The 144,179-nt window shown below is 45.3% G+C and overlaps 1 protein-coding gene across 1 annotated transcript; it reads left to right on the plus strand.

Moving 5' to 3' along the window:
• The first annotated feature begins 49,982 nt into the window (after positions 1 to 49,982).
• LOC146171523 (uncharacterized) lies at positions 49,983 to 52,576 on the plus strand. The gene is made up of 4 exons (XM_084586491.1): positions 49,983 to 50,339; positions 50,825 to 50,876; positions 51,511 to 51,740; positions 52,370 to 52,576. The coding sequence occupies exons 1-4, from the start codon at positions 49,983 to 49,985 to the stop codon at positions 52,574 to 52,576; spliced, it is 846 nt and encodes a 281-aa protein (XP_084442617.1).
• The last annotated feature ends 91,603 nt before the right edge of the window (positions 52,577 to 144,179 follow it).

A 144,179-nucleotide genomic window follows, 5' to 3' on the forward strand; every position in this document is an offset into this window, starting at 1 on the left:
TCCATTGAAACATTATCATGTGGCCTTGCAGCTGAGCAGATGTGATGAGCTCCATAATGTTTAGTGCCAGGGACTGATAGGCAGTGTGGCGTAAGAAGTTTTCCAAAATTTGTAATGCAGTCTTCGAGTCCGTGAATATACACCATTTTTGAGGTGGTTCCCCACATATATAGCGAATAGATTCTCGAATGGCTACAAGTTCGGCAGCGGTTGATGTAGAGGTATGTCCCAAAAGGAAATGCAGAGTCGTTTTCTGAGCTGGTATGACCACAGCTGCAGCGGATGCCTGTGCTGACACAGATCCATCGGTGTATACGTGAATATAACTGGGATATTCTGACCAGATGTGTGCCAGAGTAAGTTGTTTGAGTCCACTAATTGGTACCATTGATTTCTTTAATATTCCGGGAACACGAAGGTGCACCAAAGGTTTATCCATCGTCCATGGTGGTTGGGTGGGACGGTATGGGAGGGCATATCCTGTCGGTACTTGCGACTGATGGCAGCGGAGTGCACTTGTAAAACTGCAGTCCGGCCTCTCATCTAGAATCTTGCTGAGTGGGTGAAAACGGTGTCTTGTAAGTGCTCGTAAATATACACGAAGTGGTTCGTGGGACAAGTATATGGACATTGGGCGAGCGTGTGCCTCTTCAATTGTGCCTTTGTTAGAGGTGCATCTGGGCAGTCCAAGGCATATTTTCAGTGCCTGCGCTTGCACGCTCTCTAAAGTCCGCAAGCAGGAAATGCTCATACTAGAGAGTACTGGGAGACTGTACCGGATGTAGCCAACAAACAGAGCCTCGTAAAGCCGTATTAAGGAGCGCTCAGTTGGACCCCATTTGATGCCAGCTATGTACCGAAGTACATGGCAAAAATTAATTAGCCTCTTCTTCACCATAGCAATATGTTTCGACCAAGATAGTCGGTGGTCGATAATTACTCCCAAGAATCTGTGCCTGGAGACGTATGGTATTACGACTCCATGAAGGGTAATCGGGTAGCGGCTGACACATTTTCCCGTAAACGCGATCACTGCACACTTTTCTGCCGCTAAAAATAAACCTTGACGCCGTAAGTACATCGATGTTGATGACACAGCTCGTTGCAGTCTCGCACGTAGTTGTGGGCGCGTCGAACCAGAGGCCCAGATGCAGATGTCGTCAGCATATGCACTTATGTGGATGTTAGTTGGAAGTTCACTCACCAGGCCAATTAGCGCAACGTTAAATAAAGTTGGGCTGAGAACTCCTCCCTGTGGAACTCCACGACTGACCTGAAAGTGGGTAGTATCTCCTTCAGGCGTAGTCATGTAAACAGAGCGGCCGCTGAGATAGCTTACAATCCACAAGTACAGCCGGCCACCAACTCCCACGTCGTCAAGTCCATCAAGAATAGCTTCATGGAGGACGTTGTCGTAAGCTCCCTTTATATCTAAAAAGACAGCAGCTACTAGTCGACGGTGACGCTTTTCGTGTTCTACTGTCGCCACAAGGTCGATGACGCTATCAATGGAAGAGCGTCCGCGGCGAAATCCAGTCATCATATTCGGATAAAGATCATTACTCTCTAGATACCACTCAAGTCTTGCCAGCACCATTCTCTCCATAACCTTTCCAACACAGCTTGCTAGGGCAACTGGCCGGTATGAGGTAAGTTCGAGAGGAGGCTTTCCAGGCTTCAAAAGAGCAACCAGGCGGCTAATTTTCCAGTGTTGAGGAACAGTACTAGAAGCCCATATATCATTGAAATAATTAAGTAGTGCAGTTCTACCATCCTTGCCTAGGTTCGATAAGGTTGAATATGTAATCCCGTCAGGACCAGGTGCAGATGAATGCCGACAAGAAGCAAGAGCGGCGTCTAATTCAGCTATTGTAAAGGGCACGTCGTATTGATCATTCGGCGAAGGTGGTGCAAAAACCTCTGAAATTGGTAACTGTGCCTGGTTTGTGCCCACAACCATTTTACAAAAATCTTCAGCTACGTCAACTTCATTGCGGCGTTGGTAAAGGGCCAGGGCACGAAAAGGGTGCCTTTCTCGCGGAGGTGTGCGCAAGCTTCTCGCAACATGCCAGATACGCGACAGGGGCTTACGGGGATCCAGTGATGAGCAGAACTGTCTCCAACGTTGTCGTCCTAACCTCTCCAGGTGACGCAAAACTTTTCGTTTAGCTTGGCGAGAAAGTGCGAGATCTTGCGCGGATTTCGTTCTCCTGTACTTCCTTTCAGCCCGCCGACGGATCGCGCGAAGCCGCTCGAATTCCACGTCGATGCTGGACACTGACACCGGCACACTAACATAGCGAGTGTTCTCATTGAGAGAGGAAGTAATGAGTCCCTCTATTTGAGATGTTGACTGGAGGTCCACGCTGGAAGTCTCCACCGCTGCCCTAAAGGCGGGCCAGTCTGTGTATTGCACACGAGGTGAAGTGGCAGGTGCAAACCACTTGATGCATATGTACGTTGGTATGTGATCACTCCCATGTGTTTCCGCATCACTACACCAAGAAACGGAGGGATGGAGGCTTCTGGAAACAAACGCCACATCCAAGCAGCTGCTGTAGGTTGTTCCGCGTAGAAACGTCGGTGAGCCGTCGTTTATATTGACGAGGTCTTGTGTATGCATAAAGTCTGCCAGGTCTTTTCCTCTATTGCTCATTATTGCACTACCCCACTGAGGGTGGTGAGCATTAAAGTCCCCCACAATAATACGAGGAGCTGCACAACACTGGATTGTTGAAAATAGATATGATTTGTCCAAGCCATCCCTCGGTGGAATATAAGCGCCTATTACAGAACATACTCGTCCTTTCAGGGTTAACGTCAAACAAATGTAGTGGTTCGTGTTGTGGGGCTGCAGAGCATGGCGGACGTGCGCAATGTCTTGGCGTACACATACCAGCACTTTGCTTGTTTCGTTTGCTTCTCTAGACCATAGCAGAACATATCCAGAAAGGCGGAAAGCAGCCGGCATGTTGGGCTCACAGATCACAATCACAGGAAAGCGGTACTTCTGTACCCGCTGTCGGAAGTCACTCAGCCGACCACGCAGGCCTCGGGCATTCCATTGCATCACTACACTGCGGCGCAAGTGCATCGTCACAGAGGTGGGATTAGTTTGTTGCGCCATTGTGAATTATTGCAATGCCGCCAAGAGCGGCTCAAATGCGTCCAAAAACTGAACAGCAAACTTTGCTGTTTGCGTGTTGATGCTGGAGAGCAGCACCCGCATTGAACGAACCAGCTGTTTCAGCATTTCTTTTACCTGCTGGCTGTCGGGATTGTCGGAATTTTCAGTACGTGTGGCAACCAAACTGGGATTAGGCCTGGCGTTGGCCTTTGGTGGTAGAGCTGGCCACTCAGCATCAGAGGCGGTAGGTAATACAACAGCCTCTGTCTGATCCTTGGCCTGAGACACTGTCTGCGACATTACAGCAAGAGTACTTTTAACAGGATTAGACTCAATCTGTTGTGGCACCTGAGCTGACGTTAACTCTGAAGTTGACTTATCCAGGCTAGGCTTGCCTTCCGATTCCTTGTGTCGGCGTCGGGAACGGTGCTTGCGACGACGAATAGACGCGGCCGCTTCTTGATGAGTCGAGTTATCTCTCACCATCTTTTTTAGTATACGTTTTTCATCCCGAATTTTAGGACAGTCCTTATCCGTCGCTTCATGGGCACCCGAGCAGTTCGCACACTTGACAGTCTCCGTCTGGCATGCGTCATGAGGATGTGTACCGCCGCATCGACGGCAGGATACCTCGTTTCGACAAACGGCGCTCACATGTCCGATCTTGTGGCATTTGTGGCACTGAACAGGTCTTAGAACATACATCCGAACTGGGTGTCTCACGTAGCCCACTTTAACGTGGGATGGGAGGGGTTCAGTTTCAAAGACTAATTTAACGCACTTTGAGCGGCCGAATCGATGAACATCCACAATGCGCGCCGTAGATTTGATCAGCGTGCAGAGATCGCTTTCACTTATCTCGGGGTCAACGTCGGTGATTACACCTGCGGTAGTCTTTTTCCCATGTGCAAGAAAGGAACGGACCGGCATGTTGCCTAGCGCACCAATTCCTTTCAGCTTGTCCACTGCAGCCTGGGATTTGACATCCACGGTCAGGACATTTTTCCAGGGATTAATTCTGACTTCGTCAACTTCACCGGGAACCAGCTGGTCGAAAAACTGGGTCAGGTGCTGTCTGTTTATCACATTCAAATTCGCCGTTGCCGTTGTTGGTACGAAGGCCACGGAAAAGATCCCTTGCTTCTCAGCATTCTTCTTTGGTGTCTCACTCATTACTGACGTTCGACGCAGCTTCCTTTTCAGGCGGCGGGACTGTACAGGCGTGTAGCTGTTGTCGGAATCCATCTCAGTCACTGTGGAGTCATCTGCCGAGTCTGGAAGCTCCACGTCCGCGACGTCAAGGTGATCCGTCGAGTACGCTGTAGCCTGTTCGATGGTGGCAGGTGGGCGCAGGGGTCGTGCGCCCGCCATCCCGAAGGATGTCGAGATCACAAATAGCTCACAGCGATATAAAATCCAGAAAAGTGGAAGAGCGCTAGCTTCAGACGTTCGGAAACCTCCACTTCTTCTTCGCGCTGACCACCATGGCCGTGTTTTTCGTTCCGAGACCTTTGAAGCCCTTCTTCAGCAGTGCCGCATTGTCCAGCGTTCTACCTCGGCCTATACCATTCGCAGGCAAATGGCATGATGGAACGTTTTAACCGCACCTTGATTAACATGCTGGCCATGTATGTCGCGTCCGGCAACTCAGACTGGAACCGGCTTCTCCCATTCGTCACGTCCGCTTAAATACTTCCATACCAAGCACGACCGGCTTCTCTCCCGTTTTCCTGCTATACGGCCGCGAACCCAACTATGGATATGGTACTCCCTCATCGCCCTGACACCTCTGATTCAACCACAGTCTCTCAAGCGGCAGCATAGGCAGAAGAATTTCGCCAGTTGGCCCGATCATATACAACCCAGAACCCAGGTCACCAGCAGTTCATTCGCGCACCGACCATTCCAGCTCCTTCATACACCACAGACTCCCTTGTGTGGCTTTGTGTTCCTGCCAACCCCTCCAGCCTCTGTACTAGACTTGCTTCCAAAGACCATGGTCCATATCTAGTTATTTGCCAGACCTCTCCGGTTAACTACGTTATGTAACCGCTTGCACCGACACCGGATATGCTTCGCCGCGGGCGTGAAACATTGCACGTTGACAGCCTCAATCTTTGTTATGACCCGCCTGTTGTGTCGAAGCCATGAGTCGGCAGGATGCCTGCTTTTTCTCCCGGGGTTAATTGTAGTGTTGCCCCAACTCCCGGTGGCGTATTGCCAAACGATATCCCGTAGGCGCACTGGAGCAGACGACGCTCTCAGCGAGAAAACGGCGTTTGTTGCTGAAAGGTCTCTCTGAACGCAACCTAGAGGTAACATATACTCACTGTAAACAGTGATTGTTGCTGAAAGATGTATTTAAACGCAACCAAAGGTAACATGCGCTCACTGAATTCAGCAAATAAATACGGTGAAGGAACCACTGCCATGCCGTTTGTTACTGAAATGTGTCAGTGAAGGCAACCTAAAGGTAACATGCACTCACTGAAGGCAGGAAATAATTGCGGTGAAGGCGAGTCGAGCAAATGTTTCATTCGCATCAGTGAAAAGGTGGATGGTGTTAATCAATTGCACCACACAAGCTTTTTTTTCTTTTCTTTATTGCCTAACGTTTGCAAGACAACACAAACACATGCAAGACATTGATATGATAAGCCTGCCAGGGGCTGGCTTCGTCGTTCTAAGATTCCTTTAGATCCATCAAAGGTTCAACCTTTGTCAACCACTCAGGAGTATCATCAACAAACTTCACAATCTCAATAAACCAATGGAGAGCCTCGCGGAAAAAAAAATTCGTGCAGGACGCGCATCAGGATCACAGTGATATCCTGCAATGCGTGAACGCCATATACGTGGAGGCTGATTAGCATGATTGAATCATATGGAACACCCTCCTCATTTTGCGTGGGTAAGTACCGTATTCCGTAAGGATTAATAGGTAAATCTTTCTTTATGGTTCTTTACAGATGTCCCAAAAATAAACCCCATCAAGGCAATGAAGAAATACATGATCTATCGTTTCCGGCTGTTTACAAATTAAGCAATGTGCACCACACGGAAGCAATAGACGTTTTTCTTGCAAAAATACTTTGACTGGCAAATTTCAGTTGTGGAACTTAAAAAATACGTTTTAGCCGCTGCCTGCACCTTCATTCTCTTTATCCTCTTCAGTACATTCCTGCCAGGACCTCCCCTGTATATGACCCTATAGATAGGCTCCGGAAGAACAACGTCGCACAAATCTTCGCACACCTTTTTCTTTCTCACAGTTGATAAATATTCTTTTGAAAATCTAACAGAAAGAAGTCGCACACTTTGAACAACTTCTCTAAAGTAACCAAAAATACCTCCCGTGTAACATTTGGTTGGCACAGCAAAATCTGGCAGTGCACGTCCAAGCCTAATTTGGCAGACAGTGAACAAAAATGGATCATGAACGTCACGCAGGAACAGAAATCTGCTGACAATCTGCCGCAAAAAAAGATGCCGTAAGCCCTCGCCGCCATCCTTGACATTTCTAAATAAATTCGTGCGGCTGCATCTTTCCCATTTTAAAGCCCAAGCAAAAACCGCGAATATCCTCTGCAGCTTGTGCACACTCAATCTTGCACAGTGTAAAACTTGCATCACATACCACAGCCTAGAAATGAAGAAGAGGTTATACACTGTGGCTCTGGCAAAAATTGATAAGCCAGTTTTTTTCCACGTATCTGCCCTTTCCCGCATGTCATCTGTGCATGCTCTCCAATATGTCTCGCTCTCACGATAGTATTCTAGTGGCACGCCAAGGTACTTTGGCGGAGTTGTCACCCAGGACACGTTTCCAAAACTATAAGGCGCACATTGCCATCTACCACGCCAGAGTCCCAGAGACTTGGACCAGCTTACCCTACTGCCTGTCTCTTTGCTAAAAGTTTTTACAGAATCAATAACTTCGGTTATACCCTCCTGGTTGACCGTAAAAACCGCAACATCATCGGCGTACGCCCGCAGCTTCACTTCCACGGCTTGCAAACGAAAACCAGTAATATTCTCATTGTCCAAGATATTTAAGCAAAGGGTTTCAATTTAAATGCAGAATAAAAGAGGGCTGAGGGGACAGCCCTGCCGCACAGAACGCTGCACGGTAATGGGGTCCCCAGATTTTTATTTACGACTAATCTCGTAGTGCAATTTCGGCACGCCAGGGCCACGCCCTCACGAATAACAAAACCAACATTTATATGGTCTATTATACAAAGTAGAATTTCATGAGCAACACAGTCGAACGCCTTTTCAAGGTCAAGCTGCAGGTGGCCACACGGCCATTTATGACATCACAACATTTTAATATACTTCTTGCTTTGTGCATATTGGTAACAATGGACCGTCCCTTTATCCCACACGTTTGACGTGGCCCAACGATTTCTGGTATTACCAACTGCAGCCTTCGGGCTAACACCTTCATATAAATTTTGTAATCAACGTTCGTGAGCGCAATTGGACGGTATAATGTTACTTGTAATAGCCTATCTGCTATATCAGTTTTGGGCATGAGGACTGTGCGGAATTTGCCTTAAGAAGGAGGCAGTTAGTTTGGGTCATAAGCTTCGTTAAACACTGCAGTCAGGACTGGCGTTATTTCGAGTTTAAATTCTTTGTAAAATGCCGCACTTAAGCCGTCAGGACCGGGTGATTTTTCCGGATTTAAATTGTTTATCACCAATTCGACCTCTGATTCAATTATTCGCAGCTCTAATCTTTGTTTCGTTTCTTCATTTAGTCTTGGTAGTGCCCCAGATACCAGAAAACTGTCCTTAAACGCTCTCATATCTAAGTCGTGCCAAGCAAGCAGTGTCTGGTAGTATTGGAAGAATGCTCGCTGCATATGCCCATTGTCATCCAATAAGACGCCGCCCCATTCTATATTTCCGATGTGATTTCTCTGCGCGTGCGCCTTTTCAATTCCTAGCGCTCGTCTCGACGGTGCCTCCCCAGCAGCTGTCTCTTCTGCTCTCGCACGTAAAAGCGCATCGCGATAACGCTCTTGCTCTATCAGTCCGATTTTTTGTTTCATTATCATCATCATCATCATCAGCCTGATTATACCCACTGCAGGGCGAAGGCCTCTCCCATATTTCTCCACTTAACCCGGTTCTGTGCTAGCTGCATCCACCTGACCCCTGCGAACTTCTGAATCTCATCCGCCCACCTAACTTTCTGCCGCCCCCTGCTACGCTTTTCTTCCCTTGGAATCCAGTTTGTTACCCTCAGCGACCATCGGTTATCCTCTCTTCGCCCTACATGTCCTGCCCATGTCCATTTCTTCTTCCTAATTTCCACTAGAATGTCGGTAACTTGAGTTATTTCTCTGACCCACTCTGCACGCTTTCTATCTCTTAATGTTACCCCTACCATTTTTCGTTCCATAGCCCTCTTTGTTGTCCTCAACTTAAGTAGAACTCACTTGGTTAGCCTCCACGTTTCAGCCCAATAGGTGAGTACAGGAAAGATGCAACTGTTGTATACTTTCCTCTTGAGCGATACCGGTAAGCTGCTAGTCATAATCTGCGAGTGCTTGCCAAATGCGCTCCATCCCAATCTTATTCTTCTTGTTATTTCGTTTTCATGGTCCGGATCTCCGGTTACTACCTGTCCTAAGTAGACATATTCGCCTACTACTTCCAGTATTTCGCTACATAATGTAAACTGCTGTTCCTTCCCGAGGCTGTTGAACATTACCTTAGTCTTCTGCATATTGATTTTCAAGCCTACCTTTCTACTTTTTCTGTCTAGGTCATCAATCATTATTTGCAGTTCATCCCCCGAGTTGCTTAGCAAGGCAATGTCATCAGCAAATCGCAGATTACTGAGGTATTCTCCATCTACCCTTATCCCTAACTGCTCCCATTCCAAGTCTCTGAATACTTCCTCTAAACAAGCTGTGAATAGTACTGGGGAGATTGTGTTTCCTTGCCTAACACCTTTCTTTATGGGAATTTTGTTACTTTCTTTATTCAGAACTATGGTTGCTTTGCAGCCACTATATATATCTTCCAGCACTTTCACGTACGGCTCGTCCGCCCCCTGATTTCGCAATGCCTGCATCACCGCCGAGGTTTCAACTGAGTCAAATGCTTTTTCGTAATCAATGAATGCTATGTATAAGGGCTGTTTATATTCCGAGCATTTTTCTATCACCTGATCGATGGTATGGATATGATCGATAGTAGAGTACCGTTTCCGAAACCCTGCTTGATCCTTTGCTTGATTGCAGTCTAAGGTAGTCCTGATTCTATTAGTGATTACCTTAGTAAATACCTTATACGTAACAGACAGTAAGCTGATTGGTCTGTAATTTTTAAGGTCCTTAGAGTCCCCTTTCTTGTGAATGAAGATAATGTTTGCGTTCTTCCATGGTTTGGTTCTTCCAGAGTGCCCACTGTGGAAGTGTTTTTTTTTTTCAAAAAACACTTCCACAGTGGGCACTCTGGCGGAGAGCAGACGTCTATCTGTAACCGTGCTGATACCGCAGGATCTGCTTCGCGCCCAGCTGCGCTTTGCCCGTGAACCTACCCACCCGTTTTCAGAGCAAAGCATGACATCGCTCTCCAATCTACTGCCTGCGCAATATCAACGTGCAGTACTGTCATCTTTCCCACCATGGAGGTTTGCTTCATGGCAAATTTCGACAACTATACCTGGCATCAAAAGAAAAGCCCACACCCCAGGACCCGCACTTAAATACTTCGCCCTTGAGCACATCTGTGCACGCTACAGTCATCATTGCCACATCTATACTGATGGCTCTGTCACAGCTATTTCTTCATCCATCGGCGTGTGGATACCATCAATGCACACCACAATCTCGGCAACACTCAGTCATCGCACTTCAGCTGTGGCTACTGAGTTAACAGCTCTGAGAGAAGCAATTATATATATTCTACATCAACGCCCTGCAGCATGGGTTATCTTCAGCGATTGTCGCGCTGCACTACAATTGCTTAAATCATCAAGAATTCAGGAAGAGCTCGTCATTGACATAAATAAGCTACACACAGAGGCCTATGACCTGAGTCACAGCATTGTGCTACAGTGGTTACCTGCTCACTGCGGCATCGCGGGCAACGACCTCGCAGACGCCGCTGCAAAAGAACTAAAAGATTCCACAAGGGCAATTTCAATACCATTCTCACGAAGAGATGCAGCAAGACTTGTAGCAACTGAATCGTGGCGATTGCAACGCTCTCTGTGGTGTGACCCGAACCATCAATATCGACCTCTACACCGAATAGATCCCACTTGCGTCTTTCGAATTCCTCACAATTTGAACAGGTGGCATCGAAACTGTCTACACAGAATCCGCTTAAATGTGTCATACACAAACTACTTCCTACATAAAATAGGCATAGCGAGCAGGCCTCTGTGCTCTACATGTGATGTGTGTGAAAATTTTGAACATTTGGTAACCTCCTGTCAACGGTTTACTGCACATCGCAGGACACTGCGCAATAATTTAAGCTTACCTAAAGACACAACCTTGCGCCTTGAACATGTCCTGGGTCCTTGGTGCGACGGATCGTCTGCTGCGCGAGCTACCAAGGCCTTACTAACTTTTCTGAAGGACACAGGGTTGATTAATACCCTTTAAAACTCATCTGTGTGTGATTATGTGCGTATGAGAGTTAACTTTTCTTAAGGACACAGGGTTGATCAATACCCTTTAAAACTCATCTGTGTGTGCTTATGTGCGTGTGAAAGTGTGCGACACCGATTCTCTATTTTTTCTCATTCATTTCCCCTTCCCCTCCCACAATCTGTCACCCTCATCCCTCAACCCTCATCAGGAGTAGCATGCTAGGCTTACCACCAGGCAGACATCTCCTGTTGCCATTAAAATATATCTCTCTCTCTGTCTTCCATGGTTCCGGTACCGTCGATGACACCAGGCACTGCGTATACAGGGTGGCCAGTTTTTCTAGCACGATATCCCCCCCGTCCTTCAGCAAATCTGTAGTTATCTGATCCTTTCCAGCTGATTTCCCCCTTTTCATAGTTTCTAGTGCTTTCTTGATCTCGTCCTTCGTCACTGGTGGAACGTCTGACTGTTTTTCCCTACCGCCAATCTCATTACGGTCCTCACTACTTTGGCTACTGTAGAGATCTGTATAGAACTCCTCGGCTACTTTGACTATCTTGTCCATATTAGTGATGACGTTGCCCGCCTTGTCCCTTATCGCATACATCTGGTTTTTGCCTATGCCCAATTTCTTCTTTACCGCTTTAAGGCTTTCCCCGTTTTTTACAGCATGCTCAATTTTGTCTATGTTATACTTCCTTATATCGGCCACCTTGCGCGTATTGATTAGCTTTGATATCTCGGCCAATTCGATCTGGTCTGTTGGATTGGAAGCTTTCATACTCTTGCCTTTTCTTAATCAAATCTTTCGTCTCCTTAGACAGCTTACCGGTATCCTCTCTAACTATCCTACCGCCTACCTCTACCGCGCACTCAGTAATGATATTTCTGAAATTATTGCTCCTTGCCTCTAGGGTAACGTCTCCATCCTCAGTTAGAGCTGAATACCTATTCTGTAGCGAGATCCTGAACTCTTCTACCCTCCCCCTCACCGCTAATTCGTTGATGGGTTTCTTTCTTACTAATCTATTGCGTTCCTTCTTCAGATTTAGGCTAATTCGGGACCTCACCATACTGTGATCACTGCATCGCACTTTCCCGATTACCTCTACATCCTGCACAATGGCGGGGGTTGAACACATTATGAAGTCAATTTCATTTTTAGTCTCTCCTTTAGGACTTTTCCATGTCCATTTCCGGTTCTTCCGTTTGCTGAAGAAGGTATTCATGATTCGTAAGTTATTGCGCTCTGCAAACTCAACTAGTAACTCCCCCCTGCTATTCCTAGAACCAAAGCCATAGTCACCTACTGCCTTGTCTCCTGCCTGTTTTTTCCCTACCTTGGCATTGAAGTCGCCTATTAGTACAGTATACTGCGTTTTTTTCGCATTGCCGATTCTACATCTTCATAGAAGCTTTCAACTGTCCGGTCATCATAACTACATGTAGGTGCATTGGCCTGTACAACCTTCAGTTTATACCGCTTATAATTACGATGCCTGCAACCCTCTCATTAATACTATAGAATTCATCTATATTACCCGCTATATATTTTTTGTTTAATCTTCCTTATATCTTTCCATTTGCCAAGCGCCGCACATTCATTTTCAAGCATTTGTCCAAGCCGGGACCATAGGTTGCGTTCAATATGTTACTGTTCGTGGGCGAGGACACTAGATCTACTAATTGCTGTTATTTTAGGCTGTTCCTTACAAAGCTCCCATTGCTGCCATGTTCTCAGTGTAATACTACTGTCTAGCGTGCCTATTTCTTCTGTTACTGCATGTCTCAAAATTTCGTCTTTGATCAACTTGTTATTTAATTTACACTGATCTCAATTAAAAGCACTGCCCCATTCTTGTGAACCTATCATATATATTACTAAACAGTGGTCAGAGAAAGAGACGGCAACGACATGGTAGCTACATTTTGGAATCGCATCAAGCGAAACATATATGCGGTCAAGACGAGCGTGGCTTGCACGCTGAAAATGTGTGTATTTTAGACCGCCCGCGCCGTCAAGATATTTCACCCCATCCTCAATGTTCCACTCCCCCACAATTTTGGACAGTACCTCAGTGCTTACATTCTCTGAATCCGCGTACACTGGTTTTATCGCGACTGTAAGGACGCAGCTGAAGTCGCCCATAAGAATGAGGTGTTTTTGCAAACTGAGCTGCTGTTCAATGCTTCCAAAAAACGCTGCCCTTTTCTCTGTTTGATTTGATGCATACAAACATACAATGCGCCACTCAGCGTCCCCTAGAGTTAAATGAACAAAAACGCACCTACCCAACAAACACGAGAAAGAGAGAGAGAGAGAGAGAACAACTTTTATTTAAAATGCCTGCAGAATCGGTTAGGCTCCCTCCAAGCAGGGAGGACAAGCTTTTACCGCGACGCGGCCACTACGTCAGTCTCGTGCGTTGTGCTCCTTGAGGTCTTGTTACGTCCCTCGCTACTTCCGCTGGTTCGAGAGGGCCGCCGCCCCCTTCTTGGGGGTGCTGCCCCCCCTCTCCTCGGTTTCGCTCGGTCGCTGCCTCTCTAGAGCTGCCGAGACCTGCTGGACGGCCTTGAGTTGTGTCTCTTGATCATAGCTCCTCGTTGCAGCCTCTAGCTGCGGCGGGATCGTCGTCTTCTCGCTGGCTTCGCGCGGATTTACGCTACAGTCCCAAAGGATGTGAGCCGCGGTGGCTCTCTCCTTCGCGCACAGTCTACACATGTCGCTCGCGTGCACACTCGGACACATGTGCTTAGCTAGCACCGGGGTGAGCAGGGACCCCGTCTGGAACTGTCTGTATAACACTGCCTCCTTCCGGGTAAGCCCCAGGTGAGGTGGCGGCATAGTCTGTCTGTTCAGTCTGTACCATTCCACTATTTCGTTGAAGGTGGTCATCTTGCGCCTTCACCGCAAGACCTGGCAGCTTTTTAACAAAAAGGACACATCCTGCAGAAGTGCCTATAGCGTGACCCACTACAGCATAAAATCTAGACGTGAAACGCCGCACCATGCTCCCGATCTCTCCTTCACCCTCTATTTTCGTTTCGAGTACAGCCAAGAGATTGATCCCCTCCTCCGTTAAAAGTCGGTGCACTTGGCTCTACTTTTTCTTTCCTGCCAGACCCCTGACATTAAGTGTGGCCACTTTCAACGGCGGTGCATGAGCCATTTTTGCGAAGTGTAAGGAGGCCGAGAGCATGGTACTTACCCTTCGCGCCTAGCGTTCTGCTCGACGTCATCCATGACAGCGGAGTCAACCGGTGGGAGGGCCTCAGCCTGCTGCCGTAGGACCTTGTCGACGGCCCGCCTTTCCGACCGGCGCGGCTTAACATTCAGTACTGGGCCTGAGGTGTTTTTGCTGGCGGCTCTCCAATGCTGCAGGCTGATGCATTGTTGACCTCGATGTCGGTCTGGGCGTGCGGTCGCTTAGCCGTAGCCGTCATGCTGGTGTTATGGCCGCAGGTTATTAGTCTGCTGCAACTCCCATCTCAACGAAATATCAGCATTGCCCATCTATTGCGCCACACAAGCGACGGAAACAGTGTGTTTTAAATGCGTTATTATTCATTTAGGGAATATATAAGAACAATTTGTCGACAGGTGGCGTTTCTCAAAGGAATGCTGGGGTTATGCACAGGTAGAGCTACTCATAAGGAGGAAAATTAAGGAATTAAGGAGGTTAAAGTATTAAACCGCTGGAATGGAAAGAGGAAGCCACGGAGCTGGTGTAATAATGAAATCAGAGAAGCTATTGAACAACGACGGGCTGCTTCAAGAACACCGAGTGGCAAAGAAAGCACAGTATCTCAGGAGGTAATCGACCAAAAATCGGAATCATATCGACAAAATAACTTGAGGTGCAGGCCCTCGTCCAAAGTAAAATAAGGCAGTCCACCGATCGCTGGATTGCTGATATACACGATGCCTCTAGAGGCGGAGCAAGAAAATTCGGGAACCATATAAGCTGGCTAGGGAAGAAGAATCAAAGAAAGCAGGATCGGATTCAAGATAACCAGGGAAATTGTTTAAAGGGAGACAACGCAGTGAACTACATTACATCAGTTATAGCCGAGTCATTTAAGAGCGACGATAGGGTAATCTCCGCAAATCAGGAAGCAACACAAGGTAGCATAATACAAAACAGCTTAGAACTAACCAATCTTTACTGGAAAAAGGCAGAAAAAATATTCCTAAAAACACATCAACAGGAATAGATGGAATTTCGATCAAGCTGATTAATGAACTTGGCCCAAAAAGTAAGGAAACGTTGTTAAAAGCTCTGGAAACAGTCATAACGAATAAGCAAATTCCGGACAGCTGGCCGCAGAGTAAAATGAATTTGATTTATAGAGAGAAAGGCGAAAGGATGCACATAAAATCCTACAGGCCGATTACCATAACATTTGTTATGTAGAGGTTGGCCATGCAGGCGGTGAAATTAAAGGTGCAAGCATGGGTAGAAAGTAACAAGAAACTCGGAAACTTCAGAACGGTTTTAGAAATGATAGGCGCTTAGATGATAGCCTGTTCGGGATTACCCAATGCATCGAAATATCTAGAGTGGAAAATAGACCTTTTTATTTGGCATTCCTGGACATACACTGGGCGTACGACAACGTAAGCAGGGAGGAACGCCTGTGGAAGATATTAAAAGAATATGGTATCGGTTATGAGATAATAGAGTTCCTACAGGAAATATACTGGGATAACAATGTAGAAATTACATGGGAAGTGATAAGAAGTAAGGAATATGTCAAAGCATGCAAAGGGTTAAGACAAGGCTGTCCTTATCACCGCTGCTGTTCATGCTTTATATGATAAACCTGGAACGGAGGATACAAGAAAGTAACCTAGGTTTTAACCTGTCATATAGATTAGGTGGAAAGGCAGTAGAGCAGAACCTCCCCGGTTTAATGTATGCAGACGATGCAGAGCAGAGAGTCTGGAAGAGTTGCAAACTCTAGTTAAGTATTGCGGAGACAAAGGTGACGCTCTAGACTTCAGTTTTAGCGCAGTTAAGTCGGGTCTGATGGTTTTCAACGGTTCAACTGATCAGGGTCCTAAAATACAGGCCCATGAAATACCAAGAGTAGCAGATTGTAAATATCTGGGGGTATGGGTAAAGGAAGGATTGGCATACATTGGAAAGCATGAGCGATCACTTAAGGCCAAAGGGCGAAGGAAACCCGGAATAATGAAGCATAAGGAATTGTGGGGATACAATAGGTATGAGGGTTTGAGGGTTATTTGGAAAGGAATTAGGGTGTCCGGATGCGGTTTTGAGCCTAAAATCAGATGTGCAGTCGACATTAGAAATAAATCAGAGATCCGTTGGACGATTAGCACTAGGTGCCCATGGCAAAACTACAAATGAGGCGGGAGATCTAGGCTGGGCATCTTACGAAGTACGGGAAGCTCAGAGTAAAATATTATATGAGGAACGCCTGACGAAATTGGACAGTAACAGATGGGCAGCTAAAATATTTAAATACCTGTACTTTAAAAGCATTGACTCACAATGGAGGAAAAGAACTAGGAAACTAACTAGTAAGTATGCTAGTCGCAGGGACGGAGAAATAAAGAGCATTAAGCAACAGGTGAAAAACACAGAAGGCAAAAATTGGATAAATTCGATGGAAAAGAAACAGAGTGTGGAATTATGCCGAATGTGGAAAATGCAGATCAGGAAGGAAGATTTCTTTGATAACTCAAGAAGCAGTGCCCTAATTTTTGAAGCTAGATCAGGGTGCCTTAGCACACGCAGATACAAAAAGAATTTTAACAATGGAGATGACGCATGTTCTGTATGTGGTAACTCCAGGGAAACAATTGACCATATTATGCTCGAGTGTAATGGTATCCATCCGGAAGTTGATACAAGCGCAATCACTGTTCCTGAAGCTCTGGGGTTTAGAGATACCAGTGGCCGGGTGAATAAACCGGCGTTGGAAATTAGCAAAAAACGACTAGAAGATTGGTGGCTTAAAAGCAGAGAAGTGACATAATGTTAGTAATGTAGAGACAAAAATTTAATAAATAGAATGATGGTTTAGTTAACCAATCTAAATTAATAATTAAGATAGAGGGAGAAAAATGAACATGATAGCTACTGCTACCACCCCGTTTCAAAGGGGACGCTCTTATATTCCCTCCATCCATCCATCCTTTATCGCGATATTGGAGACGATATTGTGCTGCTAGCTGAGGGTCTTGAAGAATTGCAAACTCTAAGTATTGCGGAGACGAAGGGGACGCTCTAGGCTTCAGATTTAGCGCAGTTAAATCGGGTCTGATGATTTTAAATAGCTCAACTGATCAGGGTCTTAAAATACAAGGCCATGAATTACGCAGAGTAGCAGAAAATAAATATTTGGGGGTATGGGGTAAACGAAGGATTGGCATACATTGGAAAGCATGGGCAATCACTTAAGCTCAAAGGGCGAAGAAATGCCGGGATAATGAAGCATAAGGCATTGTGGGTATACAACAGATATGAGGTCTTGAGGGGTATTTGGAAAAGAATTATGATGCCCGGACTTACTCTCGGAAATGCGAGTTTGTACCTAAAATCACAGGTACAGTCGACATTAGAAATAAATCAGAGAGCCGTTGGACGATTAGCACTAGGTGCCCACGGCAAAACCACAAATGAGGCGGTGCAGGGAGATATAGGCTGGGCATCTTTCGAAGTACGGGAAGCGCAGAGTAATAGATAGATAGATGGATTTATTGAAAGGAAAAGGCAGAGAGGTTGGCCCGAATAATTCAAATCTGGCCTCAGAGTAAAACATTTTATGAGGAACGCCTGAGGAAATTGGACAGTAATAGATGGGCAGATAAAGTATTTAGATACCTGTACTTATAAAGCGTTGACTCACAATGGAGGAAAAGAACTAGGAAACTAACTAGTAAGTATGCTAGTCACAAGGACGGAGAAATAAAGAGCATTAAGCAACAGGTGGAAAACACAGAAGGTAAAAATTGGATAAATTCTATGGAAAAGAAACAGAGTGTGGAATTATACCGAAAGTTGAAAATGCAGATCAGGAAGGAAGCTTTCTCTGATAACTCAAGAGGCTCAAGTTTACCTACTTATTCCGGGAGTAAAAAAGAAAACGGGTGTACCAATGCCTGCCTTGAAGCAAATGACGTTGGGTCACCTGTATTTTATGCACACTAATCGTGAACACGTCTACACCGATGGCTCAGTTGCTTCAACAAGCTCCGCGGGGTCCGTAGTGATACCGTCGAGGTCCATCGTGCTGAGGACCAAGACGACGTACCCCACCTCTTCAACTGGTGCGGAACTGGCTGCCTTACGTGCAGCTATTGAATACATCGGCCAGGAACTTCCAGGTGTCTGGTCCATTTTTACGGACTCGAAAGGAGCGCTTCAAGGCGTTCAAGCTGCGCTACGTCGGGGATCACATGAACAACTAACTGCAGAGATCCGCGTGCTATACCACGACGCTACATCAAAAGGTCATGATATAACTTTCCAGTGGCTACCTGGACATGGCGGTATTGAGGGAAACCACCAGGCAGACCAAGTTGCCCGTTCTGCACACAACGACGGAACTACAGTGAACATTCCTATATCTAGAGTTGACGCAGCTTGTCGACTTCGTTCCTTAGCGGCGGAGCTAACGCTTTCAGCCTGGAACCAAGGAGAATTTTCCAATCGACGCCTCTGGGAACTAGACCCTGGGCTGCGCCTTCGTGTTCCCCCTAACAAAGGGCGGCGCGAAAGAACACTGATGTGTCGTATCTGGCTCGGCGTTGCATTCACCAAAAAATACGCTTATGTCATGAGAATGGCGGATCGCCCTAACTGTGAAAGTTGCGGCTGCGAAGAGACCACACAGCATCTCCTTTGCGAGTGCCCTGCTGTTTCAAGCGAAAGATATGCGCTGCGTTTGGCTCTGGGCCATCTTGACAGCCGTCCTTTCACAGAGCAGAAAATCCTCGGCCCATGGCCACAAAAGCCGTCTAACGGCAAAGCCTTCAAAGCACTTATGTGTTTTATAAGAGACACAAACTTGATTGAGAAACTGTGACTGTGCTCCTCGCCGCCTAACTTTCATATCATTCTCTTCTATCTTTCTCCATTAAACTCCTCATTCCCCTTCCCCAGTGCAGGGTAGCAAACCGGAAGCTTTCCTGGTTAACCTCTCGGCCTTCTCTCTCTCTCAAGAGGAGTGCCCTACTTTTTGAAGCTAGATCAGGGTGCCTCAGAACACGCAGCTACGAAAAGAAATTTCACAATGAAGATGACACATGTGCTGTATGTGGTAACTCCAGTCAAACAATTGACCATATTGTCACGTGTTGGTGACAAGGTCGATGACACAAATGAAATGTCGATGGTTGTACTGAAGAAACTCTTTATTGGGCTGACTTGCGCCCTCAAAAGAACTAAACAACTCGGCGGTGGCGATAGCAACAAACATGCGCGTCGATCGTCGAATAAAGAGATGTCCGTCGCTCTCGTCGACGCTCAATTTAAAGGCTACTCAGAACAATCTAGATAACGTCTCAAACTGCTACTAGCACAGCCTGGAACATTGTAGAAACATAAGCAGGTGATCGGAATCTTCGAGACAGATCTCGGCGCATCGTTCGCAACAAAGAAAACGATAACTCGTATCGCGACAACGGGCATGAACAAACACGGGATGCAGAATTGATACGCGCGCTCAGAATAACAATGATAAGACCGCATGCCAGCGGCTTTCAAACATGAACAAATCAAGATTTAAACCGTTTGCGGCAATATTATACTCGAATGTAAAGGTATCCATCCGGAAGTCGATAAAGGCGCAGTCAGTCTTCCTGAAGCACCGGGGTTTAGAGATACCAGCGCTCGGGTGAATAAACCGGTGGTGGAGCGTGTTGTCATTCCCTGAAAACTGCAGCAACGGAAGTGCCGGGTGGCGTTACTAAAAAATAAAACACAAAAAAAGGAAGTCAATAAAGCTATATGTTTTTTTATTATACATTGCAGTGCATAAACTAAAATGCATACACAATAAAATAGTTTGCATGATTAAAATTGCTTGTTCGATTACTGTAGGTACAGTTTTTTATTTTTTTTAATCGCAACATTTAAAAAAATGCTACCATATTTCCTGGCGTACGTTCCCTTTTAGGTTGCATAATACCAAGTTTTTGTTCCTAAAAGCAGCAAAACCAGCCACGAACGCAGCCAGGATGTGAAGGCATGGCAGCGGTTACACTGAACAATTACCTTCACCGTAATCAATTCCTGTCTTCAGTGAGTGTATGTTACCTTTAGGCTGCTGACGCTCTGAGCAACAACCGCCTTTTAACATGCTTTAAACTCTTTTTACGGAATTACGCCGCTACGATTTTCAAGTTAACTTATTTAACGTCGGAAAGATGGCGCGACGGACGCCACCGATGCATTGCGCTCTTTACACTAAGTAATTTTAATCCATAAAACTATTTTATAAATATTGCACTTCAGTTTCCGTACTGCGCTTCATGCTGGAACAAAACGTAAGGTTGCGTTTTATTTTTGAGTGACGTACCCGGAACTTCTACTGCTGCAGTTTTCGGGGAAAGGCAACACCGGGCGGTGGAAGCTAGGAAAAAACGACTGGAAGATTGGTGGCTTAAAAGCAGAAAAGCAACATAATGCTAGTAATATAGAAATAAAAATTCGATATATAGAATGATGGTATAGTTAACCTAATCTAAAACAATAATTAAGATATAGGGAGAAACATGAGCATGATAGCTACTGCTACCACCCCGTTTCAAAGGGGACGCTCCTATATTCCATCCATCCATGCATCGTTAGAGGAATCACGCTCCAGAGCGTCGTCTGCTCGACTGCTCCTACGGGTATGGTTTCGTACTAAGCCGCCCCGTGACTGTCGTAAAGAAGACGAGCGTATGTCGAAAGGCGCAGAAAAAGAAGACAACGCAAGAGACTGGCTTGCTAGTTGAACGTTCGACCGGAACATCGACCTGAGATTGAACGTACTCTTACAGTTCTAACAATAAGAAGATGAGCCAACTGAAAATTTTATCAAAATAGGTGAAACAGCTCGAAAGCTGAAGCGTTAGCCCTAATTGCCCCCTAAAGAGTGGTTGCAAACGTGTAGGGATGTCCTCTAAGAGTACCGGGGACCACGTGGTCTGCTTGAGTAACATGTGCTGTCGGCCCAGTTGGTGCAGCACTTAAACAGCTTATTGTTGCGCGAAAGAAGACACACCCACGACAGGGCACAGGACGAGCGCAAACAATCAACTGTACATTGGAAGGAAAAAGGGGACGTATTTAACTCTCGGCCACTCAGATGTTCATAGATTAATCGCTCTGTACGATCGTTCACGGGAACATACCTTATCATTACCAACAGGGCAAGGGTCTAATTTGGCTAAGCATTGCGTGTCCTGCTCGGGTTGTCAACCTCGGCTCTATGAGATTAGGATTCTCTGAAAGAGCCGCAATTCACTCGCACGTGAGACAATGAAGCGTATTTCATAAAGACAAGAGGGAGGTGTCAGCGAGTCTTCGATTGTGCTGTACAACAGTGAGGTATCACATCTCGATAAAACGATCTGAATTGAGAGACCCAGTCTCTACTGATTGTAACTTGCATCTGTTTACCTGTCTTTAGTGGTATGTGATTTTATATTTTACCTTGTGTAACGTTTTAGTTTTTAACTTCTTTTGATTCGTATACCTGACACTGCCTTTGCTACAAGTGATTAACTGCTATTGCTAGTTTTTTTTGGGGGGGAGGGGGGGGGGGAGAGATTGGGTTTGACTGCTTTTGCTTCGTTTACGTGACACTGCTTTTGCAACGAGTGATTGACTGCTATTGCTACAATGTTTTGTTAGTTAACTATGGTTTTTACCTTTTTGTTTTTGCTTGCTTTTACGTTTTCGGTTTTGACTGCTTTTTCTGCGTTTACGTGACTGTGCTTTTGCTGCGTGGGGTTGCCTGCTATTGCTACAATTTTTTGTTAGTTACCTTAGGATGTTTTTTCTTGTTGTTTTGTTATGTTTTCGGGTTTAACTGCTTTTGCATTGAATACTTGACACTTCTTTGCTACGTTTGACTACTGTTGCTAAGTTCCGTACCGTTTACATTTATTATTAACCAGTCGCGCAATTCGAAAAAAAAAATATTTCTTTGTGTGGTACAACCTCCTACTACCACTGTGTTTCTGATTCAGTAGCTTCGACTCTGGACCAGTCTGAAAAATTTTATGATAAAATTTATAGAGCTACTCGCACTGCGTCGGTAAAGCAGAGCCGGCGGGACGGAAAAACAGAAGTGGTACATAAAGGATAATGAGAGCGCCATTCTCGGCGCTTCTGTGCTGCAAAATAGTAGCGCGGGATTTCTAAATGCGAAGACGGCAATTCCACTCCGGTTATTGTTCGAATTTTTTGTTTTTGCATTTCTGTACCTAATATTGTGATGGCGCAAAACAATTTCGTGCTACTCTTAAACTTCGCTGTTATTGGAGGAACATGAGAGCAGCAAAATATCTCTCAGGATGCACACGCTGCTGTTCGCCTGAGACATGTGCGTAGCTACTCAGCATGGCATGTTTCGCAGGACGGGAAAAACCTTGCCACCTAAATTGGCCAGTTCCAAATGTGTTCTGGTGGCAACATCGATCACCCTACCCCCTATGAACTTCCGTTTAGGCTGTGCGCTGTTGCTGATCGCAACGCCTCTGAAATCAGGAGCAGGCGACTAAGAGCGGAGCTCTAGAAAGATTCAGCCAGGAACGTGAATAGGTGTTAATAAGAAAAGTAGGGTTTTAATTGATTAGGCTTAACTGACTTGCACGTGGGAAAGCACAGTATAATTCGGTTTAGCTGTTGCTAGGTGTTAGTATTTGTTTGCTTCAGGTTTCGATTTAGTCACGCTCTAGGATATGCACACATTAGGCAACTTTTTCACGTTTACGGCGTCTTCTCTATACCGTTCCAACTTAGCCTGCCGAACGTGGCGCGCTTTGGCCGATACAGTAGAAGCACCCGGCTCACTCACCACTGGCGTGGTCTGACGTGCCATTTCAATTACGTGGTGCTCCTATGCAGGCATCTATGCCGCACAGCAAGTGTTCTAAGCAACGTACGTTGCTTTAAAGGAGAAAGCCAGGCTCATGGAACGAAATCCCGAGCGCGAGATTTGTGCGCGAGATATCACATTCTGTGAGGTATTTTCTTCCCTACACTTTTCCCCGCCGGGATGGCGCTGTGGTTACGGCGCTCGACTACTGTTCCCAAGGACGCAGGATCGAATCCCGGCCTCGGCGGCCGCTTTTCGGTGGCGGCGAAAAGCAAGACGCCCGTGTGCTGCGCGATGTCAGTGAACGTTAAAGAACCCCAGGCGGTCGAAATTTCCGGAGTCCTCCACTACGGCGTTTCCCAAAGCCTTAGTTGCTTTGGGTAGTTAAACCCCACAAACCAAACCAAACCAAACATCCTGCCATCGCAATCCCACACTTGAAGGCGCACCAATGAACATCGCGCGACAGGAGCGATGGTGCACCGCTCAAACACACTTGCCGGGAAAAGTGTGTCAGATACTGCGCTTTTGCTTTCCTCTCAACCAATCGTAGTTATATGTAGCACTACAACGAGCGCTGATAAAAGGCAAACGGTGAGCGGCAAATGATAGGAGAAAAATGGTAGGCTTCGTCATTCTCTTCTTAAGAATATTCTGAGACACCCTATAATTTTTGTTTTGTTTTTGTGTATATTTCTTATTACCTTTTGGGTTTATTTTATTATTTTGTCGCACTAATTATTATGAATTATTCGTTTATTAGTATTTGATAAAATGCCATCATCACTATTTATTAGTTTTACACATCCTGCTAATGTATTATTTAGTCATTCGTTTACAGGATAGGAAAGGCGTTGTATCTGTCACGTGCATTCGGAAGGTGCAGTTTGATCTCATGAAATTGTGAATTCGCATCAAAATGGCTAACATCGACAACCTCGGTACGCAATCAAGAGCAACGCGTTCTTAAAGTACCCGTACTTTCGCTTTTCAACTTTGCTCCGGTTATTCAGTGTGAGATGAGGTCATTAGCGAGTTATGCCTAGAAGGGGCGTCGACAAAACTCTTTTTAAAGTAGAACAATGAGCCAACCATTATTATTACTATTATTGTTATTATTATTGTTATTGCAAAACTGCAGTGGCCCCTAATTTTGACATCTACTGTTAAAACGCCTGAGGTCTTCGGACTAAGGGATCTGAATTTTTTTTCTAGCGTCTTGTCCTCTTGTTATACCGCTGTTGTGGTTACCGAAACCTGGCTGTCAAGTGACATTCCTTCCAAGGATTTCTTTCCAAATAATTACTCTGTTTTTTGTAGCGACCGCCCTGAAAAAGGTCCCAAATCAAGAGGAGGTGGAGTGCTCATTGCTATTGACAGTTCTGTGAAGTGTGTTCGACGTTCCGATCTGGAAACTGTTGAAGAGTGCGTGTGGCTTGAGCTCACTTTAAATAGACATGAAAAACTTTTACTTTCAGCTTTCTACATTCCTCCGAACCTTCCACCTCCAGCTTATGCTGATGTTCTGCTCTCAATCGAACATGTTATAACCCGTCATAGCAAACACAAACTTCTTAATTTAGGCGATTTTAATACTCCTGGTATCAACTGGAACTCATTTATTTCTTCTCACAACAATCATTACATATTAAGTAAGTGTAGCGCTCTACTTGATTTTATTGTCTTTAACTATTTGCAGCAACACAATTTCATTGAAAACTGCTGTGGTAATATTCCTGACATCTGTCTATCGAATTTTGAAAGTGTTCGAGGCTCGAGTTCAGACATACCGCTGACTCGCTGTGACAAATTTCACCCTCCGCTTCTAGTTACTACTGTTGTCTCTGCCTCACCTTCAACTAATTCAGATCGGGTGCGGAATTCGCCCTGTTTCGCGTATGCACGTGGTGATTATGTCGGTCTTTTCAATTTCTTCTCTTCCGTCGACTGGTCCCTTTTAAATGACATTAATGATTCAGATGGACAATTCAGTCGCTTTACAGAAATAGTTCTTGATGGTATGCGTCGGTACATACCTTTGCATACTCCTACGCGTAGGAAGTTCCCTTCCTGGTTTTCAAGGGAACTAATAACGGCGTTAAAACTCAAGGAACGGGCCCATCGTAAAGCGAAACGCCCTGAGTTTCACAATTGGGCAGATAAGTTTCGCCGTGTGCGTTCTCTTTGCAAACGCTTAATACAAGCGGGCCTACGACTCCTATCTTGAGTCTTTAGAGAAGAGTGCCTCAAATCGTCCTAGTCAGTTCTGGCGTTACGTTCGCAAGCGTTCCACTAAATCAGATTTTAGTATCAGCTTAGTTGACTCTCATGGTTCGGAAATTTGGGATGTTGGCGACAGTTTTGCCCAGCATTTTTCCTCCGTTTACAAACATCCACATTGTGATTCCGTTTGCCTCCCATCTGGTGCACTACCTAATTCCATTCTCTTTGACGAGGAGTTGATAACTGAGAGTCTTAAGCATCTAATACCATCTTTGTCTCCTGGACCTGATGGCATTCCAGCCGCCATAATAAAAGCCTTCAGTTTTATCTTTGTACCAGTACTGACTGCCATATTTAATAACTGTTTAAAAAATGCTCAGTTTCCTCGCGTGTGGAAAATGGCACGCGTGTTTCCTGTCTTCAAGTCTGGAAACAAATATGATGTTTCCAATTATCGTCCGATTTCTCTTCTATGTGCAACCTCTAAGCTTTTCGAATTGGCTTTGCACAACGTACTTTCCTTCCATCTCAAACATATCATAGTACCGCATCAACATGACTTCATGTTGGGTCGCTCTACTTCTACCAACCTAGTCACGTTTATGACGTATGCCTCTGCAGCAGTCCTTCAGAGGGGTCAAGTTGACACTGTGTACTGTGATATGAGCAAAACTTTCGACGTTGTTACTCACTCACTACTTCTTGAAAAACTTCTACTCTCTGGCGTTGAAGTCTCACTCGTAGCATTCCTACGCAACTATCTCCTTATTAGCTTCTGCTTTGTTAGTGTCAATGGACATACTTCTTTCGTTTACCCTGCAACGAGTGGAGTTCCTCAAGATTCAGTACTAGGCCCGCTTCTCTTCTCCGTTTTTATTGAGGATGTTTCCTCGGCATAAACTCCTCGTTTCTTCTTTATGCTGATGATATAAAAATATTCAAGGTAATACATTCTTTTCAAGATTGCTTGTTATTGCAATCCGACATATCTGCTTTTTCTGATTGGTGCGCGAAGAATCGACATACCCTCAATTCTTCCAAAACTAGGGTTGTGTCCTTTACTCGTAAAACACATAGCTTTCTCTACCATTATTCTGTGAATTCTGTGCTGTTGGACTGGGTTGATGAAATTAATGACCTTGGTGTACTTTTTGACCGCACCCTCAGCTCGTCCTCTCATACTAAACGCATTGCTCAGCGGGCTATGCGCACACTCGGATTCGTTTGCAGATTTTCGAGAGAGTTCCGTACTCCACTTCCGTTCTTAAAACTGTACCTGTCCATATGCTTGCCGCTCTTGGAGTACGCGTCGGTTGTTTGGAATGGCACTTGCAAATCGAACTTGGACAAGGTTGACAGAGTACAAAAAAAAAATTTTTACGGATATTTCATTATCGCTGTCCTTGCGCAACTTCCCCCTCTCGCTCCACCAGGAGCGCCCAACTGCATCTTCCTTCTCTTCACTGCCGTCGTATCAAGTTAATATCACTTTTCTGTACAAACACCTTCATGGCCACATGATTGCCCTCAGCTCTTAGAGTACATCCTACTGCGTGTTCTGCGAAAGAGCATGCGGGAATTCAGACCATTTCAAGTTTCTCCGTCTCTTCATTCCAATTCCCCTCTGGACAGAATGCAGTGGTTATATAACTCTTTTTGTCCTCACCTAGAAATCTTTCAAAACTCGCTCTGTTCATTTATATTGGATGTTCGTAGCTAAATAGTACTTTATCACATATAACTCCCACTTTCTAGCCTAAAATATTGTATTTACTTCACTTTTTGCTTTTTCTCCTGTTCAATGCTGTCTGTATCTTGAACTACTTTTTATCCGTTTCTTACTTATATTTCAACTTTAAACTCTATATTAGAATCTTACTGTCCCTTGTTCAATTCTACTTCTTTATTGTATTATTCTTTATTTCTAGCCTGTGTTTTAAGTACCATGCACTTGCTGCGCCTGGAATGGTTGTTTATTTTATGCATATTTCTATATTACTATAATTCATTGTCAGTTATTTGTTGTTATTGTTTTTTTCTCTTCTATCTACCGTTCTTTTTTTTTTTCTTTCCTGGTGTGCTCAAAAATTCTCTCACTGTGTATGTAAGTGATGCTACTCATTGATTGCTTACTTTCCGTGATACATTTCGTCTCAGTTTCATTTCATGTATTATTTATTTCTTTTTTGGGGGGGGTTCTCTCTCTGTGTGTAAACATGTTTGTGCATTTTCATTTTTGTTTCTTTTTTTATTTGTGCTGCAGCACGAAGACCACATGATTGTTCCGGCGCACATTAAATAAAGATTGATTGAATGATGATTGTTATTAATAATATATTATTATTGCCTCCTTTGTCTCCTGGACCTGATGGCATTCCAGCCGCCGTAATAAAAGCCTTCAGATGTATCGTTGTGCCAGTACTGACTGCTATATTTAATAACTGTTCGAAAAATGCTGCCTTTCCTCGCGTGTGGAAAATAGCACGCATCTTTCCTGTCGTCAAGTCAGGAAGCAAATCTCATGTTTCTAATTATCGTCCGATTTCTCTTCTAAGTGCAACCTCTAAGCCTTTCGAATTAGCTTTGCATAATGTACTTTCCTTCCATCTCAAACATGTCGTCATACCGAATCCACATGGCTTCATATCGGGTCGCTCTACTACAACTAACCTAGCCACTTTTATGACATATGCCTCTGCAGCAGTCCTTCAGAGAGGTCAGGGTGACAATGTGTACTGTGATTTACCAAAGCTTTCGACGTTGTTACTCACTCATTACTACTTGAAAAGCTTCTACTCTGTGGTGTCGAAGCCTCAATCGTAGCCCTCTTACGCAACTATCTCCTTGATCGCTCCTGCTTTGTCAGTGTCGATGGAGAGACTTCCTTCGTTATCCTGCAACCAGTGGAGTTCCTCAAGGCTCTGTATTAGGCCCGCTTCTCTTTTCCGTTTTTATTAACGACGTTTCCTCCGTCATCACGAACTCGTCGTTTCTTCTTTATGCTGATGATATAAAAATATTCAAGGTCATACATTCTTTTCAAGATTGCTTGTTCTTGCAATCGGACATATCTGCTTTTTCTCATTGGTGTGCGAATATTCGACTTACCCTCAATTCTTCCAAAACTAGGGTTGTCTCATTTACTCGTAAAGCGCCCAGCTTTCCCCACCATTATTCTGTGAATTCTGTGCTGTTGGACAGGGTTGATGAAATTAATGACCTTGGTGTACTTTTTGACCGAACCCTCCAGCTTCTCCTCTCATACTAAACGCATTGCTCAGCGGGCTATGCGGACACTCGGATTCGTCTGCAGACTTTCGAGAGAGTTTCGTACTTCACTTCGATTCCTAAAGCTGTACCTCTCCTAATGCCTGCCGCGTTTGCCGTTGTCAGATGGGGAGGGGGATTGACACCCGGAGGTGCCGTGCCCCAGAGTCACACATAACTCATCAGCCCATCATCATCCATTCAACACCTCCGGCAAAGTCCCCCCCAGGGCCAAATGGGGTCTGGGAGAGTTTTTTAGTTCGAGGTGAGTGTCCTACCCGGACAAGGGGGCCGCCGCGTGATGCCCTCACAGGAGTGAGTGTCATCAGACGCAAAGACGGCTTGCAGCGCCATCGTGTCATCGAGCCGACGAGGCGGACCTTCATGACAACACGAGTGTCACTAAGGACAACCAATCCCTGTGAGAAAATCATAATGACACAGAGAGTGTACCACCCTTAACCGAAAAAATCACAGACGGTCCGCACCAAACCTTCGAGAACCTCTGCTCGCCAAGGATGCGACGTTCCCGTGCAGGCAGAACCAGACCTCTTTCCTTACTTTTGCAATTACTTCATGGAGGCCCGGAACTCTGCTGTTGTATGCGGCCGCGCAGCGTGCCAGCCATACTATGAAATTAATGAGCTTGGTGTACTTTTTGATCGAACCCTCCAGCTTCTCTTCTCATACTAAACGCATTGCTCAGCGGGCTATGCGGACACTCGGATTCGTCTGCAGACTTTCGAGAGAGTTTCGTACTCCACTTCGATTCCTAAAGCTGTACCTCTCCTAATGCCTGCCGCGTTTGGCGTACGCGTCGGTTGTTTGGAGTGGCACTTGTAAATTGAACTGGAACAAGGTTGACAGAGTACAGCAAACATTTTTACGGATATTTCAATATCGCTTTCCTTGCTCAACTTCCTCCTCTCCCTCCACCATGAGTACTACCAAACTGAATCTTAACTGCCATCGTGTCAGAGTAGATATAATTTTTCTATACAAGCTCCTTTATGGCAACATTATGTGCCCTTAGCTCTTAGAGTACATGCTTCTGCGCGTTCCGCGAAAGAGCATGAGGGAAATCAGATCGTTTAAAGTTTCTCCGTTTCTTCAATCCCATTCTCCTCTTTACAGAATGCAGATGTTCTTTAACTCTTTTTGTCTTCACCTTGACATCTTCCAAAACTCGCTCCCTACATTTATATTGGACGTTCGTAGCTTTGCGCTCTAAACTATATTTATCACAAAGAACTTCCACTTTCTGGCCTATGTATTGTATTTATTTACTTCACGTTTTGCTTTCTCTCCTGTTCAGCGCTGTTTAAAGTATCTTGTACTGCTTTTTTTCGGTTTCTTATTTATATTTTAACTTTAAACATTACTTTCGAATCTTACTGTCCAGCGTTCAATTCAATATTTTTATTGTATTTCCCTGTATTTCTAGCCTGTGTTTTAATTACCACGCACTTGTTCCTGGAATGGTTGTCTATTTTATGTATATTTCTATTTACTATAATGAATGTCAGTTATTTGCTTTTTGTTCTCTATCTATTGTTTTGTTTTTCTTTTGTGATGTGCTGTACAATTCTCTGAATGTGTATATAAGACATGCTACTCATTGATTGCTTTCTTTCCGTGATACTTCTCGCCTCAGTTTCATTTCATGTGTTATTTCTTTCTTCTTTTGTGTTCTTTTTGTGTGTGCGTAAAACCTGTGTGTGCTTTGTCATTTTTTGTTGTGCTGCAGCACGACAACCACATGGGTGTTCCTGCGCACATCAAAAAAAGATTGATTGATTGTTATTCTTCTTCTTCTTCTTCTTCTTCTTCTTCTTCTTCTTATTATTATTATTATTATTATTATTATTATTATTATTATTATTATTATTATTATTATTATTATTATTATTATTATTATTATTATTATTATTATTATTATTATTATTATTGCACATCCATTATCAAGACGCCCGAGGTCTTCGGACTAAGGGATGGGAGCTTTTTTCTAGCGTTTTGTCTTGTTGTTTTACCGTTGTTGTGGTTACCGAAACCTGGCTGTCAAGCGATATTCCTTCCAATGATTTCTTTCTAAATAATTACTCTCTTTTTCGTAGCCACCGCCTTGAAACAGGACCCAAACGAAGAGGAGGTGGAGTGCTTATTGCTTTTGACAGTTCTGTGAAGTGTGTTCGACGTTCCGATCTGGAAACTGTTGAAGAGTGCGTGTGGCTTGAGCTCACTTTAAATAGACATGAAAAACTTTTACTTTCAGCTTTCTACATTCCTCCGAACCTTCCACCTCCAGCTTATGCTGATGTTCTGCTCTCAATCGAACATGTTATAACCCGTCATAGCAAACGCAAACTTCTTATTTTAGGCGTTTTAATACTCCTGGTATCAACTGGAACTCATTTATTTCTTCTCACAACAATCATTACATATTAAGTAAGTGTAGCGCTCTACTTGATTTTATTGTCTTTAACTATTTGCAGCAACACAATTTCATTGAAAACTGCTGTGGTAATATTCCTGACATCTGTCTATCGAATTTTGAAAGTGTTCGAGGCTCGAGTTCAGACATACCGCTGACTCGCTGTGACAAATTTCACCCTCCGCTTCCAGTTACTACTGTTGCCTCTGCCTCACCTTCAACTAATTCAGATCGGGTGCGGAATTCGCCCCGTTTCGCGTATGCACGTGGTGATTATGTCGGTCTTTTCAATTTCTTCTCTTCCGTCGACTGGTCCCTTTTAAATGACATTAATGATTCAGACGGACAAGTCAGTCGCTTCACTGAAATGTTTCTTGTTGGTGTGCGTCGGTACATACCTTTGCATACTCCTACGCGTAGGAAGTTCCCTTCCTGGTTTTCAAGGGAACTATTAACGGCGTTGAAACTCAAGGAACGGGCCCATCGTAAAGCGAAACGCCCTGGGTTTCACAATTGGGCAGATGAGTTTCGTCGCTTGCGTTCTCTTTGTAAACGCTTATACATACGGGACTACGACTCCTATCTTTAGTCTTTAGAGAGGAGTGCCTCAAATCATCCTAGTCAGTTCTGGCGTTACGTTCGCAAGCGTTCCATTAAATCAGATTTGAGTATCAGCTTAGCTGACTATCAGGGGTCGGCAATTCGGGACGTTGCCGACAGTTTTGCCCAACATTTTTCCTCCGTTTACAAACATCCACATTGTGATTCCGTTTGCCTCCCATCTGGTGCACTATCTAATTCCGTTCTCTTTGACAAGGAGTTGATAACTGAGAGTCTTAAGCGTTTGAGACCATCTTTGTCTCCTGGACCTGATGTCATTCCAGCCGCCATAATAAAAGCCTTCTGTTAATCTTTGTACCAGTACATACTGCCATATTTATTAACTGTTTAAAAAATGCTGCCTTTCCTCGCGTGTGGAAAATGGAACGCGCGTTTCCTGTCTTCAAGTCTGGAAACAGATGTGATGTTTCCAATTATCGACTGATTTCTCTCCTATGCGCAACCTCTAAGATTTTAGAATTAGCTTTGCACAACGTACTTTCTTCCATCTCAAACATATCATAGTACCGAATCAACATGACTTCATGTTGGGTCGCTCTACTTCTACCAACCTAGTCACGTTTATGACGTATGCCTCTGCAGCAGTCCTTCAGAGGGGTCAAGTTGACACTGTGTACTGTGATATGAGCAAAGCTTTCGACGTTGTTACTCACTCACTACTTCTTGAAAAACTTCTACTCTCTGGCGTTGAAGTCTCACTCGTAGCATTCCTACGCAACTATCTCCTTATTAGCTTCTGCTTTGTTAGTGTCAATGGACATACTTCTTTCGTTTACCCTGCAACGAGTGGAGTTCCTCAAGATTCAGTACTAGGCCCGCTTCTCTTCTCCGTTTTTATTGAGGATGTTTCCTCGGCGATAAACTCCTCGTTTCTTCTTTATGCTGATGATATAAAAATATTCAAGGTAATACATTCTTTTCAAGATTGCTTGTTGTTGCAATCGGACATATCTGCTTTTTCTGAATGGTGTGCGAAGAATTGACTTACCCTCAATTCTTCCAAAACTAGGGTTGTCTCATTACCCGTAAAACACATAGCTTTCTCTACCATTATTCTGTGAATTTTGTGCTGTTGGACAGGGTTGATGAAATTAATGACCTTGGTGTACTTTCTGACCGCACACTCAGCTTCTCCTCTCATACTAAACGCATTGCTCAGCGGGCTATGCGCACACTCGGATTCGTTTGCAGACTTTCCAGAGAGTTCCGTACTCCACTTCCGTTCTTAAAACTGTACCTGTCCATATGCTTGCCGCTCTTGGAGTACGAGTCGGTTGTTTGGAATGGCACTTGCAAATCGAACTTGAACAAGGTTGACAGAGTACAAAAAAAAAATTTTTACGGATATTTCATTATCGCTGTCCTTGCGCAACTTCCCCCTCTCGCTCCACCAGGAGCGCCCAACTGCATCTTCCTTCTCTTCACTGCCGTCGTATCAAGTTAATATCACTTTTCTGTACAAACACCTTCATGGCCACATGATTGCCCTCAGCTCTTAGAGTACATCCTACTGCGTGTTCTGCGAAAGAGCATGCGGGAATTCAGACCATTTCAAGTTTCTCCGTCTCTTCATTCCAATTCCCCTCTGGACAGAATGCAGTGGTTATATAACTCTTTTTGTCCTCACCTAGAAATCTTTCAAAACTCGCTCTGTTCATTTATATTGGATGTTCGTAGCTAAATAGTACTTTATCACATATAACTCCCACTTTCTAGCCTAAAATATTGTATTTACTTCACTTTTTGCTTTTTGTCCTGTTCAATGCTGTCTCTATCTTGAACTGCTTTTTATCTGTTTCTTATATTTCTCCTTTAAAATTTATATTCGAATCTTACTGTGCTGTGTTCAATTCTATTTCTTTATTGTATTATTCTGTATTTCTGGCCTGTGTTTTAAGTACAACGCACTTGTTGCGCCTGGAATGGTTATTTATTTTATGTATATTTCTATATCAATATAATCAATGTCAGTTATTTGTTGTTGTTTTTTTCTCTCTATCTACCGTTCTTTTTTTTTTCTTTCGTGATGTGCTCAACAATTCTCTGACTGTGTATATAAGTGACGCTACTCATTGATTGCTTTCTTTCCGTGATAATTGTTGTCTCAATTTCATTTCATGTGTTATTTCTTCTTTTGTGTTCTCTCTGTGTGTGTAAACATATTTGTGCATTTTCATTTTAGTTTCTTTTGTTTTGTGCTGCAGCAAGAAGACCACATGGTTGTTTCTGCGCACATTAAATAAAGATTGTTTATTATTATTATTATTATTATTATTATTATTATTATTATTATTATTATTATTATTATTATTATTATTATTATTATTATTATTATTATTATTATTATTATTATTATTATTATTATTATTATTGTCACGTAGTGGTGACGAGGTCGACGACACATAGGAAGGGGTCGATGATTGCACTGAAGAAACTCTTTATTTGGGCTGACTTGCGCCTGCAAAAGAACTAAGCAACTCGGCTGCGGCGATAGCAACAAACGCGCTCGTCGGTCGTCGGACGAAGAATGCTTGTCACACTCGGCAAAGCTCAATTTAAAGGCTGCACAGAACAATCTAGATAACGTCGCAAACAGCTACCAGCACGGGCTGGAACATTCTGGCAAGACACCCGAATGGCCGGAACCTTCCAGACAGATCTCGGTGCATCTTGCGCTACAACAAAACAGATAAAGGTGTGACTGGCGACATCGAGCATTAACAAACAAAGATTACGGAACTGATGCGCGGCCCAGAATCAGAGTGATAAGCCTGTATGCCAGCGTCTGTTAAAAAACAACAAATACGGTTTTGAAGGTTTCGCGGCATGGTTGGTTGGTTGGTTGGTTCATAGGAAAGGAAAGGCGCAGTATCTGTCACACTTGCTCTGTGGACACCTGAACCGCGCCGTAAGGGAAGGGATGAAGGTGAGAGTGAAAGTGGATAGAGAGAAAGGGGGGCCGTAGTGGAGGGCTACGGAGTAATTTCGACCACCTGGGGATCTTTAACGTGCGCTGACATCGCACAGCACACGGACGCCACTTCGTTTCGCCTCCAACGAAACGCAGCCGCCGAGGCCGGGATTCGATCCCGGGAACTCCGGCACAGTAGTCGGGCGTCTTACCACTGCACCACCCCGGCGGGGCCGGCATTACTCCCCCCTTAAAAAAACATCGCCTCGATGTTCCAAAACAAATAGACAAACATAAACGGTGCAAAGTTTAAACACCACATATTCTTTAACGCGCGTAATATGGCTTCAGTCGTACAATACAACATGTACAATTTCTGGGCGGCGCGTCACCGTTGTGATGCTGACGTTCCGTCGGGAATGACTTCATAGTCCAGTGGTCCGACGCGGCGAAGGATTTTGTATGGCCCAAAGTATCGACGCAACAACTTTTCCCTTAATCCGCGACGGCGAATTGGTGTCCAAACTGACACTCGGTCTCCTGGATTGTACTCTGCGTGGCGTCGTCGTAAATTGTATCGTCGGCTGTCGGTGCGCTGTTGGTCTTTAATACGCAGCAGTGCGGGCTTCCTCTGCACGCTGCAGGTAGTCGGCGACGTCAAGATTGTCTTCGCTGGTTACGTGCGGCAGCATTGCTTCGAGCGTCGTCGTGGGCTCCCTGCCGTACACAAGCTTAAACGGGGTCGCTCTGGTCGTCTCCTTTACTGCCGTGTTATACGCGAAGATCACGTACGGCAAGATGGCGTCCCAGGTCTTGTGTTCAGCGTCGAAGTACATAGCGATCATGTCTGCGATCGTTTTGTTCAGGCCATTGGTCTGGGGATGGTACGCAGTTGTTTGTTGATGGCTTGTGTGACTGTATTCCAGGATGGCTTGCGTCAACTCTGCCGTAAACGCCGTTCCCCTGTCCGTGATGAGCACTTCTGGGGCGCCGTGTCGCAAGAGAAATTGTTCCACAAAAAAATTTGGCGACTTCTGCCGCGGTACCATTTGGTAGTGCTCTTGCTTCGGCGTAACGGGTAAGGTAGTCAGTGGCCACGATGATCCACTTGTTACCCATAGACGAAGGTGAAAAGGGACCGAGGAGATCCATCCCAATTTGATGAAAGGGCAGGATTGGGGGCGGAATCGGGCTTAGTAGTCCTGCTGGTCTGATCGGTGGCGTCTTGCGTCGTTGGCACTCACGACACGTCTTCACGTAGTGGGCAACGTCAGCAGGCAGTCGCGGCCAGTAATACTTCTCCTGGATTCGACGCAACGTGCGCGCAAATCCGAGGTGGCCTGCTGTGGGCTCGTCGTGCAACGCCTGCAGAATTTCTAGCCGAAGGGTTTTAGGCACTACGAAAAGCTGCGCGGTCTTGTTGGGTGCAAAGTTCTTCTTCACGAGGAGGCCATTGCTTAACGTGAATGATGATAAATGTCGCCTGAACACACCAGGAGGGGAAGCGGTCTTTCCTTCCAAGTAATCGGCTAGCGCTTTCAGCTCAGGGTCCGATCGCTGTTGTTCTGCGAAACTGCTGGCACTTACCGGTTCCAAAAAGGCGTCGTCGTCATCGTCCTTCGGGGGAGCATCGACGGGAGCGCGGGATAAGCAGTCTGCGTCGGAATGCTTCCGGCCCGACTTGACTACAGTCATGTCAAATTCTTGAAGTCGTAGGCTCCATCTGGCAAGGCGGCCGGAAGGATCTTTCAAATTAGCCAGCCAGCAGAGCGCGTGATGGTCGCTTACCACCTTGAATTGTCGGCCGTACAGGTATGGACGAAACTTAGAAGTGGCCCAGATGATCGCAAGACACTCCTTCTCGGTCGTCGAGTAATTGACTTGGGCTTTTGTGAGGGACCTGCTAGCGTAGGCGATTATTTTCTCCTGTCCGGTGCTCTTCTGGACGAGAACGGCTCCTAGGCCTACACTGCTCGCGTCGGTGTGAATTTCGGTCTCGGCGTTTTCATCAAAGTGGCCAAGTACAGGAGGGCATTGCAGGCGGCGCTTAAGTTCGTCGAAGGCTTCTCCTTGCGGCGCTTCCCTTTTAAAAGGTACGTCAGCCTTTGTAAGCTGCGTCAACGGTTCGGCGATCCGCGAAACGTTTCTGACAAATCGTCGATAATAAGCGCACAGCCCAAGGAATCGGCGCACAGCTTTCTTGTCGGCAGGCGGTGGGAATTGTGCGATTGCAGCTGTTTTCTCCGCGCCTGGGCGAATACCGTCCTTGCTAACGATGTGACCTAGGAACCGGACTTCTTCGTAGGCGAAGTGACACTTCTCTGCTTTTAGCGTTAGTCCCGATGACTTGATTGCTTACAGCACTGTCTGTAGTCGTTTTATGTGGTCTTCAAAGTTTGACGAAAAGACAACAACGTCGTCCAAATATAATAAACAAATTTGCCACTTCAAGCCTGCCAGGACTGTGTCCATTACTCGTTCAAACGTGGCTGGTGCGGAGCAGAGGCCAAATGGCATCACCTTGAACTCATAAATGCCGTCCGGTGTGATGAATGCGGTCTTCTCGCGATCTCTTTCGTCGACCTCAATTTGCCAATATCCGCTATTCAGGTCCATCGATGAGAAGTACCTTGCATTGCAGAGCCGGTCGAGAGTGTCGTTGATGCGGGGAAGCAGGTAGACATCCTACTTCGTTATGCGATTCAAGCGGCGGTAATCAACGCAGAAGCGAAGTGTGCTGTCTTTCTTCTTGACCAAAACGACTGGTGCCGCCCAGGGGCTGTTCGATGGCTGGATTACGTCCTCACGCAGCATTTCCTCAACTTGATTGCGAATGGCTTGGCGTTCTCGCGGCGATACACGATAAGGGCTTTGGCGCAGAGGTCGGTCGTGTTCGTCCGTTATAATACGGTGCTTGGCCAGTGGTTTTTGTCGTACCTTTGATGATGACGAGAAGCACTCTCTGTAGTTTCGAAGAAGATTGCGAATCTGGTTTTTCCTGCTGTGGGTCAATACTGGGTTGATGTCAAATGTAGGCTGACGGAGTTGGTCCGGTGCGTCTTCTAGTGGTTGGTCGTGGAGGGCGAATACGTCTTTGAGGTCCGCTAATTCGTCAAGAAAAGCGATGGTCGTGCCCTTGTTGAGATGCCGGTATTCTTCAGTGAAGTTTGTTACCAGCACCTGAGCTTGTCCTCCCCGGAATTTTGCGATGCATCATGCGATGCCGATACCTCGTTCCAAGAGCAATTGGATATTTCCTTCGACGATGCCTTCAGCGGTTTCGATGTCCGTGCTACCTACGCTGACGGCGACGCTTGATCGGGGCGGCACGGTCAATTCTCCGTCGAGGACGTTTAGAGGGATGTGTTGCATCGACGTCGTCGTAGCAGGAATGGCTTTGTCTGCAGAGAGCTTGATGAGCTTGATGAGCTTGGATCGGAGGTCGATGATAGCCCTATTTTCATTTAGGAAGTTCATGCCTAAAATCACGTCGCGGGAGCACTGCTGCAAGACCACAAAGCTGGTGGGGTAAGTACGCCCATTTACGGTTATTCTTTAGTGCATCGTCCCGATGGCGTAATCAGGTTGCCACCTGCGGTGCGAATCAGCGGGCCATCCCAAGCGGTGGTAACTTTTCTGAGATGGGAGGCTAACGGTCCACTGATGACTGAATAGTCAGCTCCGGTGTCTACAAGGGCAGTGACTCTGCGACCTTCGACATCAACTTCAAGGTCACTTGTTCGCGTCCTCGCATTGCACGTGGGCCTTAGTGTCCGATCTCGGCTGCGTCGTTTCTTCAGGTCATGGCCGGGGCACACCGTTGTTACTTCACTGGGCGGCGGTGTCTGCTTGCACTCTGGTCGTGTTGTCGTCGATGTCGTGTGGAGCGGCGATGAAACGGTTGCGTCGTCGTTAGTGGTCGTCGGCGGCGGAGGATCTTCGTCTTTTCGCCGTTGAGCAACCTCACCTCCAAAGGTTGCTCCCTTTAGTTTCCCCTACGGGGGCTAGGAAACCGTCCTTGGACGTAACCGCGGCCCGGCGACGCAAATCGGGCGTTGTACGGCGATGGGGAGCGTGATAGAAGCCTTGGCGACGTGTGCTCTCCGCTGCGCAGGAAGTCGTTGATTTCCTGTGGTCGCTCGCCAGTACGGGGACGTGGGGCGTCGACAGCGAAACCACGGAGGCCGATGCGCCTGTACGGGCAGTGCCGCAGAATGTGGCCGGCCTCACTGCAGTGGAAACATAATGGCCGGTTGTTCGCTGTCCTCCATGCATCGCACTTCCTGGGGCTTGTTGGTCGTTGGTGGGCTTGGCGGGCGGGGGCCAAGGGGCGGTTTTCAGGAACAGGCCGGTAGCGGCGAGGGCTCGGAAAGTCATCACGTCGGGGCGGAGGGCGACGTAACACACCAGCGTAGTTCATCGCTGTTGCCTCTTGTGCTGGAACAGTCGCAGCCGTCGCTTGAGGAACGCCCAGCGCCTGCTGGACTTCTTCACAGACGACGTCCGCGAGCGTCGCCACCTGCGGTTGTTGCGATGATGGCATCAGTCGGCGGAGTTCCTCTCGCACGATCTCACGGATGAGGTCCCGAAGGTTTTCTCCGCTTCTAGATGCTCTGGGGTAGTGGGTTCAGCAGTCCGGCTGAAGTGGTCTCTCGTAGTGACGCATCCGCGTTGTCAACGTCTTCTCGATGGTCGATGCTTCACTTTCAAATTCTTGCACAGTTCTCGGCGGGTTCCGGACAAGCCCCGTAAAAAGCGACTCTTTAACGCCTCGCATTAGGAATTTCACTCTGTCACCTTCGGTCATGTTAGGGTCGGCGCGGCGAAACAGGCGTTTCATCTCCTCTACGTAGGCCAGGACGGGCTCGTTTGGTAGTTGGATTCTTGATTGGAGGAGAGCCTGAGCTCTTTCTTTTCGGACAGAAATTGCAAAGGCCACCATGAACTGTGTTTTGAATATCTCCCAATCCTTGAAAGAAGTCTCGTGATTTTCAAAACAAATTCAGACATGTCCTTGAAGAACAAAGTAGACCTGCCTAAGTTTCGCAGCGTCGCTCCAGCCGTTGAAATCTGCCACACGGTCGAAAAGGTCCATCCAATCTCCCGCATCTTCATCCGGTAGTCCATGGAAGCAGGGGGGCTCACGGGGTTGGACGAAAACAAGCGCTGCTGTAGGCTGGGCCATTGTCAGCGTCGATGCTTTCCGAGATCGAATGGGGTCAGACCGCGAACCGTGTTCCGGTTGTAGGCCTTGAAGTCGGCGGCTGGCTCGGTGACCTGTAGGCTGGTCTTCCAGGACGACAGAAACACGGCTTGGGTCTTCGCTTGAAGGATCAAAGGCAGCACCTCCACCAGATGTCACGTAGTGGTGACGAGGTCGACGACACAATTGAAGGGGTCGATGATTGCACTAAAGAAACTCTTTATTTGGGCTGACTTGCGCCCGCAAAAGAACTAAGCAACTCGGCGGCGGCGATAGCAATAAACGCGCGCGTCGGTCGTCGGACAAAGAATGTTGTCACACTCGGCAACGCTCAATTTAAAGGCTGCACAGAACAATCTAGATAACGTCGCAAACAGCTACCAGCACGGGCTGGAATATTGTGGAAAAACACCCGAGTGGCCGGAACCTTCGAGACAGATCTCGGTGCATCTTGCGCTACAAGAAAACTGATAAAGTTGTGACTGGCGACATCGAGCATTAACAAACAAAGATTACGGAACTGATACGCGGTCCAGAATCAGAGTGATAAGCCTGTATGCCGGCGGCTGTTAAAAAGCAACAAATACTGTTTTGAAGGTTTCGCGGCATTATTATTATTATTATTATTATTATTATTCAAGAATTGGGTGACATCGTTTAAGCGGGGATTCACATGCTGAAGCCAATATACGCACTATTACAGCTTGATGTTGCTTTCTTTAAGTTGACTTCAGCATGGTCCGCTATATTTAGCTCCTCATGCAATGGGTATTTTAGGTATTCAGTGTGATGAAGGATACCTAATTAACATCTTCAGTGCACCTTTGGCACAGAATACAAGACGAAAAATTTCAAGAAGTATACTTCTAGGCTTGCAAACCTTGACTGGAAATTATTTAAGGCTTATAGGTTTATTGAATTTAAGGTCCCAAAGCGACTAAACAATTGAGAGACCTCGTATTTGAAAATTCCAGGAATGTCGACCACCGTATAGTTAAACATGCAGTGGTATTGCGCAGTACTCGGGCGCCTTGCTTTTCATCTGCCCCGAAAACCGGCTGTCGCGGCCAAGATCCTGCATCCTTCGGTACAGTATTCGACTGCTCTCAGCACTAATCCACAGGAGCGGAGCGCTAGAGATTTGTGCCTCTCCGTTTTTGCAGCTGTAGATTCAAATCCATAATTTGCAGCATGGTATCATTCGCGTGCGCCAACGTTGTGATTTAAAATTGCATGACTGCTTATTTTAAACCACTACTTTCGAGAAGTAACAAAATAACAAAGCCTTTAGATGCGTGTTGTGTTGGACAGGTTTAAAAACCAAATAGCTCGAAATCAACGCGTCTTGGTGTTTCTAAGACTTTCCAATTGTCTTATGCTCATTCTCCCTTACAAGTTGGAGATGTTAACAAAAAGGTAGTACTATTCGGATCTATGAACTGCGCACGCTGACTGTTACAGCCAAAGTAAGGCGCTGATGTGAATTGGTTGCCCAATCACATCGACTGCTCGCGTAAGAAAGGAAAAATGATTGATTTATAGGAAGGGAAAGGCGCGGTAATTGTCTCACTTGTTTTCTGTGGACATCTCAACCGCGCCGTAAAGGGAGGAAGGAATGTTGGAGTGAAAGTGGAAAGAGAGAAAGGGGAGCCGTAGTGGAGGGCTACTTTAAGGGACAATGAAAAACTGTGCTTTTGAAGGTATACCAATGGTTCCTGAATGAAATTATTTGCTCAAAAGGAATTTTCGAAAAAGTATTTGCTCAAAAAGAATTTTTCGTAGTATAAGACCGAAAGAAAAGAACGAATCCATACGTACAAAGAGATGTGATTTAGTTTTTTCGCCCTTAACGAAAGGACCCTTAATATTTGTTTTATAATGAGGGGGGGGGGGGGGCAATCCTCCTGGCGTCTCCATCTGCGTTTGTAAACTAAGCAGACTGGGTCTATATTGTATGAATCGTTGCCCGAGATAGCGCAATTTTGTGCACGGGAATGCTGCGGAGAGTGCAGAGGTAGAGTGTCGTCTCTGGCTTGCTTTGTTTAATCGTTTAGGTTAGATGTTATCGATAAACGTGTCCGCAAGGCAGCGCGCGCTTTTTGTGCACCGCGATATCTTTAGCGTACGTGTTTTCGTAGAGAACGCTGCGTTCATTCTCACCACCAGCGAAACTGAGGCGGATGGCGTCTGCCCTGAACAAGTAAATTGAGACGTATAGTAGTAGAGAAGCATGAATAAGAGCACACAATTTCAACTGCTGATAGGGCCGAATCAGCACCGTTCAAATCATGCAGATAAGATTAAAAAAATTGGCAGTGGATTAGATCTGCTATGCTTGTATATACGTAGCGTAAAGCATAAAGCACCCACGGCAGTGCGCTCTGGGAAGTTTCAGTCTTCCGGGCCTCTATAGCGACCGCCCTGGGTAAGCGCCTTGTCGTGACGGTACATCGCACGCCCCTTGTCTAGCACAACCAGCATTTCCTTGATCGCATTAAAGTTGACCGGCGATCTATAATTTTTCTACAGGAAACGAAAGGCACAGTATCTGTCACTCGCAGAATCTCGCTATCATTCTCACTGTAGAAAAAGGGAATTATGAAGAGCGTTTCCAGATTTTGAAATGACAGCTGCAGGTTTTGCGGCCAGACGGGCAGCCTGAACCCTATAATATGGGAGTGTTTGCATTCTCCAGGCAGGACAAACAAAACTGATAGTAGAGGAGCCTGAGATACTTTGCCAGAAAGCGCAACCCCGGAACACCAGCTACTAAGTGTTTGACTGGCTGAAAAGGCCGCCGAGATCCAGGGGATTTTGGCCAGAATCTGAAGCGCATTCTCACCGGCCCCAAGGCCTTCGAGGGGAGGATCTGGGGAAGGAAAGCGCTTTTTTTGTCGGACAATAAAGTTTATTCACTCTCTTACTCACTCACGATCCGGGGCGCGCGCACATGAATGAATGAATGAATGAATGAATGAATGAATGTTATGATCAGCCAGTGTTAGACTGGCCTCGTCGCTTTAAAACTCCCGCAGCGAAACAGACTCTACCCTTGAGAGCCATTCGGGAGGTTCTGCAGCCACTTTTTGAATGCCAATAAACGGCTGTATACTCTCTCAAAAATAAATTAGAGCAGGTAATGTTTCGATCGGAGTTTCATTTCGTTGTATGGAGTGTACCAAAGCTAGGCAATGAATAAAAAATGGCTGAGGCTTAGCTTGGCTAAGCCTGGTCAGATGCGAAGCATATTGATTACTAAACTCGGATTTCCATGGTTACACTTGGCTAAACTTTTCTTTCCTTGGCTATACCACGTGGTCCTCACAGCGTGCAACCGCAGCCGACGGCGCGAGCCGGTCCCCGCCTCTCCTCCGTCGTGACGTAAGTTTATCACGTGGTGTGACGTCAACATACCACGTGGTCCGCACGGTGTGCAACCGCAGCCGACGGCGCGAGCCGGCCCCCCGTCTCTCTTCTGTCGTGACGTCAGCGTATCACGTGGTGTGACGTCACCATATCACGTGGTCCGCACGGCGTGCAACCGCAGCCGATGGCGCGAGCCAGTCCCCCGTCTCTCCTCTGTCGTGACGTCAGCGTATCACGTGGTGTGACGTCACCATACCACGTGGTCCGCACGGCGTGCAACCGCAGCCGACGGCGCGAGCTGGACCCCCGTCTCTCCTCTGTCGTGACGTCAGCGTATCACGTGGTGTGACGTAGCATTCTACATCCTTTGCACGGCGTGTAACCGTCACGAAGGGCTGTGGTTTACCTCTATCATCATGCTTCGCGTAAAAATATAATCCCGGGCGTGGCGCAGTGGTGAAGCTTGGACAAGGGATGCAAGGAAGGCAGGTTCGATTCCCCGCTGTAAGATAAGGCTCATAATTTATGTTTTAAGTGTCCATTATTTGGTGATTGGACACAAATATTCTGATTGGTCGCTTCGAATTTGGTGGCTCTCGCGCGTGCACATAACTGGCGGCGCACACTCACGAGAAACTTGGCTCTGACGCGAGTAACGTAGCTTTACGCTAGAAAAGACGAGGAAATAAGAAAAGCGCGACGTCTTCCCCGCGTATTTCCTCTTTGGAAAGAAAAGTAATCCTTTGTCTCTACATTTTTTGGGACAAATGAGAGGAGGTTTAAAAGAAAGCACGTCAGGCCTGACTGTTAAAGAGTATTTTGATGCATAGAACATCCATTACGTCTTTTTCTTTTCCTCATCGCGCAAGTTGTGGACGGTTTCGCAGCGAACATTTACGAAGACTCCTAGCTATTAGTCTTACTGCTTCTATGGCTAATTTATTGAAGAATCAGTCGCTGCAGTGATAGTGGATTCATGCACTCTGGTTATTCGCGAAAATGCACTTGACAGATTTTTGGTCTTAGTAGTTTTTGCGCCGTAAAATTGAGAGCAGTGGAAGCATTTTACCAGCGCTATTTTTTCATCTAAGGCAGCTAAACTACAAATGATGCTTTTCCATTGTACTCTCCAAATTTTTGCTCTACTCCTGAATAACCTGCACTACTCTAATTACAGAGTGCAGAATTTATTTACAGCTTTATAAAAACTGCAGTACAACTTCTCTGTCAAGGTGCGGCCTCTGTTATCGGCACCCGAAACCAGTCTCTCCTTTTCTTGCGTCCATCGGCTTCGGCTTGCTTCAAGGTCGCTCTCTCCCTCGAAGTAGTCCTCGCCAGGCCCCAGGGGCACCCCCTTCCTCAGTTGATTCGCCGCAGCTGTTCGTGGTAGATGCAACGTCTGAAACCACCATTACAACCCTTGACTGCCAGCGCACTTCAAAATCTCAGAAAATGACTCGCTCGCCTGATAGGGGATGGTTGTTACAGGATTGGGTGTCCATTCTGGAGCGGAGCTTTTCTGCGGCCGACATTATTCTTCTTCTGGCCGTCCGTACGTCGCCTACCAGCAGAGCTCCTCACAAGTTGGAACCGTTCAGAGAGAGGAGGTGTTTTCCACGGGTTTTCGCGCACGTATAAAAACTTAAATTAACATACGCACACATGTAAGCGTCGTTTCGACCGTTTGCCTTGCCTGCGATCAGGCCGTACAACCGCGCACTTAACACCTCCACCGCCACTGTAATGCGCAACTTCTTGGAACGCATCACATCTCACACAACTGTGCGCGGCTGATGTCCGTGATCCTCTTTCGGCGCACCACTCCGCGGCCGTTATGTAGTGGTTAAGATGCCCGACAACTGTGCCGGACTTCCCGGATTCTATACATCCGGCTAGCGGCCGTATTTAGATGGAGTTGAAACGGAGTGGCGTTCGCGTGCTGTATGTTGTTAGTGTGCGTTAAAGAACACCAGTTGGTAGACATTTCTGCCATCCTCCAATACGACGTCTCATAGCGTGAGTCGCTTCGGGACGTTATACCTTACCCACCAAAGCAAATCAAATGTAAAACAAAACGGCCCTCGCTCTCCAGAAATGAAACTAGCGCTACAAGCTTCAGCTGCGCGTGAGACCAGGCAAGGTATGCCTCCGACCCCCTGCAGCTGACAGCGGTCAGTCGGTTCAACGTGTCCTGCATTAATCACCTTTATATTTGCATCCTATCATCTGTATCCGCTGGACAGAAATTTTCTCCATCACCCTTTGCCTGGCCGTTCTCTCCGTGCAATGATCTCTGTCCACACACCGGACTTCATCCATCGCTCGGAAAGACTCATCGAAGCTCATTTTTCCTTCGTTGCTTTCTGTCGAGGTGGAGCTGCGCTTCATGCCTTCACGTTATGTCTGTCATCCTAGTGACTGGTCCTATGTAGTCATATGACAACTGCCCCATTTTTACCCAGTACGACTGCCGCAGTGCACGCCGTACCGGCTACCGTACAGTGCCGCAGGCCCTTAGCACTTACGTGTTTTATGAGAGACACAAACTTGATTGAGAAACTGTGACTGTGCTCCTCGCCGCCTTACCTTTCCTATCATTCTCTTCTATATTTCTCCTTTAAACTCCTCATTCCCCTTCCCCAGTGCAGGGTAGCAAACCGGAAGCTTTCCTGGTTAACCTCTCTGCCTTCTCTCTCTTTCTCTCTCTCTCTAGGAGGCCCTTACCAAGGTTAATTGACAACATGAATGTCTTTGGGGATACTTCTGTTGTAGTGTTTACTTGGCGGAGCCGTGCTTATGACGTACAGCTGGACAGCATGTTTTTCGGTGACGAATTTGAAGTCAATAGTTCCACTCGGAGACACGGCGCGTGCTCCTTGAGCCGCTTGGTCTTCAGAGCTACCGGCAGATGACGTACTGGGGTGTTCGAGGCAGCGCAACAGCCTACATTCCCTCCTGGAGACGGGGGTAAAGCCATTGTTCTTGTGCCCATACGTTGTCATAAAGACTGCAGGAACGCTAGGCAAGGAAAAAGAAGAGTTGTTTCTCTCCTGCCTCGAAGTGCGAAGGCGACAATATTAACTCAGCCGGCTACTCTCTGAGAATTACCTACGGGTAGGAGCGGTTCAGGAAACAAATGCTGAAATGCCGGAAGCGACAAATAGACAAGTGTTCGCTTTTCGTGCGTACTGTGACGTTTGTGTGTGCAATTCTGTTGAGCATTATTGGGCTATCCTAATTTTAATAAAACAATAAGGTATAACAGCGCATTTGCTACTTTCTTGTGAAAGGGGTAAACTTCTGGTCGCCCATTTCTTGTATTGTGACCTATCTTTTCTAGTCATTTGTGTCTATGCGCCGAATGTAAAACAAGAACGCCAATCATTTTCTTACTGGCTTGAGATGTTTTTCAAATACGACAAGATTGTCCTGTTCTTAGAGGACATGAACTGTGTATGCAGGGCTGTCGATCGGGTCAGGCTCTCACCTTTACGCGCCAATAGTGCTGGATTCCTGAATGCTGTGGTTAATTAACAAAATTTAGAAGATATAGGCAGAGTTTGCACTAATGGCGTGTGTCCTATACACACACTCTAAAAAAAAAAACAGCCAAACTCAGCTGGACCGGATATATGCGTCTACTGATTGTCCCTTTGTGTACTTCGTACGAAGTCAAACCGGTGCAGTTCAGCAACCATTGTCTAGTGTCTGCAATATTTGTCAAGACTTCCTCCAAAAAAAAATGGTTTAATTGGGACTTGAGAAAGTTCAATGCAAAATTGTGGCAGCAAGAGGGTTCCGTCATCGTAGCGGGAAAAGCGTTAGAAAAGCTGACCACAGCGCGATCGCAAGATTGCGCTGTACAATGGGACAAACTTCAGGAGTTGGGCAAAATTAAAGAAGTTGCATCAGGTAGCATTATAAAGTGTGAAGAAAAACAAAAATGAATACCGCTGAGTGAGCAACTCGAGTTGCTTACCAGTGCAGAAGTAACCAACCTCAACATTCTATAAAAGAATGAAGGATTCCAAAGTGCTTTTAAACAAGCCGTAGTTATAAACAATACTGAGCAGTGGTTGTCTGCGAAGGCGATACAAATTGTGGATCGGGGAATCGCCATTTAAAGCGAGTATTAAGCGATGAGAAACAGTATCATGCAGTCCAAAAATAAATACGCCAGGTACGGAACAGACACGAGGTGGTCAGGGAGAGCAGCGTTATCAAGTGTGACATCACTATCGTGTTCAGCGGCTTAGTGCATCACATGCCAAGGGCTTAGGGTGGTTTTGGTAGCGAATTATTGTCCTTCATGTCAAATATCGACGACGATGCAAACGCTCATCTTGAACAGTCAATCTCTCCTAAAGAATTAGAGAATGCTGTACAGAAACTGCCCTCAGGCAAAGCGCCCGAACTGCATGGTTTAAGACCAGCAGTTCACGAACAGTTCAAGCTAGCTTTAACACATCAGCAACATTTCATAGTTCAGATTTTATTGCAAGTTCTTCGAGAAGCTCAAGAGAAAAACCATACAGCATTGTATTTAACAACTTTATTTATATTGCATTGATATCAAAATTGCCAACACAGGAAATCTCTGTTGGTTGACTGTTATAACCGATACGCCTTATCAGCATTGACTATAAGGTATTATAAAGAAAGTAACAAAATTCCCATAAAGAAAGGTGCTAGGCAAGGAGACACAATCTCCCCAGTACTATTCACAGCTTGTTTAGAGGAATTATTTAGAGACTTAGAATAGGAGCAGTTAGGGATAAGGGTATATGGAGAATACCTCAGTAATCTGAGATTTGCTGATGACATTGCCTTGCTAAGCAATTCGGGGGATGAACTGCAAATAATGATTGATGACGACACACAAAGTAGAAAGGTAGTCTTGAAAATCAATATGCAGAAGACTAAGGTAATGTTCAACAGCCTCGGGAAGGAACAGCAGTTTACATTAGGTAGCGAAATACTGGAAGTAGTAGGCAAATATGTCTACTTAGGACAGGTAATAACCGTAGATCCGGACCATGAAAAGGAAATAACAAGAAGAATAAGATTGGGATTGAGCGCATTTGACAAGCACTCGCAGATTATGACTAGCAGCTTACCGGTATCGCTCAAGAGGAAAGTATACAACAGTTGCATCTTGCTTGTACTCACCTATGGGGCTGAAACGTGGAGGCTAACCAAAAGAGTTCTACTTGAGTTGAGGACAACCCAGGGGGCTATGGAGCGCAAAATGGTAGGGGTAACATTAAGAGATAGAAAGCGTGCAGAGTGGGTCAAAGAAATAACAAGTTACCGACATTCTAGTGGAAATTGAGAAGAGGAAATGGACATGGGCAGGACATGTAGTGCGAAGAGAGGATAACCGATGGTCGCTGAGGGTAACAAACTGAATTCCAAGCGAAGGAAAGCGTAGCAGGGGGCGGCAGAAAGTTAGGTGGGCGGATGAGATTAAGAAGTTCGCAGGGGTCAAGTGGATGCAGCTAGCACAGAGCCGGGTTAAGTGGAGAAATATGGGAGAGGCCTTCCCCCTGCAGTGGGTATAATCAGGCTGATGATGATGATGATGATTCTTGAAGGTCCTGGGAAAACGAATGAAGGCCCGTAAACGGTTGATAATAGGTAGCCACCAAACTTGTGGCATCAAGGTTCGGAGCATTACGAATGATATAAACATAGCTCGAAGCGTACTTGAAGGCTGCCGAGCACTACTTGACAAGGTGACAATGCTGCAATAATACCTTGCAAAGGCATTCGTGCCGATACTTTTTCACCTTGCTGGATCATACTAATGCGGGTAGCGTAATAATCGAGGGAGTTCAAATGGCATACGCGTATTGTCCAGTGCCTATCATTGTTAATTGAGACATCACTGAAACCCTCTATGTGCAATTCTCAGTGAGGCAGGGATGTCCATTGTCGCTCATATTGTTTTTCTCTCTACCCCAAGCCTGTGTATTTGAATATTATGAATTCTGATCGAATAACGGGCTTCTGTTGTGGCCATATCACGATAACGCCCCGACTACTAACACGTGACGCCTACGTCACCCATTCCAAGTGACTTATATCGCTCCTTCCCATGAATAAACGGGTTTTTTTACCGGGCCGCCGGCCTGCTTACATGGTGGCAGCGGTGCCCAGTTGAGATGTCGACGACACCGTCCCCGCCTACGACGCTGCCAGCGCCATCGACTCTCCTGCCGGTGCCGAAACCCCTGGATACGTCAGACGACGCCTGGCTTGGTTGGAGAACATGGAAGAGTGAGTTCGAACTCTTTGCCGCTGCTACTCAATTGACCAAGCAGCCAACCGATGTGCAGGCAGCAACTTTTCTCGTGAGCATAGGCAAAGAAGGCAGGAAAGCATTCAGCACTTTCAAGTTTGAGGCGGACGAGGACAGAAATGACGTCAAAGTTTTGATCAAGAAATTCGAGGACTACTACAGGCCAGCAACCATCTTAACCCTCCACGAATACCGCTTTGGTTCGAGGGACCAGAAAGGCGAATCATTTAATGACTGGTTAATCGAGTTGAAAATTTTAGCCATGAACTGTGAATTTGGACTTCTAGAAGACCGCATGCTACGTAGCCGTATCGTTCTAGGGGTCCGAGACAAACGTTTGTAGCAGAAACTGTTAGCAAAAAACGGTAGACATTTGCCGCATTGAAGAAGGGCAGCAGCCCTTCCAAGATATAAGCGCAGCAACGGGCGGACCGCACAGTGCGATAGTGAACTCGGTTGCGACAGGAAGGAAGCTGTGCAGTTAGTGCGGCTACCGGACGCATCCTGATGGAAATTGTCCAGCGAGAGGAAAGAATTGCATGAAGTGCGGTGCGCAGAACCATTTTGCCCAGGTTTGCAAATCAGTTTGTGCCACGCATAACGCAAGCCGTCAAGGAAAAGAGCTGCGAGAGGTACGGGCCGAGACGGACGATTTTTTTCGCGCGGCACTAGCGATAAACTCGCTTGAAGTTGATAAATGGACAAACGCGGTTTAAATTGAAGGCCAAACTTTCACGTGCAAACTGGACACGGGAGCCAGCTTGCGTTATCTCCAAAAACGAGCTGGAAAGATTACCTGCTAAGCCAAAGGAAGCCTGTAAGGTGACTCTAACAACATTGTTGGTCACATGACCACAGCACAGGCAAAAATCAAGCTTATGCTTCACGCTAACGACAAAAAAGGCGAAGAACAATTTTCTGTCGTCCAGCACGATGTTCCAATCACACTCAGCGGGGCAGTTGCAGAACGCCTGGGGTTCATATACCCCATACAGGCAGTCGCCAGTGAAGAACTATATCCCCCAGCCCAACCTTTCGCAGATGTTTTCAGTGAGCTAGGACAACTGAAGGGCGTGGAGTACTCGATGAAGCTGAAACCCGACAGCGCGGGAACCGTCGTGCCTGCTAGGAGGGTCCCCGTGGCACTGCAAGACAATGTTCTGGCAGAACTGCCGCGCATGGAGCAGCTGGGCATCATTACAAAGGTGACTGAACCAACCGAATGGTCTAGTCACATGGTGACCGTGGTGAAAAAAGATAAAGTGCGTATCTGCCTCGATCCAACCGCTCTGAACAAACAGTTGCTTCGAGAAAATTACCCCATGCCAACTTTAGAAGACATAGTTCCGCGGCTGTCTGAAGCAAGATTTTTTTCTGCGCTTGATGCAGCATCCGGATTTTGGCAGATTAAGCTAAAGGAAGAAAGTTTAAAAATCTGCACTATGAACTCGCCATACGTGAGCTATATCGCTTCCTCCGAATGCCCTTTGGAATATCGGCAGCCCCAGAAATTTTTCAAGCTGCAATGCATCGCTTGTTAGACGGTCTACGCGGTGTAGCAGTTGTAATGGATGATATACTAGTCTGGGGCACGAATAAAGATGAGCATGGCTGCAACTTGACACTCTTGCTGACACGCTGCCGTGAGTACAATCTGCGACTTAACCTTAAAAAAGGCACCTTCCTGCAGACGGAGGTTCGCTACTTGGGACACATCCTGACCACCCAAGGCCTTCACATTGGCCCGGAGCGTATCCAGCACAATTCTAGAAATACCCGAGCCTAAAACCAGTAAGCAACTGCAAATTTTTCTCTGCACAATGAACTATGTAGAGCGTTTCATTCCAAACGTGTCGGTCCAGACGGAACCGCTGAGGGAACTACTGCGAAAAGATAACGCATGTGTTTGGGCAGAAAAACAGGCCAGTTTTGATGCACTGCGCCAGGCACTGATAACAGCACCGGTTCTTTCCTACTTTGACCCGAAGAAGGCAGTCACGCTTTCAGTCGATGCTAGCCAGTCCGGTGTAGGGGTTGTTTTGATGCAAGACGAACATCCCGTAGCCTTTTCGTCCAGATCACTAACAGAAGCGCAACAGCGTGATGCGCAGATTGAGAAAGAAACGCTTGCGATAGTACATGGGTGCACCAAGTTCCATGATTACATTTTCGGCCAAGCAGACGTCATCGTCCAAACGGATCTCCGGCCTTTGATACCGATCTTCACCAAGCTCCTGCATCAGTGCCCGCTTCGTTTGCAGCGAATGCGCATCAGCTTGCAGCGTTACGCAATAACTTTGCAATACAAACCTGGTAGAGAGCTATTCCTTGCGGACGCGTTATCGAGGTTTCTTAGTAAAAAGGCACTGCAAGAAGAAACCGAGCCGTTTCAAGTGAATGTGCTTGACTACGTTTCAACGTCGCAACACCGCTTGAAAACCTTGCGGGATGCTACAAACGAGGATCCGGCACTTATCATCATTCGTGAATACGCAGAGACTGCGTGGCCGAACCACAAGCAGGGAGTCTCAGAGCCGGGAAGGCCATACTGGACCTACAGGGAAGAAGTGCACGCACAAGATGGGCTAGTCTTCCGAAGCAACAAGGTAATTATACCGAAATCGAAACGAGCAGAGATCATGCAGCATCTTCACACAGCGCATGCTGGAGCCGATAAGATGAAAGCGAGGGCCAGCAGTGTCATGTTTTGTCCAAATATGCCCGCAGATATTAAACAATTTTGCAAGACCTGCAAGGTATGCCAAATGCACCAGGCAGGAAACCAGAAAATGCCCCTTTTGAGCCATGATGTTACAACCCTGCCATGGGAGTCCGTAGGCGTGGATCGGTTTCATTATGGCGGCCGGGAGTTCGCCATCATGGTTGACTTCTACTCCTTTTTCTTCGAAGTCCGAGAGTTTCGCCACACCACGTCTCATGCGCTCAAGACTTGGTGTGCACAAGCTTTTCGGTGCATAGGCTGCCACAGAAATTGTATAGTGACAACGGACCCCCCTTCAGTAGCTCAGATTTCAAAAACTTCTTAAGAAAACTAGACATTCTCCATGTCACGTCAAGTCCATATCACCCCCGTTCTAATGGAATGGCGGAAAGAGCTGTTCAGGAGGTTAAGAAACTGCTCAAGAAGTGCTCCTTTCGCACACCAGATTTTGAAATTGCTCTGCTTGAGTGGCGTAATACCTCCAAGGACCCGGTTCTTAAGTCTCTGGTGCAGAAGCTCATGGGGCGGCAGACCCGGACCCTCCTGCCGGTACCAACAACTCACCTGAAGCCGGAGGTCAAACCCAGCAAGAATGTTCACGACCGTCTCCAGGTGATCCGGCGTCGGCAAAAGATCTACTACAACCGCAGCGTTGGCTACTACAACCGCAGGGAACTTTCCCCGCGTTGGCGGGGAAAGTTCCCTGGTGACAACGCGTAATGACGTACGACACTCTCCAGAGAACCTGGGCCGGCTTGCATGATAAAGTCCGAGCTAAGTCCAGACTTAAATGGTGTCTTTAGAAAGACCAAGCTTATTTAAGACGGCTCGTGTTCCAAACGTCGAACGCTTCGGGTTCATGTTCACCAGAGTGGCTTCCCAGAACGGCCTCAGCAACCACTTGGGGCATTTTTCCTCGTAACACAATCTTAAGACGCAACAAGCAATGGCACGGGTTTTACACAACGCAAAATTGACGGAATGTGTACATCTTATAGCAGGGACAGTGCCAGCGCATCCCTGTTTTTCCCTAATTTCTCTACTTGGACACCTGGCGTCCTTGTGTCTTAACCAAGACAGCACTAGAGTCGTAATCATACAAGCGACTTATTCAAGTCAGGACTGAAGCCCAGTCTTGACTCCAGTCTTAAGCGGCCATGCTAGTGGCCTATTCTTTAGACTCCAGTTAAGTCTAGACTTAGCTAAGACAGTCTTAAGATTGTTTTGTGCGAGCGGGCCCTGGTCTCCAGCTATTGTTCTAAAGCCAGCCGCAACGCCAAGGACTACGATTGTGAAGACTGAAGACGGCCGTGAAATCCGTCGCACAAGAGAGTATCTACAGGAGGCAGCACCCCAACCGGAACCAGAACCAAACTCGCAGGGGCCTTCAGAAGCCGACCTCAAGCCTGGACAACCGCAGTTACGCAGGAGCACAAGATTGCGTCGGGAACCCTGTCGATACCCGTTGCCCGATGAAACTTCTGCACTTTCTCATCGTTAAAGGGGAGATGTGGCCATATCACGCTGTCATCCTGATAGCGCCCCGACTGCTAACACGTGACGTCTACGTCACCCATTCCAAGTGTACTTATATCGCTCCTTCCCATGAATAAACGGCTTTTGTTATCAGACCGCCGGCCTGCTTACATCTGGGTTATTCGACCTCTGCCCACGTGAAAATATGGCTTACGCTCACGACGTCGCTGCTTCTTGCTGAAATCGAAAGGCTTTGGGAGGCCACTGCAACAGTCGAAAAGTTTCCCAAGTGCACGGGGGCACTTGCGAAAATAGGGACAGGGTTTATGTGTTCTGCATGCCGACCGGCATGAGACGCCAATTACTACTGCCAGCTTCGGTGGTCCACGGAACCAAGTACATGCCTTCGGCATTTCCACTGGACTCTTGTACCAGTCTGGATCCAAACTGGAAAGGACGAGTAGCAAAGTAAAAGAAAATACGATTTGCGGCAATTGTCGATGTCCTCGAGCGCAATTGCGTGTAACCTATTTCTCGTTTCCAGGATATGGTATTTCGTGAAGGTGCATGTTGTGTGCATCGCGTATGAATATTGAACTTATACACCATGTCATCGCTGTATTTATTTTGGCATCAACTTAATGTCCAACTGTGCAAGCTCGTTTTCCCCATAAAGATGGTCCTGGTCTTACGCAATTATTTGTTTATGGTTCTTCGCGCTCAGAAACTTATTTTCTTCGGAAAGTACGCAAGTTAGCTTATGTACATTCTTTCCAGGATTTATTGTGTTATTGGTAGATGAAATGCGCGGTTTCTTAAGAGATTATTTGCGCGAACTGTGCCGTTGTGCAGGATGCTGCAGGCACAAGATTCTATGGTGTATCTCATTAATGACATTAAGAAACACTGCACAAAATTTAGTACAAATAATGATCCCTGTACCATTTACCGGTTCTCAAGCTCTGGTGGCCCAAGCGCGGAAGTGCTCAGAACTAATAAAAGAAAACCAATACAGCCATCTGCGTATACATTTATTTTTTACATAGGTGTACTGCCAGCTAAAACGTGGTTACATTATGAATCCATGGCTTACCCTTGGGCGGCAAACTGCTCTTAATGTAATGAGCCTGATACCATGGATCACGTGCTTTTATACTTCTAGAAAGCAATTATCTTTTGGGTTGTACTTAAAAGGACATCAAACAAGATATAACATTGCATCCCCATGACATACCTTTTTTACTGTAGGAAAACAAGAATTCCCATCTTACACTATTCTTCTTGCCCCCCATAGGTTATGGAAAACATGAACACAATTCGTGTGCGTGAGTAATTTATTCAGGGTGTCGAAGACCTGAGGGAAGAATTTCGGGCGCTACATGGCAGCCTACATGGATAAATCTTGGTGAGCTCGTAAGATGAAAAAATTATAATGCGCCGTGTTAGTGAAAGTGTCCCTGATACGTTTTATGTCCTTTGTCCCTCGTGAAAAAACAATAAAGAGAACGCCCGACTTGGCATTGTTAGTACATGCGGCTGGTGATTGGAGAGATTGGAGTTCGATTCCCTGTAGAGTGCTTTTTCTAAAGAAGAATGCATATACTGTATTTGCTTTGGATTGGATAATGCACTAATGGATTGGAGCATGGGCTGTTTTCGTGATTGATTTATGACCTAACGGATTGGATGATAGACTGTTCATGTAGTTGTGGATAATCCAATTCACTATAGAAGTGGATTCTGCTCTGGTTTGTTACCCGACTTGTTTTGAATTGCCTGTGGATCTGCCTGAGCTGGCGGACAACTCCCGTGGACGTCACAAGAAGGGCTTTCCTCCTAAATTGAGAGAACACCGAGCCCGGAAATACCCGCGTGGTAGCTCAGTGGTTAAGACACTCGGCCACTGAACTGGATTGCTTGATTGATTCATTCACTGAAAAAACCGCCACCGGAAAACGTCCGTTACCCCGCCGCCGACACACAGGCCCGGGAGACAGAGGCCAAGCTTGCGCGCCTTGACCTTTAGCAGTCTCTTCCGCCTGGTAGTCGATGTTCCGCTGGAGTACAGGGTCCGGGCTTCAAATCAGGGCCGCCCAGTTCTCTCCACTAGGCATATTTTTCCCACCCAGGAGAGTGTGGCCATTCCCATGATCTGGGGCATTCCCACAATGACTACGCCTGTCATGCTGTCTTATCTCGGGTTATATACAGTACGAAATGACTGGATTCATATACGTAGTAGTTTGCAAACCTCGCCAAGCAGCAGCTTTTTTCTTACTCAATTATGGGTTGGGCGGCGGTATCAGTCTACGTGCCGATCGATGAATATTGATGATTTTTTAATAATTTAACAATTGCTCCTCGTTACCCCAGTCATCGGAGGTCTCACAGGTGGCCGGAAGTAGGGTACTCGAGCTAGCTCTTCAACCACCTCCTTGGCAGAGGCGGCACTGTGCGCGGGTGTTCAGATTACTGAATTTTCCTGTTCAGATCTTGTTTGTTAAGGAGCTTTGCCGCCTACTGCGAAATCCTGCCTGTTCAAAATTTGAATTGCAGTTTTACTGTCGCTTATGATGAATTTTGCTGTTCCGGTTTTGAACCTGGTCGCAGCGGTCGCGTTTCGATAGAGGCAAAACGCAAAGGCTTCCATGCGCTACACGATGTCATAGCCAGAGATGCTCAGTGGAAGCACATCTATCCAGTGGCCGTGTAAGCAAATAATTAATATTTTAAATTGGTCGCAACAATTTCGGAAAACACAACCACTGCACCACTTTCTCCCTTTCATCTTTCACTTCCTCTCACTTTTGCTTATGGCGCGGTCTAGGTGAACGCCGAGAAGTGTGACAGTGCCTTTTCTTTCCTTTATAAGACATGTGACATTTATTTACAAGCATGGAAATCTGCCAGAGAGAGCAGCACGTTGTAGAAGATGCGAACATGATGCTCAGAACTATAGTATTATAGAAATATACTGTACGATATTAAGAACTGTATATTCATAAAGATGACAAATCGTATGTTATCTTGGTCTGTTGCACTTTCTAGTGTTTAGAAGAAAGCGTGCTTTATGAAGCTCATACCAAGGCTCTTATTTAGCGGAAAAGCCATTGTTTTTTTTAGTGCGTTTGTGTGTTCAACAGCTGTTTCGCGCGAAAGTACACTGAATTAAAACTTCATGGGCATGAGTAGGTTTCAAAGCGATGCCGGCAGGAAAAGTTCTGCATCGCTGGTCACTGCATTAGACTAACACGCCATCACCTCATCGCAAGCAGCCTCCAACTTGCCGGGTTCGTAACCCTCTTCCTTCAATAATCAACGAAGACGGCAATCGATAACCCTCCCGTTGTATCAGAGTACCCGGGTCTGAAAAAAAGAGCCGGCGGCTGCGTTTCGATGGATGCGATACGTAGAGGCATAGGTGTGTTGAGTGATGCTTGTGAAGTCATATTTACATATTCGGGATCATGCGGCGCTGCATACTAAAACCCCAGTTCATAAATAAACGTAACTTAGTTTAAAGGAAACAAAATGCTTAGTACCTGTCAAACGTCTCGGCGGACATCTGTATCATGCATAAAGGGTATTGGTTGTCGATAATACTCCGCAGCCCTCCTTCATCGCACATCTTTCTCACTTTCCACTTTCACTCTTACCTCCTTCCTTCCCTTAAGCTGTAGGTCAGGTGTCCATCAATAAAATGTGGCAGATACTGTGTCTTTCCTTTCCCGTAAGGCAACTTATTTTCGTGTACATAACTCCGAACACCGCAACAATGTGTGTTGTCATTTGCAAATCACTGGGATTGCTCGTGCAGAGCTCTATTCTACTGCTCTGCGTTAATTTTTTGCCATGCTTTATTTCCCTGTAAAATTTTGTTGCGCTCTTCATCACGCAGATATCGGTGCAGACTATGTGGATGCCGAATAATATGCTACTCACCAAGCCTATGCCTTGCGCGTGGTTTCCAACGCACTTCACCCTACAGTTTCTGGTTCGATTCAAGCTGCATCCTCGTTAGAGGCCGAAGAAGCCGCAATTGCCTTGGAAATCCCTCAATCACTGCCACGCTAATCTTTAGTGATTCAAAAACAGCAATCCGCAATTTCGCACGAGGCAGGATTCACACGCCTGCTTTCAAAATTCTCAATTCTTTCCAAACCCTGACCAGATCAGTTGAACTTCTACGGGTGACTGCTCACGAAGGCAACTCTGGAAAGGAAGCTGCCTGTAAGCGTCACGTTCCTCATGTCTCAAATTTTCTGTACCTCTGAAAAGTGCTCGTCGATCCGGCAGGCGACCTGTAGTTCACACAAACACACACTGAGACGTAGGACCACAAACTTGACAACGACAAAACACAACTTTATATAACAATAATAATACAAGTACAGAAATCTTGTTTACAAAAGAGGCAGAGATACGACACACACTAAAAACAGAGACTGGGGGAACGACTAACTGCAAAATGAGCGCGTAGCTCTTTTTATGACTTCTCAGTAGGGGCCTGCCTGTAACGCTTTCTTCGTCGGCGCGGTGCGCATCTAAATAGCCACCGCAGAAAATTCTAGGCGCTGAGGAGTAGCGGAAAACAGCTTAGCGCTGCCAAAGCTATGCCTCCCTTCAAGAGGGGTATGGAATTTACTCGAACATCGTCAGCACGCGCGGCCTTCCCGCGCGAAGTGAAGAGCAGGGCCGGGTCCGTGCGGGGAATGCATGTGTGACTCAGCCCATAAGGACGAGGGCGAGGAGAATGCGTTCCATCCTAATCTTCTTCTCCTTGTTATTTCTCTTTCTTGGTACGGATATGCTGTTACTACCTGTCCTAAGGTGACATATTCGCCTACTACTTCCAGTGCTTCGGTACCTAACGCAAACTGCTGTTCCTTCCCGAGTCTGTTAAACATTATTTTAGTCTTGTGCATATTAAATTCAAGCCTACCTTTCTACGTTTCCTTTCAAGGTCATCAATAATTCTTTGCAGTGCATTCCCTGAGTTACTTAGCAAGGCAATATCATCAGCAAATGGCAGATTACTCAAGTATTCTTCACCTATCCTTATCCCTAACGTGTCCCATTCCAAGTGTATGAATACTATATCTAAGCAGATTTTAACAGTATTGGGGAAGTCGTGGATCAATTTTAAGGCGAAAGCCTTTAATGGCTCATCGTTGTCGTCAGCAAAAGTGTCACGCTTTTGCGGCACTCTGATTGGCTGACATCGGGATCACGTTATAGCGTCTCGACCAATCACAGGCCACTGTCGTTTGGTAGGCGCTTGCAACTCGGACTTCTCCTTTCACATGGGAGGATGATATCTGAATCAGCCTGCCAAGAGCCTTGCATTCACGTTGTACTTAGGCCACGTAAATACCTTATACGTAACGGACCGTACGCTGATTGGCCTGCAATTTTCAAACCCTTAGCCTGCCGCGTCGCGTTAAGTATGAATTAAGATAATGTTAGCGTTCCTCCATGGTTCCGGTACCGTCGATGTCACCACCCTACTGCAAAAACCAGCGTCTCCCTGCGTCTTCCATTGCGAAACCAGTAAGAATTTTGCGCTGGGTATTGCATTGGATCTGGTGGGACCGCTGGAGGTCTGGATATTGACTGGAGCAGTAACGGGAAGACACTCGTTGCACTGGTACGATGGGAGAAACACGTTGGGTTTAGCTTTTTGAAACTGGGTGTGTCGCTGGCATCTGCGATGCACTCGGAGAAGCGCTGTATGTTCGCTGCGGCCGCACTGGTCCCAGTAAAGCCGGTGCGGCCCACGGCGCCAACCGGTTAGCATCCCTTAGAATCCACCATGGTAACAGCCTACTCGCAATCGACCGTCGGGGCGCATATGAAAATATGGTTCAAGTAAGCGGTTTTTGCTGCGAAGTCGTTACGCACCTGAAAGAACACAAAGGCAGTATCGTTTTCTAGAGTTTTCACTTTTCGATAGGCCGTTTCGGGGGAGGGGGGAGCATTTTGAGAGAGACCACAATCGCCGTGCCTCTGATATCTCATGACACACTATTTCGTACAACTAAAACTGGACTTGAATAATGTGTGCTACTACGCATGTCAAACTTCGCAGCTGATCTTGAGGGCACTCTAACACAATGATTACTGCCAAAATGTTCAATGCGGGCTCAATCCCAATCTACCGACAATCCCAATCCCATTTCGCCTGCTCTATGGACGTGACGTTCAGACGATGTTGGATGCCATGCTTTCGTGCTGCGATGATGATCATGCTGTCACGCCAGACGCCGAACAGTTTGCTCAGCGCGCCGTGGAAGCACGTCAACTTGCCCGTATTCACATTCAGCAACAGCAGGGCAAGGATACGCGTCACTACAACCTCCGTCCTCGGCACGTAACATACCAACCTGGAGACCAAGTTTTGGTTTGGACACCGGTGCGCCGGCCCGGCTCGTCTGAAAAACCTAACGCGCGTGTCACGGAAGTGACATACGAAGTTCTTCCAGCGGGTACTGTGCAGCCCTCGCGTCGACAACCACGCTCCGAAGTGGCGCACGTTGTCCGCATGAAGCCGTATTTCACGCGGTAATGCGCAATGAACTATGCGTTTGTTTTGTTGCCGTGTAGGACACGTTACTCCGCTTCGGTTTTCTATCTGGTTTCTGCGCTGATCCTTTTGTTTTCTCTGTTATCGCCCGTGGCTCGCACTCAGCCCCTGGCTTTGTTTTTTTAGGAGGGGGCGTAATGCCACGTGGTGTTCAAGAGATTCTTTGGTAGCGCCTGGGTGAAAAATACGCAGAAGACTACTCGCGCGCTCTGTGCGGAAGGCTGGCTGCTGGTACAGCTTCTCCCTGCCTTTTTAGGCACGTCTAGCCCGGTTGTCCGGGACAATATTCACCTCGTCTTTCAAGAAATCTACAGTTACCTGATCCTCTCCAGCTTTTTCCCCCTTTTCACAGTTTCTAACGCTTCCTAACTTGGTCATTCGTCACTCGCGAAAGTCTAGCAGCTTACCGGTATTGTTCAAAAGGAAAGTATGCAACAGTTGCATCTTACCTGTTGTCACCTATAGGGCTGAAACGTGGAGGCTAACAAAGGGGTGCTACTTAGGTTGAGGACAACGCAGAGGGTTATGGAACGAAAATGACAGGATTAACGTTAAGAGATAGGAAGTGTGCAGAGTGGGCCAGAGAATTAACTCACGTTACTGATATTCTAGTGGAAATTAAGACGAATGAATGGGCCTGGGCACGACATATAGTGCGAAGAGGGTATAACCGATGGTCGCTTAGGGTAACAAACTAGATTCCAAGGCAAAGAAAACGTAGCAAGGGGCGGCAGAAAGTTAGGTGGGTGGGTGAGGTTAAGAATTTCGCAGTGGTCAAGTGGATGCAGTTATCACAGGACCGGGTTGATTGGAGGAATATGGAAGAGGCCGTCGCTCTGCAGTGGGCATAGTCAGGGGGGTGATGATGCTGATGATGAGACATAAAGCGATGTGCGAATGCGGGGTCCAGCTCTGACCTGGCTGCATAAAAGGAGGTGGCGGGCTGGAGTCTAAGTGTCGGTGAGAGCCACAAGCTCCCAGTCACCCTACGCGATATAGAGCCTTCCCATCAATATAGACAATAATAAGGGTCAAGACTCAATAAACGTTTTCACCACCCCCACCTGTTTTGGCCCGGGCTAGTTGCTTTGCTCTTCTTTTGTGTCCCTTTGCACGCCCAAAGTCACCGATCGTGTTTCTGCGTACGCCGATGCATTTCTGTTGTAGTTCAAAATTGTCCCGAATTTATATACTCAGTATCAATTTCGTGAAGGCAAGCGGTACTGTTCTGATCTAATAATTCGCTCATTATCCACCTAATGGGCAACACTAATGTTCAACACCTGAATCCTTTGTTCCACCCTGTGGGACTCTACAGGGTGGATTACTAAGCCCAACACTCTTCAATCTTACTCTTGTCGGTCTTGTTGACTTAATACCAAAGTCGGCGCAACTTTCCATGTATGCGGACAACATCTGCATCTGGGCATCAGGAGTTACGCGCCCACAGGTTAGAGCGAGGCTTCAAAAAGCGGCAAGTATAGTTTCGCCCTACCTCAATCCACCTGCAAGGTCTGCAGATACCAACTGAAAAGTGTTCCCTAATTGCATTTACACGCAAGAACATGTCACCTTACATCATACGCATTGATAGTAAAGCAATACCCTGCGAAAGCAGCCATCGCTTTCTGGGAGTGATCATCGACAGATATCTTTCGTGGATTCCCCATATTTCATTCATGAAAAAGAGGCTGACAGCAATTGCTCACATACGTGCCGTTATTGGGGGAAAGTCATGGGGAGCGTCCATGTGGTCGATGCTCCAGCTGTACCATGATTTATTTATGGGATTTCTTCGGTATAGCTTACCTACACTTGGAAATGACAGGAAAACCAACTTAGGAATTCTACAGAGCGTTCAAGCTCAAGCTCTGCGAACCTGCCTGGGATTGCCAAAATGTGCCTCTACGGTTACTACCATTTTTATTGCTCACGAGCATCCCATATCTACCTACCTAACTAGTTGACGCCCTGAGGGCACATTTCCGACACATCACCCGCGTTTCCTGTCATCATTTGATCTGTGTTCCTATTACCAGGCCGCGTACATTGTTTACAGAGACCGTTGATGCGCATCGCGCTATTCTGCCATCCCAGTTCACACCCGCATCTAGACCGTCCTCTCCACTATTGAGCCTGCATCAACCACACGTGCTTCTTTCAATACCCGGCATCAGGAAGGAGTTCGAGCTATCGCCGACAGAACTTAACCAAATCACTCTTGAATACTTCCATGAGTACCATGCAAATCGTATGCACGTCTACACCGACGGTTCAGTGAATGCCTTGAGTTCTTCAGGTTCCATGGTCATACCCGAAATTACTACAGAAATAAAAGTTAGGATAATTCATCGTACTTCTACAGCCGCAGAGCTAACCGCTCTACGTGTCGCTATTAGGCATATTAGTCAGCGAAGCCCTCAATGATGGTCTACTTTCACAGATTCAAAAGCAGCTCTCCTAGACTTAAAAGCGGCTCTTTGCCGTGGAGCCCATGAGCAACTCGTCGCGGAAATACGACAACTTCATCACTATGCCATAAATGGAGAACATGACATCATCTACCAATGGCTTACAGGACCCAGCGGCATAGCGGGCAATCTACGAGCGGACGAGGTCGCACGAACAGCCCAAAAATGTTTATTGATGTTGATTCCATTTTCCAGGGAAGACGCAGCGGGCAGGCTTCGCGCACTTGCGCGGGAACACACGCTCTCCTGGTGGAATTCTGACCGGTTTGCGAACTGCCGCCTAAAATCCTTGGACCCTGACCTGAAGCTTCGGCTTCCACCTGGCCTAACCCGATGTGAAGAAGCTTTGCTGTGCCACCAGTGGGTTGGTGTAGCATTTACAAACTATTATTCTTTTGCGATAGGTATGTAAAATAGCCCTGCATGTACAAACTGCGGGTGCGACGAGACTATAGGCCACATTCTTTGTGAGCGCCCCATATACAGCGAAGAAAGACAGTCTCTATGCCGTGCGCTGGAGCGTCTAGATGGACGCCCACCAACTGAAATTAAGATCCTAGGTCCCTGGCCACGGCGATCGTCTGCGGTGAAGGCCTCCTAGGCACTGCTCCGCTTTATGAAAAGCACAGGACTGATCGAAAGGCTATGATTTTTTAAGTTCGTGATATGACTCTGAAGCGATGTGATATGACATGTCTTTGATGTGACTGAACTGTCATCACCCATCCCTCTCTCACCCGCAACTTTTATACCCACCATCCCCTCTCCCCCAGTGCAGGGTAGTAAACCAGTTCCCTTACTGGCTAACCTCCCTGCCTTTCTTCCCCATCTTCCCCCTCCTTTGTTGCGCCTTCTGCTGCCATTCGTGGTGTGCGAACAGAACGCGTTGTTCCAAAATTGAAAAAACAAGAACTAAACAATGGTGGAGGAAAATATTCCACGGCCAGTTATGGGAGAAATTGCAGCTGGCCTTCACTGTAACTATGCAGCAACACCAACGTCCACCTCATCACCTCAGCAACAAACTTTAAGATCTCAAAATCATGGCCACCGTCTTCTTCCCTAAGCTTTTTGAGTTCCCTAGTTTTTTGCGCGTCCGGAATCCATTCTTGAGTCTGTTACATAACTACTGATTTGTCATTGGCTTAGGCTGGTCTTCGACGAAATTTTCGATAAAATTCACCAGATGCCTTCGCAACCTAGTTATAGGTACGCTGAACTCCAGAAGCTGAAAATCGCTCAGGCAATGTTACCCGTCTGCCGGTCGTTGTGTATTGCTTGCCAGTTATTTTAACTTGTATATTAGGTCTCTTGCAGAGCGAAAAAAAACCTGAATAAAAATAGAGCTTGTCCGGGCCAAAAATGCTTTGCTGGGCAGAAGGCCACGTTTAGACTAATGAAATAATACATCATTTGTAGTCAGGTCACCGAAATTCTCGCCAACAATGACATCAAGCCTTGTGCAAAGGCGAGTGCATCGCCTTAAAAGGTTAATACTTAGCGTGTAGGAATTTTTAATAATAACGTAAGATAATTAAAAACAACGTTTACCAGCATCCAAGGAATGACGATTCTCTATAGTGACTGGGCTGCCACCATATACACTTTCCTGCGCTAAATCTCAGTGTGCATATTTGAAAAAAAAAGGCCGAAATACAGCTGCCAAGACAAATTTAATACTGCCTGACGCCATATATGTGTCAAGCTTAATGTGATCTCATTTACTGTTAGCATCCGACCGGCAGCGTCCTCGTGCATGAACAGCGGTGCAGATGGTTTACAGTGACACTGAACTGCATGTCTGGTCTGTTTGGATGGTGTCGTGTTTTCGAATCCATTTGAGCAGCACATGTAGAGGTTGTGCACGCTGCTACGGAAATTTATTGAGGCGAAAGCCTTTAATGGCTCACACTGTCGTGGACAAAATGTGTCCCGCTTTTGTGGCGGCTCTGATTGGCTGAGGCGGGATGACTTCATAAAGATCTCGACTGATCACAGAGAACCACCACGGTATGCGCGAATGCGTCCCTTATATGGTCATATGGCAATCAATCATCAATTACTAAATATTGACTAAATTATTTAGGTAATGACTAAGTATCAATTATAACACTAATAGTAAAATACTAATAATGACTAATTAGGTAACAATAATATAATGTGTAAGTAGAAATAGTGCTATAAGTAATGACTAATTAATCGATCAATAAATAACTGATTCCGTAATAACTAATGACTAATTATAAATTACCAATGAATAATATTCATGATTAATTAATTGCTGATAAAGTTACTACTAAAAATTAACGATCTAAAATTAGATGTTTCTAGGCGTTGTGTAGACAATACTTGGAATATACTCGAAACTTGTAACCACTTGACAGCTCAATGCGCTATTAGAATGTGAAACAGTAGTCGCTCACTTTACTCCTAGCAGCATTCATCGCTACATGCGTAACAACTGCGTAGCAGAATGCGGCACAGAGGCTTTCGCCTTTTACTACTTTAGTCGCTAGAGTCCCTACGTACATTTTTGGTCTTGAACGCATGAACAAACGAGAAAGTTTGTAACTAAGGAATGAGAACATGCCTCCACGGTCACAATGTCAGCGGAAAAGCGTTGCTGCAAAACTTCCCTTTTTTTGTCTGCCGCTTTTTGAGACTGACAGAACAGCTGGTCGGCGTTTTTTTTTTCTCTAGTTTATAAGGCAAAAGCGCTAATAATTCCTGACAGATTGTCGACGCTCCGACCTTATTAAATGGACGCAACTCCAATCGTGCAGACAACCGCACAAAATACCAAATTCGACTGGTTAAACAGCCGTGGGAAACGCGTACCAGATCTCTGCCTATTTAGTGGACACGAAGCAGTGAATGTCCCCATGGACGTCAGTGAAGCTATCTTTGATCGGTTACCAGTGAACCGACAACAGGGTGTCGCGTTGATAATCTGGTGAAGGAGTCATGACAGCTAACAGTTCAGCATGAACTGATTATTGCAAAATACTTCACACACATGGATTATAATTACGCTAAATTTGAGCTCATTCGGTGCAGTAGACGTTTTTAAAACCAATTATTTTAATAATTCCAAGTCTTCACAATATATTTATAGCTTACATCGAGCCCCCATGTTAGTTACATGTGTTCATCGGCGTTTTAAAAAATGAATTTTGAAGCACAAGCTCAAAGGAGCACCCTGTCACGTTAAGCTATTAGCTTACACCTCTCTTATTCGGACCGAACTTGAGTATGCGGCTTTTGTTTATTGGGACCCGTACACCAAAAGAAGATATAGCAAAGGTAGAAACATACAAAGACGGGTTGGGCGATTAATTTACAATTCGAGATAACTGATCCTCATCTGCTTCAGTGACCTCCAACGAAGTTCAGCCTCTTCATATAAGACGGAAAACTGCTCGACTAATATTTTTTTATTCACTCATCCAGAGAAAGTTTGTAATTTTTCTTCACCTTATCTTACACCATCAACCCCACAAAAAACCCGTCACCAAAATACCCATGCCCAAGCACCATATTTCGTGAAAACAAACTGGTTTAAGCGGTCATACTTTCCGCGTAAAATAAACGAGTGCAATGTACTGTCTGAAGAGATTGTCACAAGTGAGAGTTTTGGAAGGACTCTTAGCAATGAAATATACCTACAATATCATGCAATGTATGTCCTTTGAATTGATTCGCTTCTTTGTGTTATGTGTCAAATCTTTTGTCTCATCATCATCATCAGCCTGACTATACCCACTGCAGGGCGAAGGCCTCTCCCGCATTTCTGCATTGAACCCCGTTCTGCGCTAGCTGCATCACTTGACCCCTGCGAACTTCTTAATCTCATCCGCCCACCTAACTTTCTGCCGCCCCCTGCTACGCTTTCCTTCCCTTGGAATCCAGTTTGTTACCCTCAGCGACCATCGGTTATCCTCTCTTCGCACTACATGTCCTGCCCATGTCCATTTCTTCTTCTTAATTTCCACTAGAATGTCGGTAACTTGAGTTATTTCTCTGACCCACTTTGCACGCTTTCTATCTCTTAATGTTACCCCTACCATTTTTCGTTCCATAGCCCTTTGGGTTGTCCTCAACTTAAGTAGAACTCTCTTAATTAGCCTCCACGTTTCAGTCCCATAGGTGAGTATAGGCAAGATGCAACTGTTATATACTTTCCTCCTTAGCCATACCGGCAAGCTGCTAGCCATAATCTGTGAGTGCTTGCCAAATGCTCTCCATCCCAACCTTAGTCTTCTTGTTATTTCCTTTTCATGGTCCGGATCTGCGGTTACTACCTGGCCTAAGCAGACATATTCTCCTACTACTTCCAGTACTTCGCTACCTAATGTAAACTGCTGTTCCTTCCCGAGGCTGTTGAACATTACCTTAGTCTTCTGCATACTGCTTTTCAAGCCTACCTATCTACTTTTCCTGTCTATGTCACCAATCATTATTTGCAGTTCATCCCCCGAGTTGCTTAGCAAAGCAATGTTATCAGCAAATCGCAGATTACTCTGGTATTCTCCATTTACCCTTATCCCTAACTGCTCCCATTCCAAGTCTCTGAATACTTCCTCTAAGCAAGCTGTTAATAGTACTGGGGAGATTGTGTCTCCTTGCCTAACACCATTCTTTATGGGAATTTTGTTACTTTCTTTATGCAGAACTATGGTTGCTGTGCAGCCACTATATATATATCTTCCAGCACTTTCACGTACGGCTCGTCTATCCCCTGATTTCGCAATGCCTGCATCACCGCCGAGGTTTCAACTGAGTCAAATGCTTTTTCGTAATCAATGAATTCTATGTATAAGGGCTGGTTATATTCCGAGCGTTTTTCTATCACCTGATTGATGGTATAGATACTGTTACGTGGTGGCATGAGAAGCTATGAAACACGGCGAAACAACAGAGACAGAACGACGTGATGACATGACGATGAAATATGCTTTAATGGCCAGCGGGCCTGGCGCGAGCGCTCCGCCCCGCGCCACTGCCCGCTTCGTCGTATTCGTAGCATTATCCGGGACCACCGAGCGACTGCTAGAAATCCAATACATGACGTGACGATGAACACACACACAGGATTGGGACATGAAACGCTGGACACCACTATGAATGCCTAAATGGGAGGAATGTTTGCACCGGAGCATCAAATCCAATCTTCACTGTTTGCCGAAGGCCAAAGCTCATGGACACGCCGAACGGCTTGGGCGGGGGTGCTGTCCTCGCTCGAGTGGTCGTGAGGTCGCTTCGTATTGGGGTCGGTAGAGTCGGCAGGGTCGGCTTTGGGCTCTTCCTGGTCGTCGTGTGTGGCGGTCAGGGCTGGGAACGAGGCTGGGGACAGCGGCTGGTCGGGTCTGAGCAAAAAGGGCTGGGGCAGAGCTGGGCGGCGATCTCCACGAGCTTTCGGCAGATGGACCCGGCGTACGGTTGGCTTCCACGGTGCGCAAGGCGAGGATGGGAATGAACCGCACCTCCGCCAAATGGTGGCATGACCGCACCTCCGTGGTGGCATGACAAGCGATGAAACACGGCGACACAACAGAGACAGGACAACGTGATGATATGACGATGGAATATGCTTTAATGGCCAGCGGGCCTGGCTCGAGCGCTCCGCCCCGCGCCTGTGCCCGCTTCGTCGCCTTCGTAGCAATATGATCGACAGTAGAGTACCGTTTCCGAAAACCTGCTTGATCCTTTCCTTGATTGCAGTCTAAGGTTGTCCTGATTCTATTAGCGATTCCCTTAGTAAATACCTTATACGTAACAGACAGTAAGCTGATTGGTCTGTAATTTTTAAGGCTCTTAATTCCCCTTTGTTATCAATGAGGATAATGCTTGCATTCTTCCATGGTTCCGGTACCGTCGATGACACCAGGCACTGCGTATACAGAGTGGCCAGTTTTTCTAACACGATGTCCCCCCTGTACTTCAGCAAATCTGTAGTTATCTGATCCTGTCCAGCCGATTTCCCCCTTTTCATAGTTTTTAATGTTTTCTTGACCTTGTCCTTTGTCACTGGTGGAACGTCTGACTGTTTTTCTCTACTACCAATCTCGTTACGGTCCTGACTTCTTTGGCTACTGTAGAGATCTCTATAGAGTGCTCGGCTACTTTGACTATCTTGTCCATATTTGTGATGACGTTGCCCGCCTTGTCCCTTATCGCATACATCTGGTTTTTGCCTATGCCCAATTTCTTCTTTACTGCTTTAAAGGCCCACTATCCACCCTCCGGTCGAAAATATTTTCTTCCCCGGTGACTGTGAGACTTCGCCCCTAGAACGTGAGGCCGCAAAATGTCTTTGAAAAGAGTAACTAATAACGCAGTTACAGCCACCGCACTCACCCGATTCTGTCATGCTTCTCTCCTTCCGTTTCCTCGCAAAGGTTTTTCACTCTCCTGCCCGAGGTCGTCTAGCCTCCGCAAGACTAATTCCCCTTCCTCCTCCGCGTTTGGCGGGAGGTGGGGCGTGGAACTCCGCGAGCGCGAAAAAAAAAAACGGCCGAGGCAGCGCGCGCCGCTGGATTCAGTATGGTCGTGGCGGCGAGGGAAAAGCGCGCAGCGAGCGGTAGACACCCATCCTTCTCCCGTCAGTCAGCGAGACGGACCAATGGACGTCGTTCGCGGTACGTACGTCATTACTGTGGCCCCTCGGGCAAGCGCAGGAAACGGGTAAGCTGGCTTCCCAAAGGAGAGCATGAGAGAGCTTTGGATTGTATTTTCGATGCATTGCGGCACGCGTGTCACTGCAGCATTTTGCACAGACTATCTCCGGCACCTTATCGAAACACTGGGCTCCTTTGTTTAAAAGGCCTTCCCTGGACAGTGGCCCTTTAAGGCTTCCCCCGTTCTTTACAGCCTGTTCAATTTTCTCCATGTTATACCTCCTTCTATTGGCCGCCTTGCGCTTATTGATTAGCTTTGATCTTTTTTTCATGTACGTACTGACTTAATGGCGTTTGAAAATAAGCCTTGTTATCTGCCCACTCTGTTAGGACCGCATGAGGTCTGCAGTATGATGTAAATAAGTAAAGCAATAAATTCGAAACCAGTTTTCTGGTCTGGACACCATTGGCTCTGACGTCACAATGATATATCATCTCCACGTCGTCTGCAATTCGCGTCGATTGCACTTGAATGCACGCTGTGGACGATTGTGGCTTAGAGGTATTCTTCAGTAAGAAGGTTTTATTTGTACCTTCTCTTTTTATTCTACAGAAGGCTTCACATAACATGCGACATTAGCGATCATCGGACTTGCTTTACGTTTACTTCTAGAGGTATTCGCGGAGGCCGCAATTGATGAGATTGTGTTGTATTATTTAGAATGCTATCAGAAGCATATTGCATACAAAGGAAACCAGCGAATATAGACACAGGACAAGATCAAAGAAGGCACACTACCACACCGCTGGACTTACAACTGATTTACTCCGATAAACAATTGCTCATTTTAAAATAATTTCCTGCCTGCGCACACACCCTACAGACAATACACTTCGCGCAGCACATACTCAGGGGTGGATTACTGATGCATTTCTGCTAACTGTTTTTTGATCAGGAATGCTTCTAGTAGCTCACGCTCACGTTCAAATTTCCCCCGCCCGATAATGCTGGTGGTGTGAAAACGTGGCGAACAGTTGCAGTCCTTGGCAGGTAAGGCTAAATTGCTTCCTGTGGCAGTGCACGAAGTTGTACGATGTTGCTCAGGCGCTCATTCAATCATGCTCAGGTTTGGCCTATGTAGACTTATCCACATGATAATGGGATTGAATACACCACGTAGTGAACATAGTCTGGTATTTTGTTTTGCAAACACCAGTTTCGTGCTGGTCGGCAGAGATTTGGGCGTACAAACCGCACAGTTTGCAGAGAACAGAAAATGCCATAGTGACACCGAAAATCCGAGCCACTGTTTTTAGACCATGAGAAGTATTGTGGAAGTAAGGGATGCCTTTCAACTTTCCTGTTTCCACTTCTGCTGGGCTGGCAGCCCTTTAAGATAACTTCAGGTTTTCCCCAGGGATTCCCCCACCGCCAGCAAAACCGAAGGAGGAAACCCAGAACCTTGTAGCCGTTCAGCCTGCTCTGTCAGATTTTGCTTCATCACATGAGGGCAACTCTTCTTTAAGGCATTAAAAAAAAACAAGTTTGCAATGCTGCGCTTTACTAACTTAAAATGGGCCAAATCATACGGCAAAAGTGCCTCCTTAGATCTGGGCGCAGTTTTCCAGAACACGAGTTAATTGGGTAAAAAAGTCAATTCTAAATCAGGAAACCTAATGGTTTTGTCAGAAGGAATCTCGTTTGTAAAAACCAAGTTATTAGAACAGGCGCTAAAAACTTTGAAAATCTCGTTTGCACACGGGTAAGCTGGTCAGTTTCTGGTAAGTTTAAAATTACTAAAAAATCATCAGCATAGCTAAAAACCCCTACAACACGTTTGTCGTTTAGAGAGCCTGCAGCATAGAGTTAAATTTACTAAATATATGTTGCACAGCACGGGCGCAACAACGGAGCCAATACAAATTCCTCGTTTTTCCAAACATAATTATCTTCCTGCTGTGCAATCGTAGAATCCAAGTACAATTTTATAATATCGAGGAAGGATTCCCAAGTGATGACACACCTATTCTCGAAGAAAATTGTTCCAGATCTTTCAATTAATTCGCGCACAGCAATAAAACGTTCATCATGGGGCACAGAATAAAACAAGTCAACAATGTCCACCGAAAAGCTGCATTAGCACTGGGAAAACCGCGATTCAGACACTCCACCAGGCTCATTGAACCCTGCACAACAAAAAGGATCCACAGGCACCAGGCCCTGAAAGGAATGCTGCAGGTAGTTTGATATCGCTTTTTGCCACAAACCTACTTCCGTGACGATCGCCCTAAGAGGGATACCAGGCATATTTGTCTTTGCTGTGAGTAACGCAAGCAGGTCGTCTTGTTGGCATTTACAAACTTGATTCTCAACACTGCCCAAATTCAACTTGTTGAGAAGCCTTAAGGCCAACGCCTTGGTCTTACGTGGTCTTACTTCTGCCTAGTTGAAGTTCTTCTCTATAGCTTTGGCCGCTTTAGTCTTAAAAAGGAAAGACGGAAGCACCACGAACCCACCTTCCTTGTCAGCTTGAAGGAGACTGAGGCCTTTTTGTTGGAAGTGGGTGACAAAGCGGTCACTGCTTGGTTAATGTCGCCCGTCCAAGTTCTCATGAGGCAGTCAACTCCCTCAGCACCGCAGTGAGCTTTCTGTTCAAAGGTGCCTTGTCAGCCACTTTGTGGACCGTTGCCAGAAGCTCGTGTTTACGGGACCGTGGCTCAAGGGAGAACTTATATCCCAGCTTCAGGATGTCTCATCGAATCCTGAAGGAAGAGAGGCCCCGCCCAGGTACGTCACGGCTGTATCAGTGGCTTTCTGTATCCTTTTTTTGGCCAGATATTGCCGAAAGTCAGTCCAGTAGGCTTCAGTGAGTAGTGCAGCAAGAGAAGCAACTTATCCGTACGTTATGAGAGTTTGCTTGATTTATCAACCAATCGCTCCCTCCAAAAAAAGTACATGTCCAACGTATCACTGCGCAGTGTGCGCCGCGAAAGGGGGATTAAATACCGTTGTGTTGCTGATTCCTAAGCTATTGCCCGTCGTTCTTTCCGTCCAAAAACAATGAAGATAATCCAAACAAGCATGCATTGACACGACAGTGTGCTTCGCGACAATATAGAAAACATTACAACGAAGCGGAACCCCTTCATATGATTGTGTCAGTCAAAGGTATTTTCGGCAGGGAAATCATTTTTACAAAACTATGTATATGTCCTCGGACAGTGCATGAATGCATGCGCCGCCGTCGCTGCTTAAGTCCCGACATCAGAAAACTCCACGCAATTCGAATGCTTTTCACTGCCCGCACCAAACAAGTACCTCCCAGCCATCTCTGTCTAGCATTCCCGGAAGCCGCTGCAGGACGGCGGGGAATTAATCTAGCATTCCCGGAAGCCGCTGCAAGGCGGCGAAGAATTCCCGAGCCTAATCTCGAGTTTCTTTAGTGCTTGCCCAGCATATCACCCGTGAGAGCTGATATCTAAATATAGGTCTTTAGGCACGTACTGTGTGAGCCCTAAAATCCGCAGAAATGCGCTGATTCGCAGATTACGACTGCACCCAGAGCGTGATTGTTTATAGAACTTTTGTTTATGACTGGGTGTATGCTGCTCATTCACCGGGAACAAAATGCAAGCTATACTATCAGTACCATAACTATCCACTTCTTTTCAAACCAGTTGGACCTTTAATTATTTACAAACTACAAAAGCGCTGCAAGAAGCGCCGTGGATGCTACGGCCCCTGTCTGCGCATGGTACCCACAAGCGGCACCGAAGCCTGCCGGTTGCGCTCACCAAAATCAATTTGGCCTCGATTTCGTAAAAAAATCTAAAATTATTGACGACAAGAAATAAGAAAAAACTCTGGGGGTTCCAAGAAAATCGCACGTCCGCTTGTCAGTATTCACATACAGGGATTATCGCACGGTGTTAAAAAGACAGCAGATAGCGCAATGTCCCTGCAGTGTTCACGGTACGCAAAAAAATTATGGACGTTGTGCTCCGAAGTAAATACACTTTGTAAGGCTCCCACACTACGTTGCACCATCAACCAACAGATAAAACACGTCGAATGTGATACCGCCGTGGTTTGTTCCACTCCCCTCCCCTACGGAATGAAGTATGTCGGCTAAAGGGGCCGTTGCGTAAAAAAAGGCTAAGTGAGCATGCCAACAACTTCAACTCCATCACGCATCCAGGAAAACTGGCGACGCATTGTCAGCACTGCAATACCAGCCTGAATTCGAAAGAACAACAATAATCTCGCATTATAACAGCAAAAGAGAAAAAGAATTGCAAAAGCGTTTTAAATGAAATACGCCGGTGTCGATATGTGTAGCAGCAAAGTATCGCTGCCGTTTTCTGGGAAAGAAGTTGACCTGCGTAGGCTACCCGATGAGTGTGTCCAGCAGTATGCCTTTGATTTCTACCATGATGTATTTCCTCAGGTTACCTCGTTTGTTTTTGGTGCTCTGATGACGATTAAGTTTTTATGTATAAAATGACTTCCGTTTCTTCCGATAAAAACCTGCTGTAAGTTCGCGCTTTTTTGTTATTGAGTTTCTTGTTGTTATCAGTGCTTGCATGGTGAATTACTATATACCCACCTAGTAACGCACTTTTTTAATTTGTTGCTCTATTACCTCAATCATACCCATCACACTGCTGTCGTAAGCTGCCATATCTCTGGTAACACCAGCCGAAAGAGATATGAAACCGCACTTTGAACATAACTATAGCCTGGGAGTGTGCCAGCGTGCCTGAATAGAAAGAGAGAGAGTAAACTTTAATTGGTTAACGGAATTGTGGGTGGTTTCCTGAGTCCAGGGTACCATTGGCTTGAGCTGCCTCCCGGGCCCTGGTAAGAAGGCTGCGCTGCTCAGAGAGACCCGTGTGGGCCAGCTTTGCCTCCCACTCCGCTTGGCTGATTGCTTCAGCTTTATATCTCTCTAATTGCTGTTTGCAGTTCCATATCATGTGAAGAATGTCCGACACTTCATGGCATGCAGTGCATGTGTTATTTTTGAATTTTTTGGGTCAGATTTTGTGGTTCTTGGCTAGGTTTGGGAATGTCGTATGTTCCTCCAGGTTACTGTCTCCTGTCTGCTGTGGTCTTTGTGTGGTTCTGCGTATCGTTTTCTTCCTGATTTGAAGTACTGTATTAGTTACTCATATGTGAGAGGGGTTGAAGGCTTTGGGGCAGCTAGCGCAGGTATGCCCGGAAAGTATGCCCTCGGGCTATCCTGTCGGCAGCCTCGTTGCCGTCCATTCCTTCGTGTGCCAGTATCCACAGGATTGTGTGCTTCGTGTTGCCTGTCTTTTTTTTCTGCTCCATTATCCTGTGTGCCTGTTTGCATACGCGTCCCAGGAGGAAGGCACGACAGGCCTTTGGATAATCGCTGACTATCATGTGTTTTCTGCCTTGGCTGCAGGCGTATTTAACTGCAAGGAAGAGTGCAACTTTCTCTGCATCCTCTATATAGTTATTGGTTTTTATCAATAATGAGCTGGTCACCTCTCTTCCGGTTTGGTACACTGCGCTGGCTGCCGCCGCTTTTCTCCCCATATATGGACTGGCGTCTACACAGTATGTCGCTATTGTTTCTGATGACGTTGTTTTGTATGTGGCGACTTCTCACTTGTCTTTCGCTGTTGTGTAGGGGGTTCATGTTTTGAAGATTGGAAGGACCTGGTGTTCAGCTCTGCTTTCGGGAGTGAGTGTTTCTCTTGGGAGGTTAGTTTTCTCATCAATGGGTCGTCCCATGATGTTCAGTAGGGGCCTACCAGTATGACTTTATTTCAGTCTGCGTTCTTGGCAGACCCCGGTTCCTTCTTTGTGTTCTTCGTTGGTGGCCGAGATGCCCATTGCCATAAAAGCCTCATTGGATGCATGACTTGGTAATCCGAGTGCTACATTTTAAGGTTTTGGAAACTGAGCATTAATTTTCTGTGATTCCGTTCTGGTGACGTTGCGATACGGGAGGCTATAGGTCCAGCGGTGGACTATCATCGCCGTTACTATTCTGATCGCGTCCTTCTTCTTTAACCCTCCGTTTCATTTGCTATTCTTCGGATCACGTCGCAGACCTGACTGGTTGCTCGGGTCAGCAGCTTGATTGTGCGTTCTTTCCCCGTGGCTCTGCAGCCGCATACCAGTATAATCTAGGTTCTTACTTCTGTGATTTTTTGGTTTTGAAGTCAGATTTGAATCGGCTCTGCCTTGAAGTTTTTCTTGTGGATTTTAATGAGCTCGGTTTTTTTCGGGCGCATTGCATGCCGTTTCTTCTTGCAATTTCTTCAATGCCATCCAGGACTCTTTGCAATTTAGCTTCCTTTTCTCCCGCTGATCCTGTCGTCGTCCACACTGTAATGTCGTCGGCGTAGAGTGTGTGACGATTTCCAGGTATGCAGTCCAATTTTCTCGCTTCGGCACCATGGCCAGATTAAAGAGAAGGGGGAGATGCTGGAATGGAGTACCATGTCTCGCTCAGAGTCCAAGAATATCGGAGCGCCTTCGGTACAGATATCATCCTCTTCTCAAATTCACACCGGAGGTTATTATTTCGCCCATCTGCACCGGGCCATGGAGCCTATGGACGTGCCACAAACCACCAAACCTCAGTTCTTTAGATTTGATCGTCGATGTAGCGTGTTCCTGGAACATGTCCATTGTTTTAACTCAGCTTCGCGTATCTATCAAAAATCCCACCTCAAAGCACCATTAGGACTATTTTGTTGCCACCGCGACAGATTTCGAACTTGGAGCGAGCTGACCCGCTTCGTTCGGCGCTGTATTAGAGCACACCGCCACCGCCGCGTATGATTTTACACTGGGTATTTAATGCATGTACGTATAGTCCTATCTATATGAGCTGCTTAGAAGCTCCTCATTTAGCAGAATGTTATTCATTTGAAGGCCAGACACATCAAAATAATAACTACAAGCGTATAGGTGTAAACACGCCACCCAGAGGGAACATATCTCTAGTGCGCATTTGCTTTCAATTTGCCGTTTTCAGGGGATTAAGATTGGCATGATTGAAATACGATTCTTGAGGCAGAATTCTGTGAAAATACTGGTACATCACACGAGGTTTGTACGGGCTGCATTTGCCAATGTTTAGGTACGTGTGGAATTCGTTTTGGCTTATAGAAGCGTGAAAAAATGGAGTAAACTATAAGGTCTCAAATAAACCTGATTCCTAAATGTCCGCTGCCGCACATTCCGCTTTATTATTGGATTTCTACAGTGAAAAACACTTTTCTCGATTGTTTTTTTTTTTGTACGCAAACTTGCCATAAGGCATATTATATAAACTCATGTAAATGATTTTCCGTGAGGAACCGGAGCAGGCTCCCGCTCTTAGCGTTGTCGGTGAGCCATTTAGAAAAGTCCTCTTCCCTTGCTGTGGTTAGACCCACTTCGCGCAGAATCTGTGTCCTTGATTCCCTTGTCCCTGCACAAGTCCATAGCGGGTGGCGAACATCCACTTCTGCAGCTGGTGTGGAACACTTTGGGCATGTGGTTGGTCTGATATCAGCTTGCGATTCCCATCGGCATTTTACCGACGAGGTAAGGGCCGCCCCAGCTCTTATCCTTCTAAGGGAAACCTCCTCCGATCTCGTTAAGTTACGAGGGAGTGGGAATGTACACGGGGGAATGAGGGCACGTGTACTTTTCCTTAAAGAGGATGCTAAAATGGAAACAGCGGAGCGGGCATCGAAAGGGAGCCTGGTGGGGGGCGCATTAGTGTGTGGAACTTCGTGTGTGAGGTGGTCAACTTTTCTCTGCTCAGCGTTCTCAGCATTGTCTTGTGTCCAATGTATCTGGATGCTTATCTTTGTTTTTTTATTGAGTGCGTGGATTTCTGTGGTAACACATAGCGTCTTCGTCACTTTCTTCAGTTGTTTTATGGCGGCTAAGGAGTCTGTTATAGATGTGGGCTTCTGTTATCGAATCTATTTTATTTATGGCCTCCGTAGCACTTCCAGGTACCTATTTATTTATGGTATTTTATTTATGGTATTTTATTTATGGTATATTTCTTCAGTTGTTTTATGGCGGCTAAGGAGTCTGTATAGATGTGGGCTTCTGTTATCGAATCTATTTTATTTATGGCCTCCATAGCACTTCCAGGTACCTTAATTCTCGGTTGTTTCTGGTGCGTCCGAACCTATATTTTTATTATATAAAATGCATTGGAAACTGTACACAGGGCCGTGCAGAAGGTGCGTTTTCACATCGTGCTTAAAGGTCTTCAATGAAGCCATTATATCAAACAGGCTCAGCCATTCGGGCTGTCTGTTTCCTGTGCTCACAGTCAGGGGCCCTATGCTTTGCACGTTGTCTTCCTCGATTTCCACATGTTCAACATGTTAAATGGTTTTTCAACAGATGTGCAAAACCACGTGATTACTTGCCGAATTCACCTTCGGTATAACAGTAATATTAGTGAGGTATATTTCCTTCATAACGTTCAGAAGAACAGCATGGCCTTCAAAATGACGGAGGTAAAAGCCCCGATTGAAGTTTATTTGATACTTGTACAGTTACCATGGAGTGTGAGTCGGGCCACCATGTTTCCTATGCTGTTGGCTAGGATTTGTGCCAACTGTTTCCCTTTTGATGCGAAAGGGGAACTTGGAACGGACATGGAGGAGCCAGAATGGCGAGAATAAAATCAAATTGAGTTCACAATCTGAGCTCACTCAGCATTCTGTACGATGTGGACATTTTCGCAAGGCTAACGTTTACTGTGCATAAAACAGGTACACATTGGATTACTCTAGATTTAAGGGCAAAGTATAGAAACTAATGAGAAGAAGACTAAAAAAATGAGATGTAGGAGAAACAACAGAAGAATTCGATATCTTCCACCACAAGAGCATTGCTGTTAAACAGCAACGATGACCCCAGAGTTCATGCAATAGCATTTTATTACGGGTAATGAGTAGAAGGGGGCAGGAGAATAGTTAGGGCGGATACCGGCTAACACTGTCAAGACAGAAGTTCTGATTATGAAGCATTAAACCCTTAAATCCAATAATGAAATAGAACTATTGCAGCTGTCAGATTCATTCTGTAAGCATGCAAGCATCGTAATTAAGTACGTGAAGAAAATAAAGTATGTAATTATGAATGCGTGGTGTAGTTTAAAAGCTGTGAAGGGAAACTATGCCCATGGAAAAAGCGGATATATACTGAAAGAAAGAAGGAAGTACATATTAGAAAATTAGAACAGCTACTACATTTTACACAATTCTATGCAGTAGCTGAAGTTAATAGCATGCTAGCAAGAAAGGTATACTGCGGAGTGACTGTTCTTACTCCTACTAACAAAAGAGGAAGGAAAAGAAGCTTTAGAAGCAGAGGAAAGATAGAAATTATCTTTTGAGGTTGCGGTAACAAAAGTTACGGGGAAAAATTTATTGATTTAGTTAGCTATTTTACTCACTGAGTGGCGGTGAGGTTGCGCTGAAAGGTATTCACGCCATGCTTGCTATATATGTGTGGCAACTTTAAAAGGGTTATTGAACATTTGCGTCACTGCACGGAGGCAACTGAGGCTGAGATTTAAACTGGGAAAACTTGTTATTGTGGAGTGGGTAAAGATGCAGTATGAAAACTGATTGTGCGCTTCAAGGCAACACTGAACTGCTAGCGCCGACAGCAAAGTAGCTCGATATCACAGCCTGAGCGTCGTGGACCACGTCGACGCTCCGCCCCTCACACCGTCAAGCAATCGGAGATGTGGCGCTTTTGCTGAAGATGGGGGCGGTCTCAGGCTCACCAAAAACCATGTACTTATCTGCTTTTCAAGTAGGATAAAACGATTCCTGATGAGCTACCAAAGAGAAATGGGGAGAATAGCGATCAGGTCACACCGCGCTGACACCTCAAACTATCTAGGGACATCTAATCTAGTCAACATCTTCAGCTTATGAGGCCGCAGCGAATTGAACTTCCTGCGTTTCCTTGAAGACAATCTTCATATGCGAAGTGGAAGATCTATACTGTCTGCTGTTTTGGGGACGAGATGTTGAATTATTTTGTTGTGGAACGTCGTAGATAATTTTTTTTCTACTGACCGCACACCCTCTTTTTCGCTCGTGCAAAAAAGACGCCACTAGAAACGGCCGCCCTTCTTCATCGCCAGTGATATTAGGAAACGTTTACTGTGCGTGTCGCTGCAGTACCACCACCAAAAGTTGTGATAGAAAGTCTCTGTAATGTTTTTTTTAAGCTCTTTAATTTACTGGTGCAGTGTTCTTCTAATTTGGCGCTTGGCGTATTTAAGGCCGTGACAATCTCATACAAAGGGGACGGCCTATACCGATACCGACACCTCGAGCGCACCGGAATTTTAGATGATAGCAAATGTTATCTTATCCCGAAAGAAAAAGGACGTCCTCCAGTCGGGAAGGAGCAAACAGGTCCTCAAACAAGAAAAACAAAGTTCACAAACTACAAAGGACGCTGCATGGGCAGGAAACCACAATCACCGACAACGATTTAGAGTTCTTAAAGACCACTCTGAAGAAATCTTTCAACTCTGAGGTGTTTAAGGGACGTTTCAACATCTTTCAGTTTAGCCTATATAGTGTCTTCCAACTGAAAGCGGACTTTTCCAGACGACTCGCTTATAGCAGATTGCGGAGTTATTACTGTATTTCATAGTGAAAAACAGTTTCTGCTTAGGAGGGGAAGAACTTAAGAGCTTCAAGGGCGCGTTGAACAAGCCTTTAACGCCGGAACGTTGCCCCACTTTTTTGGTGTTGTGCTAGACTGCATGCTCGTATGCATTGGCTGCTGGGCTCTTTTTCTTTTTTCCAAATTTCTGCCGTGTACTTGTCGAATATAAAACCTCAGATTTCGGTTGGCGACGGAGGCCAGCGGCAACGGAAACAGCTACATTCCTAGGGCAACCCACAACTAAACCGGCCACCAGCAATTGAAGCCTTTATTTAACGGTGCGTTCACATTACTTGAGGATAGCGCTCGACGAGAAGGGGTGCATGTTATACCGTTTCATCATATTTGAGTTCTAGCATTTTATGATAGATATGCCTTTTTGTTTTTCCCTAGAGGCACTCTTCTTTACTTCAGTGAAATACTTCATTATCGCCTGGGTTGTCTTGTTGCTAAATTTATGATTTGGTATAAAAGCAAAGCCGCCTTCTTTGTCCGCCTGCAGAAGTTGTAGGCTATTTTTCTCAAAAAAAAAAAGAGACGACGTGTTATGTTGTTTGCTTCGAGTGAAGGTCCTATTGCCAGCTTGTCTTTAGAATATCATCAACCCCGTCCAATAAGCACCTTTCCCGGTCTTCGCCGGCTCTGTTAGCTATCTTCCTGTCAAGGGAGAGGAGTTTAATGGCTAGTATTTTCGGCCAGACTGAACTTCGGTGCTTTCGTTAGCAGAGCCACTAATCCTTCTGGAACGAAGGCGTTACCAAGGAAGACGAGGTTACTGGTTTTCGCCGTCTGCTTTCCTTGCTTCTTCGGAAAAGTAGGGAGGTACCACTGCCGCAAAAACTCTCTTGCAGGCGCCTTATTTCCTTCAGTTTCGTTTCTGCTACCCAAAGTGAGTCTAGAGCAAAACACAAAAGGTGTATCCAATCGTACGAAATCTCACTTGTCTACAAAGTGTGGAGACTTCAGAATCCAGCAGATTTGTTTTGCATTTCCTACATAGGGCTTGGTCGCTGGAAATAGTGCACTCGTTTCGGGGGGAATAAGGCCATTGCGCAGGCAAAATGAGATGAGTCTTGCACGGTGGGTTGTGTTGTTAGCGATGAGCACATGTACTTGAGCATAGCAGGGAGTCAAATACATAAAATGGTCCACTGTACAGGAAAGGTACTTAGACCTCCAGACATTTGGCTCCACAGCTGTTGTTCTAAAGTACGTTTCTTGTGCAGTGGGCCCTTTTATGTATTCGACTCCCTCCTATGCCCAAGAACATGCACTCATCGCTAACATTTTATCTTCAACCTGCCGTGCAAGATTCATCTCTTTTTGTTCTCCCGGAAAGTTTCGCACTATTGGGTGCAGCCAAGCCCTCGGTCGCACGTGTAAAGCGGACCTGTCGGGTTGTGAAGTCTGAACATTGGAGGCAAGTGAGATTGTTTTCTACAGGTTGCGTCTTTTGTGTTTTGCCCTATACTCACTTTGGGTAGCTGAAACGAAGCTGAAGGATATCAAGCGCCTGACACCGGGGTTTTGTGGCAGCGGTGCCTCCCTACTCATCCGAAGAAGCAAGGAAAGCAGACTGCGAAAACCACTAATTTCGTCTTCCTTGGTAACGCCTCCGTTCCAGAAGGATTAGCGGCTCTACGAACGAAAAGACCAATGTTCAGTCCGGCCAAATAAACCAGCCTTTGAACTCTTCTTCCCGGTTAGGAGGATAGCTAACAGCGCCGGCGAAGACCGGCAAAGGTGCTTAATGGACGGAGTTTATGGTATCCAGAAAACAAGCCGGAAAGAGTACACTCACCTGACGCAAAGAACGCAACGCGTCCTCTCGTTCTTTGAGAAAAATAACCTACAACTTCTGCAGGCGGACAAAGGGGGCGGCTGTGCTGTTATACCAAATCACATATTTAAGAAGACCACCCAGGCGATAATGACGAATTTTATTGAAGTAAAGAAGAATGCCTGTAGAGTAAAAAGAAAAGCCATATCTTTGCTCAATGTACTGCAGCTCTTGAGGTGGAACAAGGCAGTTGACGACTGCAAGGAAGGGTTCCTCCACGTGTTTTTCACTGTTAAGATCCATAAGCCGGACATGCCTTTCATATGCATAGTGAGTAAGCGAGATACATGGTAGCAACAGGTGAGCCACTTTCTGCTTAAGCAGCTCAAATTCCCGGTAGTTGAGCACCCCTTTGTCACCAAGAGTTTGAAATAAGTCATAGCTTTCCTAAAAGACCAGGCTTCTTCGGTTGGATACTTCTTGTCTGTCGACTTTGAAGTTTAGTTCTATTCACTGCCACATGGCGACCTGTTTCAAACGGTACGGGAGAGCACTGAATCTATTGGAGCTATTGTCTTCCATAATTCAGCTGGTGTAGGTGTTACGTGAAACTAAAATGAATCTAGAATATTTGTGCAAAGCAAAGGCATAGGTGTTTGTTCATGAGTTGCCCCAGTGCTTCAAATAGGTGGTTTCCCACGTTCTGTTATTTGTGGTTTAGCTGAGACCCTTTAGAAATTGGAAGGCAAGAAGAAGCCTAATGGCGAGATGGGAACTGGGTGACCACACGTGGGCACCTATATACGCTAAGTGGCGCACAAGCTGAAGCTGGCCAGCCGTTACGAGGTTTCCATTGTTTTCCGCACCCACAAAACTAGAAGGGTAGTCTCAAAGATTGGGCAAAATAAGAAACCTGAGTACAATTATAAGCATGGTATTTCTTTTGTTTCATGCGCTGTCGCTTTTGTCTATGAAATCTCACTAACATTTGGAAGGGCCTACCTAGGCTAGGCGGGTCGTTGCAGCAATGACAGAGCACTCGAGCATAACAAATTGCTAGAGAAAGGAGCAGGAATAAATTTGCCTTTCCATTTTATAGATTGCGGGTGTGATCGAGTCCTTAGCAGCTAGTATCAGGATTCTAGGCAGAAGTCACGAACAGGTGGGAAGAGAAATTCTTGAAATTTTTTTGAATAAAAAGAGGGAGAGCATAAGTATCAGTGAGAGCTCTGTAACCTTAGAAGAATGAAATTTGCTAACTGGAAACTTTTTTATGATGATCTTCTTCACCACGCATTTTTTGTCCCTTGGGTGGTACTGTGTTATGTTTTATTTTTCATGTTACCTTGTTTTTGTTCATTTTTGCATTTTGCTGTTTGACTGCTTTTCGCTTCGAATACGTGACACATGCTTTTGACTGACTGCTATTGCTATGGTTTTTGTTACCTTCGTTGTTGTTGTGTTTTTGCCTTATTTTTTGTTTCGTTTTACGTTTTAGTTATTGTATGCTATTTCTTGGTATACCTGACACTGCTTTTGCTGCGATTGACTGACTGCTATAGATAAAATTTGTTTTCAATATTTTCGTTATCATTGGTTTAAGTGTTTAGTCATATGTGTTTAGTCTTGTCAATTGCTGATATCGAATAGCGGCTGCAGAGTTGAGTGCGATTAGGCTTTGGGCACGTGCTTGGTCGAGAGTATAAATATGTCTCTTTTCTTTCAATAGACAATTGCTAGTGTGAGCATGTGGTGTCCTTCTGTATCTTGTGTTTTGTTTTCGCCGTAGTGGTTTTCAAGTCATGAGCCAACTCGCCCCGCATGCTGTTATTCTCAACGATACACTCATCTGCAAAGAGGCGAATGTGGACGAAATACCAGACCGCAGATGAATAATAAAGATAACAACAGAGGGCCAAGGACCAGCCCTTGCAGTACATCAGAGAGTACTTCAATAGAACCACAAAATGTTGTTCATTTTGTGCTGAGAACAATTTATTGGAAAACCATGTATCTACACTAACATTACAGGGTCAATGACAGACCACAAAGTTTAGACATGAGATGATGGTGAGTTACGCGACAAGAAACCTTAAAAAGTGTAAAAAAATGATGTCGGTTTGAAATGAACAGTCCACATTTAAAGGAAAATCAAAAGGAAAATCAGTAGTTAATAAACAAGGTGAGCTTCGCAGGAGAGACTCAAGTGGAAATAATGCTGCCTCATGAAAAATAAAGTAATATGATCAAGGTGAGATGCATTTTGGGAATATATTACGTGTTTCAGACGTTTGCAGGCAATGCATGCCAGGAAATGGGGCAATAAGTGAATGTGTCTCATCGCTTACCAGCCTTAACCACCGGCGTACCTTTACTCATTACCCAATGTCTAGGTAGTTCACCCGTTTATACAAACTGTTCGAAGATTAGGAAATCGAAGTAACTGGCAGGCAAGTATTTTCGCTTCCCAATTACTGTTTCACAATCGAAGACAGAAACGACTTGCAGCAATTTTCGGACCCTTGTTTTTCGGGATAAAATTTCCCTTTGCAGTGTGTTGTTGATGAACGGACCTCACATTTTCCATTGATAGGAAAATAACTCTTGGAATTTCCATCGGCCGTATCTTTATCCATGCACGCAGGCTTCGTGCATGATCCGCAACAGGACTGGCAGGTTCCCATTGGATGTACCAGTGCTGAAAAGAACGGCATGCATTGAATGAGGGTATTAGAAGCCAAAACATCTATTCATCGATTGTGGCCTTAAGTATAATCTGTGCTCTTAGTTTTACTGTCTTTAGAGGCCTTCAATGTACACGCTTGTGAACTATTTAAAAAGGAAATAATTATATAATGTGTGTGTTACAATTGTGGTACAGTCACTGGAACAAGGAAAGTAGAGCATTAGAAGAAGCCGTGGTGGCTGTACTTATTTCAGGGAAGTCGATGTGCCTCCATATGGGAGACAAACAGTGTTGGTTGTATTAGCATCTGGCACCTATGCTATTCTATTTTCACAAATGATCTATTAGGAAACCTATATGTCAATGTTCGACTTTTGGCAGACTACTGCATCATCTTTCCGAAAATAAACGATACATAATGCTCTTAACAATGGACTAAAAGATAAAAAAATTTGGACTGGCAAGTGACTAAATAAACCTATAAATCTTTTGAAATAAAAATAACTAGGCAGAAGCATCTATAGAACTCTCACTGTAGTGACAATATATATATCTTAATTCCTCAGTATACCCTCACCTCAGATGAAAAGTTCACGTGAATGCAGTCATCTCAACAGAAGTAAAACACTTTTCTTAATCACGCCACATCTCCAACTAGCCCGTATGAAACAGAACTATTAGCCTAGACCGCATTTGTTAGATCGGCCTGGAAATACTAACGCTGTTTGCTTTCCTACCACTAATCATAATATAACCAAACTCGAAGCTGTTGAGATGAAAGCAGTCTGGGTCTTATTTACCAACGATAAAATGATTTAATCACCAGCAGAAATAATGAAAATAGAAGAAATCCCACCACTCCCAATATTGCACTACAATTCCCGCGACTTGAGCCCATATACCACTTCATCTATCACTAACTAAACCTCAGTTCAGTCGTTCAGTCGTGTCCGACTCTTCGTGACCCTATGGACCATGTCACGCCACGCTTTCCGGTCTCTCACTATCTTCCTAACATCACATAACTTCATCTGCAGTGCCTCGAGGATGCCATATAACCATCGCGTTCGCTGCCTACCTCTTCTCCGGCGACCCTCAGCCTTTCCCAACATCAAATCTTTCTCCAGCGACTCCTCTCTTCTCATCAGATGACCAAAGTAGCTGAGCTTTAACTTTAGAATTTGACCCTCCAATGAGCAGTCAGGGTTTATGGTCCACAATATTGACTGATTTGATCTTCTGGCAGTCCAAGGAACTCACATGAGTCTTCGCCAGCACCACAATTCAAACGCGTCAATTCTTCGGCGGTCAGCCTTTTTCACAGTCCAACTCTCGCATCCATACATCACAACTGGAAAGACCATAGCACGAGTTATACGGATCTTGGTTGGCAGACTAATGTCTCTGCTCTTTACTAGGCGGTCAAGGCTAACCATTGCTCTCTTTCCCAGAAGCAGGCGTCTCCTAATTTCATGGCTGCAGTCTCCTTCCGAGGTAATTTTGGAGCCCAAGAAGAGAAAATCTGTCAAAGCTTCCACTTCTTGTCCCTTGATGCTCCAGGACTTGATAGGGCAAGACGCCATAATCTTTGTCTTTTTAATGTTCAGTTTAAGCCCAAACTTCACACTTTCTTCTTGTACGCGCATCAGAAGTCTCTTGAGTTCCGCTTCACTTTCTGCCATTAAAGTGGTATCATCCGCATACCTAAGGTTGTTGATACGTTTTCCTCACTTCACTCCAGCTGAAGACTCGTCCAGACCGGCCTTCCTCATGATGCACTCTGCATATAGGTTAAATCGGCGGGGCGACAGTATGCAGCCTTGCCTCACTCCTTTCTCAATCGGAAACCAATCAGTAAGGCCATGCCCAGTTCTGACTGTGGCATCTTGCCCTTCATACAGGTTCCTGAAGAGACAGATGAGGTGAATTGGAACTCCCATCTCTTGGAGAGCTTGCCACAATCTGCTGTGATCTACGCAATCGAACGCTTTCGCATAATCAATAAAGCAGAAGTAGATGGGTTTCTTTAACTCTCTTGCTTTTTCCATGATCCAGCGAAGGTTGGCAACTTGGTCTCTAGTTCCTCTGCCTTTGCGAAACCCAGCTTTCACGTCCGGAAGCTCCCGATCAACATACTGCTGCAGCCTACCTTGGAGGATTTTCAACATCACCTTGCTAGCATGTGAAATAAGCGCGATCGTTCGGTAGTTGGAACAATCTTTGGCACTGCCTTTCTTTGGAATGGGGATGTAAACTGACCTCCTCCAATCCTGTGGCCACTGCAGGGTTGTCCAAATCTTCTGACATAATGTATACAGAATGTTAACAGCGTCATGGTTGAGGTTTTGAAGCAACTCAGCTGGAATGCCATCAATTCCGCTAGCTTTGTTCTTAGCAAGGCTGGCTAATGCCCATTCACCTTCACTCTTCAGGATGCCCGGTTCGAGATCAGTGATCACAACCGTCTTATGTTGGGTTTGCACAGTCGGGTCCTTCTTGTACACTTCTTCTGGTTATTCCTGCCACCTCTTCTTTATCTCTGCGGCTTCAGTGAGGTCCTTGCCTCGTTTGTCCTTTATCACGCCCAGCTTAGCACAGATGCTTCCTTTGATATCTTTGATTGTCTTATACAGAGCTCTTGTGTTCCTCAATTGGCTGTTGTCCTCAACTGCTTGGCACTGTATGTTCAGGAAGGCATTCTTATTGCTCCTTGCTATTTTCTGAAAATCCGCATTGAGAACCTTGTATCTTTCTCTTTCCCCCATAACTTTTGTCATCCTCCTTTCCTCAGCTATTTGCAAAGCCTCTACAGATAACCAGTTTGCTTTCTTGCATTTCTTTTGCTTTGGAATTACCTTAGTAGCAATTTCTTGTATTATATCACGAACATCAGTCCACATCTCTTCGGGCTCTTTGTCTTCTAGATCTAATTCTTGAAATCGATTCCTCATTTCCACAGCATATTCTAATGGAACTTGATCCAGATTATGCTTGAAAGGTCTTCTAGTTTTCTGCGTTTTCCTCAATCGAAGCTTAATCTTGGCAACAAGAAGCTGATGATCGGTGCCACAATCGGCCCCAGGCCTTGTTTTTACTTCTTGTATAGCGCGTCTCCATCTCTGCCGGCAAATAATATAATCGATCTGATTCCTGTACACACCGTCCGGTGAAGTCCATGGGTACAGGCGCCTCTTGCGCTGTTGAAAATGAGTATTCGCTATGGTCAGGTTGTTTTCTTGACAAAACTCTACTAGCCTCTGCCCAGCTTCATTTGGCTCACCAAGACCGAACTTGCCTGTAATTCCGGATATTTATTCACTCCCTACCTTAGCATTCCAGTCTCCTATGAGAAAAACGACGTCTGATGATGGGGTGCGGTCTAAAAGGCATTGTAGGTCCGCATAAAATCTCTCAGCGTCAGCTTCTTCAGCAGTAGTGGTCGGTGCATAGACTTGGATAACTGTTATGTTGAAAGTGAAATCATTTTGTCGTTTTTGGGGTTGTACCCTAGCACTGCTTTACCCATTCTTCTGTTTACTATGAGAGCGACCCCATTCCTTCTCTTGGATTCGTGCCCACAATAAAAGACATAATAATCGCCGGAGTTAAATTCTCCCATTCCGGACCACTTGAGCTCGCTGATACCCAGGATATCAATGTTCAATCTGTCCATTTCTCGCATGACGATATCCAGTTTACCTTGCGTCATAGATCTTACATTCCATGTTGCTATGTGATACATCTCCTTGCAACATGGGACTTTCCGGTCGCTTCCCGACACACCCACAAATGAGCCCAGCCGCTTCATTCGTCCTGGAGCTACTAGGAATCGCCCTTTGTTCATCCCCAGTAACATGTGGGACGCCTTCCAACCTGGGGGTCATCTTCCGGCGCCATATCATTAATGGTATTGTGACTGGCCATAGGGTTTTCTTGGCAGGAAATACTGGAGTGGGTTGCCATTACCTTCTCCAGTGAATCACATTTTGTCAGAACTCTCGGCCGTGACCTGTCTATCTTCGGTGGCCCTACACAGCATAACTCACGACTTCATCGAGTTTCGCAAGCCCCTCCGCCACGACAAGGCAGTGATCCATGAAGGGGAACTAAACCTACACACTACTAAACAGGACTGTTGTAGAAACGGTGTAGTATTTAGTAACTAAACCTACACACTACTAAATACTACACCGTTTCTACAACAGTCCTAAACAGTCCCACACATTGAATTAACACCGTTTTCGTACAAATCGCTTTAAACACTATTTTTCGCACTTGTTGCAAGAGAATGGAACAGCCTTAGTCCGTCCATTGCCTATAATTCATCACTGAAAAAAAAAATAGTAACTTTGTTGAGAGTGTACCCTCTTATAACCCAATCATTTTTTTTAGAATAGGTGCATACCTTTCGCAATTTTGTTCTCTTCAATATATTCTTCATGTGTCTGTAGCTTTCTTGTATTGATGCCATATTTCTCAGTCAGCCACCAATGTAAAGTGTGTATATAATTTTTACTACCTACATCACCTCTTTACATCATATTCGGCAACATTACACTCCATATTTTGACCGCATCTTCTTCCTGCCTTACCTCACGTTGTAATGCTTAAAGTTCTATTTTTGTTTATTCGTGTTCTACGATATTTTCATCTATCCTACGATGTTGATCGTTTGTATGTTTTGTTAATTCTAGACCGTTATCCCGTGAACCACAGTACGCCCTCCTGCAATAATCCCGAACTAGATTAGCAGTATGTGTAAATAAATAAATAAATAACCTTAGGGTCGCTCTTAATAGACATTTATTAAAATCAGGTCCGAAGCTTGAAACAGCCCTTTTTGATTCGAGGGCAAGGAGTAAAATCAGATTTTAACCGTTATAAAAATTACGAAGACTCTGAAACTTTGGTTTTAGAGTAGACGCAAAGGACCAATAGCGCTGCATTTAATTCCCTGATTATTTACATAATTTATTCGCATCAGTTATTTCGTGGACATGAAGGTGCAGTATCTTTCAATGGAAACCTTCACTTGTTAGATGTACTACAATATGGTTGCTTGAAATCTTTAGCGCCAACTAGCCTCGAAAGCGACTAGACGATGTATGCTAATCATCAGGCAAAATGGTATGACGCATTCCGGAATGTTGAACAGAGGACTGTTGCGTCACAATATTGATACGCAATCAGTGCTATTCTCTAGGGACCAATTTTTACAATTTGAATTACGGCGATGTCGACAACACTGACTTTTCTGACGAAACATTAGTACACACTCCACGTAATAAATTGGATGACACAGTAAAATAAAATGACGAAAGCACCGCTAAATGTATCGACATTATACACCGTATGGTTAGAAGTACATATAACACAGCACTCAATAAAGCATTTTCGCGTTTTGATAACATTCTACTATTTGATACTATTTGATATATCACGTGTAATGTTAGTCGTAAGACTTGACAGGATGTTTTCTGAGCAAATAGAGAGCTGAAAGGAATGAAATGGAAGGAAGAATATTTAGCATGCTCATGTAGAATGAACGCAACATGGCGTAAAAAATCATTTATTTTATTATTTTTACGTCTAAATGTCATTTCAGCCCTATTCGGTGTGCTCAAAATACGGACAAGTGCACGTTTTCACGGAAATTTCTTATTTGTGCAATTATTTTGCTAGTAGGTCTCGTTGGGGTTTTGTTTATGAGCTTATCGTCTCAAGTTCTATGAAAGGCGACGTACTGCACACTTCGGAAACTTCGACCACCTGAGGTTCTTCAGCATTCATATACATCGCAGAGTACACGCCCACCTTGCTTTTCGCTTCCATCGAAAAGCGCCCGCCTCGGCCCCGATTTGGTCCTGCACCTTTGGGTTCAGCAGTACAGCGCCATAACTTCTGCGCCACCGCGGATCGACACAATTATTTTAGACCGCTTATAATCGCACTATAACTGTCAATATCAATAATATATAGCCTTCGAGTCGCATATAACCACACATATAGGTCTCACGTCATGCTTGTAGGTTTCTGCTATTGACGGAATAAACACAATCCCAAATTTTCTGTGCGAGCAAAAGAAAACAAATTGAACTAGTATTTTGCTAAAAAACTGATTATTAGAATAATCCATATGATATTGTACTTTAATATCTTGCAATATCCTGATATCGCAATTATTGTTATTCAAAACTGCAGGCACTAGGTTTTTAAGGCACTCTTACCTGCTCGCAGCGAGCGCAATATCTTTAAGAGCATAATTTTGCGGCATTTCGGACGGTTTGACACTGTATTCAAGTTTTTTAGAGTTTTCATGATCATTCAACTTAGGATTAGTTCCATAATTTTCATTTTATCTTAGCGAAGCGAGATTGACCCCTGCAGTTCTGCGCCGATTAGGCTACCCGGAGCAAACCACTCTGTTCCAGCAGCGGTGCCATGCTATACCGCCCAAACAGGCAGCTAAACTAAAGTAGCGCCACTTCCAAAAAACATGTATCCCGAGCTCCACACTGGCCTTCGAACAGCAAGCGTTAAGGCAATCCTACGCCAATACGGCCGGGACAAAAATGTAATATATATCGACTGGCAGACACGCTATGGGCCCGCGGTCACAGATATCAACGGCTTAGAATTATGACCGGCCAGCGTTCGGGGAACGAGCTCAAGTACGACGGTTGAACACTCCCCAAAATTGTAGCCCTCTTCTATACAACATAGATACACACATGATCAACGCCACACACGTGTAACACATACAGTAATTGCAGATTCCTAAGATGCGTGCCGCGCCTTTGCGAATAACGCAATATAGCTGTAAGCTGCGCGCGTTATGTCGCCATTATGTTCCGATACCTTCCCCAACATTTGCATCGTATGGACCTCTGGTCACTCCTCCCTTCCTGGCAATGAGAGCGCACATCTGCTCGCTCGAGCAGCAACTTTCCGGGTGCTTTCGAAGGATGAGGAAGACGAAGTAGAAGCAGAGGGTACCTGTGAGTGTCTGTACTCTTACAACGACATCACGCATTATTACTGTATACAAAGAATAGCACTGCCACTACCTCATCCAACACTCACCAAGGCTGTAGTTGTGACATGGCGTCAGCTAGAGACACATATGTATCCTAACCTATGTCATAAACATTTGTTTTCCCCTTCCGCTACCCAGATAAATGTACCAGTTGCCATCTATGTCAAGCTACATTATAACACTCAGTTAGGGAATGTCCAACACCACTCGGCAACGTTCCATCTATCCATTTCTCCACTCCGTCTTCCTAGGAACATGTCTTGGCCAGCTTCGAGTCTACCAATCAGCGTCGACTGATCAAGCGAGCCCAGCAAATAGCGGTGGCGAACGGTCTCTTCACTCGGAGGCCTTTATTTTTCCTTAGACCGCTCTCCCCGGCATCATACCGCAAGGCCAGCGCTAGCTGCTCTAGAGGGCCTGCAGGATGGAAGCGGAACATGAGGCCCTGGAGAGAGGGGTCCACAAAGGAAAAAATAAACACGATAAAAGGTTTCTCCTCCCCATTGATTTTCTTTTTACCAATATAAAAAATGATCGCAAAATAAACGATATAGTGGAAGCGGCCGTGAGTGCGTTTGTTGCTCTAAGCGAGCGCTTACTTTTGTCCGCCGTAAAATCTGAGAGCCAGTAGCAGGTATGAGCGTCCTGATATTATTCACATATAATGGGGGCAGTTAAGACTAGCCGTTAAGGGTGTGACCGGATTGCGTTTTTAAAACACTGACAATATTTCTATTTTCTTTAATATTGTTGTTTTCACTTATACACTAATATCTGGCATCAGCAAACATTGGCTTTCTGTTCTCAATCGTTTCACACCTTTTAAAGCATTTTCGTCAATAAGTTATTTGATTTATTTATTTAATCAAATACGCACTCAGGATTTTATTAATTAGCATTATCCAGCATTGGCGTTTGATTGTGAGCATTTCAACCTGTCTTTTTCCAAACTGTTCATTTTTATTTCTTTACCTTGAAGTGAATCCGACCAATAGCAACCCACGCAGCACAGTGAAGAAATAGGCGAAGTGAAGCCTGCAGCCCGGGGAATTCGAGAGCAGGTCTAAGCAACGGCCTTCAATTGCCGCCTATCGCACATAACATCAAATAAACAGCTTACACTCGGTATTAATGCGTGGTGTTCGTCCCGGTCCTCGTAAAGGTTCTCATCCTTAAGCTTCCAATCAACACTTCAAGTACTTCGGTTACCATGCAAGACGCTGCGAGCCAACCCTCCGCGTCAATCCCATTTATGGTACTCTGTTCCGGGGTACAACGGCACCATTACCCGTCTTTCTCCAATGGTACTGACGAATGCACATTAACGTTTAGCAGGAATCCTTCGAGTGCGTCACAACTTAAAATCGGTGGAAGGCTGCGTGAAACTACGAAATGGCATTTCTACCTCACCGAATGTGTTAACCCACGAACACGCAACTACAAAGCCGACCTTCCGACTTGGTCCATATTCAAGAAGAGCTTCAGGGACGTCTTCGGCCGTCCCGTGGTACATAAACTCAGCGCCGAGCAACGTCAAAGTCTACTGAGCTTAGCGTCTGGCCAAAGCCTTTGCCACTTAGGTTGGGAATGTGGTCCACCTCAAGAAGCGTGTCAAAGCTTCCATGCCCGAGATGGAAAGAGTGAATCATATTCTTAAAGGGATCGCTGAATGGTGTTCCGAATGCTTCTGGCGAGGAACTCCAGTTGTGTCGGCGGCTTTACAACACTGTGCCATAGCTTTGATTAGCTAGAGAAGCAACGCCCTTCTATACGTGGTAGTAGGGCTTACCTACCGGACTCCATGATTCCTTGGTACTAGCTCCATCGTCTGTAGAATGCTCCATGTTCATGCAGAGCATGCACTACTTAATTCGCGAAGATGTCGCACGCCAGCAGCCCCGACTCCATCCCGTTCAGAAGACCGTCTGTCCACGCACTTTTCGCCATTATTCTGACCGCCTAGTCGGCGAGTTATTGAGGACTAAGTCGGTGAAGTACCGCCTCCGAGTGCTCAGCTTTGACCTTTATAAGCATCACTCATGAGAAAGTAATAGCTGCGATGACGGCCCCGCATGCCGCTCTGGCTTACCAGAGCAGCCATAATTTCACTCTTAACCATTTTCATGATTCCATCGTCACCTTCATTTCCCTGACCCCGATGACGCATGGCGAATCGCCGACAATTATCTCATCTGCTACGCTTGCGGGACATATTGCCCTTCTCTCCCCTCAGCGCACGCCCAATCCTGGGAATGATGTGCGTCCATACCAATGCGATCCTACGCCATCCGTGCGCAGTGTCTCTTTAGGATCGTCTGAACAGCGCAGTCAATACACATTATACTATTCTTCGGCCCACTGGTGTTCATTTTCACCGATGCTCCGGCGACAGGCTCGTATCCAAGTGGAAGGCTGATTGACTCAGGTCTGGATCAAGAATTTCATCTTTTGTAGTCTCGTTAAGTCCTCCATCTTCTTCTGCCAATATGATTAAAGTGTTCTTTGCAGGCGTTTGCGCTCTCGCGCTGGCTGATATCGACGCTGCTGTGTCAGTGATTAATAGTGCACTTCACCTCAGTTCTCGGGGCGCACTTATTACTAACAATCACTGGGTGCTTAAGAGTTTTTTTGAGAGATTTTACGATGAAAGCACATTCTTTGAATTAAACATGATCAGCACTAGCACTGCTAACAAGATAATTTTAACCCTTGCTTCTTTCACAACCGCCCTCATTCTCGTGGACCAGCGCTTCTAGGTGTCCAGCGTTCCATAAAAGCGTCATGTGCGCACTTGGACCCACCTGTGTTAGCCCTGCCAGACGACAAAGGTCTGCCGTTATACCAGATGAGAGCAAGAACTCGAGTGTTATTGCTGTTTCTTTGTGTTTCTTCCTTTTGTAGTTCGTATTAGTAGGCAAGTCATTATAGTTGTCGACTCCATCACCTGGGGGATAGTGAATGGTAATGAATACTACGAGAAGGCGCCCTATTGAAAAAACTGCGTGGGATTTAATAGGGTTATTAGATATAGGCGTTATAGGAGTGTAGCTTATTGGAATGTAGGATGTAGTCAGCGGAGGTGGTGTCTGGGGATACGGTGCGCCCAGGTTCAAAATATTGTTCACACGTTAAATTACCGCTAAATTGAAACAATTATCGGCCGCCCAGGGAATCGAAAAAGCATTGCATCCCATGCCTCAAATCACTAGGCTGCATAATGCAAGCCTGCATTTCGTTCAGTAATTTCCCACTATAACATTTGTCAAAAGTCATAAAGGCACACACAAGCGTTGAGTTGCGGTAGCCAACTAAGCGACTCTTCCAGGGTCGCGTACACTCCCCGCACTAAAGCACACTGCTCTCAGAATAAAGACTTAGATGATGATGGTTGTTCAGTATGACGATCAATCATTCGATTTTTTCGTAAACAAAGTAGCCCCACTAAATTACATCATAAGGCATATCACAGTTATTCCGAAAAGGCACAATACGAATAGTATATAGCGTGACTCCGACGTCCTTCATTAGCGTCCGCTGCAGTATGTCCCAGAAGGCACTGAACAAACAGTGGTCAATGGTCTCTGGTATATTTCACAGGCAGCATTTAACAGATCATTGCAAAAACATCTTTATGGCTTGAAGTCATGCCTTCAAAGGCAGCGTTTGTATGTGCCGCTTAAAAACCTGTTTTGCAGCAGACTGAATACACGCGAGTAGCACGGTTTAAAGCACAAGCGTCAAGAAACTCCGGATAAGGTTGCCGATACAAAGGTATGATCGATAATGACTCAGTACGAACCTCGGTCCTCTGCCTTCTGGTTGGCTTAAAGATGCAAAGAAGAACATAACATAGTCAGGGTGTTGAAGGTGTTCGCAAGCTGCTTATGGAATCCCCATCGGGTCACTTCAAGCCCCTGTCCAGTCGGTGCGAACAGGCAAGGTAAGTTAGGCCAAAGACTCCTAATAAGCACATATTCTGAAAATGGGTCTTTTTTCAACTTCGAAGAAACAAGTGTGATAATAGCTGGTGTACGAACAAACGTGAGGACCCAAACCGCCAAAGACTTGCAGAGCAGATTTTCACCACGACCCAGAAACGCTGTCGCCTCAAACTTTGCCCTCCTCGTAGAGCTTGGGGGCCCTTCCTGTAGACGATATATAATAGTCGGCGTCATCCCTGATATCGAAGCATCGAAGTTCCCTTTTCAACTTCCCCTTTCCGCACTCCAGAAAACCTAATAACCTGGATGAATGCGGATAAGGCTTCAGTTTACCGTACATATGTTTAGTGTACATGGGCCCCTTAAGTAACACCTATTCGGGTTGTAACCTTTCAGCAGACGGTGCACATAACATTGCTATATTAAAGCCGGAATGAAAAACTGTAATTTAATACCATGTGGGATTCACCCTGTGCGTTTAATAAAAGCTTATGTTCCTAAATGTGCTTCCCAGCTTCTCGAGTTGAGATCAGTTCTAGGCAGCAAGAGAGAAAATATTGCGCACAGAAGATTGTTGTTTGATTGCCGTAATCACAAATACAAAATAAAATTTAGTAGACCATGAAATGGGGGAATCAGGCGTCCGTCGCCGCCTCTCCGCTCCGCTTGCCCCACAGTCAATAGGCCGCTTCGGCGTCATGCTTGTCGCTAATTCGACTGCACTTTGACGCCTGTTGAAGGGGCGTCGCCGCCCTTGCTGCCGTCGCCTACCCGCGCACGCGCCGCGCCTACCGACACGTAACGTCACGGTTACTATGCACAGCTGCGCACCTCACCGGCGCCAGTGGTTGCTACGGAGAGAAGAGGAATGCGCCAATATGCGGAGGAAAGGCCACAGAGGAAACGGTTCCGCGGCACGGACGGACGGACAATACGAGTATGAATCATTAAAGGCTTTCGTGATAATACAGTTATGCGTCTGCCAAGCGCAGCTGCCTACTATAAAACTGAACACCGCAATGCTACACTATAAAATGCACACAGAAATCAACAGAAGCAATACCAGAAACACTTCGTTAGAGAAAACAGATGACAAACAGTGCTCTACCCTTAATAAGTATAGGATAAATATAGAGCAACTTCAGTGTAAAAGCCCTTAACCCCTAAGAAATAAATTACGTACACAACTAGCAATCCCGCTAATTAAAGATAGTAATCAACCGCGTTGGCTCCGATCTAGTTTTGATTACGTCTGGGCTGTCTCAAACTTGTGTTTTGGGGCCAATTTGATTTGTAATTTATATTGTTAACATTTCTTAAAGAATGTGGTTTAAACTTCAGTTTTTGCCGACGCTTGTGTTAGTCAACGACTTGAAGCGTATTAAACTATGGTGTTCTGTGCAATAGATATCTTTAAACGTGACAAAATGTCTGTATGTACCCTTCATGCGAACGCAGCAGACCATACTATCAATATTTTTTGCACTGAAAGGTTCTGAAGAGGTAACAAAAATATCAAGATTCAAGTCTGTATTTTTCAAATCGTTCATGAACAGCACAGGTTGATAGCGTAATTAGAAGCACTGCTTGATATATGAGCATTTAACAGCGTCATTGAGAGAATGTAAGATGGTAGGCCACAGATTTCGCTCAGGTCTGGGCAGCTATTGAGCATGCCTGGCCTGTTGTGATGCAGTTCACCGTATTGGCATTGCTGCACTGTACAGTACCAAGTCGCTTGCCGCAAGATAAGTCCTAGGGAGCTTTGATTGCTTTCATAGCTCATCAGTGTTAGAGGAACAACTTCGCTGGTTGCATTTTGTCAAGTTAAAAAAAAAATGTACGGCCGGACATTTTATTGAATTTACCATAATAAAACAGGAATCACTGCGCCTTCACATCGTTCTTCAAAGCATTATATTGTTTTCTCTGAGAAGTCAGAGCTAGAAAGTTTCACCACGCGCCTCCCAGGACTATTGGTTTCAAAAAATCCTTTTTTAATAGTACCATTTCAAATTGAAATAGGTTAACTTGCGATGGGGTTCGGAAACTTCTTAGACGCGTTTTACAATGCTGTTTGCCTCTACTAATAATGCTGATAGCACTGCGGTTACTTTGTAATAAGAAATAAAGATTACCGGCTGACGTCAAAGGCTGCACATAGCACCGCCAGCTACACTGCCTGCATGTTACCCGTGATTTTTTCTGATGCGGAACCGTTCCCTCTGTAACATAATTTTTCGCCTGTATTTTTCACATCATTAGCTGTTTGCATCTCCTAATGCTTCCTTGTTATGACCACAGCGACATGTATTGTCCTAATAGCATTATCATTGCATACTCATTTTGCAACACGCAGTAATATTTATAAAAATACTGCTACCCAATTTTAAAGCGAAAGCCTTTAATGGCTGATACCAACCATGACCCTGTCCATACGGCCACGGGAAGTGTCACACTTCGTCGCGAGATTTTGCAAGATACCGCGAGATTATGATGTCATCACCTGTTGATGTGATCGGCCATGACACCTGAAATCGTGAAAGGCACATCATAATTCTCCTTGTCTAGCGTGAGGACGACAGTTAAAAATGAATGAATAAAATCTGTCTGCCGGGAATTGAACTTCCCTCCCTTGGACCACAGCTGAGCGCCTTAACCCACTGCGCCACGGCCGAGATCGCGAGAAGCACCACATTCTCCTTATCTACCATGAGTATGATTGTAGGTGGTTTCCACGAGTGACAAATAATGCGCGTTTTTTTACCCGTAACCCAATTATAGAACACCAGTGAACATTGATGCGTTCAATGGAAGGCTGGTTTTCTTCAACAAGGGGCGCATGGTGTACCGTCATTGATTTATTGATTGAATAAAACTTTAATTTGCACCGATTTAGGAGGCCCCCAACTCCCCGCTCCTGGCACGCAGGACTGAGGAATGGGGGCTGGAACCTCTGCGACTAAGGACTGGCGAATATACATTGGTTATTTGCGGCCTCAGCCGCCAGGCGGATGATTCTTTGCTGGTGAGCGGGACTTCGCTTCGCAGCAGGGTCACCTAAAGTTCCTTGATAATTTGAAAGTAGCGACTTTCTGTGAACTATGCCGCCGAGCCGCGCACCCTCGCCGATCCTCCTCTCTCACCTCTCCCATCGGGCGGTGATTGGCTCCGCGGGCGGTCTTTGGGAAAAGCGCGCGTTAAGTTCGCTCTTTTTGTGTTTTCATTTTTCGTCGGCGACATTTTTTGGGCAGCCGCCGCTGCTACTACCGAGCTCCCTGACATTGCACGCTTGCACTTCGCGTTATTCGCGCTCCTTTAGTGCAGCACTATGCCCAGTTGCTGCGCATTTCAGTGCACAAGCCAGCGTGAAAAAGGCTTTGTTCTTTTCTCGATTCCGAGCGGCAAGAAAGACACCGTTAGAAGAAAAAAGTGGCTGCACAACATCGGCCGCAAGAACTTTACGCCGACAAACACTGCTCATCTCTGTGAAGTACTGTGCATTTCTTCCAAGCGACTGTATACGGAAACTGCATGCAAGCGCATATCACTAATCTGGCAATCTCACCTAATTCACTGATCATTTTGCGACGTTATGCGTGTTATTGTTTTCACTTCATGGTTCCGCTCAACGTGCGATAATAGCGACGGCTGATGCATACAATGCGCATACATTCGCATACAATACCCGCTTTAATTTCTGAACCTAACTCTCGGCTTTCAACGATAGCGCGTGTTATGAGGGAGATTATTAAGCATTAATAATGTTATGTCGCAGGAAAGCGTGTAGAGAACTCGTCCACAGAACGTGTCTGCAAAACTATATATCCGGACATCAAAAATTTCTCTTTAAACCCTTAAAATTTGACCTTGGCCGAATTTGGCGAAAATTGGTGTCTGACCTAACTTGAATATGGCGAATTCAGTAGTTACGTCCAAATTTTGGGACCTTCCGCAAAATGCAGCCCCAGGAACCCTCTGAATTTGACCTCATCCGAATGTGGCTATAAAATTGATGTCTAACCTATAATTTGGGTATGGGGAATTCAGTGAAGTCGAATCCAAATTTCGGTGGTCGAGAGGGCTTTGGGGTGCGGACACTTTCCTTGGATGACGGGAAATCGATGCGCGGACCTTTGGTTCTCGATTTCGGCTCGACATCACCTCAAGGTCGCCGACAGCGGGACCTACAGGCGCTTCATGCTTAATAGAAAAAAGTTCATATTCGTTTTCAAGCCGCCGCGAAAATTCTCAACTACAAAAACGATTAACCCGTTGCATGTGCACTGCGTGGTGCCAAACTCAGCCTGAACCTTAATGAAAACTTTTAGGACGGCCATCAAAGCAAATGTCCCAGCAAACATCCCACTACTAAAACTCCACTCGTGAGAAACTTCATAAACTGTACTTCCGCAAAAATTAGTTCGAGGTGAATCTAAATTTAACTAACAATTGGTATGCTGAAAATATTCTGGAATGTTCAAATATATTGTAAATATTAAGCTTCATATACTATGCCGTGTTGAGACAGATGGTATGGAAAAGTCAAAAGGAATGTGAGATGTATGCAGCAAGTGGTTTTGTTCGTGCCGCAAGCGCTCTTAATTGGCACTTTCATTCCGCGTACGAGACGCTAACTTATGTGGCTCGTGGTAGTCAAGCGTGTCGCATGTCTTACTCGTGATTTTATTCAATCACAGAGTGTGGAAAAAGCGCGAACTTAAGAGCGCGCGCATGTGCCAGCCAACTGCCCGGACGGCGAGAGAGCGCTGCCCAAAAAGGCGTGCGGTGTGCAGCGCGCGCAGCCGGCGGGCGAGGATATTCGAGGAGGAAAACGCCGGAGTGGAGGAGAGTGTCGCAACTTTCAAATTATTGAGGGGCTTTAGGGTCACCCAGGCTTCTCTACTTTAATTGTTGTCCCTAGCGCCCGAGACTTAGGGCACTCCCAAAGTATACGGTCGAGGGTCCCCATCGCTTCTCGGGCTTTACATTTATCATTTTTTCTCTCATCTATCTAGGTGTGAAACAAACAGACAGGGTTTGGGAAATTTCCGGCTTGTAATCCCCGCCTGGCTATGATCACTTTATTATTTAAGGTAGGATCCAGTGGCGGCATCAGATGTCTTCCTAATCTTTAATTTTCGATTATTTATTTATAGGTTCGCAAACATTCATCCATCTCCTGGCAGTGGGGAGGCTCCGCGTTTGGCCGCAAGTAGAGATCTCGGTCTAAATCATGAGCCGCCTCGTTGCCGGGGACGGACGTGTGTCCTGGGACCCAAATTAGGGTGATTTTGCGATCGATTTTAGCTGCAGCTGATAGAAATCGGCCGGCTTCTTGCGAGACGCTGCATTTCCAATATTCTAGATAGCAGTTTTACTGTCGCTAAAGATCAATCTAGCCTTCGTTCCGACGCAAGCGAGTGCTATTACGGCCTCTTCAGCCGTGTCTATGTTTCTGCTTCGGATGGTGGCGGAGACGACTGGTGCGCCGCTACCACCGACTACCGCGGCGATTACCGTCACGACTGGTCATGACGTCACCAGGAGATTCACGCACAGAACGAAGCTGACCCCGCGGGAAGTCCTATCCAGGGGTCCGTGCGGTGCCTTTCCTGTGGCATAGCCTCCTTTATACACTGTGCCTGTCAACTCCGCGCTCCGCGGCCGTCGCCGCCGCTCTTCCTCCGTTGACAAGTTACGCCGCTGGCTGCCGAGAGAGGAGGCAGCGACGTAGGGTCACCTTCGTCAGGCGAGTGCCGGGTGCGCCGTGAGTGTGCCGGGTGCGCCGTGTTGCAAAGCGGTCCGGATAGCCACGCGCTGCCGCTGTCTCGCTGTTTCGTGGACTGTTCTGCTTTGTGCAAGGTCATGCTTCTACTTTCTCTGCCTTCGGGTGCTGCAGGAATACAGCATTGCACCAACTGGTAAGTGCCAGCTTTGCTTTGCCCTTCCGGCGATCGCTGCGTAGTATTCAGCTGCTTTGAGGGTTGTACAAAATAGTGACAGCACCAATGTTTTTATTAAGCGTCAATACTGCAATAGTAATGTTAGATGCGCACTTGTGTTTTCTGAACTGCCGTGGCAATTGCTTCCCTGCCTAGCTCGTCTGCGTAGTGTGTTAGTGTGCTCCTGCGAAGCGTTTTTTTTCTTTGCAGTGTACGCTAATTACGAAAATCTGTGATAAAATAGAAACACAAGGTTTACCTATTGTGAAGATGACTACTTTAAAGTGAGTTAAACCAAGTCTTGAAAAGCCTATATTAGTTTCCCTTCTCGCACTCAACCGCATTAAGGCCTGTGAGAAATAATTGCATCACCAGAAGTGTGTTTATTACACGTCAGTAAGGTAATAATAATATTAAATGTGCACGTGTATTTTCTGACTGCGATGCGAACTTCCTCCTTGGTTAGCTCTTCTGTGTGGTATGTTACATGTGACCCAGCGCAGTAGTTTTTGTTTCGCTAACTGCGCAATTCTGTGAAAAAATAAAAACACGAGCATTTCCCATTGTGACGATTATTTTGGAGTGATCGAAACAGAAAGATGAAACGCGTATCTTTTTGTTTTTCTTGTTAACAAACGATAGTTTTTCTAGTTTTTCTGTTTTTCTAGTTTCTGTTTTTCTAGTTTCTGTTTTCTAGTTTTTCTGTTTTTCTAGTTAAGAAAAACAACAAAAAAACGTTTGTACGACGCTCTGAATCATTGAAAGTAACAGTTGATACCAAAATTGTTCTCCTTACAGATCTCAATGGCATACTGCGATGCAGTTGTTCCAATCATCTGTAAATCAAGCTGGCTTCTGAAGTGCTATCAAAGACAGCAGTCACCATGAACTTTTTCCCCTACTTGTGGCAGCTATTCATCACATCTACATCTACATGGTACTCTTGAAGCACAATTGTTGTTGTGAAATGTGTAAATAAATGCCGGTGCCTTTCTTAAATTTTGTTTTATTGCAGCGTAGACTAGCATTGTAATTTTTCTATTACCATTGGTGCTATCGGAGCAGTCATACAGCTTTTCGAGCCATGCGCAATTTCTTGAAACTGCCTGACATAAAATGCCGTATAACGTTGGTGTTATTGCCTAACAAGTATCATGATCACTTGTTATGCTTAGTGGATGTCGGCCTTACAAGTAAATATGCTGAATATGCACGACTTATGCTTAGGAACAGTTATCCCGCTAGCGAATAACAGCGCTCCCGCCCCGCGCCGACATTCGTACCCGTGCGACCCGTGCGCCTCGACCCCTACGTCAGCGGCGCCCTCAGCGAGGGGACCGCGTAACTTTACTCGACGGCGCCGCTCTATTGTTCGCGCGGCGCGTTGACAGGCACAGAGTATAAAGGAGGCGATGCCTTTCGCTATTCCTCGAACGCCACACCACACAACGAACAGGAGCGGACACCACAAATTGCTTTACAGGAAAGGAAAGGCGCAGTATAATTCACACTTCACCGCGGAGACCTGATCCGCGCCGTAAAGAAAGGAGGAAGGTGGGAATGAAAGAAGAGAGGGAGATAGAGGTGCCATGGTGAAGGGCTTCGATTCACCGGGCTGTAATGACTCGCCTCATTGCACTTGAGTTTTCCAAACTTGATTAAAAAAACTGATCTATTTATAGGAATGGAAAGGCGCGGTAACTGTCTCGCTTGTTTTCTGTAGACACCGCAAACGCGCCGTAAGGGACGGGAAGAAGGTGGGAGCGAAAGTGGAAAGAGAGAAAGAGGAGCCGTAGTGGAGGGCTACAGAGTAAATTCGACCACCTGGGGATCTTTAAAGTGCGCTGACATTGCATAGCACATGGACGCCTCTACTCCCCTGATGGGGCAGGGACAGGTGGGTCAACGCCGTTTGCGGCGGGGGCTCGCCTGCCACAGAATTTTTTATCTGCTGTAGGCCGTCATTGCACCCGCCACCATTTCGGTGGTGGACAATGGCCATTGTCCCTCTTCCTTTTCTTCTCTATTTTCTCTTTTGTCTGCACGAGGCAGCGGAGGTAGCTCAGCTACAGAGCCAGTAGCAGGCGCGTGCATTTTCTTTTCCTTCTTCCTACAGCCACAACAACAACTCTTCGTTTCTTTTCCAAACTTGTTGTTGTTGTTGCGACTGAAGGAAGAAGGAAAAGAAAATGCATAGGCCTGCTAGGCTGCTACAGGCTTTGTAGCTGAGCCACCTCCGCTGTTCCCTGCGGAAAGAGAAAATAGAGAAGAAAAAGAAAAGGGGGAGGAAGCGCGCGTCGCAAAAGTCATCGTTCACCACCGAAACGGTATCGGGACGGACGCCTCTTCGTTTCGTCTCCGTGGAAGCGCAGCCTCCAAGGTTTGAACCCGACATCGGCGGCTGCGCTTCGATGGAGGAGAAACGAAGAGGCGTCCGTGTGCTATGCTATGTCAGCGCATGTTAAAGATCCCCAGGTCGTCGACTACGGCTTCTCTTTCTCTCTTTCCACTTTAACTCCCACCTTCCTCTCTTTCCTCACGACGTGGTTCAGGTGTCCACAGACACAAGTGTGAGGATACTGCGCCTTTCCTTTCCTGTGAACCAATAATAATTATTATTATTATTTATGTCAGCGCACGTTAAAGATGCCCTGGTGGTCGAAATTCCCCGTAGCCCTCCTCTAGGCTCCCCTTTCTCTCTTTACACTTTCACTCCCACCTTCCTTCCTTCGCTTACGGCACGGTTCAGGTGTCCACAGAGAAAGTGTGACAGATACAGCGCTTTTCCCTTCCTGTCAACCAACCAACCAACCAACAATGACGGCCTACAACAGATGAAAATATGGTGGCTAGGCTAGCCCCCTCAGGAAGCGGCAGTGACCTAGCAGTCCCAGCCCCGCAGGGCCAGGAGCAACAACCAACCACCCATACAGACCATTTACGACCCTTGGAGAAACCGGTTTGCCTAGGCGTTTAAGGGGGGAAGTCAACAATTTCCTGTGGTACTAAAGCAGCCCAGCTCCCCAATATGGCAGCACACTTCACCGTTTTCTAAAATCGTGTATAGATTTTTGAATTTCAGACAACAAAAAAATTTGCAACGAGAATTTGTATACATAAATACTTGTCAATTTGAAAATATTGCTAAGGTTAATTTTGCATCTGTTACGCATCAGCACTGAAATAGCGGCTATCAGAAATTGAAGTCTAGTTCGATGGTGGCATTAGACTATTCGAGATTGATCTCACTACTATGTAAAGCTTCTATGCTATGGCCTACAGGCGGTCAGACGCAACAGGGCTAGCTGCTTACAGGCAAGATTTTGAGTGCTTTTTCGATCGTCATGAATAGCTGAGCCCTTCAGGAATTTCCGTTGAAATTGTGTGCCTGGCATACAATTTTCCAGGATGATCCTGAAGGTTGATGTGAGTTTTTCCAAGAGACATGTGAGTTTGCATTGCGTTTCACATATTGTATGCTGACTTCCTTACAAGGTCATACGTCGTGGCAAATGCCAATGCAGAAGTCAGGAAACGCACAAAATTAATCTGAAAACTGATTTTTATATTACTTAGAAGACATGGCAGTGAAACTTTGCCTGAACTCAGATGCTCCAATGTGACAGCGAAAGTTAATTTGCGGCACTGTAAGAAATGCCCAACTTTGCTGCACCAAATTCGAAACCATATGATGATAATTTGCTTCGAGCTCTAAAAGCACTCTCTACAATGCAGGCAGACGTTTGGTTCACGCTGATACCAAGGCAGTAATCAATAATATTTAATGGGTGATGCATTCGAATTTATAACGTACCTGCCTGTTAGTGTCCTTGAAGATATGTTTGCATGGTATGCATATCAAGCACGTTATCCTTAGATTGTTGCAGATGTGCTGGCGCCAATACAGTGATCCTGCTTTTGAATTCCCGGGCTCAGTGTACGACATCGTGCTCGTTTACAAGGAAGTCCTACCACTCTAGTAGGGCAGCCGCTACGGTTTTCTTATTTCAGCCAAAGCACAGGAGAGACTGACTCGAACAATAGTGTTCCCGTACATGGATATCCATTGAACGGGCCCGGTGTGTTATTTTGCTGTAAGAGCTAACCGCTGTCAAACATTCAATTAATGTCAGATGTAGCTTCATGCTCAACTGCCAAGTTTGTCAGAAGTGTTGTATCTTTTTAGCGGGAGCTACATTGGCCGCCGTCTTGTCTTTTACTATGCCTCTCTGGGCCTGTCCGAATAAGAAAACGAAGAAGAAAATGAAGAAGAAATAAATTCACAAGGGTGTTCAGCTCGGCCATGTCAGAAAATACGTAGCGAACGACAAGGCCCAGCTTAGTTAGCCTTGATTAACCGTGATTTGAAGTCCAGGTTGGTCAGTGGTCTAGCTATCTTGTTGTTTAATTGAAAACAAGCCATCATGGAAACGCCGTCTAGAGAGTTGCGGCGCACGCGAACTCTCTTTTTCAATCCTCCGACATGCTATCAGGCATGCGACACAGGTGGCGAAGCAAGCGGAAGCGAGTGCAGCGACGAAGCAAGCGGTGAAACGTCATACCAAACGGCAGCGGCGGCTACGCAGCGAGGCGCGGCTGGTTTGTTGGTTGCACAACTTTTCTGTCCATCAGAAATGCCATCTTCTCCGACTGGGAGTCGTGCGCCCGTAGATTAGAGGCTGGCAGGTAGCCCATGGCTTGTTGAGGCCTCTTTCGCCAGATAGACGGTGCTGGATCGCAGAGTCCGCGCTTCTAGGCAGGGTACCCCAGGCTTCTCTACATATTATATTTAGTCATATCCCTGGGGATTGTGGGCACTCCAAAATTATGTTATCGAGGGTCCCTCCCGCCCCACAGTGTTTGCACAGATCATTGTTTCTAAGGTATGGCAGCGCGCGAAACGCCCATACCGGGTTCATGAACGTATTAGTTTGTAGCCGCCTTCACGCGACAGCTTCTCTATTATTTAGGCTAACATCTGGCGGGGGTACCAGTCTACGTCCCAATTAATAATGTTCGATGATTTCCCCGTAATTTTGCAGACGTCCGTCGTATGCCCAGTGTTCGGGAGTTCGACGACTACCCGGAAGTAGAGAGCTCGGGCTAGTTCGTGAGCCGCCTCGTTACCAGGGACGGCAGAGTAAGCGCGTGTCCAAATTAACTGAATTTTCTTATTCAGCGTCCTTTTAGTGGGAATTTCGGCTGCCTCCGGCGATATCGTCCCCTTTCCAAAATTTTAGACGGCAGTTTTGCTGTCGCTAATTATGAACCTTGCTTCCGTTCCTACGCAAGCTATCGCTACCGCAGCTACCTCCGCAGTCTCTATGTGGCGGCCTCTGAATGGCTGCCGCGGATACCAGCGAGGCGCGGCGTGAACTGGTGTGACCTCACACCAGATAGCGCGGCGTCCGCCCGCTGCGGTGGTTGCTAGACAACGGCTCAAGATGGGTCTCTGTGCCTTCTAGGAGTACCACCACAGCGAAATCGCAAGTTCGTGGCTAGTGTAGCTTTCGCTACAAAAAAAAGAAGAGGAAGAAGTAAAAGACGGTAGATAATAGAGGCGAACGACAACAGCGAGTTCAAGCTAGGACACTAGGACATAGTGTTCGTTCGAACGTTGTGACGGCGGTGTGCCTCGGAGTTCAATGTAGAGATGATATCATACCAGTAGAAGTCTTCAGCACCCGAAAGATAATGGTCAGCGACGAGAGGCAAGGGGTGCTCATACTTGAAGTGATGCCGCTATGTCACAAGTAAAGCTGATAATATTGAGTAAACTACGATGTGCAAAAGCCATCTCTCTACATTCAAGCTGCACCTAAGCGTATCTACACTGTAAAAAATGTGTGTGAAATTACAGGTATTTTTAAGAAAATGTCTTTACCAGTACAGAAAATATCTGTTCTACTTCAATGAACGAAATACGCTCACGAAAAAAAAACAGTAATTGTCTTTTTTCCATCCGAAACCTTGATTGAAAGGCAAATAATTCGATGTCTTTTTACCGTATGTTCTATTTTCTACCGCAAAGTGATTTTTACTTAAATAGTAGGTAAATTCTGAATAGAAAGCGAAATGGCATGACAACCTCGAAGACGCTGTCCTATAATCGGCTGCGTAACAATTTCGATTCAAAAGAAGATAACCAGTGGGGTCACATTGAGGTCCGTTCTTGGTTGGCTGCCTGCTGCACTGCTATCTGATAAGCATTTTTCTACTTGCCTCTTTCCGGTGGCTAGACACCTGCTGTTGCGAGGCCAACCTTATGGGCGCCATCGAGTACTGCCAGCGCCAAGAGATATTCGTGAGATGTAGTTTACGAGGTTTTCTCCTTAAAATAGTGTTCATTAAAGAAATTGGCGCTTAACGCAATTCTGTTGTTGTTGCAGACAGAAAACGTAAAAAGAAAGACGAGTAAAACAAAGATGTATTTGCATCATTATTTTCCCTGCGATAGAATAAAACTAAGAATTAAAAAACGATAAACGCCATATAACAGAAAATTTTTGTCAATTTACAAAACTTTTCTATCCGTTGTAAACAGAAAATACTGTAAAATCACAGAAAAATTAAAAAACAGAAAACAGCAGAACAGAAAATTTCTGGCAGGACAGCTGCCAGAAAACGTCTGTATTTTTCAACAAACATTTTTTGCAGTGTATGCAGATTACTCTCGCATAACTCCAGGTTTAACAAGCGCACGCATTTAATTTTTCATGTTAACCCCCCCACTAGCTGCAAAGCATTTTATGACCTATTTTCTCGCCAGTCATTCTTGCATGTATTTCATCAAAGTTGGCTACATAACGAATTAAGCACATGACTGGACTTCCAAAATCAGCGACACAGCTTGCTGAAGAAGGAATATTATAACGAAGCCACAGTTAGGTGTTGATGCTAGAAAGAAGTTTGAGGCTCGAATAATTATGCGCCCAAAAGAAATAATAATCTGTGTACTCGTGAACGGGATTACTTCAGACAAGATTCAAACCGGAAACCTGAGAGCACATAAAGTTTCCAAATACTCGCTTTTACCTACTTATCACATGAGGCCAGTGTCTTCAGTTCTTGATGCTGCACAAGTTTCAATCGAAATCTGTTGCTACTGGTTGTTGTCAGCAGCAAAATATATGAAATAAAAATTGGGCAGCGCTTAATGCTCAAGGCTTTGCAACTATATTTGTAGCCATCACGTATAGTTCTAACATGCGCTTTCGCGTAGTCGCTCCCGCACTGTCTGGCGAACGGGCTTGTGTGGTGAAAGCGTCAGGGGGCGGGGAGGCCCACAGTCCATACGGCTTAACCAGTGTAAGCAGAAGAGCGCCAAAGGACCAGGCTGGGAATATAAAATACCTAGGGCCGCCCTAGCTCACTTATAAAGACTTCAAAAGAAAATTGTGGAGTGTCATTTACTACCTTAAATTACTGCGATCGTAATGCGGCGTTTTAGTTATCTTGTTGATTCCTCTTTTACCATAGCGTTTTGGTTGTAAGTGACATAGAATTCTCTTATCCTGGAATACCCCCTTTTCGGGACCTCACCCGAATTAGCCTAAATCTGAAGAAGGAACGCAACAGATTAGTAAGAAAGAAACCCATCAACGAATTAGCGGTGAGGGGGAGGGCAGAAGAGTTCAGGATCTCGCTACAGAATAGATATTCAGCTCTAACTGAGGATGGCGACATTACCCTAGAGGCAAGGAACAATAATTTCAGAGATATCATTACTGAGTGCGCGGTAGAAGTAGGCGGTAGGATAGTTAGAGAGGATACCGGCAAGCTGTCTAAGGAGACGAAAGATTTCATTAAGAAACGCCAGAGTATGAAAGCTTCCAATCCAACAGACCAGATCGAATTGGCCGAGATATCAAAGCTAATCAATAAGCGGAAGGTGGCCGATATAAGGAAGTATAACATGGAGAAAATTGAGCATGCTGTAAAGAACGGGGGAAGCCTTAAAGTGGTAAAGAAGAAATTGGGCATAGGCAAAAACCAGATGTATGCGATAAGGGACAAGGCGGGCAACGTCATCACTAATATGGACAAGTAGCCGAGGAGTTCTATACAGATCTCTACAGTAGCCAAAGTAGTCAGGACAGTAATGAGATTGGCGGTAGGGAAAAACAGTCAGACGTTCCACCAGTGACAAAGGACGAGGTCAAGAAAGCATAAGAATCTATGAAAAGGGGGAAATCAGCTGGAGAGGATCAAATAACTACAGATTTGCTAAAGGACGGAGGGGATATCGTGCTAGAGAAACTAGCTACCCTGTATACGCAGTGCCTGATGTCATCGACGGTACCGGAACCATGGAAGAATGTAAACATTATCCTCATTCACAAGAAAGGGGACTCTAAGAACCTTAAAAATTACAGACCAATCAGCTTACTGTCTGTTACGTATAAGGTATTTACTAAGGTAATCGCTAATAGAATCAGGATAACCTTAGACTGCAATCAAGCAAAGGATCAAGCAGGGTTTCGGAAACGGTACTCTACTATCGATCATATCCATACCATCAACCAGGTGATAGAAAAATGCTCGGAATATAACAAGCCCTTATACATAGCATTCATTGATTACGAAAAAGCATTTGGCTCAGTTGAAACCTCGGCGGTGATGCAGGCATTGCGAAATCAGGGAGTAGACGAGCCGTACGTGAAAGTGCTGGAAGATGTATATAGTGGCTGCACAGCAACCATAGTTCTGCATATAGAAAGTAACAAAATTCCCATAAAGAAAGGTGTTAGGCAAGGAGACACAATCTCCCCAGTACTATTCACAGCTTGTTTAGAGGAAGTATTCAGAGACTTGGAATGGGAGCAGTTAGGGCTAAGGGTAGATGAATACCTCAGTAATCTGCGATTTGCTGATGACATTGCCTTGCTAAGCAACTCGGGGGATGAACTGCAAATAATGATTGATGACCTAGACAGAAAAAGTAGAAAGGTAGGCTTGAAAATGAATATGCAGACGACTAAGCGAATGTTCAACAGCCTCGGGAAGGAACAGCAGTTTACATTAGGTAGCGAAATACTGGAAGTAGTAGGCGAATATGTCTACTTAGGACAGGTAGTAACCGCATATCCGGACCATGAAAAGGAAATAACAAGAAGAATAAGATTGGGATGGAGCGCATTTGGCAAGCACTCGCAGATTATGACTAGCAGCTTGCCGGTATCGCTCAAGAGGAAAGTATACAACAGTTGCATCTTGCCTGTACTCACCTATGGGGCTGAAACGTGGAGGCTAACCAAGAGAGTTCTACTTAAGTTGAGGTCAACCCAGAGGGCTATGGAACGAAAAATGGTAGGGGTAACATTAAGAGATAGAAAGCGTGCAGAGTGGGTCAGTGAAACAACTCAAGTTACCGACATTCTAGTGGAAATTAGGAAGAAGAAATGGACATGGGCAGGACATGTAGTGCGAAGAGAGGATAACCGATGGTCGCTGAGGGTAACAAACTGGATTCCAAGGGAAGGAAAGCGTAGCAGGGGGCGGTAGAAAGTTAGGTGGGCGGATGAGATTTAGAAGTTCGCAGGGGTCAAGGGGATGCAGCTAGCACAGAACCGGGTTAAGGGGAGAAATATGGGAGTGGCCTTCGCCCTGCAGTGGGTATAATCAGGCTGATGATGGTGATAATGATGACCCCCTTTTCTCGTTAATGGTAAGGTCTGCTTGTTTTTTGCTGTTATCTTGTTTTTGATGTTATCTGCGATCTGACTCAACGCCCTTTTCTCCACGCGCACTTAATATGGTGCTGGCCACATACAAATGAGAATCAGTATTCTTCGACAGATGAATTTGATGACAGAGTACCTAAATCTTCTGTGCTTTTTCTTAAAAGCTGTAAGTCTTTCCTTTGTTCAGGTGTTTAGATAAACGTTTTAAAGGTGCCATTTCAGTATTTAGGGAGTAAGTGGTTTCATCTAAAATGTCACCATAGGCTTCAGCGTTCGTGCGCCCGCATGTCACTCTCAATACGAGAAGGCCATCGTAATGAAGAGGCTTGTGACATGCGTTGCCTAATGTTAGCCATACATGATGACTTTCTGACCTTTTGTTCACGCTTCTGGCGCTCTGATTTGCTAAATACATTCAATATTGCACGACGATGTAGCATAAAAAGCGTCAACCGCGCTCCAAATTTTATACATTAGAATTCTCCTTTCCTTTACCTTTATGTATGCAGGGAAACCAAATCCACAAACTCTTAGCATAGGTATTAAAGAGGCCCGGCAATAGTAAACACTAACAAGGGCTTGAATCGTATTTACACGTTCGTATATTTTAAAAGCTGCTTGAAGGGGCGTCGCCGCCCTTGCTGCCGTCGCCTACCCGCGCACGCGCCGCGCCTACCGACACGTAACGTCACGGTTACTATGCACAGCTGCGCACCTCACCGGCGCCAGTGGTTGCTACGGAGAGAAGAGGAATGCGCCAATATGCGGAGGAAAGGCCACAGAGGAAACGGTTCCGCGGCACGGACGGACGGACAATACGAGTATGAATCATTAAAGGCTTTCGTGATAATACAGTTATGCGTCTGCCAAGCGCAGCTGCCTACTATAAAACTGAACACCGCAATGCTACACTATAAAATGCACACAGAAATCAACAGAAGCAATACCAGAAACACTTCGTTAGAGAAAACAGATGACAAACAGTGCTCTACCCTTAATAAGTATAGGATAAATATAGAGCAACTTCAGTGTAAAAGCCCTTAACCCCTAAGAAATAAATTACGTACACAACTAGCAATCCCGCTAATTAAAGATAGTAATCAACCGCGTTGGCTCCGATCTAGTTTTGATTACGTCTGGGCTGTCTCAAACTTGTGTTTTGGGGCCAATTTGATTTGTAATTTATATTGTTAACATTTCTTAAAGAATGTGGTTTAAACTTCAGTTTTTGCCGACGCTTGTGTTAGTCAACGACTTGAAGCGTATTAAACTATGGTGTTCTGTGCAATAGATATCTTTAAACGTGACAAAATGTCTGTATGTACCCTTCATGCGAACGCAGCAGACCATACTATCAATATTTTTTGCACTGAAAGGTTCTGAAGAGGTAACAAAAATATCAAGATTCAAGTCTGTATTTTTCAAATCGTTCATGAACAGCACAGGTTGATAGCGTAATTAGAAGCACTGCTTGATATATGAGCATTTAACAGCGTCATTGAGAGAATGTAAGATGGTAGGCCACAGATTTCGCTCAGGTCTGGGCAGCTATTGAGCATGCCTGGCCTGTTGTGATGCAGTTCACCGTATTGGCATTGCTGCACTGTACAGTACCAAGTCGCTTGCCGCAAGATAAGTCCTAGGGAGCTTTGATTGCTTTCATAGCTCATCAGTGTTAGAGGAACAACTTCGCTGGTTGCATTTTGTCAAGTTAAAAAAAAAATGTACGGCCGGACATTTTATTGAATTTACCATAATAAAACAGGAATCACTGCGCCTTCACATCGTTCTTCAAAGCATTATATTGTTTTCTCTGAGAAGTCAGAGCTAGAAAGTTTCACCACGCGCCTCCCAGGACTATTGGTTTCAAAAAATCCTTTTTTAATAGTACCATTTCAAATTGAAATAGGTTAACTTGCGATGGGGTTCGGAAACTTCTTAGACGCGTTTTACAATGCTGTTTGCCTCTACTAATAATGCTGATAGCACTGCGGTTACTTTGTAATAAGAAATAAAGATTACCGGCTGACGTCAAAGGCTGCACATAGCACCGCCAGCTACACTGCCTGCATGTTACCCGTGATTTTTTCTGATGCGGAACCGTTCCCTCTGTAACATAATTTTTCGCCTGTATTTTTCACATCATTAGCTGTTTGCATCTCCTAATGCTTCCTTGTTATGACCACAGCGACATGTGTTGTCCTAATAGCATTATCATTGCATACTCATTTTGCAACACGCAGTAATATTTATAAAAATACTGCTACCCAATTTTAAAGCGAAAGCCTTTAATGGCTGATACCAACCATGACCCTGTCCATACGGCCACGGGAAGTGTCACACTTCGTCGCGAGATTTTGCAAGATACCGCGAGATTATGATGTCATCACCTGTTGATGTGATCGGCCATGACACCTGAAATCGTGAAAGGCACATCATAATTCTCCTTGTCTAGCGTGAGGACGACAGTTAAAAATGAATGAATAAAATCTGTCTGCCGGGAATTGAACTTCCCTCCCTTGGACCACAGCTGAGCGCCTTAACCCACTGCGCCACGGCCGAGATCGCGAGAAGCACCACATTCTCCTTATCTACCATGAGTATGATTGTAGGTGGTTTCCACGAGTGACAAATAATGCGCGTTTTTTTACCCGTAACCCAATTATAGAACACCAGTGAACATTGATGCGTTCAATGGAAGGCTGGTTTTCTTCAACAAGGGGCGCATGGTGTACCGTCATTGATTTATTGATTGAATAAAACTTTAATTTGCACCGATTTAGGAGGCCCCCAACTCCCCGCTCCTGGCACGCAGGACTGAGGAATGGGGGCTGGAACCTCTGCGACTAAGGACTGGCGAATATACATTGGTTATTTGCGGCCTCAGCCGCCAGGCGGATGATTCTTTGCTGGTGAGCGGGACTTCGCTTCGCAGCAGGGTCACCTAAAGTTCCTTGATAATTTGAAAGTAGCGACTTTCTGTGAACTATGCCGCCGAGCCGCGCACCCTCGCCGATCCTCCTCTCTCACCTCTCCCATCGGGCGGTGATTGGCTCCGCGGGCGGTCTTTGGGAAAAGCGCGCGTTAAGTTCGCTCTTTTTGTGTTTTCATTTTTCGTCGGCGACATTTTTTGGGCAGCCGCCGCTGCTACTACCGAGCTCCCTGACATTGCACGCTTGCACTTCGCGTTATTCGCGCTCCTTTAGTGCAGCACTATGCCCAGTTGCTGCGCATTTCAGTGCACAAGCCAGCGTGAAAAAGGCTTTGTTCTTTTCTCGATTCCGAGCGGCAAGAAAGACACCGTTAGAAGAAAAAAGTGGCTGCACAACATCGGCCGCAAGAACTTTACGCCGACAAACACTGCTCATCTCTGTGAAGTACTGTGCATTTCTTCCAAGCGACTGTATACGGAAACTGCATGCAAGCGCATATCACTAATCTGGCAATCTCACCTAATTCACTGATCATTTTGCGACGTTATGCGTGTTATTGTTTTCACTTCATGGTTCCGCTCAACGTGCGATAATAGCGACGGCTGATGCATACAATGCGCATACATTCGCATACAATACCCGCTTTAATTTCTGAACCTAACTCTCGGCTTTCAACGATAGCGCGTGTTATGAGGGAGATTATTAAGCATTAATAATGTTATGTCGCAGGAAAGCGTGTAGAGAACTCGTCCACAGAACGTGTCTGCAAAACTATATATCCGGACATCAAAAATTTCTCTTTAAACCCTTAAAATTTGACCTTGGCCGAATTTGGCGAAAATTGGTGTCTGACCTAACTTGAATATGGCGAATTCAGTAGTTACGTCCAAATTTTGGGACCTTCCGCAAAATGCAGCCCCAGGAACCCTCTGAATTTGACCTCATCCGAATGTGGCTATAAAATTGATGTCTAACCTATAATTTGGGTATGGGGAATTCAGTGAAGTCGAATCCAAATTTCGGTGGTCGAGAGGGCTTTGGGGTGCGGACACTTTCCTTGGATGACGGGAAATCGATGCGCGGACCTTTGGTTCTCGATTTCGGCTCGACATCACCTCAAGGTCGCCGACAGCGGGACCTACAGGCGCTTCATGCTTAATAGAAAAAAGTTCATATTCGTTTTCAAGCCGCCGCGAAAATTCTCAACTACAAAAACGATTAACCCGTTGCATGTGCACTGCGTGGTGCCAAACTCAGCCTGAACCTTAATGAAAACTTTTAGGACGGCCATCAAAGCAAATGTCCCAGCAAACATCCCACTACTAAAACTCCACTCGTGAGAAACTTCATAAACTGTACTTCCGCAAAAATTAGTTCGAGGTGAATCTAAATTTAACTAACAATTGGTATGCTGAAAATATTCTGGAATGTTCAAATATATTGTAAATATTAAGCTTCATATACTATGCCGTGTTGAGACAGATGGTATGGAAAAGTCAAAAGGAATGTGAGATGTATGCAGCAAGTGGTTTTGTTCGTGCCGCAAGCGCTCTTAATTGGCACTTTCATTCCGCGTACGAGACGCTAACTTATGTGGCTCGTGGTAGTCAAGCGTGTCGCATGTCTTACTCGTGATTTTATTCAATCACAGAGTGTGGAAAAAGCGCGAACTTAAGAGCGCGCGCATGTGCCAGCCAACTGCCCGGACGGCGAGAGAGCGCTGCCCAAAAAGGCGTGCGGTGTGCAGCGCGCGCAGCCGGCGGGCGAGGATATTCGAGGAGGAAAACGCCGGAGTGGAGGAGAGTGTCGCAACTTTCAAATTATTGAGGGGCTTTAGGGTCACCCAGGCTTCTCTACTTTAATTGTTGTCCCTAGCGCCCGAGACTTAGGGCACTCCCAAAGTATACGGTCGAGGGTCCCCATCGCTTCTCGGGCTTTACATTTATCATTTTTTCTCTCATCTATCTAGGTGTGAAACAAACAGACAGGGTTTGGGAAATTTCCGGCTTGTAATCCCCGCCTGGCTATGATCACTTTATTATTTAAGGTAGGATCCAGTGGCGGCATCAGATGTCTTCCTAATCTTTAATTTTCGATTATTTATTTATAGGTTCGCAAACATTCATCCATCTCCTGGCAGTGGGGAGGCTCCGCGTTTGGCCGCAAGTAGAGATCTCGGTCTAAATCATGAGCCGCCTCGTTGCCGGGGACGGACGTGTGTCCTGGGACCCAAATTAGGGTGATTTTGCGATCGATTTTAGCTGCAGCTGATAGAAATCGGCCGGCTTCTTGCGAGACGCTGCATTTCCAATATTCTAGATAGCAGTTTTACTGTCGCTAAAGATCAATCTAGCCTTCGTTCCGACGCAAGCGAGTGCTATTACGGCCTCTTCAGCCGTGTCTATGTTTCTGCTTCGGATGGTGGCGGAGACGACTGGTGCGCCGCTACCACCGACTACCGCGGCGATTACCGTCACGACTGGTCATGACGTCACCAGGAGATTCACGCACAGAACGAAGCTGACCCCGCGGGAAGTCCTATCCAGGGGTCCGTGCGGTGCCTTTCCTGTGGCATAGCCTCCTTTATACACTGTGCCTGTCAACTCCGCGCTCCGCGGCCGTCGCCGCCGCTCTTCCTCCGTTGACAAGTTACGCCGCTGGCTGCCGAGAGAGGAGGCAGCGACGTAGGGTCACCTTCGTCAGGCGAGTGCCGGGTGCGCCGTGAGTGTGCCGGGTGCGCCGTGTTGCAAAGCGGTCCGGATAGCCACGCGCTGCCGCTGTCTCGCTGTTTCGTGGACTGTTCTGCTTTGTGCAAGGTCATGCTTCTACTTTCTCTGCCTTCGGGTGCTGCAGGAATACAGCATTGCACCAACTGGTAAGTGCCAGCTTTGCTTTGCCCTTCCGGCGATCGCTGCGTAGTATTCAGCTGCTTTGAGGGTTGTACAAAATAGTGACAGCACCAATGTTTTTATTAAGCGTCAATACTGCAATAGTAATGTTAGATGCGCACTTGTGTTTTCTGAACTGCCGTGGCAATTGCTTCCCTGCCTAGCTCGTCTGCGTAGTGTGTTAGTGTGCTCCTGCGAAGCGTTTTTTTTCTTTGCAGTGTACGCTAATTACGAAAATCTGTGATAAAATAGAAACACAAGGTTTACCTATTGTGAAGATGACTACTTTAAAGTGAGTTAAACCAAGTCTTGAAAAGCCTATATTAGTTTCCCTTCTCGCACTCAACCGCATTAAGGCCTGTGAGAAATAATTGCATCACCAGAAGTGTGTTTATTACACGTCAGTAAGGTAATAATAATATTAAATGTGCACGTGTATTTTCTGACTGCGATGCGAACTTCCTCCTTGGTTAGCTCTTCTGTGTGGTATGTTACATGTGACCCAGCGCAGTAGTTTTTGTTTCGCTAACTGCGCAATTCTGTGAAAAAATAAAAACACGAGCATTTCCCATTGTGACGATTATTTTGGAGTGATCGAAACAGAAAGATGAAACGCGTATCTTTTTGTTTTTCTTGTTAACAAACGATAGTTTTTCTAGTTTTTCTGTTTTTCTAGTTTCTGTTTTTCTAGTTTCTGTTTTCTAGTTTTTCTGTTTTTCTAGTTAAGAAAAACAACAAAAAAACGTTTGTACGACGCTCTGAATCATTGAAAGTAACAGTTGATACCAAAATTGTTCTCCTTACAGATCTCAATGGCATACTGCGATGCAGTTGTTCCAATCATCTGTAAATCAAGCTGGCTTCTGAAGTGCTATCAAAGACAGCAGTCACCATGAACTTTTTCCCCTACTTGTGGCAGCTATTCATCACATCTACATCTACATGGTACTCTTGAAGCACAATTGTTGTTGTGAAATGTGTAAATAAATGCCGGTGCCTTTCTTAAATTTTGTTTTATTGCAGCGTAGACTAGCATTGTAATTTTTCTATTACCATTGGTGCTATCGGAGCAGTCATACAGCTTTTCGAGCCATGCGCAATTTCTTGAAACTGCCTGACATAAAATGCCGTATAACGTTGGTGTTATTGCCTAACAAGTATCATGATCACTTGTTATGCTTAGTGGATGTCGGCCTTACAAGTAAATATGCTGAATATGCACGACTTATGCTTAGGAACAGTTATCCCGCTAGCGAATAACAGCGCTCCCGCCCCGCGCCGACATTCGTACCCGTGCGACCCGTGCGCCTCGACCCCTACGTCAGCGGCGCCCTCAGCGAGGGGACCGCGTAACTTTACTCGACGGCGCCGCTCTATTGTTCGCGCGGCGCGTTGACAGGCACAGAGTATAAAGGAGGCGATGCCTTTCGCTATTCCTCGAACGCCACACCACACAACGAACAGGAGCGGACACCACAAATTGCTTTACAGGAAAGGAAAGGCGCAGTATAATTCACACTTCACCGCGGAGACCTGATCCGCGCCGTAAAGAAAGGAGGAAGGTGGGAATGAAAGAAGAGAGGGAGATAGAGGTGCCATGGTGAAGGGCTTCGATTCACCGGGCTGTAATGACTCGCCTCATTGCACTTGAGTTTTCCAAACTTGATTAAAAAAACTGATCTATTTATAGGAATGGAAAGGCGCGGTAACTGTCTCGCTTGTTTTCTGTAGACACCGCAAACGCGCCGTAAGGGACGGGAAGAAGGTGGGAGCGAAAGTGGAAAGAGAGAAAGAGGAGCCGTAGTGGAGGGCTACAGAGTAAATTCGACCACCTGGGGATCTTTAAAGTGCGCTGACATTGCATAGCACATGGACGCCTCTACTCCCCTGATGGGGCAGGGACAGGTGGGTCAACGCCGTTTGCGGCGGGGGCTCGCCTGCCACAGAATTTTTTATCTGCTGTAGGCCGTCATTGCACCCGCCACCATTTCGGTGGTGGACAATGGCCATTGTCCCTCTTCCTTTTCTTCTCTATTTTCTCTTTTGTCTGCACGAGGCAGCGGAGGTAGCTCAGCTACAGAGCCAGTAGCAGGCGCGTGCATTTTCTTTTCCTTCTTCCTACAGCCACAACAACAACTCTTCGTTTCTTTTCCAAACTTGTTGTTGTTGTTGCGACTGAAGGAAGAAGGAAAAGAAAATGCATAGGCCTGCTAGGCTGCTACAGGCTTTGTAGCTGAGCCACCTCCGCTGTTCCCTGCGGAAAGAGAAAATAGAGAAGAAAAAGAAAAGGGGGAGGAAGCGCGCGTCGCAAAAGTCATCGTTCACCACCGAAACGGTATCGGGACGGACGCCTCTTCGTTTCGTCTCCGTGGAAGCGCAGCCTCCAAGGTTTGAACCCGACATCGGCGGCTGCGCTTCGATGGAGGAGAAACGAAGAGGCGTCCGTGTGCTATGCTATGTCAGCGCATGTTAAAGATCCCCAGGTCGTCGACTACGGCTTCTCTTTCTCTCTTTCCACTTTAACTCCCACCTTCCTCTCTTTCCTCACGACGTGGTTCAGGTGTCCACAGACACAAGTGTGAGGATACTGCGCCTTTCCTTTCCTGTGAACCAATAATAATTATTATTATTATTTATGTCAGCGCACGTTAAAGATGCCCTGGTGGTCGAAATTCCCCGTAGCCCTCCTCTAGGCTCCCCTTTCTCTCTTTACACTTTCACTCCCACCTTCCTTCCTTCGCTTACGGCACGGTTCAGGTGTCCACAGAGAAAGTGTGACAGATACAGCGCTTTTCCCTTCCTGTCAACCAACCAACCAACCAACAATGACGGCCTACAACAGATGAAAATATGGTGGCTAGGCTAGCCCCCTCAGGAAGCGGCAGTGACCTAGCAGTCCCAGCCCCGCAGGGCCAGGAGCAACAACCAACCACCCATACAGACCATTTACGACCCTTGGAGAAACCGGTTTGCCTAGGCGTTTAAGGGGGGAAGTCAACAATTTCCTGTGGTACTAAAGCAGCCCAGCTCCCCAATATGGCAGCACACTTCACCGTTTTCTAAAATCGTGTATAGATTTTTGAATTTCAGACAACAAAAAAATTTGCAACGAGAATTTGTATACATAAATACTTGTCAATTTGAAAATATTGCTAAGGTTAATTTTGCATCTGTTACGCATCAGCACTGAAATAGCGGCTATCAGAAATTGAAGTCTAGTTCGATGGTGGCATTAGACTATTCGAGATTGATCTCACTACTATGTAAAGCTTCTATGCTATGGCCTACAGGCGGTCAGACGCAACAGGGCTAGCTGCTTACAGGCAAGATTTTGAGTGCTTCTTCGATCGTCATGAATAGCTGAGCCCTTCAGGAATTTCCGTTGAAATTGTGTGCCTGGCATACAATTTTCCAGGATGATCCTGAAGGTTGATGTGAGTTTTTCCAAGAGACATGTGAGTTTGCATTGCGTTTCACATATTGTATGCTGACTTCCTTACAAGGTCATACGTCGTGGCAAATGCCAATGCAGAAGTCAGGAAACGCACAAAATTAATCTGAAAACTGATTTTTATATTACTTAGAAGACATGGCAGTGAAACTTTGCCTGAACTCAGATGCTCCAATGTGACAGCGAAAGTTAATTTGCGGCACTGTAAGAAATGCCCAACTTTGCTGCACCAAATTCGAAACCATATGATGATAATTTGCTTCGAGCTCTAAAAGCACTCTCTACAATGCAGGCAGACGTTTGGTTCACGCTGATACCAAGGCAGTAATCAATAATATTTAATGGGTGATGCATTCGAATTTATAACGTACCTGCCTGTTAGTGTCCTTGAAGATATGTTTGCATGGTATGCATATCAAGCACGTTATCCTTAGATTGTTGCAGATGTGCTGGCGCCAATACAGTGATCCTGCTTTTGAATTCCCGGGCTCAGTGTACGACATCGTGCTCGTTTACAAGGAAGTCCTACCACTCTAGTAGGGCAGCCGCTACGGTTTTCTTATTTCAGCCAAAGCACAGGAGAGACTGACTCGAACAATAGTGTTCCCGTACATGGATATCCATTGAACGGGCCCGGTGTGTTATTTTGCTGTAAGAGCTAACCGCTGTCAAACATTCAATTAATGTCAGATGTAGCTTCATGCTCAACTGCCAAGTTTGTCAGAAGTGTTGTATCTTTTTAGCGGGAGCTACATTGGCCGCCGTCTTGTCTTTTACTATGCCTCTCTGGGCCTGTCCGAATAAGAAAACGAAGAAGAAAATGAAGAAGAAATAAATTCACAAGGGTGTTCAGCTCGGCCATGTCAGAAAATACGTAGCGAACGACAAGGCCCAGCTTAGTTAGCCTTGATTAACCGTGATTTGAAGTCCAGGTTGGTCAGTGGTCTAGCTATCTTGTTGTTTAATTGAAAACAAGCCATCATGGAAACGCCGTCTAGAGAGTTGCGGCGCACGCGAACTCTCTTTTTCAATCCTCCGACATGCTATCAGGCATGCGACACAGGTGGCGAAGCAAGCGGAAGCGAGTGCAGCGACGAAGCAAGCGGTGAAACGTCATACCAAACGGCAGCGGCGGCTACGCAGCGAGGCGCGGCTGGTTTGTTGGTTGCACAACTTTTCTGTCCATCAGAAATGCCATCTTCTCCGACTGGGAGTCGTGCGCCCGTAGATTAGAGGCTGGCAGGTAGCCCATGGCTTGTTGAGGCCTCTTTCGCCAGATAGACGGTGCTGGATCGCAGAGTCCGCGCTTCTAGGCAGGGTACCCCAGGCTTCTCTACATATTATATTTAGTCATATCCCTGGGGATTGTGGGCACTCCAAAATTATGTTATCGAGGGTCCCTCCCGCCCCACAGTGTTTGCACAGATCATTGTTTCTAAGGTATGGCAGCGCGCGAAACGCCCATACCGGGTTCATGAACGTATTAGTTTGTAGCCGCCTTCACGCGACAGCTTCTCTATTATTTAGGCTAACATCTGGCGGGGGTACCAGTCTACGTCCCAATTAATAATGTTCGATGATTTCCCCGTAATTTTGCAGACGTCCGTCGTATGCCCAGTGTTCGGGAGTTCGACGACTACCCGGAAGTAGAGAGCTCGGGCTAGTTCGTGAGCCGCCTCGTTACCAGGGACGGCAGAGTAAGCGCGTGTCCAAATTAACTGAATTTTCTTATTCAGCGTCCTTTTAGTGGGAATTTCGGCTGCCTCCGGCGATATCGTCCCCTTTCCAAAATTTTAGACGGCAGTTTTGCTGTCGCTAATTATGAACCTTGCTTCCGTTCCTACGCAAGCTATCGCTACCGCAGCTACCTCCGCAGTCTCTATGTGGCGGCCTCTGAATGGCTGCCGCGGATACCAGCGAGGCGCGGCGTGAACTGGTGTGACCTCACACCAGATAGCGCGGCGTCCGCCCGCTGCGGTGGTTGCTAGACAACGGCTCAAGATGGGTCTCTGTGCCTTCTAGGAGTACCACCACAGCGAAATCGCAAGTTCGTGGCTAGTGTAGCTTTCGCTACAAAAAAAAGAAGAGGAAGAAGTAAAAGACGGTAGATAATAGAGGCGAACGACAACAGCGAGTTCAAGCTAGGACACTAGGACATAGTGTTCGTTCGAACGTTGTGACGGCGGTGTGCCTCGGAGTTCAATGTAGAGATGATATCATACCAGTAGAAGTCTTCAGCACCCGAAAGATAATGGTCAGCGACGAGAGGCAAGGGGTGCTCATACTTGAAGTGATGCCGCTATGTCACAAGTAAAGCTGATAATATTGAGTAAACTACGATGTGCAAAAGCCATCTCTCTACATTCAAGCTGCACCTAAGCGTATCTACACTGTAAAAAATGTGTGTGAAATTACAGGTATTTTTAAGAAAATGTCTTTACCAGTACAGAAAATATCTGTTCTACTTCAATGAACGAAATACGCTCACGAAAAAAAAACAGTAATTGTCTTTTTTCCATCCGAAACCTTGATTGAAAGGCAAATAATTCGATGTCTTTTTACCGTATGTTCTATTTTCTACCGCAAAGTGATTTTTACTTAAATAGTAGGTAAATTCTGAATAGAAAGCGAAATGGCATGACAACCTCGAAGACGCTGTCCTATAATCGGCTGCGTAACAATTTCGATTCAAAAGAAGATAACCAGTGGGGTCACATTGAGGTCCGTTCTTGGTTGGCTGCCTGCTGCACTGCTATCTGATAAGCATTTTTCTACTTGCCTCTTTCCGGTGGCTAGACACCTGCTGTTGCGAGGCCAACCTTATGGGCGCCATCGAGTACTGCCAGCGCCAAGAGATATTCGTGAGATGTAGTTTACGAGGTTTTCTCCTTAAAATAGTGTTCATTAAAGAAATTGGCGCTTAACGCAATTCTGTTGTTGTTGCAGACAGAAAACGTAAAAAGAAAGACGAGTAAAACAAAGATGTATTTGCATCATTATTTTCCCTGCGATAGAATAAAACTAAGAATTAAAAAACGATAAACGCCATATAACAGAAAATTTTTGTCAATTTACAAAACTTTTCTATCCGTTGTAAACAGAAAATACTGTAAAATCACAGAAAAATTAAAAAACAGAAAACAGCAGAACAGAAAATTTCTGGCAGGACAGCTGCCAGAAAACGTCTGTATTTTTCAACAAACATTTTTTGCAGTGTATGCAGATTACTCTCGCATAACTCCAGGTTTAACAAGCGCACGCATTTAATTTTTCATGTTAACCCCCCCACTAGCTGCAAAGCATTTTATGACCTATTTTCTCGCCAGTCATTCTTGCATGTATTTCATCAAAGTTGGCTACATAACGAATTAAGCACATGACTGGACTTCCAAAATCAGCGACACAGCTTGCTGAAGAAGGAATATTATAACGAAGCCACAGTTAGGTGTTGATGCTAGAAAGAAGTTTGAGGCTCGAATAATTATGCGCCCAAAAGAAATAATAATCTGTGTACTCGTGAACGGGATTACTTCAGACAAGATTCAAACCGGAAACCTGAGAGCACATAAAGTTTCCAAATACTCGCTTTTACCTACTTATCACATGAGGCCAGTGTCTTCAGTTCTTGATGCTGCACAAGTTTCAATCGAAATCTGTTGCTACTGGTTGTTGTCAGCAGCAAAATATATGAAATAAAAATTGGGCAGCGCTTAATGCTCAAGGCTTTGCAACTATATTTGTAGCCATCACGTATAGTTCTAACATGCGCTTTCGCGTAGTCGCTCCCGCACTGTCTGGCGAACGGGCTTGTGTGGTGAAAGCGTCAGGGGGCGGGGAGGCCCACAGTCCATACGGCTTAACCAGTGTAAGCAGAAGAGCGCCAAAGGACCAGGCTGGGAATATAAAATACCTAGGGCCGCCCTAGCTCACTTATAAAGACTTCAAAAGAAAATTGTGGAGTGTCATTTACTACCTTAAATTACTGCGATCGTAATGCGGCGTTTTAGTTATCTTGTTGATTCCTCTTTTACCATAGCGTTTTGGTTGTAAGTGACATAGAATTCTCTTATCCTGGAATACCCCCTTTTCGGGACCTCACCCGAATTAGCCTAAATCTGAAGAAGGAACGCAACAGATTAGTAAGAAAGAAACCCATCAACGAATTAGCGGTGAGGGGGAGGGCAGAAGAGTTCAGGATCTCGCTACAGAATAGATATTCAGCTCTAACTGAGGATGGCGACATTACCCTAGAGGCAAGGAACAATAATTTCAGAGATATCATTACTGAGTGCGCGGTAGAAGTAGGCGGTAGGATAGTTAGAGAGGATACCGGCAAGCTGTCTAAGGAGACGAAAGATTTCATTAAGAAACGCCAGAGTATGAAAGCTTCCAATCCAACAGACCAGATCGAATTGGCCGAGATATCAAAGCTAATCAATAAGCGGAAGGTGGCCGATATAAGGAAGTATAACATGGAGAAAATTGAGCATGCTGTAAAGAACGGGGGAAGCCTTAAAGTGGTAAAGAAGAAATTGGGCATAGGCAAAAACCAGATGTATGCGATAAGGGACAAGGCGGGCAACGTCATCACTAATATGGACAAGTAGCCGAGGAGTTCTATACAGATCTCTACAGTAGCCAAAGTAGTCAGGACAGTAATGAGATTGGCGGTAGGGAAAAACAGTCAGACGTTCCACCAGTGACAAAGGACGAGGTCAAGAAAGCATAAGAATCTATGAAAAGGGGGAAATCAGCTGGAGAGGATCAAATAACTACAGATTTGCTAAAGGACGGAGGGGATATCGTGCTAGAGAAACTAGCTACCCTGTATACGCAGTGCCTGATGTCATCGACGGTACCGGAACCATGGAAGAATGTAAATATTATCCTCATTCACAAGAAAGGGGACTCTAAGAACCTTAAAAATTACAGACCAATCAGCTTACTGTCTGTTACGTATAAGGTATTTACTAAGGTAATCGCTAATAGAATCAGGATAACCTTAGACTGCAATCAAGCAAAGGATCAAGCAGGGTTTCGGAAACGGTACTCTACTATCGATCATATCCATACCATCAACCAGGTGATAGAAAAATGCTCGGAATATAACAAGCCCTTATACATAGCATTCATTGATTACGAAAAAGCATTTGGCTCAGTTGAAACCTCGGCGGTGATGCAGGCATTGCGAAATCAGGGAGTAGACGAGCCGTACGTGAAAGTGCTGGAAGATGTATATAGTGGCTGCACAGCAACCATAGTTCTGCATATAGAAAGTAACAAAATTCCCATAAAGAAAGGTGTTAGGCAAGGAGACACAATCTCCCCAGTACTATTCACAGCTTGTTTAGAGGAAGTATTCAGAGACTTGGAATGGGAGCAGTTAGGGCTAAGGGTAGATGAATACCTCAGTAATCTGCGATTTGCTGATGACATTGCCTTGCTAAGCAACTCGGGGGATGAACTGCAAATAATGATTGATGACCTAGACAGAAAAAGTAGAAAGGTAGGCTTGAAAATGAATATGCAGACGACTAAGCGAATGTTCAACAGCCTCGGGAAGGAACAGCAGTTTACATTAGGTAGCGAAATACTGGAAGTAGTAGGCGAATATGTCTACTTAGGACAGGTAGTAACCGCATATCCGGACCATGAAAAGGAAATAACAAGAAGAATAAGATTGGGATGGAGCGCATTTGGCAAGCACTCGCAGATTATGACTAGCAGCTTGCCGGTATCGCTCAAGAGGAAAGTATACAACAGTTGCATCTTGCCTGTACTCACCTATGGGGCTGAAACGTGGAGGCTAACCAAGAGAGTTCTACTTAAGTTGAGGTCAACCCAGAGGGCTATGGAACGAAAAATGGTAGGGGTAACATTAAGAGATAGAAAGCGTGCAGAGTGGGTCAGTGAAACAACTCAAGTTACCGACATTCTAGTGGAAATTAGGAAGAAGAAATGGACATGGGCAGGACATGTAGTGCGAAGAGAGGATAACCGATGGTCGCTGAGGGTAACAAACTGGATTCCAAGGGAAGGAAAGCGTAGCAGGGGGCGGTAGAAAGTTAGGTGGGCGGATGAGATTTAGAAGTTCGCAGGGGTCAAGGGGATGCAGCTAGCACAGAACCGGGTTAAGGGGAGAAATATGGGAGTGGCCTTCGCCCTGCAGTGGGTATAATCAGGCTGATGATGGTGATAATGATGACCCCCTTTTCTCGTTAATGGTAAGGTCTGCTTGTTTTTTGCTGTTATCTTGTTTTTGATGTTATCTGCGATCTGACTCAACGCCCTTTTCTCCACGCGCACTTAATATGGTGCTGGCCACATACAAATGAGAATCAGTATTCTTCGACAGATGAATTTGATGACAGAGTACCTAAATCTTCTGTGCTTTTTCTTAAAAGCTGTAAGTCTTTCCTTTGTTCAGGTGTTTAGATAAACGTTTTAAAGGTGCCATTTCAGTATTTAGGGAGTAAGTGGTTTCATCTAAAATGTCACCATAGGCTTCAGCGTTCGTGCGCCCGCATGTCACTCTCAATACGAGAAGGCCATCGTAATGAAGAGGCTTGTGACATGCGTTGCCTAATGTTAGCCATACATGATGACTTTCTGACCTTTTGTTCACGCTTCTGGCGCTCTGATTTGCTAAATACATTCAATATTGCACGACGATGTAGCATAAAAAGCGTCAACCGCGCTCCAAATTTTATACATTAGAATTCTCCTTTCCTTTACCTTTATGTATGCAGGGAAACCAAATCCACAAACTCTTAGCATAGGTATTAAAGAGGCCCGGCAATAGTAAACACTAACAAGGGCTTGAATCGTATTTACACGTTCGTATATTTTAAAAAGCTGCTTACCGAACAAAATGCATCCGCTCAATGTAATGACGATAACATACATTAATGTTTCTATTCAAGCTCGCTTACTGGTCTGAATATATTCGTTAGCTGATTCCCTATGCTCCACTGCCACTTTCGAATGAAGCCAGCGTCACTGTTTCTAGGAACCCGTTCTATTTACCGGGTTAAAGGGTCTCGTGCACTTTTCAACGTTTTGTTTTATGAGCTAGCAACCAGTAGGAGAGTATTTCTTTTCGTCTGTTTACGTGAGTGCCAAATACTTAGGCAGCTGTCAAGAATCTAGCCTGTTGTCGTGTGCTAAATGGAGTACAATGGTTCAATGGAGCTTATTTTGATAGCCTAAAGATGGCAGCAGTGATTGATAACCATGTAAATAAAAACACTTGGACAGCAATACTTATTACTCGGAAGAAGCATTGACATTTTTTTGTGCTTTTACCAACAATGCAGAATGAAGTTGAGATTTCACCTTCTAGAGTGCAGTATGTGAGCCCTAGCATGGCACCAATGATTAATTGTGCTGTCACTTTCATGTTTACTCGCTTCCGTATCTGAGAGACTTTGTTAAACATTGTGGTTTCATCATCGTCGAGTTAAATCTCCTCGATATGACAGAAATGAAAAAAAGTAATCTGATTCAGGCGTGACGTGCGCACAAGTTCGGTAAGCATGTGTAGCATATTGTATTTCTTTATCACTGACAACGACGTCCAAACGGCACACAAAAAGCATGACAGAAAACGAATTACTGCGAGATGATAATTTTACCACTGAACTATGAATCCTTTGCTTCTACCATATCACTGCATTTAAGGGAGGGTTTACAGGTGTAAAGCTCTGTTCCTTTTCCGCTCATCCCAGCTGGTTCTTTTTTATTTTTAATGACCACATGTAACTACATAAAGGAACTGAAGGATCCTTAGCCAGAGGCTAGTCGTGGATACCAAAATGGATACAAGCTAGTTTAATTACGACTCAGGAAGAAATAAAAAAATCATATTTATTATTGGGGAATGGAACTGCAAAACAAAACAACATTATACAAACAAAAACCATAATACATGAAAAAATATATGCAAGGAAGAGAAATGTCGTTGTATATTCAAATTTCTAAGTTGTATATCCAAATTGCTAAGCCGCAGGTAGAGTATACAAAGAGCCACCCATTGAGATACTTATATACGGAAGAATTGTTCTTCAGTGCTATAAATGTATTAGGTGAGGATATTACTGAATTTGAGAGGGCATTCCAAATAATAACACCGCAAAAACGGAGGCATCGATGACAATAATGATCGTTAGATTTTGGAAGTAAGTAATTTCCATGTGCGGATGGATGAGAACTGGACGCAGGGGACTTGAATGAAACCAAAGGAAAGAAGCGAGTCACTTATGTTAATTAGTAGTACACTGTTATTTGTAAAAAAAAGGTTGCGAAGGATTTCTTGCAATGAAGCTGATCAGTTTAAGAGCCCTGTTTACAACCTTGCCCCACTATCAGCATAAGATGGGTATGTAAGGCCTCATGTCTCCATACAGTACGCCAGCTGCGATTGAAAGAAACTGAAATTATATGTTTTTAGAGTCGTAGTCTGAAAATATTTCGATGCTTTTGATAAGGTGTAGCAAGAGTACAACTTTTTACGCAGGGAATCGGGGTGGGGGTGCCAGTTGAATTCTTTATTCAAGATAACACCTAAGTAGACTGTCTCAAACTGTCGCACCTCATCTGCTCCAATATGCAAGCTGCATCGTGATATGCACGCGGGCTTATTTGCGATTTGAAGAAAATGTATTTTGTTTGTTTTTTTCATCTTCTGGAATAGACGGTTACATTGGAACCAGAGTACAATGCTTTGAAGTTCCTTATTAAGCACGGTAGCTGCATCATCTATAGATTCGGCGGTAACTACTATAACCATGTCGTCTGCATACATAATGACATGTTACTTCTGGGCATATACAAGACGGTCGTTCACGCAAAGGAAAAAACAAATAGGTCACAGAACTGAGCCTTGCGGAATGTCCATGGGCACCGTTGGCAAATTTGCGACATTGTCCTCATTTCGTACCCTTCGGGAACGATCACATAAATAACGTCTCAGAAATTGCAATGCCTTACCTCTAAAATCAAGTATTTCAGTTTTTGTACAAAATTTAATAGTCCAGAGTGTCGAAAGCTTTCTTATGTCTAAGAATACGCCACACGCCAAATGTTACAAAATTTCTTCATTAACAAACATTACAAAGTTCTTCATTAACGTGTACGCATAAGGACAAGAGCGCATCAATAGTAGATTTTAACTCCTGAAAGCCATGTTCGTCAGTGTTTATAATGGTATATTTTTTAAGATTTCTGAATAGGTTTGGCGTGCAGCCTCTCTAAATGTGTGGTAAAACAACTTACGACAGAAATTGGTTGGTAATTGCTTACATTATCGAGTTTCCATTTTTTATAGTGGGACGACTTTTGCTACCTCCAGTGCATTCAGGTATGTGGCACTGTAATATGACTGGTTAAATAAAGAACCAAAAGGAGGCGCTAGAATTTGAATATTGTTTTTCAATACCGACAAGGGGATTCCATATTGGCCGCTAGCTGTTCCCGTTTCCAGCTGCCTAACCATTTATCTAACTTCATGACAGGTTACGTCATCACATCTGTGGCTGAGTTCCTGCCATGGAGGAAGAAAAGGGGCCTACTGCATTTGGGCCCTGAGGAGCACATTCAGAGCTATGGAGCCAGAATGCGTCTTAAATTCACATGCCAAGTTTGACGTATTCTTTTTGAAGGAGTGACAAGAAATTTTTCTTTAAGTTGTTGGAATATCAGTATATAAGTCCATTTTTCACCCGTTAAGTGTCAGTTGGAAGCTCAACGCTTGCGTGTCCTCGTACTTCGCTATGTGTCTGGCTGTGTTGCTCTGGTAACATGGCATGATGTGAGATGCGCATGGCGGCGCCTTTTTTTGCTCCTGATGGCTGAATAAAAATTTAATATTTCCCACAGTTTCTTGCGTTCCTGGCATTAGCATTATATTGCATAAGAATGTTTGTTTTAACTTTGTTCTTGGTTGCAGAACATGCAAATAACTTGGTTTTTTTCTTCCCTCCTCTAACATAGTTTATAACTTTTGCGGTAACATATATTTATATTGCTACATCTTCCACCAGATGGATTGAATACTAGTCAAGTTGACGCGTGAAACTGTTTTTCTTAAATCCGCTATAAAACTACATTGTATGAAAATAAACCTTCTTCAACTTTTTGCCGACGCATCAACAAGGGCATTATTCCTGAGTTCTCTTTGAGTTGCGTAATAATCGTTTCTCTTGTTCTGTTTCGTTCGGGTATAGAAATAATCGCGCTGCTTTGAGACTTCGCTTACAGATGAAGCCATGAAAGGGCAAATGGGCACCGTAAATTAGTTCTATCTTTTAGTAACCTTGCACTCATTTATTAAGATATTTATTTATTTATTTCGGGTACCTCAAGGGCCCTTGGGTGAGGGCTTTACATGAGGGGTGGGCAAACAACCTGGTGTTAATAAAACAATGTCTCTATGGCTTTCTTGAAATGGTCCGGGCTTGTATGAAGGATGGCACTTGTGGGAAGATTGTTCCAGTCACGAGCTGTTTGAACAAAGAAGGAGTGAAGATGGGTGACGGTGCAAGCAGGTGGAGGCTAAACGGCCTTATGGTGGCTTGTGCGGGCTGAAGAACGATGAGCAGGCTGAATAGGACAGTTATAAGGAAAATTGTGAAATATTTTATAGTACAAACAAAGTCTTGCAACAATACGGCGTTGTTGAAGGTTAGGTAGGCATGCATTATTTTTTAGACAAGTAACACTCGTGGAGCACAAGTAATTTGAGTAGATGAATCGAACGGTGCGGTTTTGAGCAAGTTCAATGGATTTAGTTAGGTTAAGTTGAGCGGGGTCCCAGATGGCAGATGCATACTCTACTTTTGGCTGAAATAATGTTTTATAAGCTAGTTTTTTAACCACTAGTGAAGCCAGGCGTAAATTACGACGAAGATAGCTGAGAGTTCTATTAGCATTGTTAATTATGCGCGCAATGTGTGTGGACCAATTAAGGGTACCCGAGTGATCAACATTAAGATATTTAATGCAGTTGAGGGATGAGACACTGGAACCGCTCAGACGATAATTTGGGGTAGGGTAATTTTGTCGTTTGTGGAAAGAAACAAGCGCAGTTTTGTTAGTGTTTAAGACCATAAGCCATCTACGACATTATTCTTCAAAAATTTGTAAATCGGACTGAAGAATATCGTTATCTGCAGAGCCGTTAATAGAACGGTCACACAATCGTCAGCAAATAAGCGAATTTTAGATAAAATAATATTACGTAAGCCATTGATGTAAATTAAGAAAAGGAGAGGGCCGAGGACTGTGCCTTGCGGCACACCAGGGAGTACGTTAGATAGCGTAGAAGTTTTATGGTTGGCCTCTACAAATTGCTGACGTTTAGTGTGAAAAGAATGAATCGAGTTGAAGACGAGCGGGTTAAGGTTTAGCTGCGAAAGTTTCAGTAGTAGCCGTTTGTGAGGGACTTTGTCAAAAGCCTTCTCGAAGTCGATGAAGAGGGCTTCAACCGGTATGGTAAGGTCTACGTTAATACTTATATCGTGAAGAAATAGTGCGAGTTGGGTTTCGCATGAAAGTCCTTTTTGAAATCCGTGCTGGTTAGGGTGAAAGAACTTGACAGATGTAAGAAAACTTGTGATATGCGAGTAAATAATGTGTTCCATTATTTTCTAACAGACGCTGGTTAGTGATATGGGCCGGTAGTTAGTAGAACCTGGCTTAGGAACTGGAACAATCCTATCCACTTTCCAATCATGAGGGACGATGCCGGTTGACAATGACTGCTGAAAAATATGGGACAAAATAATACTGGTGATTTCCTTTGTGTGTTTTAGCACTTTAGCATTGATGTCGTCGATGCCAGCTGATGATGTCAATTTTAAAGATTCTATTAGTTTCAAGATTCCATGGGATGCAAATGTGATATCTGGCAAAATGTGATGATTATAAGAGGAAACAAGTGGAAGGTTATCGTCTGGCTCTCTTGTGAAAACGGAGGAAAAGGTTAGATTGAGTATTTCCGCTACCTTGTCATTGGGGACAGGCTGTCCTTCCTTATCCAATAATGATAAAGGCTTATCGTTATCTTTGGGGTTTTAATTGCATTCCAGAATTGTTTTGGAATAGTGCGAAGTAAGTTAGGCAGGGTGGATTCATAAAAAGAGCGTTTAGATTTAGTAACCTCTCAGTTATATAGTTTGGATGCATCTGGGTATTTCTGCCATGCTTGTAGACAGTTGGTGTGTTTGGCTGCACGGAATTGTGGATTCTTCTTGTTTGTAAGACGCCTAAGTGTAGAATTAAACCAACGGGAGGAACTACGCTCGCTAATGCTTATGTTTGAAATATAGGTATTGATTACTTCATGCATTTTAGATTTAAACATTGACAAGTTTTGCTCTACAGATCGCACATAAAAATCAACAGATTGAAATTCCCAAAACCTTGTCGGTTCTTCATTGAAATTTCGATAGTTATCTTTGTCGTTTAATGTGAGTTTCTTGTTGGTTTTGGCTGCCCGGTTAAGTTTGGTTAGGAATAATTCATGGATTACTTTATGATCGCTAACTTCGTTTAGGTATGACAGAGGAGGAAATCTGTCGGATATCTATCCTATGAGACGGTGACAGCATTTGTTAGCATATAAGGGTTCGAAATCGTCAAAGGAAGCACTTGCAATCAACCAAGAAAGTTCTTTGCGGTCAATCTGACTGTATAATTTGATGGGTGGCTGGGGGCGGCATGGAATATGCCAGCAGTGCAACAGGTAGATAGTTGACAAGCGTAGCATTGAACACTTCAGCGACAAAACGGGTGCTTTAAAATGTTTGCACAGGATGTGATTAAAACATGTCAAAGTGTTGTTCGCAATGCGGGTGGGAAAGGAGGAGGAGGAATAAACATTATGTAAAAACGACGCAAACAAAAAAAAAAAGGTCTATCCTGTGAGGGCTCCGAAATTCCAGGAGCCTCAAGCCTCCACCTCAACCCTCGCCCGGGTTACCAGTCAGTGCTGGTGGGGGACGTAATATAGGTATGAAAACCGAATGAAGAGAGGAGGCTAGAATAGTCGCTATGATTTACTCCGGCATGATATCAATCAAATCATAGCCACCATAATTTGATCGTCATGATAAGCTGGTTGTGGTTTGGTCGGTTATTAGAGAATCTAGTCATAACACGCTGTAAAAGTTCAAAGGGGAAAAAGATCATAGTGAATAAACATAAATCAGATATCTTTCTGCTTTACTCGCTTACGTTTGTTATTGCCATGTACATATTTGGTTTATCACACGACTGGCCCATATTCGATATGTGTCCTGACGAGGTATATGCATCCTGATTTCAGATTTAGCAGCCCATTATAAAGTTTCTAAATAGGGTACCTTTTTATCGAGTGTGTGCATAAGTCAACATGCTTATGACATTTTAGGTTACAAAAGAATACTACGCCTACGTACCGGAATTTTAAGACGCAATCTAATACGTCTTTCGCCTTTTGTAATTGAATTTTAAGGCTTCAATGTTATTTGTAAAAAATTATGTACACTGTTTCTTTAATTAATCTATTCATTTTCCAACCTTTGCTTCAGTTACAGTAATAAAAAAATGGAAAATGTATGAAAATACATGATATTCAATGGAAAACGTGATTCATAACTGTTTGAAAATTTAGAGAGAGAATACAGTAAACACAGAAACGAAGCTTAACAGGAGAAGTAAAAAGAACCTGTATTCTATCACAGCTGTATTGTTACGAGCGAATATGTATTGCCTGTGAAGGGAAAGATGTGACTGGAACAATTACACGGATGCCTCTCGCACCGTTCATCCCCTGGCCAAGATCCTTGGAGGGCCGGACGAGACTGTCTCTTCGCGTCACCATCAGCGAATATTACAATGCTGCTTGCTTAGACCGCAAGCTCTACCCCGACCCTCATCCTAATCTTCCCGTTTGGGAGGCTCATATCCTTCGGCAAATACAGCTGAACACACTGATAAACCCTGCACGGCTATATCTCTACAAATTCGGTCGTGATCCATCATGACCAAACTGCCCTTCCCCTTATGCCAACCTTTCACACTGCCTATTTTCATGTCCAGTTGCATTGCAATCGGGATTCTTTCCCACCTCCTCCCATACTATCTGGGCCTGGGTGGACTGGCTTGGTGCTGAGGGTGAAGTGGAACAGCGCCTGCTCGTCCAGCAGGCCATCGATATATTAGGCGCCTAAGTGTTGCGCCTCAATAAAATCTTTTACTACTACTACTACTACTACTACTACTACTACTACTACTACTACTACTACTACTACTACTACTACTACTACTACTACTACTACTACTACTACTACTACTACTACTACTACTACTACTACTACTACTACTACTAGAATAACCCTCATTAAGCGTTCTAGTTACGAGCTCAAAAGGCTACATGACAACATATACAATGCTTTATTTCTATCTAACATAAGTTCCTAGTTTCTTGCATGGGGCAACACCACTTAAACTGTACCTAAACCAGATGTATGTATTGTAGAAAATGACCTACGACACATTAGCAATCAAGAAGCTAACACACACACAAGTTCACTGTTCCGAAATTTCGGATTGATTTTTGTTCCCAAACAAATTTTGCCTAATTTTGGCCAAAATATATAGCTGCGATATCAGAAATTCTGCATGTCTTCTGGAGACAATCTATCGCCGACTATTCGCAGTTACTCTGCACCTTCGTCTGAAATTGGGAATGTACCTTCTCAATTTCTTCATATGGTCAACAAAGGCTTCAGAACTGCCTTTTGACTTTACTTAATCATCTAAAGCATTACATTATTCTCTTGCAAATGTGAGCAACAAGTCTTTAAAGGACTATTTTGTAAACCGATAGTGAATTTCGAACAACATTGTATCATTGGTGTTTTCCTGCATCCCCGATGTGTTGTTTTGGTAATAAATACTGGCTGTCTTCTATCGCACATAGGAGGCTCGAACCCCGTGATGGGCTTCTACTTTTGTATGAACCTCCTGCGCCTTGACGGAAATAACCTCCTTCATTCCTTCATGCTTGTACACGATAATCAAGATAGCTGATCATGTCCGCCATTGTCCTGGGGGTCAACTTAAAATATTGATATCAAGGTGATGTTCCAAAGTTGATGAAGGATAGTAGTTTTATCCAAACGAGTACAAAAACTGCTTTGTCACTTATATTGCAGGAACATTCCATACCCAAATATGCTGCCTCTATAGGATAGATGTAAAGTGTGGGTCAATGGTCAGCGCCTTCCGTAAAACCGCGGCATGCACTGATAGGTTGAACTTAGTAGTTTGGTTGACTTTGCCCTCACTTGCACTAGCCTCTGGTCGTGGTGCGTACCCAGGCGTATCCGACAACTGAAGATAATCTAACTGTTGAAAAGTTTACTGGGGTTTTCATCGCATTTTTAAGAACATTCTACAGTGTTGACGTCGAAAGATAGCAGCATAATACTACTACGCATATTGTGTACATAACGTCTCATGACTTTAATGTTCTGAATCGACCAAGGGCCCAGCAGCTTGGGAGACCGAAGTAATTTGCGTGCCCCTGCGCAACTTACGAATACCGGGTGAGTTTTACAATAGCGGGTTTCCCTATGCAACGGAACCAGGCTTTAGTTATATTTTTGCGCACTGCAATAAACTATGAAACACATTTATAATGCATAAGCTACCGCGCTATTGTATTAGCAAAAACTACTATTACTGTAATAACTCAAATCTAAAAGTACAAGTGCAATAAACAATGCTTTCATGCAACGTGTTTTTAAACAATTTAGGCGTTGCCAGTATACTTCATTTCAATCTACCCCCGTTCTGGGATTTGTGTCGTCTGGTTTTCAATGCACACAAACGAAGGGAACTTGTTAATGCAAGCAGCTCGGTAAATCGGGAAGAAATCTGAAATAATGGCGCGCTTTATAGCTAAATGCTGGGGGTACGGGTATCTTTGGACATTGCAAAACCTACGTATGCATTTCCTTTGACGTGAACTTAGGAGAACATGTAGCGGTAAACATGATTCCGGGCTAACTGGGAGTGACCCCCCTTTGTCTATACGCCGCCGTGATGCCGCAACCTGTTGCAAAATACAGATAGCACTATTTCGGAAAAATTCAGTTCGGTCCTAACCTTAGCGAAAACCCCAGGGGAACCTTGCAATCTGTACATGCGCACTTTGACGCACCAGCGAGATTGGGCTTGGTGTCCTTTTTTGAAGACATTCTGGCAACCTCATTTGCTATATTTCATTGTCTTTCTTTTTCGTTCGTTCTGTGAAACGTTTCACGTGCGTAACCAGTGGTTATATTAAATATGAAAAAAAATCCTGATCATACATTTCAACAGTCCATATTTAGACCACTCATTCTGCATTCGATTCTTAGTGCATACTACAATAAGTCAAAGCCACTGTACACAATTAATATCCCCGACCTTTCTTGCCAATTTATTCGCTACTCCCAAATCCTTTCCAGTGAAAAGGTTTTCAGAAGAACCAGTGATGGCTTTGTATTTGTAAACAAAAAACAATAAGCAGACCGCATGCTGGAAGTCATTTGAAGTTTCTTGAAAAAAGAGAGCGATGATGGAATTTAACATTCAGGGGCCCTTGGTTGTCTTTGGAGACACGCTAGGTCTAAGCCACGCAGGCATGATCATTGAGATTCTCTAATAAGGGCCTTTTCGTCTATGTCACGTTGTCTTTCTGTGTTTTGTTGCCTTTGATCTTAGACAATGCTAATGAGCACGTATTACACATTAAGCTATTTCAAATGGAACAACGTTTCAACTAGTAGGACTAGCATATGGTAAATTCCAATAGAAGCAACCACTTTTCGCATCACAGCTTTGAAGGCGGAGCATACGCGTACGCACTTCTGTAACACGCGAAGCTCGGGCACAATTGGGCATAGTTATTCCATTTTCGGTGTGATAAAGAGCTTGGAATCTTCTAACCTTCTACGTTTCTAAGCGAATTCAAAATCATGCGCGATAACAAACAATCAACAAGAATTCAGCACATAAAAGAGAGGGATTGCGGAGCCACCACAGAGTTATTGTGATTGCCTGCTACAGAAACAGGAGGGACTAAATAGCAACTGGTGAGACTGTTGAACGCAGTCATGAATAGAAGCATGCAAGCGAAACAGACATTGATAAATATGCACTAGAGGACAGCAAACATTTCTAGAACCTGTTAAGAACTCAACAGGAAAAGAATGGGGCTGTTGAACTTCTGTCATATCAGCACCTTAAAATCCAGGCTTGGATACTGCTGACAAGTAAACAAATTCTCGCCGTAGAAGTTTTAGGCGCTCAGTGAGGCTGTTCGTTTGTGTATAGCAAGCGATGGTGCAGTACTGCCTAATGGAGCAGTACCAGTATCGCTCGAGTGACAGCGTAGCGCGTAGTACAATCCGTGGCCACTGCAATCCATTTATTCCACGACGCAGAGAGTGGGAAAGGCCCGAGGAGATTAAGGACAACTCGTTTTAAACGGATCTACTGGAATGGCGATTGGCTGCAGGTACCTAGCAGGCACCACCGAGGGCTTCTTCCGTCGCTGACACCGGTGATAAGAAGCCACGTAACGACAAACAGAGCGGTAGAGGCCTGGCCAAAAAAAATCACCTGCGGACGCTGTCGTACGTACGAGACAGACCAAAATGACCCGCAGTGGGCGCGTCGTGCAGTTGCTGTAGAACGTTGGCACGCAGGTGTTCCCTATCCAACTGCACTGCGAGGAGAAACTCGGCGCCATCTGGTCACATGTTCCGCCGGTATACGGTGCTGCTGTAGATTACAAGCAAAGCAAAGGTAGCATCAAGATGATAAGTGCTGAGGAGATTGATTATGCTGCAAAGCTGCGGATCTAAGCGCTGTTCATGGCGAATGTTTAAAAGGTAAAAGATGGCCATCACACATTTGTCATCGTCACTCTCGCTCGAAGGTGGTGGATCTACCGGGTTGCGGGACAGACAGTCGGCGTCAACGTGCAGCGGGCCGGACATTTGGACGACAGAAAAAGTGTATTCCTGAAGGCGGAGGGCCCAACGCCCCAGGCGACCAGAAGGGTCCTTCAGCGTAGAAAGCCCACATAAGGCGTTGTGGTCGGTGATGACAGAGAATGGGCGGCCAAACAAGTAGGGGCGAAACTTTGTAATGGTCCACACGAGGGCTAAGCGCTCACATTCTGTGATCAAGTAATTCCGCTCAACCGCAAAAAGAAGGCTACTGGCATAAGCGATCACGCGAGTGCGACTCACCTGCTGTTGAGCGAGAATGACTTCAATATCGTGACCACTGGCGTCGGTGCGTACCTCCGTTGGTGCCGAGGGATTGAAGTGTGCCAAGATGGGTGGGTTGGTGAGGGCCGCAGTGAGCGCAGAAAAGGCTTGAGATTGTTCTTGGTCCCAGCAAAATGAAGCGCCGTCCTTCAGAAGATTGATCAGTGGACGAGCTGTCTCCGCAAAGTTGGGGACAAACCACCGAATATAGGAGCATATACGTCACTGGTACGGTGGGTTGTATGAAATGCATTTACAGCACATATTTTGTCTGGGTTGGGTTGAACGCCACCGCCGTCGACCACGTGACCGAACAGCTTGAGCTCACGTCGGCTGAAGCTACATTTCTTCGAGTTAAGCTGCAGGCTAGCTCTTCGGAAGACTCCAAAAATGGCATCAAGGCGATAGAGATGGCTCTAGAAGGTAGAGGAAAATACAATAACATCATCGAGATAAAAAAAAAAACGTCGTCTATTTGAAACCAAGCAAAAAAGAGTCCATCATGCGCTCGAATGTTGCGGGCGCATTACACAGACCAAAAGGCTTGACCTTGAATTGGTACAGGCCATCGGGCGTGACGAAAACGACTTCTCTCGACCCCGTTCGTCGACAGCGATCTGCCAATAACCGGAACGAAGATCAATCGAAGAAACAGCTGGCACCGTGCAAGCAGTGATGGGCATCATGTATTCAGGGGAGCGGGTAAACGTCATCCTTGTAATTTGTTGAGGTGTTGGTAGTCAACGTATAACCTCGAGGTATTGTCCTTTTTATGGAGCTTATCATAGGAGGTTGTGGCCAATTACTGCACCAGGGTGGCCAACTCCTGTTCTGGTGAGGGAGTACGTTGCCGGAGGTGTTCACCGGCATCAGGTCGCACCCCAAACCTGTTTATGCAATTCCATCGACACACGGATTTTTTATTTTTTTCATCCGGTGGAGAATTGCGCGGCACCAGGATTTGAACCCCGGTCCTCTTGCATGCGAGGCGGATGTTCTACCGCTACGCCACCGCTGCACTGCCCTCAGTCACCAGCGGCTGCGGAACAACTGACCACGGCGGCGGTCAGACCTGTGACGCAGCAGGGGGTGCTAAGAAAGCCTGGCTCCGCTGGACAGGCCGCCATTGGAAACTGACCCTGGCAACGTTTAATGCTAGAACCCTAGCTAGTGAAGCTAGTTTAGCAGTGCTGTTAGAGGAACTAGAGGGCATGAAATGGGATGTCATAGGGCTTAGTGAGGTTAGGAGGCCGAATGAGGCATATACTGTACTGAAGGATGGGCATGTACTGTGTTATCGAGGTTTACCAGAGAGGCGACAACTAGGAGTAGGTTTCCTTGTCAATAAGTATATAGCGGGTAATATAGATAAATTCTATAGTATTAATGAGAGGGTTGCAGGCATCGTAATTAGGCTTAATAAGCGGTATAAACTGAAGGTTATACAGGCCTATGCACCTACATGTAGTTACGATGACCTGGCAGTTGAAAGCTTCTATGAAGATGTAGAATCGGCAATGCGAAAAGTAAACACGCAGTATACTGTACTAATGGGCGACTTCAATGCCAAGGTAGGGAAAAAACAGGCAGGAGACAAGGCAGTAGGTGACTATGGCATTGGTTCTAGGAATAGCAGGGGGGAGTTACTAGTTGAGTTTGCAGAGCGCAATAACTTCCGAATCATGAATACCTTCTTCAGCAAACGGAAGAACCGGAAATGGACATGGAAAAGTCCTAACGGAGAGACAAAAAATGAAATCGACTTCATAGTGTGTTCAACCCCCGCCATTGTGCAGGATGTAGAGGTAATCGGGAAAGTGTGATGCAGTGACCGCAGGATGATAAGGTCCCGAATTAGCCTAAATCTGAAGAAGGAACGCAACAGATTAGTAAGAAAGAAAGCCATCAACGAATTAGCGGTGAGGGGGAGGGCAGAAGAGTTCAGGATCTCGCTACGAAATAGTTATTTAGCTCTAACTGAGGATGGTGACATTACCCTAGAGGCAAGGAACAATAATTTCAGAGATATCAATACGTAGTGCGCGGTAGAAGTAGGCGGTAGGATAGTTAGAAAGGATACCGGTAAGCTGTCTAAAGAGACGAAAGATTTGATTAAGAAACGCCTGAGTATGAAGGCTTCCAATCCAACAGACCAGATCGAATTGGCCGAGATATCAAAGCTAATCAATAAGCGCAAGGTGGCCGATATAAGGAAGTATATAACATGGAGAAAATTGAGCATGCTGTAAAGAACGGGGGAAGCCTTAAAGCGGTAAAGAAATTGGGCATAGGGAAAAACCAGATGTATGCGATAAGGGACAAGGCGGGCAACGTTATCACTAATAGTCAAAGTAGCCGAAGATAGTCAAAGACAAGATAGTCAAAGTAGCCGAAGAGTTCTATACAGATCTCTACAGTAGCCAAAGTAGTCAGGACCGTAATGAGATTGGCGGTAGGGAAAAACAGTCAGACGTTCCACCAGTGACGAAGGACGAGGTCAAGAAAGCACTAGAAAATATAAAAAGGGGGAAATCAGCTGGAGAGCATCAGATAACTACGGATTTGCTGAATGACGGGGAGGATATTGTGCTAGAAAAACTGGCCACCCTGTATATGCAGTGCCTGGTGTCATCGACGGTACCGGAACCATGGAAGAATGCAAACATTATCCTCATTTACAAGAAAGGGGACTCTAAGGACCTTAAAAATTACAGACCAATCAGCTTACTGTCTGTTAGGTATAAGGTATTTACTAAGGTAATGGCTAATAGAATCAGGACAACCTTAGACTGCAATCAAGCAAAGGATCAAGCAGGGTTTCGGAAACGGTATTCTGCTATCGATCATATCCATACCATCAATCAGGTGATAGAAAAATGCTCTGAATATAACCAGCCCTTATACATAGCATTCATTGATTACGAAAAAGCATTTGACTCAGTTGAAACCTCGGCGGTGATGCAGGCATTGGGAAATCAGGGGGTAGACGAGCCGTACGTGAAAGTGCTGGAAGATATATATAGTGGCAGCACAGCAACCATAGTTCTGCATAAAGAAAGTAACAAAATTCCGATAAAGAAAGGTGTTAGGCAAGGAGACACAATCTCCCCAGTACTATTCACAGCTTGTCTAAAGGAAGTATTTAGAGATTTGGAATGGGAGCAGTTAGGGATAAGGGTAAATGGAGAATACCTCAGTAATCTGCGATTTGCTGATGACATTGCCTTGCTAAGCAACTCGTGGGATGAACTGCAAATAATGTATAATGACCTAGACAGAAAAAGTAGAGAGGTGGGCTTGAAAATCAATATGCAGAAGACTAAGGTAATGTGCAACAGCCTCGGGAAGGAACAGCAGTTTACATTAGGTAGCGAAATACTGGATGTAGTAGGCGAGTATGTCTACTTGGGACAGGTAGTAACCGCTGATCCGGACCATGAAAAGGAAATAACAAGAAGAATAAGATTTGGATGGAGCGCATTTGGCAAGCACTCGCAGATTATGACTAGCAGGTTACCGGTATCGCTCAAGAGGAAAGTATACAACAGTTGCATCTTGCCTGTACTCACCTATGGGGCTGAAACGTGGAGGCTAACCAAGAGAGTTCTACTAAAGTTAAGGACAACCCAGAGGGCTATGGAACGAAAAATGGTAGGGGTAACATTAAGAGATAGAAAGCATGCAGAGTGGGCCAGAGAAATAACTCAAGTTAGCGACATTCTAGTGGAAATTAAGAAGAAGAAATGGACATGGGCAGGACATGTAGTGCGAAGAGAGGATAACCGATGGTCGCTGAAGGTAACAAACTGGATTCCAAGGGAAGGAAGGCATAGCAGGGGGCGGCAGAAAGTTAGGTGGGTGGATGAGATTAAGAAGTTCGCAGGGGTCAAGTGGATGCAGCTAGCTCAGAACCGGGTTAAGTGGAGAAATATGGGAGAGGCCTTTGCCCTGCAATGGGTATAATCAGGCTGATGATGATGATGATAATGACGATGATTGTCCTTTTTACCAAGCACGACAGGTGACGCCCGGGGGCTACCCAAGCAGCAAGCCGCCAATGGAGCGCCAATATTTCCAATATTGGGATATATTGGTCCCAATATTGGTCAATATTGGCGTCTGAGTGGTGCGCACAAAGATCCAAGATATATGCCAATCAATTTGATTGGCTCTCCTATCAAAACTAGGATTGGCATACTACCTTGTTTACTGGCATTCAACAGCACTCAATTGCTACTCAACATCTTCCACCTAAGCCCACTCACTAGTTATATCACGGCCATCCCGCCCAGCTCACTGGCCATCCAATATCCATGCTTATTCACTGAATATTCACAACTGGTATCCAGCCAGATTTATCGGCTACACAATATTATCAATTCAATCTTGCCCACTGGTTTTTGCATTATTAACATCCAGCCATAGCAGTTGGCAATCCGGCACTTTATAGTGCTGAATGTTTCAATAATCAGTACCACGGCTGGTTGCTTTTCGTGCTATGGCTAATAGGCAACTACAAAGTCATCCCCTACTTATGCAGTGCAGATATATTTCATGCAGCTTTTTATTTAAATAAAGCATGCTGAGAATATCCATACACAGAAAATAATACAGCTGAAAGGCTCACTGCATGGTGATTTATTAGGTGTGCATGTGTTACAGGGCGTGGAAAAATTTAGGCAGAACGCTTAGACTTCAGTGCTCCTCCTGTATTTGCGTCCCTTGGCAAGGTATTCTCAGGTTCCAGATTGGAGGAAGGCGCTGAGTTCATCGTAGCCTCTTTTGTGGTCGGTTGTAGGGGCAGCAGCTCCATGCAGCCTTTAAAGATATGGACTTGAGCAGCGTGCATAACAATGTATTTCCTTTCGCAGATGGCACCTGGAAATAAAAGCAACATTCATAAATCCCATTAAGACAGAAAACTTTTGGATAGAGGAAGTACAGCTAGACCGTGGAGTAAAAATGCAAAATAAAGGACGAGGAACATGAGGAAAAAAGGCAGGGAGGTTACCCAGTGAAAGCAACCGGTTTGCTACCCTTCACTGGGGGAAAGGGATGAGTGGGTATAAAGGTTGTGACAGGAGGATAGTGGAAGTTAGTACAGGCACATAACAGACACGCCACATCACATCACTTCACTTCATGTCATTGCACACTCATAGTTTTCGATTAAACCTGTGCTTCTCATAAAGCGGGGCAGTGCCTGAGAGGCCTTTACCGCAGACGATCGCCGTGGCCAGGGACCTAAAATCTTAATTTCACTCAATGGGCGTCCATCTAGATGCTCCAGCGCACGGCACAGACACTGCCTTTTCTCACTGTATATCGGGCACTCACAAAGAATGTCGCCTATAGACTCGTCGCATCCACAGTTTGTGCATGTAGGGTGCAAAATAAAGCACCACCTGTTGGCCCTCAGGCAACTTTCTTGTCTTGTATACTCAGGTTGAAATAAGCTGCATGCTCGGTGAGGCCCGCCATATTACCTTGGTTACATTGGTGTCGACATCTGGCAGTGTACGGCTTCCCATATGGATGTGTTGTTGACGCTGGAAGCATAAAACAAAATGATATTTGCTGTTATCTATTCGCCTTTGTCTTTGTAATCGAACACCTGTAGAAGAAAGACGTCGTCATAACTGCATGCTTCAAATCAATAGCTTTCCTTTGAATATTTTTCGTTACGGTAGGCTGCCGCAAGAACTAAAAGGAAACTACAACGGAAAAACAGACGCAAAAAATTGCAGTCGCAGTCCGACCGCGGCTGCTAAAATTAGTGTACACCGCATCATTACTACAAACAGAACGTTTTAAATGTTGTCAAAGCTGCAG

The sequence above is a fragment of the Amblyomma maculatum genome, unplaced genomic scaffold (genome assembly GCF_055883805.1).
Source record: "Amblyomma maculatum isolate TAMU_Amacu unplaced genomic scaffold, ASM5588380v1 scaffold_20, whole genome shotgun sequence".
Classification (NCBI taxonomy): Eukaryota; Metazoa; Arthropoda; class Arachnida; order Ixodida; family Ixodidae; genus Amblyomma; species Amblyomma maculatum.

Coding starts and splice junctions, on each gene's coding strand:
- LOC146171523 (XM_084586491.1), top strand. CDS start 49,983: ATGACCACAGCACAGGCAAAAATCAAGCTTATGCTTCACGCTAACGAC. Junction 50,340..50,824: donor AGCTGGGCATCATTACAAAG/GTGACTGAACCA, acceptor ACCTTCCTGCAG/ACGGAGGTTCGCTACTTGGG. Junction 51,741..52,369: donor TAGTCTTCCGAAGCAACAAG/GTAATTATACCG, acceptor TCTCTGGTGCAG/AAGCTCATGGGGCGGCAGAC.